This window comes from Marmota monax, unplaced genomic scaffold (assembly GCF_021218885.2).
Source record: "Marmota monax isolate L192 unplaced genomic scaffold, Marmota_monax_Labrador192_F-V1.1 WCK01_AAM20220418_F8-fsc00045, whole genome shotgun sequence".
Classification (NCBI taxonomy): domain Eukaryota; kingdom Metazoa; phylum Chordata; class Mammalia; order Rodentia; family Sciuridae; genus Marmota; species Marmota monax.
In genome coordinates, this window is record NW_026692132.1 from 10,923,480 (window position 1) to 11,067,658 (window position 144,179).

At 37.3% G+C, this 144,179-nt stretch overlaps 4 protein-coding genes and 1 pseudogene across 8 annotated transcripts in view; 2 read left to right on the forward strand and 3 right to left on the reverse strand.

Moving 5' to 3' along the window:
- The first annotated feature begins 31,329 nt into the window (after positions 1–31,329).
- Tmem123 (transmembrane protein 123) lies at positions 31,330–83,371 on the forward strand. Its single transcript, XM_058586166.1, has 8 exons — positions 31,330–31,420; positions 32,880–32,987; positions 45,178–45,239; positions 45,296–45,800; positions 49,342–49,389; positions 76,884–77,156; positions 77,376–77,523; positions 80,978–83,371. Exons 1-8 carry the CDS (start codon positions 31,330–31,332, stop codon positions 81,000–81,002), a joined length of 1,260 nt encoding a protein of 419 aa, XP_058442149.1. The 3' UTR covers positions 81,003–83,371.
- A 4,315-nt stretch (positions 83,372–87,686) lies between these two features.
- Positions 87,687–90,709, forward strand: LOC131423171 (large ribosomal subunit protein eL6-like; annotated as a pseudogene).
- Positions 90,710–100,420: 9,711 nt separating this feature from the next.
- LOC124108257 (adenylate kinase 4, mitochondrial) lies at positions 100,421–102,183 on the reverse strand. Its single transcript, XM_046466685.2, has one exon. It carries the CDS (start codon positions 101,760–101,762, stop codon positions 101,199–101,201), a length of 564 nt encoding a protein of 187 aa, XP_046322641.1. The 5' UTR covers positions 101,763–102,183; the 3' UTR covers positions 100,421–101,198.
- A 153-nt stretch (positions 102,184–102,336) lies between these two features.
- Positions 102,337–120,101, reverse strand: Birc2 (baculoviral IAP repeat containing 2). The gene is made up of 9 exons (XM_046466675.2): positions 119,931–120,101; positions 116,605–118,675; positions 116,395–116,494; positions 110,598–110,676; positions 109,950–109,995; positions 106,382–106,624; positions 103,456–103,710; positions 103,140–103,181; positions 102,337–103,034 (listed from the first exon to the last, which is right to left on the reverse strand). The coding sequence occupies exons 2-9, from the start codon at positions 117,434–117,436 to the stop codon at positions 102,841–102,843; spliced, it is 1,791 nt and encodes a 596-aa protein (XP_046322631.1). The 5' UTR covers positions 117,437–118,675; positions 119,931–120,101; the 3' UTR covers positions 102,337–102,840.
- Positions 120,102–130,633: 10,532 nt separating this feature from the next.
- Birc3 (baculoviral IAP repeat containing 3) overlaps positions 130,634–144,179 on the reverse strand; it is a 14,986-nt gene continuing 1,440 nt past the window's right edge. For 2 of the 5 annotated variants that reach the window (XM_046466697.2, XM_046466706.2), the window contains exons 2-9: positions 139,470–142,685; positions 139,265–139,364; positions 138,568–138,646; positions 137,761–137,809; positions 135,868–136,110; positions 131,593–131,847; positions 131,321–131,362; positions 130,634–131,205 (exon numbers count right to left, since the gene is read on the reverse strand). In XM_046466697.2, coding sequence (XP_046322653.1) covers positions 131,012–131,205; positions 131,321–131,362; positions 131,593–131,847; positions 135,868–136,110; positions 137,761–137,809; positions 138,568–138,646; positions 139,265–139,364; positions 139,470–140,478 — 1,971 coding nt within the window. In that variant the 5' untranslated portion in view covers positions 140,479–142,685 and the 3' untranslated portion in view covers positions 130,634–131,011. Of the gene's footprint in view, positions 131,206–131,320; positions 131,363–131,592; positions 131,848–135,867; positions 136,111–137,760; positions 137,810–138,567; positions 138,647–139,264; positions 139,365–139,469 lie in introns of all 5 variants that reach the window. The other 3 variants (XM_046466716.2, XM_058570716.1, XM_058570719.1) reach the window with 3 other exon arrangements.

Consider the following 144,179-nt stretch of genomic DNA (forward strand, 5'->3'; position numbering starts at 1 on the left):
CCTGTGTGGTTGCTACTCATAAGAGCTTCCTTGGTATCTACGACTAAATCTTCACAGTCATCACTTATTCCACTGAATTACAATCTTCTATTTAATAAGAAATTCCACTCCAGACTGTTAACTATTTAATGACATTGAATATGCATTTGTATAAAGAAAATTTATCTCAAAAATTAGAAAAGTTTCACTCACTGAAACCTCCCATTAAGGTTGCTTTCAAATTAATACAGTAGTTCATCTTTACCTGTTTTGCTGGACCATGGTTTCAGTTACCTGGGGTCAACCATGTTCCAAAAACATTCAATGGAAAACTCCAGATATAAACAATGCTGAGGTCTTAAATTGTATGCCATTCTGAGTAGCGCCGTGATGACATCTCACACTGTCCCATTCCATCCTAACCAGGCTACAAATCATTTTTTTGTTTAGCATCTCCATGGTGTAAAAGCTACCCACCTATTAGTCACTTAGCAGCTGTCTCAGTTATTAGATTAACTGCCAAAGTATTGCAGTGCTTGTGGTCAGGCAACTTATGTAGCAGTCTAATGCTACACAACAAAAACTTGTCATTCGCCTCACTTCATCTCATGCTAATTTCATGCTGTATCTAATTTATAAATTAAATTTTATCATAGGTATGTGCACGTTGGATAAAACAGTCTAAATATAGTTAGGGACTATTCATGGTTTCAGACAGTCACTGGGAATCTTGGAATGTATTCTCCACGGATGAGAGGGTATACATATAAAAATTCATAAGATCAAATTATCAATTAGTGTATAATCAATGTCCTATAAATTAAGAAAAAAGAAGAATTTTAAAAAGAAGATGATGATTCTGGAAAGATGGATGAGTTGGAAGCATCAGAAATATGTTTCCCTAACTAGACAACAATTGCTCCAGAAGAATTTTGATGCAGCTATTTTAGAATTCTTTAGTTTATTGAAAACTTGCAACTTCTAGGAGAAAATTCGGGTAATAAATTTCAGTTCATTTCAGCTTTTAGCACAGTAGCAATGATCCATCTCCATGGCAGGAGATGGCAGGCACCTATCCACCTGTTCCTGGAGCAGCTGGTTCACAGCTTACACACAATTTGAAGAAGCCACCCTGACACCTGATGGAGAAGGTAGCACATCACCCAGAGATCCTGGACTTTGAGGAAGGTGTAACACTCAGACACTCCCATTATTTGTAGGTAGTTTATTAGTGAGAAGAAAGGTGAGTGTGGCTTACACAGAAGCCAGGGGAGTGAACTGTGAAGGATAATATTTTCATCATCAACAATGAATTTCTTATAACTAAATCCAGAGAACTAAAATTTATTCTGAGAACTATACAGGAAAAACAATTTGACCATTATTCTCATTCATTCATTCAACAAGCAATCATTGAGCCAGAAACTTGGGGAGTAAAGATGAATTACAAAGACAACTGCCTTCAAGAATTTCAAAATCTGACCACTTATTCATTTATGAAAGAAATAACTATAATACGTTTTTAAGAGTTATAATAGAGGACTGTGCGATGTCAAAGGGGGAAGTCCTATTGAAATTCTCTGTTATTTTCATGAATTTCTGATCTACATTCTACCATTTCTAGTACGCCAAAAATATGCAAGTCTAAAATTCCAGTTGATCACAAAGTACTGTGGATAAACAGAATTTTTGCAATATGCTAGGGGACTGCCCACCAACCTGGCCAAACCTTTCTAAGAACTGTGATGTACCCTAAGACTCTTCATGTCTAATCCTCCTTCCTCCAAAACTCCAGGCCTGAATCATGGTCTAAAACCTCTCTCTCTCTCCCTACTCCACTCCTTCCCCTTTATCCTTCATAGGCTTTTCCCAAAAATATGTATTGCATGTCTAATCTCATCTTGGTATCTGCTTTTCGAAAACCTGAACTTATACAAGGAAATGCCCAACTTCCTATCATTGAAAAAAATATATGCTAAATAGTGACTCAAGACAACACCATTTTATTATATCTCATGATTTTGTGAGATATAACACAACATGTTATATCTCATAATATCATATCTCATGAATTTGAATTCAAGGAAGGCTCCTGGGTGATTCCTTTGTTCCATGGGGAAGATGGGCTGGCTTGGAATGCTAATGTATGTGGCTGGAAATCCGGGCTGACTCAATTTAGTCTGTCAACCATATTGCCCACACATGGCATCCTCAGAATGCAGATCTTAGTTGTGTCTTTTTGGATGTAGCCTTAGAAGCCAGATAACATCAATTCTGCCCCACTGGTAAAAATAATCACAAACACTCCCAAAACTGAAATGCCATGATGCCACCTTGAAGAAATGCCAAAGAATCTGAAGTTATGTTTCTAAATTGCCACAAGGGGTCACCCTTCCTCTTACGAAAACATCTGTCACTTTAATCACAAGACACAATAATAACAACCAAAGTATACAATGCTGTGTGGGACCCCCAAAGCGAATTCTGAACTAGTACTAATGTTCAGAAGACATGAATCTGTAGACTGTGACCCTGGAAAACAAAAATAAAAGTTGTGTTGGGTATAAATTTTATATTTTCTAAAAGTGTATATTTTCTACAAGTTCTGTAAAAACAGAACCCTGATCTCTGGTCCAAGCATGTGAAACACTCCTCTGATAACCAGCAATCACAAAAGGATGGTGAATTGTACTTTAGTCTGAACTCCAGCTAAGGTACAGCTGTGAGCTGCTATTGCCTTTTGTACTTTCATTGGTGAGGACAAGACATGGAATTATGATGGTCCAAGGACAAAGAGTCAAGTGATGAAGGAACAGCAGTCTTTCCTCCCTGATGTCCATTGATGAGGCATCATCATGAGGACTAGCATTTTAGGACCAAGAAACAGTGATGCCTTGGTTACAAAGGAAGGGTAGATTCACCATCCAGGCATCATGATGGGGAAAGTCAAGTGTGTGTGCCTGCACACAAACTAACATTCACTTGAAAGAAACTTTGAGGGCTGGGATTGTGGCTCAGCAGCAGAGCACTCGCCTAGCACATGCAAGGCCCTGGGTTCGATCCTCAGCACCACATAAAAACAAATAAATAAAATAAAGGTTAAAAAAAAGAAAGAAAAGAAAGAAACTTTGAGGCCAAGTGCAGGGGTGCATGCCTGTCAAGAGGCTGAGGCAGGAAGATCACAAGTTCAAGACCAGCCTGGGTAACTCAGCGAGATTCTGTTTCAAAATAAAAAATAAAATGTACTGGGGATGTAGCTTAGTGGTAGAGCATTCCTGGGTTCAATCTCCAATACTAAAAAGAAAAGAAAACACCTTGCCTTTGCTGCTTCTTGCCTCTCAAATTCCAAGTTTACTTAGCCCGGAAAAAAAAAAACATATAGAAAGGTTAGAAAAGATAAATAATGAATTAAAATTCTATTCCAACTTAATAATACCTAAATGTACTTTTTCAATTGTCAATTACTAGATCATGTCATTCAGGAAAGAGTCTAACTTCAAGTAAATAGATTATGTTAGTCTAAGAAGTCCTTCAGATATAGAAAAAATGATTAATCCAATAAATGTTTTCAAATTTCACCTCTTCCCCATAATATTGATATGAAAAGTGAAATTCTTGACAGAATAAACAGAATCTATATCTGAATTATTCAGTTAGAAACTTAATGTTTACTACAGTCATTAGCACATGAAACATTTGCACATTAGCACAACAAACATTTGTTGAAAGGATGGTTGAATGAATGAATATTTATCTGAGTTAACTCACTCAATTAAAATTTTCATTTTACACAGAGGAAGGTGGTATAAATGAAATACCGGTGGGGGGGGGGGGAAGCTATTTTAAAGTTGAAACAGCTAAATGGTTTCTATCCAGCTTGTTAAAAATGAATAGTTATATGTTAATTATAATTTAGGACAGATTTCCTTTGAACTGGTTTTGGAGGGAAGAGGGGTACAGGGGATTGAATTCAGGGCCTTGCACAAAAAAGACAAGTGCTCAAGTGCTTAACCCCTGAGCTACATCCCAGTCTTCCTCATTTTGTTTGGTCTTGAGACAGGGTCTCTCTAAATTGCTGGAGCTGGCCTTGAACTTTTCAATCCTTCTTTTTCAGCCTCCACAGTAGCTGGGAGTATAGATGTGTACCTCCCCTGCCTGGCTGGAAGTTAATTTCTTATATGTCTACATCAGACAATGAGTCCTTTTTAGCTAGACCCTAATGTTCTAGTTATCTTAATAACCATTACATCACCAACAATGATTAAAAGGTCTCATCTAAATTACTTTCAGGCAGGGAGTTTATTTTATTCAGCATCTGGAAGAACCTGGGACACAGAGTAGACACCCATTAAGTATTTGTTTTTTTTTTTTTTTTTTTTTTTTTTTTTTTTTTTTTTTTTAATTTTTTATTGTGGGTTGTTCAAAACATTACAAATTTCTTGACATATCATATTCCACACTTTGATTCTAGTGGGTTATGAACTCCCACCTTCACCCCATACACAGATTGCAGATTCACATCAGTTACACATCCATTGATTTACAAATTGCCATACTAGTGTCTGTTGTGCTCCGCTGCCTTTCCCATCATCCACCCTCCCCCCTCCCCACCTCTCCCCTCCCCTCCCCTCCTCTCTCTCTACCCCCTCCACTGTATAACCCTGAGGGTCTCCTTCCATTACCCTGCAATTTACCTTCTCTCTCCCTTTCCCTCCCACCTCTCATCCCTGTTAAATGTTAATCTTCTTCTCCTGTTCTTCGTCCCTACTCTGTTCTTAGTTACTTTCCTTATATCAAAGAAGACATTTGGCATTTGTTTTTTAGGGATTGGCTAGCTTCACTTAGCATAATCTGCTCTAATGCCATCCATTTCCCTGTAAATTCTATGATTTTGTCATTTTTTAATGCAGAGTAATACTCCATTGTGTATAAATGCCACATTTTTTTTATCCATTCATCTATTGAAGGGCATCTAGGTTGGTTCCACAGTCTTGCTATTGTGAACTGTGCTGCTATGAACATCGATGTAGCAGTGTCCCTGTAGCATGCTCTTTTTAGGTCTTTAGGGAATAGACCAAGAAGGGGAATAGCTGGGTCAAATGGTGGCTCCATTCCCAGCTTTCCAAGAAATCTCCATACTGCTTTCCAAATTGGCTGCACCAATCTGCAGTCCCACCAGCAATGTACAAGTGTACCCTTTTCCCCACATCCTCGCCAGCACTTGTTGTTGTTTGACTTCCTAATGGCTGCCAATCTTACTGGAGTGAGATGGTATCTTAGGGTGGTTTTGATTTGCATTTCTCTGACAGCTAGAGATGTTGAGCATTTTTTCATGTACTTGTTGATTGACTGTATGTCCTCCTCTGTGAAGTGTCTGTTCAGGTCCTTGGCCCATTTGTTGATTGGGTTGTTTGTTCTCTTATTGTCTAATTTTTTGAGTTCTTTGTATACTCTGGATATTAGGGCTCTATCTGAAGTGTGAGGAGTAAAGATTTGTTCCCAGGATGTAGGCTCCCTATTTACCTCTCTTATTGTTTCTTTTGCTGAGAAAAAACTTCTTAGTTTGAGTAAGTCCCATTTGTTGATTCTAGTTATTAACTTTTGTGCTATGGGTGTCCTATTGAGGAATTTGGAGCCCGACCCCACCGACTGTAGATCGTAGCCAACTTTTTCTTCTATCAGACGGCGCGTCTCTGATTTGATATCAAGTTCCTTGATCCATTTTGAATTCACTTTTGTGCATGGCGAGAGAAAGGGATTCAGTTTCATTTTGTTGCATATGGATTTCCAGTTTTCCCAGCACCATTTGTTGAAGATGCTATCCTTCCTCCATTGCATGCTTTTAGCCCCTTTATCAAATATAAGATAGTTGTAGTTTTGTGGATTGGTTTCTGTGTCCTCTATTCTGTACCATTGGTCCACACGCCTGTTTTGGTACCAGTACCATGCTGTTTTTGTTACTATTGCTCTGTAGTATAGTTTGAAGTCTGGTATCGCTATACCGCCTGATTCACACTTCTTGCTTAGCATTGTTTTTGCTATTCTGGGTCTTTTATTTTTCCATATGAATTTCATGATTGCTTTCTCTATTTCTACAAGAAATGCCATTGGGATTTTGATTGGCATTGCATTAAACCTATAGAGAACTTTTGGTAATATCGCCATTTTGATGATGTTAGTTCTGCCTATCCATGAACAGGGTATATTTTTCCATCTTCTAAGATCTTCTTCTATTTCTCTCTTTAGGGTTCTGTAGTTTTCATTGTATAAGTCTTTCACCTCTTTTGTTAGGTTGATTCCCAAGTATTTTATTTTTTTTGAAGATATTTTGAATGGAGTGGTTGTCCTCATTTCCATTTCAGAGGATTTGTCGCTGATATACAGGAATGCCTTTGATTTATGCGTGTTGATTTTAAATCCTGCCACTTTGCTGAATTCATTTATTAGCTCTAATAGTTTCTTTGTAGAGCCTTTTGGGTCTGCTAGATATAGAATCATATCATCTGCAAATAGTGATAATTTAATTTCTTCTTTTCCTATTTTTATGCCTTTAATTTCTTTCGTCTGTCTAATTGCTCTGGCCAGTGTTTCGAGAACTATGTTGAAGAGAAGTGGAGAGAGAGGGCATCCCTGTCTTGTTCCAGATTTTAGAGGGAATGCCTTCAGTTTTTCTCCATTCAGAATAATGCTAGCCTGAGGCTTAGCATAGATTGCTTTTACAATATTGAGGTATGTTCCTGTTATCCCTAGTTTTTCTAGAGTTTTGAACATAAAGGGATGCTGTACTTTGTCAAATGCTTTTTCCGCATCTATCGAGATGATCATATGGTTCTTATTTTTAAGTCTATTGATGTGGTGAATAACATTTATTGATTTCCGTATATTGAACCAGCCTTGCATCCCAGGGATGAATCCTACTTGATCATGGTGTACAATTTTTTTGATATGTTTTTGTATCCGATTCGCCAGAATTTTATTGAGGATTTTTGCATCTAGGTTCATTAGAGATATTGGTCTGTAGTTTTCTTTCTTTGAAGTGTCTTTGTCTGGTTTAGGTATCAGGGTGATGTTGGCCTCATAGAATGAATTTGGAAGTTCTCCCTCCTTTTCTATTTCCTGAAGTAGCTTGAAAAGTATTGGTATTAGTTCTTCTTTAAAGGTTTTGTAAAATTCTGCTGTATACCCATCGGGACCTGGGCTTTTCTTAGTTGGTAGTCTTTTGATGGTTTCTTCTATCTCCTCAATTGATATTGGTCTGTTTAGGTTTTCTATATCCTCCTGACTCAATCTGGGCAGATCATATGACTTAAGAAATTTATCTATGCCTTCACTATCTTCTAATTTATTGGAGTATAAGGATTCAAAATAGTTTTTGATTATCTTCTGTATTTCTGAAGTGTCTGTTGTGATATTGCCTTTTTCATCCCGTATGCTAGTAATTTGAGTTCTCTCTCTTCTTCTCTTCACTAGCATCGCTAAGGGTCTGTCGATTTTGTTTATTTTTTCAAAGAACCAACTTTTAGTTTTGTCAATTTTTTCAATTGTTTCTTTTGTTTCGATTTCATTAATTTCAGCTCTGATTTTAATTATTTCTTGCCTTCTACTTCTTTTGCTGTTGTTTTGCTCTTCTTTTTCAAGGATTTTGAGATGAAGTATGAGATCATTTATTTGTTGGTTTTTTCTTTTTTTAAGGAATGAACTCCAAGCAATGAATTTTCCTCTTAGAACTGCTTTCAATGTGTCCCATAGATTCCGATATGTTGTGTCTGTGTTTTCATTTATCTCTAAGAATTTTTTAATTTCCTCCTTGATGTCTTCTATAACCCATTGATCATTCAGTAACCTATTGTTCATTCTCCAATTGATGTATGCTTTTTCCTTCCTTCTTTTATCGTTGATTTTCAGTTTCATTCCATTATGATCAGATAAGATGCATGGTAATATCTCTACTCCTTTATATTGTCTAAGAGTTGCCCTGTGACATAATATATGATCTATTTTTGAGAAGGATCCATGTGCTGCTGAGAAAAAAGTGTAACTGCTTGATGTTGGGTGGTATACTCTATATATGTCAATTAGGTCTAGGTTATTAATAGTGTTATTGAGTTCTATAGTTTCCTTATTCAACTTTTGTTTGGAAGATCTGTCCAGTGGCGAGAGAGGTGTGTTGAAGTCTCCCATGATTATGGTGTGGTGGTCTATTAGACTCTTGAACTTGAGAAGAGTTTGTTTGACGAACATAGCTGCACCATTGTTTGGGGCATAAATATTTATGATTGTTATGTCTTGTTGGTGTATGGTTCCCTTAAGCAGTATGTAGTGTCCCTCTTTATCTCTTTTGATTAACTTTGGCTTGAAATCTATTTTATTTGATATGAGTATGGACACGCCTGCTTGTTTCCGAAGTCCATATGAGTGATATGATTTTTCCCAACCTTTCACCTTCAGCCTATGTATGTCTTTTCCTATCAAATGCGTCTCCTGTAGGCAGCATATTGTTGGGTCTTGTTTTGTGATCCATTCTACTAGCCTGTGTCTCTTAATTGGTGAGTTTAAGCCATTAACATTTAGGGTTATTATTGAGATATGGGTTGTTCTTCCAGCCATATTTGTTTATTTCTGTTACTAAACATTGTTTGTTTTCCTCTTTGATTGTTTCCCCCCCCCCTTTACTGTCCTACCTCCCACTGTTGGTTTTCATTGTTATTTTCCATTTCCTCTTCCTGTAATACTTTGGCTAGGATGTTTTGAAGAGATGGTTTTCTAGCTGCGAATTCTTTAAACTTTTGTTTATCGTGGAAGGTTTTAATTTCATTCTCCATCCTGAAGCTTAATTTCGCTGGATACACAATTCTTGGTTGGAACCCATTATCTTTCAGTGTTTGAAATATGTTATTCCAGGATCTTCTAGCTTTCAGAGTCTGTGTTGAAAGATCAGCTGTTATCCTGATTGGCTTGCCCCTAAATGTAATCTGCTTCCTTTCTCTTGTAGCTTTTAAAATTCTCTCCTTATTCTGTATGTTGGGCATCTTCATTATAATGTGTCTAGGTGTGGATCTCTTATGATTTTGCACATTCGGCGTCCTGTAGGCTTCTAGGATTTGGGATTCTGTCTCATTCTTCAAGTCTGGGAAGTTTTCTTGTATTATTTCATGGAATAGACTGCTCATTCCTTTGGTTTGGAGCTCTGTACCTTCCTGTATCCCAATGACTCTTAAGTTTGGTCTCTTAATGTTATCCCATATTTCTTGGATGTTCTGCTCATGGTTTCTTAACAGTCTTGCTGAGCTGTCTATGTTCTTTTCCAGTTGAAATACTTTGTCTTCATTGTCTGATGTTCTATCTTCTAAGTGTTCTACTCTGTTGGTAGTATTCTCCATTGAGTTTTTAAGTTGGTTTATTGCTTCCTGCATTTCTAGGATTTCTGATTGCTTGTTTTTTATAACCTCTATCTCCCTGTATAGTTGATCCTTTGCTTCCTGGATTTGTTTGCGTAATTCGTTGTCGAAGTGATCTTTCATTGTCTGATTTTGCTGTTTAATGTCTTCCTTGATACTCCAGATCATCTGAAGCATGTATATCCTGAATTCTTTATCTGACATTCCATCTGCTGCAGCTGTTACCTCTTCTAAAGTTGCGTTGACCTGCATTGCTTGTGGTCCTTTCTTTCCTTGTCTTTTCATACTGCTTGCGTATCTTTCCTGCAGGTGCGGGCGGCGGCTCTGCTCTCTCCTTATTCCAATTGGGGTGTCGTGGCTACCACGCCGGCAGGTCACTGGGCCTGTTCTGGGAGCTGGTGGCGGCTCTGTTCTGCCCCTACTCCAATTGGGGTGACGTGTCTGTCGTACCAGCAGGCCACTGGGCCTGTCCTGCTGGTCGGTCGCAGATCTGCCCACCTTTCGGGCACGAGTGGAGGCTCTGCTTTGCCCCTACTCCAATTGGGGTGTCGTGACTACCCCGCCTGCAGGATGCTGGGTCTGTTCCTGGCAAGGGAGGCGACTCTGCTCTGTCACTACTCCAATTAGGGTGGTATTTGTACCCCGCCGGCAGGCTCCTGGGCCTGATCCGCAGGTCTGTTGTAGGTCTGCCTACCTTGAAGGCGCGGGCGGCGGATCTGCCCTGCCCCTCCTACCACGCCTGCGGACCCCTGGGCCTGATCTGCAGGTTGATCACTGGTCTGCTCACCCTGCGGGCACGGGTGGCGGTTCCGCTCCACCCCCACTCCAATTGGGGTCACGTGACCACCACACCGGCAGGGCCTGATCCGGGCGTGGGATAAGGATCTGCTCTGCCCCTACTCGAGTTGGGGTGACGTGTGTACCACACTGGCAGGCCACTGGGCCTGACCCGCCAGGCTGTCACAGGTCTGTTTACCTTGCAAGCGCGAAGGGCGGCTCTGCCCTGCCCCTCCTACCACGCCCATGTACTACTGGGTCGTGGGTCTGCCCACCTGGCGGGTTTGGGTGGCGGCTCCGCTCCGCCCCCTCTCCAATTGGGGTCACGCGGTCACCACGCTGGCGAGCCGCTGGGCCTGCTCCGGGGGCTGGCGGCGGCCCGGCTCCTTCCCTCTGGCTCGAGGACAAATTGAGGAGACTCGGGTGACTGAGCCTCACCCCCCTTACCAGGAGACCAACTGCTTATGTCACCGCTGGTATTGATGAAGATCTCTCCTCCACCGCTTTCTGCTGACATCAGATCTCTGCCATGTTGGTATCCTATGCGAATGGCAGCATTTCGTTCCCCTTGCCAGGCAACCCAAGCAATGGGTGAGTCCTGACCTGCCCTCAGCAGGACCCGGACCGAGACACAGTTTCCGCGGGCTCCCAGCCCCGGTCCAGGGAAGTTCCGGGAGCCGGAACTCGGCCGCTCCGTGCTCGGTGTAAGCTCCTATAAGTGTAGGCTCCAAGAAGCAGCCCCCGCGGGCTCAGTTCCGGGAGCCGGAATTCGGCCGCCTAGTGTTTGGTGTATGCTCTGATAGTAGCAGGGTCCAAGAAGCAGCCTCCGCGGGCTCCGCAGCCCTGAGCCAGGGCGGTTCCGGGACGGTTCCGGGAGCCGGAACTCGGCCGCTCTGTGCTCGGTGTAAGCTCCTACAAGTGTAAGCTCCAAGAAGCAGTCCCCGCGGGCTCAGTTCCGGGAGCCGGAACTCGGCCTCTTGGTGTTTCGTGTTTGCTCTGATATTAGCAGGGTCCAAGAAGCAGCCTCCGCAGGCTCCGCAGCCCGGAGCCAGGGCGGTTCCGGGACGGCTCCGGGAGCCGGGACTCGGCCGCCCCGCGCTCCGTGTTCACTCCGATAAGATCAGATTTTAAGAAGCCCCCAGGCGCTGAACCCTAGCAATCTGTCTGCAAGCCGCAGGCGAATTGCAGCCTGAAATTACCTGTTCTATGGCTGAATGAGCTGCGGTCAGTCAAAAACAGGTGTGGTGACGTCAGTTTACCAACATGGTGGCTGCTGGCCTCCTCTGTGGTCTGACCGGTGTGGAGAACCGAGATGGACCGCTTCCTTCCCCGTCTCGAACCCAGAATTCAGCCCTGAGTGCGGTGCTTGCGCGTCTGGCAGAAACTGCAGCGCTGTAACCCTGCGTCTCTATCCCAGCGCGCCTTGCAGACTCCAGCCGCGGGGCGATTCGCTGAATAAGCAGTTTTACCCTCCGTGCGACAAACCTCTCGCGTTTGAGTCCCCGTAGCCGATCCTCATGCGATGGAAATCCTTCCTCCAGGTTCCGGCGCACCCCACTATTGCTGGAAATTCCCAACAAGATATCCTTCAGCCGTCCTGACTTGTCACACTCCCACACAGTGAAGCAGCACACGGGGGTAATGCACTCCCCTCGCCGCCATCTTCCCTCCTCCCTTAAGTATTTGTTGAAGAAAGAAATGAATGAATTAAAATAAACTCCATTTCTCAATGGGAGTGCCTGACAAAGAACTACAACCATCTACAATCCACCCCACGTGTGTACATTCTAACCACTACAGCAACTCAAAAGGGTAGGCCTTATCCCACTCATTTATAATTGAGGAAATTCACGCGTCCAGAATGTGATGGCTCTTGGATTCGAAGCCATGTTTATAAGTTCCCAAAGTCTTTTTCATTGACTCTTCCGTAAGATATTAAAGTTATACACAAAACAAAAACAAAACTTACTGGATATCTAACCTGGTGACTGGACTTGGCCATTTGCCTCATGTTTGTCCCAGAAAACCATCTTAGTCATAGAATCAATAACCAGGACGGTGTATTGTTTTTTTGTTCTAAATCCTGTTCCTTCGGGTCTCTAATCAGTTCTGGTCAACACAAAAGTCACCCACTATTCAGCCAAGGCTTCCTTCCTTTTCAGAAACCAGACAATTGTTCAGCCACCAGTGTGTCCCAGGCCTCGGCTCTCTGAATGAAGAACGTGCTGGCCTGAGTTAGCCACACAGACCTCAGCTCCAGGCAACTCGCCTTTGTCACCTAGTCACTGTCTCAGTGGATGTGTTCCCAGAGGACACAAAACAGTTTAATACTGGCTAGCAATCTCAACTCATCTCTGCTCCAAAAATCCTACAGATATTTTCATATTTTTGGGTAGAACTTTTAAATATTCACGTTTACGTCCTTTCATGTTTTCATATTTTTTGCCTGAGATAGTGATCTAATTTAGTTTTTCCATATAGACGATAAGAGAAAAAAATCTAAAATATCCTCAATTTAGTTACTAGGTCAAAGGATAAAGGAGAAGAAGAGAGATAAGAGGAGATGCTCAACTCCTTTTGGCTTTGGACCAAACCAACAATTAGGAAAAGCAAAACAAGACAAAACTGTTCCACATTCCTAAATGTGTGTTGAAACCCTTGACTCAGGACCCCAGTTCTTGTTCTTAAGAGTTTTGGTATAATATAGCAAACTAATTTTTCCTACAAAATATTTAAATAGAGCAAATTCTAGTGTGCATATTCCTGGGTTTTTTTCTGTTCCTTAGTCTACTCCTGTATCTATGTACTACACCTGTATTGTTTTAACTATGATGGCTGGATGATATACCTGAAGATCTAAGAGAGAAGTTCTGTACCCTCTTCTCTTTCGTGATTGACTTAGTCTGAGGCCAGGGAACTATGGTCCATGAAGCAAACCAACCCTATTCGCTGAGTGCTTTTTGTAAATAAAGTTTTATTCAAACACGAGCACTGCCATTTGCTTCCATACTGTCTGTGACTTCTAAACACTACAAAGGCAGAATTGAGTACTTGCATTTGGCCACCAAAGCCTAAATGTTTAATATATCACCACTTATAGAAGTATACCAATCCTTGGTCTGAATGACTCATGGGCACATATTCTACATGTTTCAGTATCATTTTGAAAATGTTCTAGCTCCAAATCCTGGTTTGTTTATTTGTCTTCTTTTCTCGGGTTGGGGAGGGGCCCTACTAGTGATGGTGTGCTGGGGATGGAAATCAGGTCCTCAAATATGTTAGGAAGCACTCTATCACTGAGCTAAAACCCCAGACTACTTTCCATTTCTACAATGCAGGGACCAGCAACTGATTCTGACTTAATGAAGAAATGTCATTTACTGGAAAATACATCTGAAGCTCACAGAACCAGAGAGAAGTCCAGAAAAACAGGCTCAGAAGACACGATCCAACCTAGCAGTGGCACTGCAGATGGCAACGTGTACATTGCAGAAAGGGCTGGTTTGGTACCACCACAGGTGCTGCCTCAGGGAAATTCTTCCAAAATGTCCCCACATCACTGCACCACCCACTCAAGATTTCTTTTTTGGTAGGGGGAGATTGAACTCAAGGGCACTCAACCACTGAGCCACATCCCTATCCCTATTTTGTATTTTATTTAGAGACAGGGTCTTGCTGAGTTGCTTAGTGCTTCACTTTTGCTGAGGCTGTCTTTGAACTGAAGATCCTCCTGACTCATCCTCCCAAGCTACTGGGATTACAGGTGTGTGCACCTCACCTGGCTTAACCAGCAAGCTTTCTGAGTCTTATTATTCCCAAGAGTGTTAATTCTCTTTGTTTTTTTTTAATCTAAGTAATCATAACACTTGCAAATGACAGTTTCATCTCCTGATCCCACTCATATTTCTTAACGTTCATCCTTTCTTATAACATTGGCCTCTAGTGTGATATAAAGTCTCACATAGCAAGTATTCTTGTATTTTTGTAATCTTGAAGCAAATGATTTTCAAGTTCTGTAGGTAAAAAGCAAATACCTTTATATCACATTTTAAAAGTTTACTTTCTGTTTCCAGTTCTCCACTAACTTAAATTTTGAAGAAATATAAAACCTTATTGAATGCTTTTTCTGCACCTGTTAAAATGTTTTAAAGTATTTTCTTTTTTAGTTTCTTCGTATGGGAAATCACTAATAGATTTTTCTAATGTAGAATTATCTCCTTGTACTCCTAAGAATTAATTACAATTGGTCTTGATATACTCTTTAAATTATTTTATATTCTTTTCATCATTAAAAGCTAATGCATATTAGGATTCATGCATCCATGTTCAAAAGTGAAACTGATCTGTAATCTACATTTTTACATTACTCTTATCAAGTTTTGAGATTAGGGTTGTATATTGGTTTCATAAAAGAAAATGATCATCTTATCATTTTAAAAGGAAAGAAATAATAAAAATTAATTTTACAGATAAGTAAAATAGAATTTTTAAAAGTACAAATTATTATCAAAAATTACAGTTTTCTTTATAAAATTAATAAAAAGAAAGGGGCTGGGGAGTGGGTAGCTCAATGGTAGCGTACCTGCTTAGCATATGTGAACCTCTGGGCTCCATTCCCAGCACCAAAAATAAATAAATGAAAATAAAAATTGTCATAGTTACCTAGCTGCAGGCATAAAAAATAAAAGGTTTTATAAATAGAGAAATAATAAGTTGGTCATAAAGGAGAATGCCAGTTTGCACGTATAGTCCTGGCACAATTTCTAATAACAACCCCTTTCATTTTTAAAATGTTACTGTTGGACAATAAATTATCCATTGAGGTGAACCTACATAACTGACATGGGTTTGATGCCACATACTAGCTGTATTACTGTGGTAAATTCACTTGTTCTCTCTGAGCTTCATTTTTCCCATCAGAACAATGGAAATTGTAACATCTCCCTGGGTGGTTGGAAGAGCAAGTGAAATAAAGCAACTAAACTGTTAAATTCTAAAAACTAAAACAAAGTTAGTTGAATGCAGCACCAGCCATCTCTAGCAATCCACACGTTAAAGAAAAGATCCAGCACTCAGATTCAGCACTAACAGAATTCCAAAGCCATCTGAACTAGAAGCAAGAAAGCATAGATGAGGCTACATCAGGAACACTCAACCCCTGATCCCATAACTACACGTACCACCTGCAGCCCTGTATACGAGGTAACTGGGGATAATTCAGGTCACGTCTTTGGACCCTGAATGTAGGCTCCTTATGAACATCAGAGAAGCTCAAATGCAAAGAAGACAACGTCTGCTACTCCTTTTCCCCATTGCTTGTCCCATTAATGTCTCATTCATTCAGTCCTTCAAAGGCCTGGGTTCTTCCTTGCCTTTGCCTCCTCTTATGCAGCAGGGTATAAATACTCATACCATTGTAAAGAATAATCTTAACTGCTTTTGTTTTTCTTCTCTTTCTTTGATGCACTAGAATATGAAATGCAAATATCTTTCTTCATCTTTAAAGAAGTAAGCCCTCCCTTCCCTGGAGCAAAGGGGAACTTGTTTTTCAAGTTACAGACTTTCTGGACTATGAAAACATGTAGTGAAAGAACATGAAGGGAGAAACACCCACCCAGACCAGACTTTACTTTGCAGGTGGTAGGGAAAAGAGGCCTGCAGGGCTAAAGGCAGGGAGGACCCAGGCTCTGCTATTAGTAGTGACCAGGAAACAGTAAGACTCCAGACTGGACATACTTGGTTCATCTAGGGAAATAGAGCCCTACGTACTGGGTTTCAGAGCTTTGTTAAATTTTCCTGTGACCTAAATGTGTCAGGGAAACTCTTGGAAGCTGCCAGACCTGAAGGGATTGTGCAGACACAGCAATGGGCAGATCAGCAGTAACTGGGGTAGAGAGATGACTAAGGAGTAGAGTAGGTCTCTGGAACCTTGGCATAGTGAGGCAATGTGACTGAGGTGGGGCTGTAGAACTGCTGCAATGATTTTTATTCGCACTCCTGCCAGCCCGAAAGGATGGCAACATGGAGTCAAAATTGAGTCCAATTCATAGGTCATAAAGAAACATGATATTTCCTGCATGCTTGAGTTTCCAGGCTTAGAATCTAACTTGTTGCAGTATGGTAGATTCCTTACTAAGGGATTACGCTGGGAAGAAAGATCTCTCTGATGGCCATTTCTTGATCACCCTTCCAGACTTATCACTGTCATACTCCAATCATGCCTCAACCTCTAACACCACACTGCTCACCAGCCCCAGCTTCTGTTGGCTCCAGGAGCTAGACCAGCTTGCCAGGACAGGGCTTCAGTGTCATCTCTCCTGCCCTGTCTTCATCTGGTTAGTTTCAGAAAAGAGACAATTGTAGGATACAAGGAGTTTGTCCTCTTCCATTTTACTTTCCCAATGGAGTAGCTATCTGTCCCCTGATGTCTCTCCAGCCCTACCTTCACTATATAGCAATGCACACATGTAACAGCCTTCTGATATCCCTCTGAGTGTTATCCCGTGTATAACTCAAATTCCAGAGGCTTAAAACAGAACCCATTAGTTTGTGCCACCTGCCCTTCAATGTCCCATCTCAGTGATTAGAATCAATACTCAGTTACCTTAATCAAAAGTCAAAAAAAATTACCAATTCCTTTAAAGTGTCCTTAATTCTCCACCTTTTCCAGTCCCATTGCTTCTGATTTAGTTTATGGTCTCATCAATTCCTTGTTTGAATTGTTACAATAGCCTCTTTACATGTCCAGTTCCAATATTATCTCCACAAAGTCAGACACACACAATGTGACGGTCACTCCCCTTTTAACACTCTAGTGATTTTTCCTACCCTCTTCACATATCACACAGAAGGTCTGCAAACTAGGGTTCCTGGCCAAATCCTGCCCTCAACCAAATTATGTATGTTCTCTGAGCTAAAAAAAAAAATAGACTTTATATTTTTAAAGTGTGTAAACCAAACAAATAAAACTATCCAATGGTGGCCATGTGACCTTCAAAGCCTAAACTATTTACTATCTTTACATAAAAAGTTTCCTACTGCCTCTAAAATTTAGATAGCTCTACTCTGACCCTCTTCCAGCTACTCCTCTCTCAGGGCCAGGAGTCCTCATAGGTCAAAGTGCTGTTGCACACAGAAGCTGTGACTACCCCATTTCTAGACAATACTCCTGGAATTTCTAACCCAAAGGAACTGCATCTGCTTCTGGAATCATGAGACACTTGGCTGCCAGGGCTCCCCTTTAAGTCTCAAAAGTGACCAAAAGGCAGATGTTTTCTGAAATATAGGACAGAGTTTAGACAAGCAGCTTGGGATGTTCACCTGTGTGTGAGGTCCTTTGAGGAGGGATAGGAAGACCAGCCAGGAACATGTACTTATGATCTTGCTCTGGACCTCACAGGTATTATGTATGGGGGCCCTGTTCAGGACACTTTAAAATTCCCTATTGTGATACATACCTAAAGCTCTTTGTGATATGGTACTTCTGGACCATGCACTCAATGAAAGTGCCCACCCACTGACCCTGCTGTTTACCAGCCCGTGGACTGGCCTTCCTTTTACTGCCCATCCTCAAGGTAAAATCCTTTCATCTTCAAAACTCAAGGGTCAGCTCCTCTGTGAAATTTTTCCTACCCACTCTTCTCTCATTTCCCATATTTTCTCCTCAGTTAGTCTTTATAGCCTCAATAACCTTATACCAATGTCTATCACAAACCTATCACATATTATTTTCCCCAATTGTGTCTGATTTCTCCATTATCCTGGACGTCACCCACCCAGCCCCAGGACAGTAATTTGGTCTAATTTCCCTCTGTAACACAGTCAGTGTAGTTAAGTGTCTAGCACATAATATATACTCAATGATTATTGAAAGAATAATGCATGAATAAATGAATATGTATGATCAGGCTACCTTATCAAATTCTGGGATTCACCCTGAAAAAGCATGACTATGGTTCCCATCTTGATAGGTAGTGGAGAGACATGTCTGGTGGGAACATAAAATTAGAAGATAATTTCATAGACTGGACCTATGTACTGACCCATCACATGCTTTCTCTTTAAAAGCCTAAGGTCATTCTGGTCCTGCTCTGGTTTAAGTCAATGGATATGAAAGATATGGAAAATAACAAGACAGCCCCCAGGAAGAAAGGAGGACAGTGTGGCCTCGGGGGAGTTGGGGGAATAAGGCAAACCTTCATCCCTTCCCAGTGACAACAGGCCCTGAAGGGAGGAGGCGGATATTGATGGCTGGGCCCTGGACTTTCACCCTTTCCCATTGCTATTGAGTCCTGGAAGGAGAAAAGCAAATAGTGAAGTTCTAGGTTACAATGGATCCTGGAGGAAGAAGATAAGCAATGAGCACAGAGCTCTGAGCTTTTATCCCTTCCCAATAATAATGAGTTTTAGACTTTTTACAACTTTTTCCCCTGACGGCCCAAACAGACATGTTCTGCTTCAGTCTTCGATGATTAAGCCACTCTCATTGTAAATTATATAACACCAGCCCTTCTGTAACCAGCAGCCATTTTCTACCCCCAAAATGAGCCTCTCTGACTGATTGGTTCTGTAGCTTAATAAAATGGCAGCACTGAATCTGTTGAAGTTTGCTCTGATCTCAGTTATTCGTGCTTACAGAATATATTACATTCCTTAGTAAACAATCTGTTATCTGTAGAGCCATGTCACTCAAAGCTCTTAATTATAAGATTCCTTCCTGCCAATAAGAAAGTTCCAATACTTCAAAGTTCCAATACTGACAGAACACAAGTTAGCCTGAAGAGAGGACTGTTATGACCTTTATCAAAGCCCACCAAACATAAAATCTATAAAAACTAGTTCCAATTGGAACCAGCCAGTGCAAACCAGGGTGACTTAGAGATGTCTTTAGATCTTTAACATATAATTTTTATCTCATCATAATAGTAAAATCCCAACCCCATGGATTTCACTTAGGTACCTGGGATAAGACCATGTACAATAGGGACATAGAAATCTGATGAAATCCTACTGTCAGTCAAAAGCTGAGAGGTGGCACCTGGACAGGACTCTATAGAAACTTCTTAAGACCCCGATAAAACTAGGAAACAGAGTGTATAATTGCTGTCTCCTCTTAGGGATAACCCACTCCCCCCACTCCTGAGAGTTCTTTCTTTCCTAACAAACTTTGCTATATTTTTATTGCATTTCATGTCTCGCCTAAAATCTTCTCCTGCAAGAATGCAAAGCCAAGAAACACAATATGACCCCTGGATAACTGCTGGTAACAATCCCCTTCTTATTTTTAGGGAATTAGATTATAACAAGAATCACAGAACTATATAGGGAGACAAAATTTTACTCTCTCCCTCCCCAGGGTTTTTTCAGTTCAGCCTGAAAAGTAAATTGACATATGTTATATGTGGTAGAAATAGGAGATGATCAAAGTATGATTTCATGTACCACATGGTTTATTGCCAAAGAGAATTTTTTATGGTTACAGTTCTTTAAAAAAGGGTGAGAGTAATATGAACAAACCTCACAGGGAATATACTTGATAATCAAAGTACACTAACTATACAGTGAGTTCTAAAATTATTAAAGTCTAATTGCACAATTGGAATGAAAGTAGGCCTTCATAGAAAATAAGGTCTATTTAAAGCCTGAGGTATACTTATATGAGTTTTTAGGAGAAGCTGGCTTGACCCCACAGGAGAAATCCTCCATAGCCTATAAGTTCCTTCTATGCCAAAGGGTGGTGCCAATTCTGCCAGGCGAGTCTTCAAAGTTCCAATACTGACAGGGTGTTTCTCTGCTGCACCCTGAGCTCTCAGTGTTCCAAGAAACAGGTGACAGACTATGGCCCTATCACAACCTAAAGTCTCAAACTGCCCCTCCTGAGATGAGGAGCCATTTGTCCCAAGATCTCACATGTGAGGTCTGACAAGATTGCATTTCACACTCAAAACGAGCAAGGAGATCACTCCAAGTTCTCAAATATAGGGTCTGATAAGATGTTACACTCTTTAAGGAAGAGGGAAATACACTCCAAAACAAAAGCTTCATGTAGCAAACTAAGTGTTTGAAACTATTTCAGAGCTACACAACAACATAAGACAGATCAACAAAAGAACGTAGTGTTTAATATATGTTAATACTATATGCTCAGAACATATAATGTTTAATCTGCACCATTTTAAAAGAACAAGATCAACTCTGCAGCAGATAAATAAGGCTCCCCAGTTTTACCAGATTGACCTATTCAATATAAATTCTACATAGCACAGGAGTCTTCATAAGGAAATGAGTACTCAAAGACACACAGGTGAACACTTATATTCTCAGTTGGACAAAGAGTAGTAACCTTATGCGACAAGGCAAAGGGACTCGAACTAGGATGGTTAATTGGGTAGATTGACTAGGAAGATAAACATTAGTTTAACAAGTTTTGTTCAGCTTGTTAGGGATTTCCCTCCTTGTATTTTACCTCCCATACTTCCCTTCTGGTACAGAGAAGACAACCTCCACATGGGACTTTCATCTCATGCTTTTAAGAAATAGAAAGTTGAAGTGATCTTCCTGCATGTGCTGTTTCTCAATGCCTCTATTTAGAGTCAGCATGCCAGAGGGGCAGATTTTGGAGTTGTCTATTCTTTGTGTGGGGGGGAAGGGTGGGGATGCTGGGGATTGAACCCAGGGCAAGTACTTGGCCACAGCCTGTAGTTACATGTTCTTAACTTATGAATTTCCCCCATCTGAAATTTCCCTGGAAGTTTTATGTATTAAAAGTCAACTTGGAGTGCTGGGGTTGTGGCTCAGAGATAGAGCACTAGCCCAGCATGTGTGAGGCACTGAGTTCCATCTTCTCAGCACCACATAAAAATAAAATAAAGGCATTGTATCTGCCTACAACTAAAAATTTTTTTAAAAAATGAAAAGCCCACTTGCTGGCTTAAGAGAAAAATCAGATTAGCACCTGAGTGGTTAGAGATTTGCAAAGGGAGAGAAGAACATAGATGAGAACACATACAAACAGCAGAGAAAGCAAATCTAAGCATATTTCTCCATATCTTGTTAAACCAGTCTCCTATTCCTGAAAATGGGTCAGTCTGGTAAAATGAGGAGCCTCATTTATCTGCTGCAGAGTTTATCTTCTTTTAAACAGTGCAGATTAAACACTATATGTTCTGGGCAATTTACATAGAGACAGCTTTTTTTTTTTCTTGCAAATGTTTGAGCAAATTCTTCCTTGTTGGGCTTTTAGTATGTCCAGGGCATGACAATTTTGAAGTACAACAGAGGCTAAACTATTAATAGTTTAATATTGAGGAGTTTCCAAAGCCTGCACTTTTTAACTTTTCTTCCATTACTATGAAAAGACTTAGAACTGCCTTTTCTACCTCATAAGTTGCATAGCCTTGGGAAAAGGGATTAGAATACTGAAAAGAACTTAGAAATGTAATACACAAGTGGGTTATCCATGTCACTTCTAATACATATGTGTGGCACTACTTTGTGCCAAATAAAGGAGCTCCCTATGGTTTGGATCTTAGATTTCTCTCAAGGCCATGTGTTACTCCCCACCCGATGGCCCTTATGGGGAGATGGTGGAACCTTTAAGAGATAGGCCTTATGAAAGAAAGTTAGGTCATTGAGAATGTGCCTTTGAAGGGGATATTGAGAATAGGCCCTTCCCCCTTTTCTCTTAGCCTCCTCTATACCATGCTCCCGCCATGATATACTGTGCCACCACAGGCCCAAAGCAACAGGGCCAAGTGAATACAGACTGAAACCTCTGAAACCATGAGCCAAAATAAACTTGCTTATTTCTTTTTTTACTTGTATATGAACACAATACCTTTATTTTATTTATTTTATTGTATGTGATGCTGAGGATTAAACCCAGGGCCTCACACATGCTAGTCAAGTGCTCTAACACTTAGCTACAATCTAAGTTGACTTAATTCAGGTGTTTGTTACAGTAATGCAAAGCTGACTAACACAGAGCTCAAGTTTTCAGTTTGGGTGGCATTTAAGGTAGAGTATCTGGTAAAAGGAAGCATCAGGTATTTAAGTCTATACCATTCTGACCATCCACATGGAATCCCCACCCCCACTTGTCACCATGTAAGATTAAAAAAATAAAATTAAAAACACCATTTCACAGAAGAGTTTAAAATGAAACCCAGGGTGGGGTTTGGTATGTCTTGTCAACTGTCATGTTGGCATTTGCACATCTCCATCTTGCATTTGTCCCCATCGGTCTGTAGGAGCTATGTCACAACATAGGAGGCCTACAGTTTGGCTTTGGCATCTACAAGGTTTGTGCCCAATTTTAGTCTATTCATATGTAATCTTTGGTGTTTGGAAGCTGAGCTACCAAGGTTATACAGGGCTGGGTTGGAGGCTAGCTCTCACATCAGGTGATTTGGTAAATTTTCATACCATAATAGTTAGAGATAAGACCATCTAAGACTGCCACAACAAGCTTGGGGATACTTCCTCGGGACTCAAACCCTATTGCAATTCAATTGCAATATCGTCTTTATGTGTCACTTAGGAAGAGTTCAGTACCATGCCTATTTTCAATAACAAGGGGAAAACTCCCTTCTAATGGCATTACCTAAGCAAAGGACAGTCCTTAAGCTTTTATAGAGAGAGATTTCTCCATGTCCAATTAATTAACCAAAATAAAAATGGAGTGATGTTGTGTTTTAGGTCATGTGTGCCGTACCCAATCATGCATTGTTTTTCAGAGATGACCCACCAGGTGCTTGTGTTAATAGAAACAAAATAGTACAGGTTCTTCTTCATGAGCTAGATTAAGCATCAATCAAATTGATTAGTTAATGCGGCTAGAGTTTGGGAAAACTGGTAGCAAGCATGTCAGATCTGTGCTTAACCTGTTAAGAAATCAGTAAAAGTTAATAATAGGGAGAGAAATTTTTAAACAAAGCTGAAAGTGCAGGATCAGAGAGGCACAGGAGAGCTTGCTACAAGCAATCTGTAGTCCACCTTTAAAGAAATGGCCAGTGAGTGGATGAGTGAAACCATCATAAAAAGTCTGTTTTGTTTTATTTTGTTGTATCTCCTCTTACCCCGACCTACCTCCAAGTAGGGAGGCTTATAAAGGGAAGAAAATCAGCAACAGGTATGTAGCTCAGTGGCAGAGCCCTTGCCTAGCACTGAAAAGGTCCTGGTTTCAAACCCTGAATTTTTTTTTTTTAAAAAAAGAAGAAGAAGAAAGAAAGAAAGCAGGGGAGTGGGAAAATAAGTGGAAGTGAAGCTGCTTTCTTGATCTATGATCTTAGGGAAAACTACCTGATGATGTCATTTGCTTGCAAGGCCTAGGAAATCTTTACTGTAAGGTCAGATGCAAGGATGGGCCTTTCTGTTGTCCTAGCAGTGCTGATTTGGGTCTCATTTGGCATGGGTCATGTGAATCCAGAACTTTTGTTTTGATGTTGGTGTAGGTGGCTAGCAGTAGTTTAGCAGTTTTCAAGGCCCTTTCCAGCGAAGTGGCAGTGATGTTTTCTTTTGAAAACCTTTATATACACTAATTATGTTCTTTTTTACCTATTGATGGTGTGCTCCAAACTTAAGTCAGCTCTTGTGTATAGTTCCTCATAGTATGAAATGGTTCATTCAAGTCTCCATGATGTTCATTCAATGTAGAAATAGAAAATTTTGAGATGCCCATAAGCATAGGGTAACCAAACACTAACTCAAAACAGATTAATCCACATTTCTATTTGGAATGTTTCAGATTGTTATAAGGGCCACAGTTAATGCTTTGGACCATGTAAGGCCATTTTCTGGACAGACACATCCCTTTTATATCTCAATTTTATAATTTACTTACCCTGAAGAGTAAAACGTAAAATTTTAATGAGTATCCCAGAGTTTTTTGCAAATAATTGCAGAGTTTTTTTTGAAAATTATTTACTTCTGTTGTAAAACAAGTTCCTAGGTCTCATTCCATCCACAAAGGAATGCCAAAATTAGGAATGATATTAGGAATGATTTCAGCTATTCATTTTTTCACAACTCTTTTGGCATTAATACATCCAACCAGAAAGTATTCCATATATTCACTAAACATACATATAATAACCAAACAGTGGGACTAGCCTAAACCTGCATGTAAATCTGTGAAATCCATCTAGGTACTAAGAGGGGCAGGTACAGGCATTAGAGGATTTCCTGAGGTATGTTGCTTTCCTCCGGAACTCTGTGAGACTTGCAAAAGGTGTGCTGAGAAATAATTTGTTCAGAAATTTTGTAGATACTAGGATAGAACTAATTATATTTTAGTTCCTTGGCTAACCCCCATCTGAATATATGTCCCATGTGATGGGAGATAAGTGCAAGTAATGGGTGGAAAGAAAGGAAACCACAGGAACTTTATTTGACTCAATGTATAACTCACAGGATAATTGTTTAGCACAGTTTTATATCTATTTATCTTTTACAGATGTGGGACATCTGCCTGATAGTCAATAATACCAATAAGAAGTAAAGGTAGATCCTCAGAACCTAGATCAGTGCCTAGTATACAGTAGGTGATAAATAAATATTTGGTAATGTTTGACTGAATAAGTGAAAAATATTTCTTGGCATTGAACCGAAATGTGTCTCCTTGCAATTTCTACCCATTCATCTTGGAATACATATTTGCTTTGTTCACGTGATAGGTTCCACACATTATTTAAAGAGATCCCATATTTGCTATGTTCCCAGCAAACTTTTTACCATCTCTATACATGCCCTTTATCAATAGTCATTTTAAAAAATATATTTTTAGTTGTTGTTAGAACTTTATTTTATTTATTTATATGCGGTGCTGAGAATGGAACCCAGTGCCTCACACATGCCAGACAAGTATTCTACCCCAGCCCCAGCCCCAGCCTCAGCCCTGTCAACAGCCTTTTGATTGAAAAATAAGAGCCATAAAACATATAAATACAACATAATAATTGAAACAGACAGCCCTGGTATAAGAGCTTAAACATTTAAGAGCTCAGAGATGGACTGGGGTTGTGGCTCAGTGGTAGAGCACTTGCCTATATGTGTAAGGCCCTGGGTTCAATTCTCAGCACCACATATGAGTAAATAAAATAAAGGTCTATTGACAACTAAAGAGAAAAAAAGAGCTCAGAGAATCCCTAGATGTTATGTAGTCTAAGCCCCTCATTTCACAAATGAAGAAACCAAAGTTGAATTACTCATCAGAGTAACACCTGCTCTTGATCCAATAGCTACACAACGGTGGGTCCATACCTAGAACCCATCTTATTGGAATTTTTATTATGATATAAAACTAAAAAAACTCTATTAGATTTGTAAGATCTAGTTCCCTGCCAAAGACTATTCTCTGTACAGATGATGAACTTGTTTTAGAAAGAGGACCCAGAATCTACTTCTATGGCAATAATTTCTAGTCATTTATCTTTTTCTCATTAATTACCAGGTTAGTGGTTCCTTTTTAAAGAAAGTGTTAATAAAGCAATTTATAGCTTGCTTTAAATGCTGTAGAAAACCATATTAATATGTTCTTTTTAAAAAATTTTTGGTAGCTATAGATGAAGAGCATGCCTTTATTTTATTTGTTTATTATTTTTTATGTGGTGCTGAGGATGAATCCCAGTGCCTCCCACATGCTAGGCAAGTGCTCTGCCACTAAGCTACAACCCCAGTCCATTAATATATTCTTATACAGACTGATAAGATACTTAGTTTTTTAAGAGAAAGAATGATACGTCTGAATATAAATTATAAGTCAGAGGCAATTCAGCTAACCCACTGGGTGTTAACATTTTTTTATCTGACACACAGGCAAAGCTGAGGAAAGTAAAATTTAAACCTATTTTTCAGAAGTAAGGACTACCTGTTCTCACCCCTACTTACCACGTTTTTTCCCAGAAAAGTAAACTAAAAAATTAATTTAAAATATCAAATTTTTAGTAAAGACACAATAGGCACTTCAAGAGAACGAGCCATTACATTGCTTTTAAAGAATTCTCTTAACATTGGGGAAGTAGAATAGTTAAGAGAAGCTGGGCATATCAGCACATGCCTATAATCCCAGCCACAGGGAGACTGAAGCAGGAAGATCACAAGTTCCACATTAGCCTTAGCAACATGGCCAGACCCTGTCTCAAAATAATTTTTTTAAATGGCAGGGAAAAATAAATAAACAAACAAATAAATAAATAAAATGGCAGGGAAAGTGGCCTAGTGGTAGAAAGCACCCCTGGGTTCAACCCCCAGTACTGCTATTAAAAAAAAAAAATTCAGAGGGAGGTTGTAAGGGCTCTTTTACCTTTATAGGTATAGCATCTATTTGCAGATAAGCCAATTTGCAAACAATCCATTGGAAGAACTTGTTTTCTAACTCATTTTCCTAAAATGATTTTGACTATTTGCAACTGAGAATTTCCTAGAAAATGAACAACAAGCACTTTACTTTAATGTGAATGATGAACTTCAGCATCAACAATTCACCCACAATATTTTGAGAAGACTCTTCCTAATTGGTCTTCCCCCTTAACAACTGGCAATATAAGATAGGAAAATGCACAGTAGCACGATGTTAGAATACATCAGGACATGTGATTATTACCAGGAGAAGGTTCTAGATTTTTATCTTGGGAATTGCCTCTAACTTCATTAGGCTGCCTCTTTTCCTGTGATCACCCCTGCCTTTAATACTTCCATGTACTTGAGTGGTTTTCTTTCTTTTCTCCTTCTCCTCCTTCTTCTATTTTGCAGTACCAAGGATGTAACCCAAAGCTTTACACATATAGGTGAGCACTCTACCTCTGGGCTACATCCCCAGTCCCTTTTCTTTCTTTCTTTTTAATTTTGGGTCAGTGTCTCACCAAGTGTTTGCTGAGACTAGCCTGGAACTTTCAATCCTCCTCTGAGTAGCTGGAATGGCATAAGCCACCAAGCCTGGGATCATTGGTTTTCCAAGCACAGATTGGCCACATGAACAATACCTGGGAACTGGTTAGAAATGCACATTTTCCAGCCCTACCCCCACCCACACACTGAGTCAGAAAACTCTGGGTCAGAGGGCCAGCACCCTGGGTTTTGGCAAGCCTGCCAGGTGATTCTGATGCATGTCACAGTTGAGGATCCCTGATGATTCGTTCTAGCAACTGGCCACTTCATGTTCCTTACCTTTCGAAAGATTTTATCCTTGCTCTGTCAAACTAAGCAAGGCAACCCCTGATATCTGGGAGCTGGCTTGCATTCAGAGTTAGGCTTTGATGTAAAACATGATTTCACAGAACATCAACATCAGACAGGACAATTCGTGATCATGACAAAAACAAGACCACTCCATAATCACACCTGAACACAGGCAAAGACATGAACACATTAAATCCACAAAAGGAACACAAACATCCCCCATCGTAGCTAACAGGAGTGGCTGCTGCCTTTTTGTCAATTAAAACTTAGATCTTGGTTATTCCTGCCCCTTTTCAATAAGATTATTTTAAAAGACCCAATCACAGAATTGCACCCGCTTCCTGACACCATCCCATCCTGGATAATGCCCCACTTCTTGATATTACCCAATACAAACTGAAATCTAAAGTGAGTCCTTTCTAAGTCACTCCTACTAAGATGTCTCAGGTGGAGTCACCGTTGCTCTACTCCCAACTTGTTCAACAACAGGTGGTGTCCTGGTGTCTCCGACTGGAGGGCACTGACAGAAGGGTTTTTGCACCACCTCCCAGCCAGGGCTACAGCAGACAGTAGCCTTGATGAACAGTTTGTTCCCAGTTCAAGGGAAGTACAGAAATCAGGAACTGTTTAGAAAAGTTTACAGCAATGTGACAGCAATTTTAGGTCTGTTGAATCTAGATAGAACCCTGGGCTTTTGTTTTGTATACCAGTTGTTTGAATTTCACTTTTCTAGTAATGTGTAATTATGTTTTACAAATGACCCACAATAGCAAAGAAAAGGAGGGAGGAAGGGAGAAGGGAACTGGTTTTTTATCACAGTTTGAGAAACTGTCTAAAAGAATTTCTCTAATACTTTTTTTTTCAATAATGCTGTCATATTAATAGTCTTAAAATTTTGCCTCAAGTATGCTACGCTCGTCCTCAAGTATCTTCAAAGTTACAATATCCTCTGTTTTCCAGTTGAAGAGAGGGGAAACTAACATATTTTGAGCACCAACTATATGCTATCAATTGTGCAAATCTAAACACTCTTTAATACCTATGAAGAAATTTTAAATAAACATTAGCATCCTACCTCAAAATCTACTTCACAAAAAAATACAAGATCTAATGTTTATAACTTGTGGATTTGGTTTATTTGTCGAAGTGTGTGTGTGTGTCTGTGTGTATATGTGTGTATTCCACACAATATATATGTATATAGTTATTTAGAAAAGAATAAAACAGGACAAATTCCCTAATTGATTTTTGAGAAGCCTCCATGGCAGAACAAACCTGATCAATATAACATTTGAAAATCTGAGTATAATTTCTTTAGTAAATACTGATGCAAAGGTGCTGTACTAGACAATTACTATGGTTGTTCTTCAGCTAACATTTATCAAGCACTTGGTATGTTGTTGGCATCGTTCATGCTTCCTTCAGTGGTCACAGTTGGGTGCCTTTTCTGTTACTTGCAACCCAAGAGTCTTCACTGATGCAAATCTTAAATAAGTAGTCTAATGGGTAAAAACGGCAAGGATTAGTGACTGAAACAAATATAGCTTTTCTGCTTAGTAATGGTGTGACCCTTAGTTACTCAGTCTCTCTGAGTCTCTTGTGTTTTATTTGGAAGTAGAGGATGAAATCACTCCTCTCCTAGAGATAAACTATAAGCTTTGGGAAGTGTGTCTTTTTTATTATGTCCCTAACATTTAAACATTTATCACAAATTAGGCATTTAATAAATATTTATTAATAAAATGACATATAAAAGAATAAGTTAGGAGAATTCAATCAAACTACCCTACAGCTCTTAGTTAATGGATAGTGGCTTTAATGCTCAGAATGTTAGTTTCCTTTCTCTTCCATTGGAAGAGAGAGAAGAATTAATCAGTTCTACCCAGAGTTTGTCAGTTACCACTATGAGAAACCTCATCTTACCATTTTTTCCACTAGCACAGTGCCTGGAATGGAGATGCTTAATAAGTAAGTATGAATAAATTAAGTCAGAGAAGATATTACAAAAAAAGGTAACATTTGAGCTAACTTGAAGGACAGAAGTAGTATGATCATCACAGGTAGGGGTCAGATGCACAGCAGGAGAGAAGCCAAGGACACAGGAAGAGCCTGGACAAGATGACAGAGTGCAGAGTACATGGATGGCAGGGGCAACAGAAGAGAAGGAAATACACCCAGAGGATAGATCTGGAGAAGAACAGAGGATCACTGACTAGAAGGAGAAGATCTTGGGCTGGTGAAAAACTCAAGTGACTCCTGTTTACTAAATGCAAAGTAAATAGTTGAAGATGAGGACCAGTGGTTGAAATATAGAATGGATTAGACTTGATAATAATTTAATTCTGGAAGAAAAGGGAGAGGGAAAAATTCTAAGAGGACACCAACATTTCCAGCCTTGGGTTCTTCCAGACTCGATAGGAATCTGCTATTTGACCCCTTATCTTTGGTGAGCCTTGTCATCCAATCACCTGGACCCCTCAAGGACTTGATTTGACAAATGTTCCTGATAGTGAAAATCAAATTACTGACCTTTCTGTGTTTCTCCTTTCACTTGCTTTTTGGCCTCTGAAAAAGGCTAACTTCCAAAAAAAAAAAAATGCTAACTTCCTCATCAACTTTGCTGAAGTCTTGCCCTACTAAATGTCCTTTTATACTTTACTCAGCATTTTGTATTTTCCCTGTGAGTCAGCTAAGATATCAGCTGCACTGCCAGGAACTCAAGTCTGTGGCTAGTCACTCTATTTATCATTATATGAAATTTCACCACTTCCAATTTTTAAAAAATTTTTTTATACTTTTATTTTACTTATTTATTTTTGTGTGGTGCTGAGGATCGAACCCAGGGCCTTGATGTGCTAGGCGAGAATGGATCTGGGAAAGAACAGAGGATTGATCATTAACTGAAAGAAGGAGATCTTGGGCTGATGAAAAACTCAAGTGACTCCTGTTTATTTAAAGGAAAAACTAATATTTAATGAATACTTACAATGCCTGACACAACAGATAGGATCGTCTATGAATTATCTCATTTCTGCTTTCTGATATTCCTAATGACATAGGAACTATAGTACCCTTGTTGGCCTGTTGAAGAAACAGGGATTCCAAGAAGCCTTGTGAATAGAGGAAGAGACAGGCTGAGTCACACTGGCAGGTGGCACAGTGAGTGTGTTTAAGTAGGAAGGTAGGTGTACAGCCATGCATCTCTGGGCTCAGCACACAGATGTGTCCCTCTAATTCTTGGGTTTGGTTCTGGGGTTGCCACTGGTGTTTTGGACAGTTGCTCTTGTTGTTTCAGACAGTTGCATGGGACATTAAAGATTCCCTTGTTAAATGAAGTCTCCCTGTGTTACCTAAGAGAAAATTGGAGCTCATAAATGGTGGGTTGTGCTCCACAATTAGAAGTGGTAGAAATGAGACCAGAAGCTTAGCAACAGTGTCCATTCACTGTACTACAGTGTTTTCTTAATCCTGAAGTCAGACTTTTTAATTAGTGTTTTACAAATTAACTGAGTTCATCCATGTGGGGGAAATACAAATTGTCTTATCTACATTGAAATTTAGCTAGTTAACAAGTATTCTCACCTAGGTCAATTTATTAATATTATATTTACAATTTATAGGAAACAATAAAACAAGACGCAAAGCAAAGCAAAACTTAAACAATAGGAACCTTCAAACAATTAACAGTTGTTCAGTTCAACTAGATTAAGTTATAATGGCATCATCATTAGAGCCTTTCCACCTTTCATTTAATATACCAGAAGGTCATGTGACCTAACTGGTTTAGCAAGAAAAAAACATTTTTTTTTCTGCCTCAGTAAAACTTCGTCCTCGTGCTGAAGCATGCTCAGCTTTGTGAACAAGTACCAAATATAATATAAATAAAAACCAAGGCTGCCCTGATAAAAATGTGAATACCACTGCCCATACTTGGCTCAGCTCAGTAGTCCCTGGGTCTCAGGAACTGGCAGGCTACCTGGCAGGCCCTCCCAGAGATACGATGCAGGAAGACAGGCCCCTGGATGACCTCAGTCAGTTCAGTTCTCTCATGAAATGTACTGAGAATGTGACATCCTGGGATGAAGAGGAAGGTCTAGAACAACCTTGCCATGTCCTCCTCCTCATAGAACATCATGTTCTTCTACACTGAAGCTCAGCAAGCCAAGGGCCCCTAGCTGTGTAGGTTGTTAGGCACAGATGAGGCTCCACCATCCTGGACAGCTTTCTTGAGTCTCTGGAGACTAGTTTGCCATAGATCCCAGGCATGTATTTGTTGGTTGGTTAGTTTGTTTATATACTGGGGATTGAACCCAGAGGTGTTTTTACCACTGAGCTAGATCCTCAAACAACCCCTCCTCTTTTTCTAAATCTTTTTATTTTGAGACAGGTTTCTCACTCAGTTTCTTAGTGTTGGGAAAAGTATAAACGGCAGCCATACCCCAGAGAAAAAACCCCAACATGGCGCCTAAGCACCTCTTCTTCCTACCTTCTTCTTTTCTGCAGTGGCGCGAAAAGTTCCCGCCCGTGTGAACTCTCCCACCGGCGCCAATTTCAAATCCCACTGGCGGGGAACCTTAGCCCCAATGAGAACTAATTCCTGGGCTCTGGAGCTGATATCTGAAAGAACTTGCCAATAAACGGGTTGCCTGCCATTTATCTAAGCCCTACCATCTCCCCCTTAGTTCTATATAAGCACACAGCTTTTTGCAATAAAATTGAAATTCTCCCGGCGAAGTGTCTTTGCGTGGGGAATTCTTTCACTTAGGGCCTCACTAAATTGCTGAGGCTGACCTTGAACTTGTGATCCCCTGTTTAAACCTCCCAAGTCACTGGGATTACAGGCATGCACTACTGTGCCCAGCTCTAAGCTTGTTTATCCTTATAGCCTATCTGTGAGTGATAAATGTTTGCCTGACGTGGTGTGTACAGTGTTCTGTCTCACAAGACTCAGGCCATTTGTAGAGCATCTTTGCATGACAATTTTCATTAACAAGAGTGGAAATTGAGAGGTGCTAACCAGATTCAAATACAGACATTTTACCCCTGAGCATAGGGTACTCATGTATTCTAGCTGAATATATGAGTAGCTTACTTTTCCTGGTCTTTGATAAATAAGTTCCAAAAGAAGGAAAATCGTCATGTTCATCTTTGTCTCCTCTCCACCCAGCACAGCCCTGATGCATATTGTGGGATTTTATAACAAATGGGAATAAAGAAATCAGTGAGTTAATGGATGTCCCTGTGACTGAAAATCAGGCAGAATGGTTCAGATATAGTGTATTCTGTGGGAGGCCATCCTCCCACGGGATTTGAGTTACCTCCCTGGCTGGGTGAGAAGCGCTTAGACACAGATGTGTCAGAGCTTTCTCCACCCTTCTCCAGGTCCAAGGGCTTGTCCATGCAGAGGCGTGTCTGGCCACTGCCCTGAAGACCCAATCGTCACCCCTGACCTTGGGATGCTGCCCCCCTTAATCTTCATTGGATGGGCTGTCCTGGGAGCTAGTTTTAAAGGTAATTAGAGTCTTGTCTCTTTAATTTAAAACTCCCTAGCGTTTTGCTTACGGTTCGAACCTTCTTTAATGAAGCCAGCACTGGTTGCTGGACAGAGTATTCCTTCTACGGGTCACAAAGTCTACAGGGAAATACCAGAAGATGGAAGTAAGTTCATCTCAAACTCAATATAAGCCAATAAATGATACGCTGATATAAGAAAAATGAGGACATAACCTTAAGATTGACTTAATAGGTTAGGAGTATAGTGTTCAGAAGAAGAGGTTAATAGGGGATTATTTCCTCCTGTGGTCACTTCTCAAGCATTCCGAATACTGTGCACAATCTGATAGGAACTGGGCTTTCTTTCCAAGATAGACTCTAGCCCTTTTGTTTAGTCTCTTCGCATTGTTTTCTTCCACCCACTAAAAAAAAAAAAAAAAAAAAAAAAACCAACCATTTTCTCTCTCCTCCCTTCATCTCTCTGTTGTCTTTCTTGGAGTTTTTCTCCAGTTCTACAATCAAGTCCCCACACACTCAATTTATTTCTACTTCCCCTCAAAACCCTGTTCCAATGTTATGGTAGCTACCTTTTTTACATAATAATATTAGTTATTTGTGTACCTTTCTTCTTTCTTAAAATAATTTAAATTATAAGACATTGCTCAAGGGCAAGTGCATTGCACTGTTGTTGTTATAACTGGTTCCCATGTGTAATTCCCATCTATTACTCCTCTCTGCCTCATTAGATTGTGATCTTATAAAAGGGAATAAGTGACCTCTGCATCTTTTTAAATTATACACTGCCCCAGCTAATTGTTCTTGGCAAAGAACAAATGTTGCTAGTCTGATGGTTGACACGGATATGTACAAGCCACAGCAAAGGAAACTTACATACTAGGAGGAAATACAAACATGCACTCTGACTGGGAAAGAAGGTTTTAAAACCTTCCTTGGTATATAGAAGGCCACACAGAAATTTACTGAGTCCATATTTTCATGTCCACAACTCAATATGAAAGTTAAGCAACTAAAGATATCTAACTCCCAGAAGAGTAAATACAAATGGCTAATAAATATCGGCAAAGATGTGCCATCTCAGTTAATAAAAAGAGAAATGCCAATTAAGCAAAATGAGACATTGTCATTTGCCTACGACTTTGGCAAAAACTAAAGAGACAGATAATGTTCAGTGTCAGCAAGAATGGGAACATAAATTTTAAAGGGCACTTTCCAATTCATGTCAAAATTTTACAACACACATTCTTTAAGTAAATAATCCCATTTCTAGGAATCTCCCCTTTGGAACTACTATTTACTCATTGCCAAGATACTGACCTATAGATGTCCACAGTGCCATTGAATTTATATTGGTAGAAATCAGAAACAATCTAAATATCTGTCAAAAGCAAGACATGTAAATAAAGTAGGCTATGTAGGCATCATAACAAAGCAAATCTATTTGTACTTACATGGAAAAATGGTTATGACATTGCCAAATTAAAAGTTTGCAAGGCATTAGGTGTAGTATGATCCTCTTATTGGGGAAAAACAAATATAATCTATACCTCTATATTCATATAAATATATAATCTTTTTTAGGGGGTGGGGAATTGAACTCAGGGCCTCAAGCATGCTAAGTACATGCTCTGCCACTGGGCTTCACTCCCAGCTCCCAAATTTTTATATAACAGTGCAAAAACAAAACTAAAACATACAAGCAAAAACAAAGGTCTGCAAAGAAAAATACCAAGTTCTAACTGTGATTACGCTTGGGAGACAAAATAGGAAAAACATTTGTCCTATTTACTTCCTGTATATTTATGTATCTATGTACCTGTGATGGGTTTGTTGATGGTGGTGGTGGTAATAGGGATTGAACCCAGAGGTGCTTTGCCACTGAAGTATATCCCCAGCCCTTTTTATTTTGATACAGTATCTCACAAAGCCACCAGTCTGACCTCGAATTTTTCAATCTCCCAGCACCACATCTGGTTTGTTTAAATTTTTTCAACACTGATGTAATACTTTGACTTTTTTAAAAATAAAAATTAAATAAATAAAATTAGTAGAGGTCTTAAAAGTTATAAAACATTTCAATATTCTAGGAAACTAATCCAACTTCAGAAAATTCATGCACAAAATCTCTTAAGGATTCCTTGGAACTCTATGCCACAAAAATATTCACTCATATGTGTGTTAGTTACAGAACTCTGAAACCTTATGTAGTAGCATGGAATAGTGACATATTGTAGATGAGGTAAGAAAGGAGCTAAAAGAAAAAAAAACCTTTAACACTTAAAACAAAAAAAAAAAAAATGACAACCCAGGAACAAGACTCTCAGAAGCAATTCACCAGATCCTTATTCTATGCTAGGGGCCACAAATTCAAGCGCAAGTATCAGAACTTAATGAGGCCAACTGGGAATAAAACCATAAGAGCCAGAGGGACTGTAGGGAGCATTCATGTACTACGTAAAGAAAGCAACGGTATTCCACAACTCCAGCTGACAAGATAGGTCAGGTATGACCAGATCTTTCAATGTTTCAAAAGAAATAGAAATCAGAATTTTTATATCAGTAGTCCCATCTTCAATATTAGCAACTAGTAAAAAATTTTTATTTTTAAATTCTAAATGCCATGTTGGTAAATACTGTGAACAAACAAAACATATCTCACATCTGTATTTGAATTGAATAGTGAATAAATTTGGATTTTTTTCTCCATCATGGAGGACATTTTATTTCTTTTTGGTTTTTTCCCCCGCTCAGGCCAGAACTTTAAAAGAAAATTAAATATTATATTCAACCTAATGTTTAATTGTAGAATAGTCATGAAAACTTTTATTATTGTTGGTGTTGTTGTTCTTGTCATTTGACATACAATTCCAAAATAAAGTTTTCTGAAAGAATTCATTGAAATGCAATTCATAGCTGAGTATAGAGGCATCTGCCTATAATCCCATCAACTCAGAAGGCTGATGTAGGAGGTTTGCAAGTTTGAGGCTAACCTCAGCAACTTAGCAAGGCCCTAAACAATTTAGCAAGACCCTATCTCAAAATAAGCGAATAAACAATGCTGGGGATGTAGTTCAGCTATACGCACCCCTGGGTTCAATCCCCACTACACAAAGTACATAAAATTTTTTTTAAAATACATAATCATTTTAGAGAAATTAGAAAATTCAGAATAATGGGAAAGGGGAAATAAAGAAAAAAAATCAACCAGATAAATGACTTTTTCTAGTCTTTTTTTTTTCCAGGTGGAGGAGGCGATGATGGTTTTGTGTAGTACAAATGAATAGAATTATAGAATATTAAAAATTAAGAAAATTATTTCAATTTTCAGGTTGAGTTCAAAAATAAACTAAAGACAAGTGTATATTAAAGTCTAGGAAAGTACCCAAATACATTTAATTAGTGCTCCTTCTTGCCAATTTACAGCCCTCATCATCTTGTGGCATCTATTTTGGTAGTATATTATTATACCTGTCTGCATGGAAATGTATCATTTATCTAAATATGAGAGTGTCAAGAACATGGCCATACATTAAACTATTTTATTTCTTCTTTCATGCTTTATACAATGCTACAAACACAGTAAGTGCTCAGTAAAGAACTTTTGAGTAATTTTTTTTACCAATTTCATATTATTTTAAAACACATCTCAGAGTCTCCATGGGGGGCCCCATCTTGGCAGGGTTTCACCTTCCAGGATACTTGGTTCACTCATCAAAGGTACTTAGGGATGGAGAGTGTAGCTCAGCAGTAGAGTACTTGCTTAATGTGTGCAAGACCCTGGGTTCAATGCCTAGTACCATGGTTTTAAAAAATAAAAAATTTAAAAGCCATTTGAGTCTTACTTCCATGTTTGAAGAATGTTAAGGGGAATCAACTTGTAACCTGTAGTGATATTTCTTAAAACCTCCTTGTCCGGATTCTTCTCCCCCACCCCATTTCTCTTGCTTCAGTATGTCTCAAGTCCACAGTGGATTTAAAGTCCCAATTTTGACATTTCCACCCACAAATCTCTCTCAAAATGATTCCTTGTGAGTCTTGGTTTTGCTTTTCTTCCTCTTTCCTTCACCTTCTACTACTCCTACCTTCCTGCTACTTAATCAGCGCCCTTTGCATCATTTTGGCATTTGTTTTTATTTTTTCAACTCAGCCCTTTTCTCTTCCATCTTTGATTCTGCACCATAAACACCCAGGAAGGGTGACAGCACACTCAGCCCTTCTCTTAGACGGAGACACAGGAGTTAAGGCCCCAAAGAGGAGTTGGTAGGAGACCACAGATGCTCCTGATGTAGCATCATTCCTTTTATTCTCATTACACTTAATGATAGAATTCTCATATATTATTTCTTTGGGATTGATTACATTAAAGATCTTTGGAAAAACATGTGTCACTGTAAGGGTAAAATGATGAATTTTCTTTCAAAAGGGAGACCACCGTCTACCTACCTACCTCTCTTTAAGGTGTCACTTTGAGAACATAATAGGCCTAATAAAACTGGCCTGACCTTTTGATTTTACAATGACCCTTTAAACTATAAACACTTTCCTCTGATTTGCTTAAAAATCTCTTATAAGTATGAAATAATCACAAAGTACAAGCTCTTGTAATTTAGTTAAAAGAAGTTTTTATTGTTGTTTCCAATTTTTCTTTATAAATTTGTATGAAAATTTCAGACTTTGTCATCACATTTCTGTTACCTAATAATGCTTACCTAACTTAAATTATGTTCTCTCTCTTCTATATTGGTGAAACCCAAGTTTGAGATGAAACTTGATTCTCTGCTTCTGCCGGCAGGTGGGGTCTGAATAAACTGCAGACCTCTGTAGCCAAGAAAACCTGTTTTGGCATTAGCAGCTAATCACAGCAAGGGAGGCTTGCTGGCATAAACTCTGAGGATCAAGGGTTGCAACCAGCAAAGCTGGTTCTTCTCTATTCTTCTCTGCTACTACCCAGCAGCATGTTGCAGCACTTAATGGCAGACCCTAGCAGCTCACTGCCAATTTCTTTCCAGGTTCTTGCAAATTCCAAAAAGGAAATCCACAGACAAAAAAACAGAAGTCAAGAGTGAAAGAAGTAATCTCCTTTCACTTCATCCCGAGTGGGCCAGGGATGTAACCATCTGAAGGATGGGCTGGCTACAAAATAAGATATGAAAGTAACATATCAAGAAATAAAGACAAAAGGCAAGAATTCTATATTTTTTAGGCAGGGGAGTGACAGGTTGAGTGACCAGAGAAATCTGACTTGTAACAAAGAAAAAGCCAGAGCTTGCTTTATTTATAGCGGTACAGACCAAAGGGGATCTATAGGGATCTTCTTCAGGGGTAACAGGATGAGAGTGGAGATAAACAGGTTGTTTGTGCTTGGCAGGTCACACACACCTCCAGCAGCTGTGTTTGAACGTGGAGCTGTGAACTAGGTCAGGGTGTCAGCATGATCTGGGCTTTCTGCAACAGGGAATTTCACCCAGGAGTTCCCAGAAGAGCAGCTTCTCTGCCTTAATGGCTTGAACATTGCAATAGTTCACATGTAGTTCACACACGGCTCCCAATAGAGTAAGATTTATTTAAGTGAGAAGAAAAGAGATAGAATTTCCACAGCTTGAGAGGAGATGCAGTAGGGGTTCCCCTCAGTGTAGTAGTCTATGGGTTTATATAGGTCCTGAGTAGGGGCTTTGATCAATATCCATGCTAATCAGGTCTTAGGAAAGTACCGAAGTTAGTACTTTGTCACCATCTGTGCTAAACAGTTACTTGAAAAGTATCAATGCTATTGGTTCAGACTGTGACCTTCTAATTAATTGAATCTTTATAGCCCTTGGGTTTGAACTTTCCTGTAACCTCCATTCAGGTCAGCCCCTACTTCTATTTTCCCAAAGCTCAAACAAAGGCTTGGCTAGAATGTTTGGAATGTTTCTGATTATTTTCATAGAGTGGCCTTTACATGTGAAGGAAAAAACCTTAATTGGGGCCCATTACCTATTCTTATCGTATTCATTGGTACACAAGGTCCTTTTGCTGGATTAATTTCCCCAACACTATATGACTCTCCAAAACCAGTTTTGTCTATTTAACTATTGTCTGGTTTCTTCCTTCAGTTCAGTGGTACTCAAAGTGCAGTATTGGATATCCGATAGTAGACTTAGGTAATGTCTTTTGTGTAGTTCCCTCTTGATCCCAGGTACATACCAACATGTGATCACTAAAACTATTTGAGGTTGCCTACCTCTGTATGCATTTCTGATGGAGGGTGATATAGGAAATTTAGAAATGACAGGAGGGATGTGAGGGCAATCTGGCTACAACACCTGTCACCCCACTGATCACCAGGGTTGGTTTGGCTGATCTGGTTGGGAAGGCAGGTGTCCCCTTCCTCCCTCACCACTCATGTGTGTCCCTCCTAAAGCAATGCACTCTGTAGAAGAGGACGACGTTTCCGGTGTAGAGGAGGACGGTGCTTTGTTCAAGGGTATACAAATAGCTGCTCTCCCCTGCTAGAACCCCCAAACAAGCTCTCAGAAAGGAAGACAGTAGGACAAAATTTAAAGTGTGAATATTTCAGGATGTGGGATGTCGAGCTAAGAACCAGCCACTCGAGCCACAAGGAGTCAGTCTTAATTCTCTTTCCCTCAACCACCATATCCAATTCACTTTACTCTCAATCCACATCACAAATACATTAATTTCTTCTGTTTTCACTACTTCTATTCTACTTCAAGCCTCCAAACAATAGCCTCCTCACTGCTCTCCCTATTTCTACCTTTGGTCCTTTCAATAGCAACTGGTACCATCTTTTTAAAAAAATATAAATCAGCTGCTCAAACTTTTTTGAGTGAATGGTAAATCCTATTGCTCCACTTTCCAGATGAGACAGGAAATACTGAGCTGGGACTAAGACTATATCAACTTTATTTCTTTTTCTTTTTTAATTTAAACTTCCCTACAATAGTTATTTTATCTTTTGCCAGCTTCTCTGTCATGAGTAGCAATGAAATCCTTGTTATGCAAAGTGTTTATGTTCAGAGGCAGCAAGGAAGAAAGGCTGAGGACTTGCAATGAACTCCATGTGTAGGCTGAAGAAATAAGAACACCAAAGGATGGGATAGGTGGCAGTGACTTTAAATAGGAAAGAAAAATAGGCTGAGTCCCTTTTGCCTCCAGTACAGAAGAAACAAAAGGAGTCAAAGGAAGAGCAGATAAATAACTGGGGTCTTAACAAGGGGAAGGACCATGAGGCTTCCCTATGCTCACCCAAGTTGAAACTTGTGAACTCTGATCTCTTCTCTTCCTATTGTCCTTATAGCAGGGCATAATCCTGCCTAGAACCACCACCACCTCCCAACCAGGCAAATCCTTTGGATTCTAACTCAGCTCCCCACTCCCTTTTTGAGAAATCAGCCCTTTAAAACTTCAGTCCTCCACCCAGAACTTTCTTTTCTGATCTCCTTATTTCAAAAGGAAAATCTAATTGTGTAGGACTTCATTGTTCTCTGCTTATTGTCTTATTTTTACCTTCACTTGCCTTTTGCTCATTTTATTTCTACCTTTACTCTTGTGTCAATCTAGAATCCTACACAGAATAGATACCCAGTAAATTCTTTTTGATTAATTAACAAGATTCATACTCTGGCTATAGTTTGAAGAAAGAGGCAAGAAGGGAAAACTAAAAGGAGAGGTAAGGAAAAAAACACAAGAAATATAGGGGTCTAGAATGCAGATGAAAGGAAGCAAGGTACTGGAAGGGGGAAGAAACCCACCAATCAGCTTTCATTGTGAGGACTTAATCATAGTTTATAATGTGTTGTCAATCTGCTAAAATGGAAGTTGACAGAAAATTGGCAGAAACAGAGAAATGGACACAGGCCAATTTACACTCTTTTGTTAAATCTTTCCACAGCAGTGCCTAATTTGCAGCTATCTCCACCACAAAGCCAGGCAGATTCTGATTCTTTCCTCATGAAAATACTGATTTATCAAAAAGTCTGATTTATTCGTAGAAGGTCTGTAGACAGCAAACCAGATGAACCTTCATCTATCACCTGTTTCTTTTTCAGTGAATAAAAATTTACTGTGGGTTTTAAACAAGTTTCACCAGGAAAACATGAAGTCATTTATCTTTTGGATAATCTTTTGTATTATCTTTTGTATAACAAAAGTTGGTTTCCATGTGGAAACCAACTCACCTTTCTCCTTTATCAATATTTCTAAACTTACTGGGGAGATTTTTTAAAATTATGGTAAATAGTTATAATAACATTTCCCATCTTAACTATTTTTGAATGTACAGTTGAGTATATTTACATTGTTGTATAATCATCACCATCAGCCATCTCCATAATTACTTTTATTTTGCAAAATTAAAACTCTACATATTAAATAATTTCCATTCTCCCCTACCTAACCCTTTGGCAACCACCATTTCACCTTCTGTGTCCATGAGCAGAGACTCACTCACTTTTAAACCACTCAGTGGGGTCTCTTGAATGAGCCAGGAGATCTGTGTTCTTTATTGTTGTTTTGCAGCATCTAGCATAGTGCTTGGTACATATCATGTGTTCAGTTAATTTTTAATTATTGACTGATTGAATAAATGATGGTTCCAATGGAGCCACCTTCAGGTGACTCTAAGTCAAAGACACAGACATACAGGAAATACAAGATGGACAAAAAAAAAGAAGAACACCATTGAAGTGGCAGGGTATCAGAGCTTTCCTGCTTTTTATCTCCACCCAAAACTTATTCCATAAATTGAATGCCTTCTATTTGATGGGAAATGTATTAGGTTTCCAGAGAGGACAATGTGAGCTTTCTTATTATTACACCATAGCACTTACCATACTCTTCTATATTTGTCTATGTATTTATTTTGCCACCAGACTATAAACTGTGTGAGATCAGCCCAACAAACATCCAGAAAGTATCTAGTAAATAATCTCAGAGATTGTAGCCTGCTAAGGGGAAAAAGACTCACAATCACATGTAGTAAGGATCCTTGATTGTGGGAATCAAAAGCTGCTGATTCTTTCTAATGCAGCAGGTTCTAATGCAGGATTGTTGGAACTGATTCAGAACTGAGGCTAAGCCTCCAGGAATAATAAACAAAACCATGGCAGAACTAGCTCAATGAGTCTCTGTTGTAGCTCTAGATTAATGCCACTTCTGCATCAAAAACAAAATTTTGCAGCCACTGAAAACCAGTAAAGCCAGTTACTTATGCTTGATTTATACCAATAAAACTGAAAGCCCCAGAGACTGTTTCTTCTGGTTATTTATACCCAAATTTTAAGTTTCACATGAATATGCCTGACTGGTAGAATCTAAGTAACATTCTTGTACCCAGTTGCAAGGAAGGATAGGAATTTGAGTTCTAAATAAAAGAAAGGTAGCCAAAAGATGATGGGCAATTCTAAATTTGACAAGTGCCCACAAACTGTATCAACACATGACAGGAGCTGGATTTGAATATATATATTCAAAGTCTTTTGTTCTCATGGAACTTATATACTTGTAGGAAAGAAAAAAACGGTGAACATATAATTGGGCCTAATGATGGATAGTGCTATCTAGCTACAAAGACAAGTAAAACTGTGAGCTAGGGTATCCATGAAAGGTTTTCTGAGATTAGAGATGAGCAGAGGCCTAAATGATAATGATATGAGGCAGCAATAGCAAAGGCTCTGGGATAGGAATTGCCTTGGTAATTTTGAGTATTGCAAAGAGACAGAACTGAGTAAGCGAAGGGAGAGAAAGTGAAAATGAGGTGGGAAAGGCAGCCAAGAACCATGTCAGGTCAGGCCTCACAGGCCATGATTTTGGATTCAGTTAGGCAGCTGGTGAACAGCATGATCTGACATATTTTAAAATAATCATATTGGCTAATCTATGAAGAACAGATTTTAAGGAACAAATGCAGAAGTGGGGAGACCAAGCTGATCAAAAGATGAGCAGAGGAATCAGATCACTAAGATCTTCTAGATAGTGTGTGTGTGGGAGGGGGCATAAAATGTGAAGGGAATCTTGAGAGAAGAATGAAAATCACAGGATAAAAGATCAGAAGGTTATCTTGTGCAAATGGAACATCTACCTAAAAAAAAAAAAAAAGCGCCATAGTGAACTATAGGCCTATTCAAGAGGTTGAAATGGGAAATTTTTAAGGACAAAAATAAAAAGAATTACATCACACATTTTGAAACAATAATTCTTGGCCACAAGATTAATAACAAGAGTGGCATTCATTTAAGGTTGAAGAGATAAGTTGCTAGACAGATGTCCTCGTAGAAGTATATTTGTATAAAGTTGTGGCCTCTGTGCAAGCATGTGGTTCTGGCCACCTTTTTGAAAGTTACTATCAGGAAATCTTTGGTAAGAATCCTTTCTTTTTAACTTCCCAGTTTATTTATTTATTTATTTATGTCCTTTGGAGGGGTTGACACAAGGGATTCCATTTTGATTCGCACAACTTTCACACTTCCTTCACAGGAAGAACAGGAGCATAGATACAAAGCTGTAGAAGACTCTAGCATGTTTGGAAATTTTGAGTAGTTTGGTGAGATTATAGACTGTCATCAAAGCAAAGCTGCTGGGCACGCACACTCACACCATGGTGTGAAAATCAGACAAGAGATCTGAGGTGACTTACATCAAGGTCAGTCCCAGGAAATATTGTCAAGTTGACATCTTGTCTTCATATTGTCTTTGTCTATTTCTGCTGCTATAAGAAAATAACTTACATTAGGTAATTTATGAACAACAGAAATATGTCACAGTTCTAGAGGCTGGAAAGTCGACAATCAAGACATTAACTGATTGGTGAAGGCTCTCTGCTTCTTTGATTGCTTCTTACTGTGTCCTCTTATGGTAAAAGGGGCAAATAATAATAATAATAAATTTATATCCCATAAGAACATTAATTCCACTCACGATGGTGGAGCCCTTACAGTCCAATCACCTCCTAAAGACCTCCATCTCTTAATACCACCACAGTGAGGGTTAGGTTTCTTTTCCTTTTTTCTCTTAAAGAGAGAGAGAGAGAAAGAGAGAGAGAGAATTTTTTAATATTTATTTTTCAGTTTTCAGTGGACACAACGTCTTTATTTTATTTTTATGTGGTGCTGAGGATCGAACCCAGCGCCCCGTGCATGCCAGGCAAGCGGGTTACCACTTGAGCCACATCCCCAGCCTCGTGAGGGTTAAGTTTCAACATTTGAATTTAGGGAGTGGGGAATATAAACATTGAGGCTGTATCACACTTTCCAGTTCATATCTGGAAGCACCAATTATTTACCCCAGATTGTATATCCACTGAACCCCCAGATTTTTCAGTGAAATAAAGCAACCAACACCTAAATGTGCAGTGCTTACTTTTTGCCATGGAAGATACTGGGAAGTATTTGCAGGTTAGCTGGTTTAATCTACAGAGGAAGTCTTTGTAAATTTAGAATAAATTGCCCTGGGTAATCTTTATGATCATTCACATCTATACTGATTTGCCGGAGAACAGAAAGTACTATCTCGCTGGGCACAGTGGCATACACCTGTAATCCCAGTGGCTCTGAGGCTGAGGCAGGAGGATCAGGAGTTCAAAGCCAACCTCACCAGAAATGAGGCGCTAAGAATGTCAAGTGAGACCTTGTCTCTAACTGAAATACAAAATAGGGCTGGGGATGTGGCTTAATGGTAGAGTGCCCCTGAGTTCAATCCTCGGTACCCTCCCCCCCAAAAAGAAAGTACTATCTCCCATAACCAAGTTGTGGGAACTTAAGTGCAATTTAGTCTTTATGTCATACAATCTGGGTCAGGTTCCAGATATCTGCAATACTTAGAACGCTGAGGGCTTTAAAATGCCCTGGATCCTTCTGTCTTCCACTTCACTTGAGGGTTCCCATCCAAACCAGGACTCAGTCTTTGTCCTTCTCCTACATCAACCACAGGATACTTCAGAGTTCTGAGCAGAATCAAAAATGCAGACTTCAGAAGCACTGAGTCAAGACAAATGATAGCTCCAAGGGCTTAAAGGACTTAGCAAAAAAAAAAAAAAGAAAAAGAAAAGAAACCAACAACAACAACAAAACCCGTCAACAAGCTATTTCATCATAACCACACAGCAGATGCCAAGAGGAAAGGGGCTAGGTTAGACTCACGTGCCCCAGGCCTAGGTGGCTGCGCTTCAGTGTAAACAGCTACCAACTCCTCCACGAGCCCCACGACCCACTCCACTAATGTCTTTCGGCACGAATTCTTCTTTGGTGCAGTAGATGGGCTACAACTGGGACATGTCGATCTTAGATATTTTACGTTTGAACTTAAGCGACGAATTTGTCGATCCGCTTTCCCCCTTTAGGCTGGGTCACCCCAGGGGGCTCTGGCACCCAGGACTCTTCTGAGGGAGTCCCATCCTCTCAGGTTTCTCTCATTAGCCCTACTTTTATCATCCCGCCTGCAACTTCCCCGTCAATTAGAGCCGCACGCACCCGAGTCCCCACCAGAAAACCACTCTTCAAAAGCCTTCCTCCCAGGCCGAGCGCAGCCGGGGCGCTCAGCGTCTAGAAAGGAAGCGGCGCCGGAGTTCACCCAGAACCACGCGGCCCCTGCAGAAGAGCAAAGCTACAGCTCGTGCTTTCGGCCTGGAGGCGGGAGGAGACTCGCCACGCCCAGGGCCCCGCCCCGCGCAGCGCGCGACGCCCCCTCAGGCCCGGCTCCGGCGCCCTATTTGGTCATTCGGGGTACAGGAGGCGGCAGTGGAGTTGTGCGCGGCGGAAGGGGACGCGGGGCGGGCTCGGGTGCGCAGAAGAAACGCTTTCTCCGCTACCTCGGCTCCCGGCACGTTTGGGACCCACGAGGCCGCCGCATCCTGCTTTGGAACAATGGGACTCGGCGCGCGAGGTGTTCGGGCCGCGCTGCTCCTGGGGGTGCTGCAGGTGCTGGCGCTGCCGGGGGCCGCCGCGGACAGCTCAGCTCCGGCGGGTAAGTCACCCGGTCCCGGGAGGAAACGCGTAGCTGGCTGTGGGTTTCCAAGTTGGGCTCGCTTGTGCAAAGTTCTACGTGTCGAAGGCTCGGGGCCGACCTGGAGGAGACCGGACGGGTTGGGGGAAACTGAGGTTTGGGCAGGTCTTCCGCTTGCCCTCGAGCCGCCTGCTCAGAACTTTGTCCGGCCTTTCTCCTGTTTGGGAAGCGGCAGTGGCAGGCCCGGGAGGGGTGCTTATAACCTGTTGAGTTATCCCCAGGACGGGCCTTAAACGGAGGGCTCCATTTCGTGTTTATAGCCTTTCCCCGAAGTTAATGTGGGTTAGAATTGGAGGCTTCTGTTTGTAAGCAAGATTAGGTGGGTTGAAAAATATGTCTACCGATTCCTGCAGAAACATGTCTACCAGCTACTTGGGGAACCTTTCCAGTGCCTTCCCGGGAGTTTCATCCTCCTCTTGTGTAGTATATCCAAATGGATTGCAGTCTCAAGGTCCAGACATTTAAAAGTTAGACTTCAGGGCTAATGTAGCTAGTTGGGAGTTTTTGAAAAGCATACCTATTTCCCCCCGGCGCAGGTGAGGCTTGTAGTGTATGCCATAAACTCGCGCGTCAGCTGCGCAGCGTTTAAGATCACAGCTGCAGGGTCGTAAGGAGCCCTCGAGGTCGTCAGTAAGGACATAACAAAATAACGTTGACATTTCTTTTTTGTGGAAGGGATTTTGTTTCCTTTAAGGACGTTGGCCCTTTGGAGTCTTTGAAAAGAACTTTTTGGATAAGGCCAGGAAGCTGGGATTTGCTGTGTAAATTCTGTTTTCCTTTGTCAACTGTTATAGAAGTTGAGTCACCGAGTATTGATCAAATAAACTAGGATAAATTGCCTTAAGTAACCAAATTTCATGGTTTTAAAGTCTGTTCAGCCGCTATATAGTTAACCTTAGATTAGTTTTATCAAGCAAGAGATAAGGAAGTCATTTTGCATAAACAACTGGTTATGGCACAACACCTGGTTTTGCTGGAATAGTCTGGGTGAATTAAATAACTTTTGTTTTGCTGAATTTGTTTGTTTGCTTAGTTGTACCTATGACAAATTGAGTTTGCAGACCTAATTTTGAAATCTTTTAAGAAAAGAAATCAGTAAGATCATGTTTGTGGTTTATCATGGTGCTAATTTTATACAAATATAGGAGATGGATTTCATTTTTTAGAATTTGTTGGTTTGTGTGTGTGAAAGTAAATGTTTTTACTGTTTCTCTAATGAATTGATTAATTAGGAGTGTCCTTGTTTTTCTTTCTTTTGCCCTCATAAAACAGGTTTTTTCCCCCCTATTTTAACACGGTTTAGTTTTGTTAATGTGTTACTAGGTGTTAGTGCTATTTGGAAATTTTGGAATGTTCTACTATAGTAGAACACTGATTTCATGAACTAGTTATTACCACCATGAGCTGGAATTCATTTCTGCAAACTAGAATGTTACTGTGAAACTAGACTGAAGGGTCAATAGAATTCTCAAAAAATCAATCAACCCTTCTAGTCTTCATATACCGTGTGTAATCAGTATAAAGTGTCATTACAAGGTATAACGATTTTTAACAATCATACTAAAATGTACATAGACAATATTTGCTGGACTTTTTCTATATACCATACACTATGCTAATTGAGGGCCATAAATCATCCTATTGGATTTTCACAGTATCATAGTGTTATCCCATCTTACAAGTGAGTAAACTGAGGTTTAGAAGTGAGTCAACAATTAATGCATTTTTTACTTCAGATCAAAATCCAAACTTTCAGCCATTTCACCATTAAGTCACATTGGATGACTTTGGCTGTTAAAGTAGGTAATGTTTGTATTCCACAATACTGCCATTTCTAGAATGTTCTGGGAAAAGATAAAAATGTTAAAATTCTACTTTTAAAATATTCAGTCTGCTGCATGGTTTTATAAATATCCTGAGTTGGATAGAGGGAAGAACAAGTTAGCATATCAGCAAACAGGATGGATAGATTGTGGTAACCCACTGAAGGGCATTAACAGAATAGGCCAGAAGTTCTTAGTTATTTTCTTGATGACAAGTAACAGAAACCCATTTTTAACAACATTAGGGGAAAGAAGGGACTTTACTAACTCTTAAAACTGAAAAGTCTAAGGATTGAGGTGGCTTGGAAATGGCCATGGGTTCAAATAAGTCATCAACAAATCATATTGCAAGAGTGATGACAGAAAGGAGGAGAAAACAGGAGGCATATGCAGCAGTCCAAGCAAAAGATGACAGTGGTAACGTAGATAAATATTCAGGGGTTGATCACTTGTTAGTGGGACAAAGAAGAGGAAGGAATGAAGGATGACCTTGATTTAGGGGTTGAGCAGCTGGTGATGCAACAACTGGGAAGACAGGAGGAGGAGTAAGTTTACAGTAGAAAATCAGCAGTTCTATTTGGCACTCATGTTCTGGCTTTGGAATCAAATCAGCCTGGTTCAGACTCTGCCCCTTATCTAAGTGGATGGCCTTCTCTGGGCCTCAGTATCTGTCACTGCAAAACAGTATTCCTGTTTAGAATTTTGGGGAGGGTTAATGCAGGTAGCATGATCCACCCAAAACCTGGTGTGAGGTAAGTACTTTGTGATGTTAACAATTATTTGATACTTTGCTGCTGAATACATTGGTATAGTCCATTGATCTTGACCTTTTTTGAGTCTAATATTACACTGTATCCTTTTGTGATAAATGGATTATAGTCTCATCACGAGGAAGACATTTGCATGAGAAAGATGTTTGCACAAGTTATAAAGATTTCCAAGTTCTTGTTGCTTACTTCTCTTTGTACATTGAGGGATTTTTGGTTTTGTTTTAGTGGGAGTGTTCATCTTTGTGAAGACTACACAATAATGCACTTGCTCTCTTCCCCTGTGGTACATGTATTTAATCTTCCATTATACAATACTCATGGTGGACAAGCCAGTCTGAAAAGTCATATAACTGGGGCATAGAATTCTTAAATTTTTTTTCAAATTTTAAGGTACTGGCTAAAAAATTGAAAGAATCGTACTGAGACTTTCAGTAAGAAGCAAAAATGCTACCCACTTCATCTCCATTATGTGAAGTTAGGATGTGGATAATGCAAGACCTTGAGGCACCCATGAATAGAAAGGGGCCATCCTGAGATGGTCCACTCCACTCAGAAGAGCAGAGTTGTCAGTAGCAGATATTGGTTCATTTGTCACCACCTTTCTGCCTTCATGTGGATGAATGAACTGTAGCAAAGCCAATTGGCTGTACATAGTAAATACTGTTTAAGTGTTACATAAGCTAGATGTTTTCTGTCTTGAAAGCTCCAATAATACAATCTCAGAATTACTGGTGGCTTCAAGGTATGTTTCATAGCAACAGCGGCAAAAGTAGAACTTCCTGTGGAATATTCTACCCTCCCCCATATCACCACCATCACATCCCAGGGGCAGAAAAAGAACACATTGCCAGTGTTCTTAGTTAAATATTAAATGTTCTTTCATAACAGGATCTCTCTCTATTTTTGTAGAGTCTCCCAGTGTGCTTCTGCAGAACTCCAGTGCTAACTCCCTAGCAGGTGAGTTTTAAAAGATTCAAGAAATGGATCTTATTCTAAGGTGCAAAAGTAATAACAGCCAGAGGTGTACATGTAAGCTGGTACACTGGCCTGTCTTAACCATGTTATTCATCCATGAATCCATATAGTCTACCTGAAGGGCTGCCCAATGTATGCATTAATAAATGATAGTTTTCTGGGTTAATAGTCTTTCTCAGCCTAGCGAAGGTGTGAATAAATTCTAAAACAAGCTTGTTGGAATTTCATACTATGAATTTTGAAGCACGTTTTTAGAAGTGAATATTTTATATTCTGCCTGCAGATATGAAACATGAATATGTAAATCTTCAGGTCTTGCTAATGAAACAAGTCATTCTAATTTGCAAGAGTGACAACAGAAAGGAGGCAAAAACAAGAGGCATATGCAGCAGTCCAAGCAAGAGATGACAGTAGTAATGTAGATAAGTATTCAGGGGCTGATCACTTGTTAGTGGGGCAAAGAAGAGGAAGGAATGAAGGATGACCTTGATTTAGGGGTTGAGCAGCTGGTGATGTAACAACTGGGAAAACGGGAGGAGGAGTAAGTTTACAGTAGAAAATCAGTAGTTCCAAAGCAGTTGATTTCCTAATCAAGCATGTTCTAGTCATGCATTATTGCCTTTGGCTCAGTTACCCATCCCTGTCCCTATCATTTAGGCTACCTTAGTAGGGTCAGTTTTATCCAGACATGGCAGGGAGGGACACAGCAGTTTTGAGCAGGTGGACCTGGCTTAGGCCTAGAGTTCTGCAGAAGAGGGTAATGGATATTTGGGCATAGCTTACTCAGATAATTCTATGTACCAATTAAACACTGGAAGTCTGAAGTGGAAAGAATACACACTTACATAGAATACATACACAAGTAAGTAGAGAATGACCGGAGAAGGTCAGCGTCGCATCAATTGGTCAGAAAAGACTTCTCTGTGGTGGGGTCATTAAGTAAGACCTGATAGGCAGAAGAGAGCCTGTCCTGCATGTACTGGAGGGAAGAACATTCTAGGTAAAAGGAGTAACTGTACAGATGCCCTGGTGCAGACACTCTGAAGAAGGAGTAAGCCTCTTGTATACGAGGAACACAATCAGGGTACTGTGGCTGGCACACGGAGGTGAATGGCAGTTGCAGTTATGTTATTGCTTACAGAAAATTAGAAACAAAATATAATATTTAAGAAAAAGAATTAAGTTTTAGATATTGAGAATGTAAAAGGCCAGAAATGTGAATTCTGGCAACTTTTTTCTGTCCCCTCCCCTCCTTCATGTAGGCATTAGCTTTTTATGCATCAAAGTTCTCTAATGATTCTTAACCACAATGCACTCTCATGTTCTGTACCCTCAAGACAGAAGGTAAAATAATAAGTTGTAACTATCCTGGTATTTTCTTTCCAGAAACATTCCTCTGTTCTTAAAATGTAATAATAAGCCTGAATCCCCTCTGAAATGCTTCCAGTTCAGATCACGAATTGCTGTTGTATTTTATTGTGGTATAAATTATAAAAGGAAACTTTACATTTTAAATATGTAGTTATTTCAAGGGTCACAGAGATGGTAGTGAGTGACTAGACTTTTGTATGAATTTTAATAAAACCCAGAAAATCATGATTGTATACTTGAAATAGTAGGAACAGGGAGAGGTCATGATAAATGGGAATTAGGAGAGAATAAGGAATGCACACACACACTGAGAAAGTATGCAGAAGTCCCAGAAAGTCAGTGAAAAACGGCAACAAAACTAAGAAAAATTGAAAGTTTGGAGCATTTTAATGTTTTCTCCTCTCCAAAAAAGCTGGACAAGCAGAAGGTGATGTACAAGATAAAACATAGGACCAAAAAAATAAACTTAGGGCAGAGAAGTCAACTACCTGATTAATATCTAGTCTTTTTTCCTGTTGTCTTTCAGTAATGCCTGCAGGGGGTCTAGAACACCCAAAGTGAAGAGGTGGTGGAGTCTGAATTCTAGTTTGAAAAGGAAAATGAACTCCACTGAAACTGAATACTGCTTTTCTTTTCTTTTTTTAAATAAAATTAATAACAACTTTAATTGATAACTTGAACTTTGTATTAGAAGTTTTAGTATAATAGCAAAACAAAAATAAAACTCATAAATATTGGAAGTCGTGAAGTAAAGCTGTCATTATTCACAAATGATGTGTGTATGTATAGTATATAGTATTCCATAAAATATCCAAAAAATATACTGGAAGAATTGAACTTAACAATTTTGCAGGATACAGTGTCATTATACAGAAATCTATTATTCTTCATATTAGCAAAATTATTAGAAAAACGAAAGCTTTTTAAATTACCATTTGCAGTAAAATTAATAAAAACAGTCACCTAAAATTAATCTAATTAGCAAGATGCAAAACTGCTTTACTAAAAATGAAACACTGCTGAAAGAAGTCTGAAAGACCTAAATAAATAGAAAGATATACCATATTCATGGATTAAGCAACTTGATATCATTAAGGTGTCAGTTCTTAAATTGATCCATCAATACCAAAATTAAAGATAAATCATAAACCTAAACATAGTGCTAGAACTAAAAAGTTTCGGAGGGGGGGGACAACATAAAATGACCTCTCTAAGATTTGAAATAGACAAAGATTTCTTAGAACACAGAAGTGAGTAATCATAAAATTTAGCAAATAAAATTGGTATTTTATGCTTTGCACATTGCTTATAAATATTATTTTGTTTTTGTTCAACAAATAACTAAAAAATTTAAAGTTAATAAAAACAACCTGGGGCTGGGGTTGTAGCTCAGTGATAGAAGGCTTGCCTAGTATGTGTGAGGCACTGGGTTTGATCTTCAGCACCACATATAAATAAAGAAGTAAAATAAAGGTACGGTATCTATAACAAACAAAACACAACAACCTAAAATAAACTGTCAGAGATATTAGGTGTGGACTGATAAAGATGTACATTATAGTAACAAACTGCCTAGTGGAAAGTTGGTGGAGTAAGACTCAACTCCATCTCAGAAATACAATAGTAACACGAAAGAGCAAGTTAGAAGACAGTTCCCAGAAGAAAACCAGATGGGGACCACATGGTCTACAGGCAGAATTTATGATAATGCAGGAATATAATAGGTCGGCTGGAGACCTCTTCACTTTGGGTGGACAAGGAAGCAGTAGGTCACAGCACTGATTCCTCCTAGCCCCAGCCTCGTGCTATTTATATATGACACCATAACATTTCTATAAAGATCTGTACAAACCTTCCTCAGAGTTCACTGTCTGGCCTTGATGTCTTCCTCTTGACTCGTGACTATTTCTTTCAGACTGAAATTGATGACTTAGGTTGAGCAGTACATAAAGACTTCTTGGGAATAATTTTTCTAAGATACATAAAGGAAGAGACTTTGCCTGAGGTACTGATTAAGCAGTAATACTAGACATTAGCAGCTTGATTCTTCATCTTTTTGCTCATCTGTAATTTTTTCCTTAACATGTAATTTTGTTTAAAATTTAGTATAAAATGCAAGTAATGCATGTACATAATAAAAAGTTCAAACAGTACTTGGAAAATTTAAAGTACATGATACCTATTCTGTTAGTCTGCTTTTTTGTCACTATAGTGAAATAACCTGTAACAATCAATTTATAAAGAAAAAAACAGTTATTTCAACTCAATTGTGGAGGTTCCAGTGCATGATTGGTTGGTCTCATTGCTTTGTGCCTGTGGCAAGGCAGCATGTCATGATGGAAGTAAATGGTAAAGCAAAACTGCTCACCTCATGGGCGCGGGGGGGGGGGGGGGGGGTAGTAGAGGAAAGAACTAAGATCCATGGTCCCCCTTCAGTGGCATACCCCCAATGACTATAAGCTACTTACATTAGGTTCTGCCACCTCCCATTAGCACCACCCTGGGGACCAGACTCTAAATGTCCCCTTTGGAGACATTTAAAATCCAGACTATAGCATCAGTATTCTGTGTGTGTGTGTGTGTGTGTGTGTGTGTGTGTGTGTGAGAGAGAGAGAGAGAGAGAGACAGAGACAGACAGACTGGGCTTGAACCCAAGGGTGCATTATCGCTAAGCAGCATCCCAGCCCTTTTTATTCTTTATTTTGAGACAGGGTGTCACTAAGTTGCTTAGGGCCTTGCTGATTTGTGGAGACTGGCTTTGAACTTGGGATCCTTCTGCCTCAGCCTCCTGAGTCACTGACACTACAGGCATATGCCACCATATAGCCAGTTGTCTTGTTTTCGAGTTAATTACTTCAATTCTGAGTCAGTTTGAGAATATTTTCATATTGGTTTGGGGGAGTTGTTTGTTGTTGTTAAGGGGACTTTCTTATTTTTTTCTTTTTGAGGATTGAACCCAGTGTTTTACCATTGAGCTATAAGTTTAATCCTTTTTACTTTGAGTGGAGTCTTACCAAGTTGCTGAGGCTGGTCTCATGATCATGCTTCCTCAGCCTCTGGAGTCACTGGGATTACAGGAATGTGCCACAGCACCTGGTCGTTTCTCTTTTTTTTAAAGCAGTTTTATTGAGATGCAGTTTACATACCATATTCTGTGCTTTGCTATGGTTTAAGTATTTCCCCCAAAGACTCATGTGTTGGAAGCTTGATGTCCAGCTCAGTAGTGTTGAGAAATGAAAGCAGCAAAAGGTCAGGCCTGGGAAGGTGATAATCTACCACCTCTTGAAGGGATTACGCCTATTTTGTGGGAGTTGTTTGTTATAAAGTGATGCCTCCCTGTGAGCATAGCCCCTTCTGTATGCTGTAGGTCCTCTTCGTTCCTCCACCGCGTGGTGGCTTAGCCAGAGGGACCTATCTCCTCAGAGCTGAGCAGATGCTGGCACCATATTCTTGGACCTCCAAAACTGTGAGCCAAATAAAATTCTTTTCCTTATAAAGTACCCAGAGTCTCATATTCTGAGATGGCAATGGAAATTTAACTAATAAACCATATAATTCATTTCAGATAATTCAGTGTCTTTTACTATATTCATAGATATATGTAACCATCACCATACTCAATTCTGGGACAAAAGAAACCCTGTACCCTTTAGTTGTCACCCCTACCTTCCAATCCTAAACCCTAAGCAACAACTAGTCTACTTTGTTTTTCCATAATCCCTCTTATGAACTTTGAGTAGGCGTCACATAGTAGCTTTGTGACTGGCTCTTTCACATAATGTTTACAGTGTTCATGCAAGTCATAGCACTTATCATTAATTCCCTTTTAAGGCCAAATAATATTTCATTGAATGAATAAACTACATTTTGTTTATCCATCTGTCAGTGGACATCTAGGTTTTCACCTTTTGGTGAAATAGGCACAATGCTGCTATAAACATTTATGTATAGATTCCTGTGTGGACATGTATTTAATTTTTCTTCAGTATGTACCTAGGAGTGGAATTACTGCATCATATGGTATGTCTATTTAGCGAACTACCAGACTGTCTTCCAAAGCATCTATACCATCTTACATTGCCATCAGCAGTTCTGATTTTTTCACTTCAAAACTTACTGGTCATTGTAATGGGTATATTTGGTTGTTTTGATTTGCATTTCTTTAATAATTAATGATACTGAGCATTTTTTCATATGCTTATTGATCATTTGTGCATCTTCCTTGTAGAATGTCTTCTTTGTAGAATTCAAGTCCTCTGCCTTGTTTTTTTTGTTGTTATTGTTCTTGTTTTGTTTTTTCTTTTTGGTCTTTTCAATGTAATGGAATTTGTATATCTGTGTGGAGGGACTGAACCCAGGAGACAGGGCCTCACTGAGTTGCCCAGGCTGGCTTTGAACTTGAGACCCTTCTGCCTCAGCTTCCTGAGTAATTGAGATTGCAGGTGTGTGCAGCTGAACCCAGCCTTTGCCCATTTTTTAATTGGGTTGCCTTTTTCTTAGCTTCTCTGGATCCTTTTTATTAATTTTTTTCTGATTGTAAAAATAATGTATGATTCTTGTGAAAGTTGTGTAAACTGTAGCAGAGGGCTCCCACCAGAGATTATTGTCATATGTAGTTGGTAACAAATTGCTAAGAGTACATTTTGATTGCTCACCACAAAAAAAGAAAAAAAAAAAACTATGTGAGAAAGTGCACATGTTAGTTTGATTTAGCCATTTTACAGCATACACACATCAAAACATGTTGTACCCTGTAAGTATGAACAGGGTGTGTTTTTTAAGAAAGGAGAAAGTACTCCACTAAGTATTTTTAGTTTTAGTTTAGCTTTTTTTTTTTTTTCCAAATGAAACTTAACCACACAGTTTCTTAAAACGGGAACCTTCTTCTACAAAATAGTTCATTGTGGTTGCATCTTTATAACATGAAAACAACTAGTTGAAAAGTGATACTTTAGTCTGTTACCTGTCAGTTCAGTCAGAATTGGTTTGTCTACATTTTTCACCCCACAATGAATTTGATTCATTAAATTTAGTGCTCCCACCCTTGGTGTGTATATTGTATTGTATTTCAGGGAAAATACAAAGAGAAAAATAATTGTCTTGCTGTTAATTCAGTGTTGGTAGGTTATTTAATCTGAGTCTCACTTTCCTCTGTAAAATAAAGCTGATGATAATACAGCTATCTCATGGGGGCTGAAACAGTGTGGCTAGTTCAAGGGATAAATAAATTAGTATGTAAAGTCCTGGCTTTAAAACAGCACCTGTACAATCTAATAACTGAATGTGTTCCTCCTTGCTCTCCAGCTGCAGTAATCTCCCCCCTCCCCTCCTTTGGCTCAGTCCTCTCTGCCTCAGGGCTTTTGCATATACTGTTCCTGATACCTTTCCCCACCCCCCTCTTTGTCTTTCCCTGGCTAACACTTATTCAACCTTTTAACCTTTGCATAAGTTCCATTTCCTTGGGGGACTGTTTTGGGAGTTAGAGGCTGCAGAGGAGGAACCTGTTGTTTAGTGGTTACATCTGTTTGCATGATGCTCTCAAAATGCCTTCCTGACTGGAAAACTGGCCCCACAAGGCCTTGCTGATTTCACTCTCCACTACATCCCCAGCATCCCACACAGGACCTGGCACACATTTCTGTTCGAACAGTGAGGATGGGTGACTGCTTTGGGAGGAGGAAAACAGCGGTTGTGCTTGCTGTCCCAGCTTTAGCTGTGAGATTGGTCAGGAGAGTCCTGGTTGGAATGAATCATCGGCACTTGGACCTTTCACTTTACCGTAGGGAGAATAGGGCTGCTTATGTGTTAATGGCAGACTTGCCATCACTGGATTTTGGGTGTCTAAGCAACTTGGTTTTCTTTCTTTTCCTTCCAGTAAATCCTTGATGGTGGGAGTGGTGTGGCAAAAGAGGGTGGACAGAGCATTCAGAACGTCAGAGAGAACCTTGCCTCTGCATAGGGCCACACTATGGTTAGCCTTCCTCCCAAGGAGCACTCTAGGATTGTCAGGTTGTGTGGCCTTTTGGCAAGGCAGGAGCAATGCTCCATGCCCACCTGCAGGTGGCAGTAAAGGTGATAGGGAAAGGGTGGGTGTGAGGCTTTACTGACTGGACACAGGGAGTTGCTGAAATCGCTGAGGGAGTTTGGAGTTGATTATAATGCAGGGAGAAACCACTGCAAGACTGTAATCACATGATTTGATGGATGTTACAAAAAGCAAAGATTGGAATTAGGAACCTGTTAAGTGAGTCCAGGTGGCTGATGGGCCAGGATGGTTGGGGAGATGAAGAGAGATTTTGATGGATTGGGTATAGCAACTGAGCAGGGGCTGGCTGGCTGTATTTTGAGTTCAAGCTCAAATGTACCTAACTGCCCTATATCTGGGAGATCATTTCAGAGAGGAAATTTTTAAAAAGAGAAGACAAGGGGCTGGGGATGTGGCTCAAGCGGTAACATGCTCGCCTGGCATGCGCGCCTGGGGCGCTGGGTTCGATCCTCAGCACCACATACAAATGAAATAAAGATGTTGTGTCCACCAAAAACTGGAAATAAATATTAAAAAATTCTCTCTCTCTCTCCTTCTCCCTCTTTCTCCTCTCTTCTCTCTCTCAAAAAAAAAAAAAAAAAAAAAAAGAAAAAGAAAAAAAAAGACAAACCAGAGGGACCCTGTAGGGAGAGCTGCATTTGAAATGGGAAAGTTGCTGGGCCTGGTGGCACATGCCAGTGATCCCAGCAGCCTGGGGAAGCTGAGGCAAGAAGATCACAAGTTGGAAGCTCACCTGGGTAGCTTAGCTAGACTCTGTCTCAAATAAAAAGGGTTGAGGATATAGCTCAGTAGTAAAGTACTCCTGGGTTCAATCCCCAGTACTAAAAAGGAAAAAAAAAAAATGAAGTGGGTAAGTTTTGGGACTAGAGATAGGGAGTAAGGAGAAAGAATTGAAGGTTAGAGAGTGGAGAGAATCCAACTTCCTTATCTTTGAGAAAGATGAATATAGGGTGGGGTGATGACAGCACTAAAATTAGGAAGGTTTAACTTCCTTGCCTGACCCAGTTATTAAAGAGGTTTCATGCAGGATAAATGGCTCCTTGAATCTTGAAAGATTCTATTATTTATCACATTTTGATTGTTAACATTATAAAATTCACAACTGGACATTGCAGTTTAATCACAGCAATGTTCCTCAAATTTTGCAGCACAGTGGAATTACCTGGAATTTTAAAAATATTGGTCTGGACCCCAGTTAAATCTTGCGGAGGATGAGATCGTATATAAACATGCTCAGGGTAACATTTTAAAATTCCAGTGTGTAGCTGAAGTTGAGTCAGTGGCTCTGGAGTGTAACTACAGGGCTGCCTCTTCCTAATGGCCTTTGTGTGGGTGTGTGGAATACATGACTGCTAAGTGGGGGCTGGGGAGTGTCTTTTTGTGGGGAGCTTAGAACTTTTAAGATAAGGGTATGCAAAAAATATAGTTGCCTATATCTGGATGTCATTCTAGTAAACTTGGGTGGATCTGGTAAAGTTACTGGCTTGTTCTTATTTCTCAAAGGCTTTTGAAAACACATCACATGATATTGGCTACTTCATGAAAGCTCCCCCTCCCCCAAAACATCACAGTAATCCAGAGAAGTGTCCCCTCTCCCACTACAGAGGGATGGCAACAGAATAACAGTAGTTATATTAGTAGTATATTTATATTTCTAAAAAGCCCATTAGTTCTCAAGGGAGAATAAGGACTAATTCTCCAAAAATGTAGTTTCCTTGAGAAGCTTCAGAACCAAAAAACTTCCTTACATGAAAAACCACACAGAACAGTTGAGAGGTTCATTCATAAGAACTTTATTATATTTGTCAACTTAATATATGTATTCTTAACATTTGTTCTTGGATTATTTGTGAAAATTTTGAGACATTAAAGCTGAACTTCATTCTAAAAAGTATTTTATCTCTGTTAACTCTTTTTATATCACAAGGTAAAAAATGTAAATAGCAGCAACTTTACATATAATGGAATAGGAATCATTTATGTCTTTTTCCAGAGTAAATTTGGTTCATCCTTTGTCTTAAGGTACATCTGTGGCTTTTATCATAAATGAACATGTTTATTTTTTTATATTTCACGTATACACGTGTGAGGACTTTAAAAACATAATGCCACCCAAGGGATGGGAGGTGAGGGGAACATAATGCTGTTATTACACTTAAAAATCAAGTCATTTCTTAAATAGATGCCTCTCGCTGCTATTTAAATTATTTCTCATCAACTTATTCTGCTTCAGACATTTTTAAAGAAGAAACATTACACAACTTCTCAGTATAGGGAAGGGTCAGGGTTGTTTTTTTTTTTTAATGTCAACTTGAAAAGTTTTAAAATGTGGATGTCATTGACCCACTTTTTATAGGTGAAAAGCTGTTTCTTTACATTTAATAAACAATACAAGTTTATTATACAAAGTCCCTGGAACATTGCTAAATTAAATACAACTGTGAGAAAGATAGAATCCCTGCTCACCCTCCTGGAAGGTAGAATCCCTGTCCTTCTGTAGATAACACTGTTGTTTGTGGTCCTGAGAAACACATAAACAAGAGCAGGCAATACCATGTGGTACATATTTCCAAAATCCAGTGAGAAAACAAAAATAAGTTACTAATTTAGCCAGACCCATGGGAACTTACTAGAACAGAACCTCCAAATGGAGAACATTCACCGTGGTAAAAATGAAAATCACCGTGGAATCTTTGCCCCTTCTCCCTTCCAGAAACCAACTCTCCTACCCCTACTACCTCTGAATAGATTGCATATCATTAAATTAGAACGTTTATGACTTCAAATGTTAAAAAGATAAAATCCAAAGACAGTCTCAGGATTTTATTATGTAGAGACCACAAGATTAAGAAAAAAAATGTCAGCAGGAAACCTCATCTTTCTCCTAATTCAATGATTTTTTTTAATGTAACCTCCTTGAGCTTTCTTCTCTCAGACGGGGACATAGTAATACTGAATTATGCAAAAATTACTGTGTAAGCTTAGAAGTACTATTCAGTTCATCATGGAACCCTCGAATGTCAGAGAAAGTATTCACCTTCTAAATTTCTTTGCAATCAAGTTTAATTATTGTAGGTATTAAACTTTCTTGTAAGAGTTATTGTCTAATCCGTGTTTTCTCATAACTTTATGCTCTCTATTCACAGAATTTCCATTTCAGGAAGTAACCTTGAGATTTTGCAATCTGTAGTTACTTATACATCAAGGATAGTTGCATGTACTACAGGGTAATTGTATTAATGAAACTAGTTTCATAGTCTTTAGTATTGCTATTGCTGTAAAGAAGTTAACTTCCCTACATATGGGGTCTGGGTTTGTTGTAGGATGATTCTCCTAATTCTAGGATCCACATTACTCTGACTTAAAATGAACTTTTTTGGCTAACTGCTATAGATGCTAAGTCCCTGTAAATTCAATGACTCCAGCTGCATCTGAAATCTACCACTATCATAGTTTACAGGAAGTGAAACATTTGTTTGATAGAATGCTATGATTTTCAACAATTTACTTTTTTTGGTTCCAGCAATTGGACCTGGGGGTGTTTAACTGCTGAAGTACATCCCCTGCCCTTTTTTAGAGACAGGGTCCCACTGAGATGCTTAGGGCCTTGCTAAGTTGCTGAGGCTGGCTTTGAACTCAAGATCCTTCTGTCTGTGGCTCTGAGATTATAGGTATAACAGTTTACTTTTGAACTGAGGACAGTCTGATTGGCTTTGCATCAGTGTAGAAACATTGCAGTACATAGACACAGGCAATCATGTTTTCATGTTACTTTTAAGAAAATGTTTAGGCAAGAATCAAAAGTTCATAGAGGAGGGCTGGAGATTTAGCTCAGTAGAGTGCTTGCTCATATGTACAAGGCCATAGGTTCAAACCCCAGCACCACACACACACATAAAAATTCATAGAGGAGTAACAAAGAAGATTTTTCTTTAGTAGTTTTACACTAAAACTTTCCTTTCAATAAATGTTTCATGTAAACTTCTTGATGACCTGAGTTGAAAAGAACATTCTGTTTGAAAGAAAAACAAACCAAAAAAAAAGGAAAGTAGATATCACTCAATGTAGATTTCATATTATTGATTATTTAGTAATAAGCAGCAGAATCCAATACTAGCTAACCTGGGTAAACAAGAATTGTGGGACCCATATTGAATCACTTAAAAAAATCTATAAGAATGGACAGCCAGACCTAGTGAACTTCAGGGTCAGGGGTGAACAAAATCTCTCTAGGGGATTGCCATCAAAATGACTGTGTCAGCTGTTTTCCCTGCTGGTATACTTTGCTCAAGTTTCAAATTCCTGAGAGTCTGATGACCTAGTTTGAATACATGCCTACCCATCGACAGTCCTCCCCAAACCTGGGATGCAGGAACTTTGGTTCCCTGAAGGGCATTTGGAAGCTGTTACCAAAAACAAGGGACAGGAGCTAGCAAGGAATAAAAAGCTGTTATCCAGCATACCTGCCTCATAGCCATCTGTAGAAACACCCATGTCTCCTGGTTCACAGTGACTACTGGTTTGTTTTTGCCAGGTTTGTGTCCTATACATTTGTGAGCTGTGTTGAAATATGTTATAGTTGAATTGGAGATGGATACTTTTCTAATGATCTTTGAATGTCTTTTTTTATATATGACAGTAGAATGCATTTTGACACATCAAACGTAAATGGAGTATAGCTTCTCATGTACATGATGTTGAATCACACCGGTCATGTAATCATTTATGTAATAGGATAATGTCTGATTCGTCCTACTGTCATTTCTACCTTTGTTCCCGCTCTTCCCTTCACTCTCCTTTAATCCAAAGTGTCCCTATTTTTCCTAGTCTTTACTCCTCATTTTGAAATTAGCATTCACATATCAGAGAATACATTCAGCCTTTGGTTTGGGGGGATTGGCTTAGTTCACTTAGCATGATATTTTTCAGTTCCATCCAGTTACCTCCAAATGCTATAATTTCATTCTTCTTTAAGGCTGAGTAATATTCCATTATGTATATATACATTTTCTTTATCCATTCATCTGTTAAAGGACGTCTAGGTTGGTTCCATAGTTTATTTATTGTGAATTGAGCTGCTATAAACATTGATGTGGCTGTGTCACTGTAGTATGCTGATTTTAAGTCTTTTTGTTATAAAAAAAAGCTGGGTCAAGTAGTGGTTTCTGAATGTCTTTTAAAGTTAGCTCTGTAAAGTAGTTGTTCAGAATTATTTGATTTCTGATATAGGGTAAAATTAATCTAGGGGGAAACACTTCTGAAGAATGACATTTTTTTTTATTGTGAAATATGTCAGCAGGGAGGGTACCTTAATGGTAGAGCCTGCCTGATGTACACGAAGCCCTGGCTTAAAATCCCAGCATGGGGCGTACAGGAGGGGTGTGCATTAAAATTACATCATGCAATAGTGTAGTTAGTGAAAAAAATATTTTAAGTTCTGAAATCTCTCAAAACATCCTGGATCAAGGAAAACCTTAGAAATTAAACCTCCCTGTTTTTTTTTTTCCTTAGTTAATACTATCTTAACAGTAGAATCACATTCCTAAATATGGTGAGGAAGGGATTGTTCAGTTGGTCTGTTCAGTATGGCCTGGTTGAGTTACTTATTTGCATCTTATTTTTTCCCCAATAAGTTCATATCCTAGAACATGTATGTCCTGCTAGAGAGTTATCATAATTTTATATAAAGTATATATATTCTTTGCCGCATCTCAACATAAGATGTGTTTTGGGTTTTTTTTGTTTTGTTTTGGATTTTTTCCCTGGGTACGGGGATAAAACCCAGGGGTGCTTTGCTGAACAACATTTCCACCCCTTTTTATTTTTTGAGACAGAGTCTTGCTAAGTTGCTGTGGCTCGCCTTGAACTTGTGATCTTCCTGTCTCAGCCTTCTCAGACACTGGGATTATAGGCATGTACCATAACACCCAGAAAGAAAATCGTCTTTGTCTTTCTAAATGAACTTGCAAAATATCTAAATAGTTTTTTTGAAATTTATATCCTTCCTGTTCCTTCTCTCCCACTTCTGTCTTCTCCCCCTTATCATAGTAGTTCTTGGGTATGTACTACTGAGCAGGGACCTGGGGCATCTTTCATAGAACTCAGCATAATCAACAAAAAGCTCCAGGTACAAATCAAGGCGGTTATCAAGTTAACTTAAATGTGGGATTGCATGGTGCCATTTGCCATTAAAAGGTACATATCACTTAAGAAATTAAAAGCCAACTATGAATAACAGTGTTTGGCAGCAAGTTAACTAGATATGGGGAAAGAAGATACTTGTAGTGTAGTGTGTTCCAGTTTCAGACTAGCTTGTGAAAATGAACCAGCAAGAAAACCCCAAAGAGCCTTACAACTTAATTCCAAAGCTTGCTTCCACAAGTAAGCATCAATACATTCATACTTAGAAACCTTTGAATTGGTTTGGTGACATCTGAATTATTATAGAAGGTCAGATAACTATGCCCAGACACAAACTTTTTGAACTACTGAATAGTCAGTCATGGATCTTTATCTTGCAGGGAGTGTGTTAGCATAAAAAATTTTATATTTTCCCTTTTGAAAAATTTTCTGTTTTTATTTTTTTAACTGCTACAACAATTCTATGTGGTAATGGGTACCGTGTAATATTTTGATATGTGTATATATTACACAGTTTAAATCAGGTTAAACTTAGCTCATATTTACCATTTCTTTATAGTGAAATTCAAAATCCTCCTAGGATTTGAAATTGTTAAATTATTGTTATTTATGGTCTCCAGACTGTGCAATAGCACACCTGTTTAATGTGATACCCATTGATTGATTTTTCCCCATATTCCCACTCCAACTACCATTCACTGTCAACTTCTATGAGATCAACTTTTTTCTTTTTCTTTTTCTTTTTTTAAACATAGGGATCTCTTTTGTGCTTGCACTCATGGACTTTAGTGATTTTCCTGCCTCATCCTGAGAAATAGCTGGGAGTACAAGCATGTGCCATTGTGCCTGGCATTTGAGATTAATTTTAGATTCTACATATGAGTAAGATCATGTGGTGCTTCTATTTCTGTGCCTGGCTTATTTCACTTAATGCTCTATGTTGTCACAAATGACAGGATTTTTTTTTTTTTCCTTTTTTTTCGTGCTGAGCATTGAACCCAAGGCCTTGTGTATGCAAGGCAAGCACTCTACCAACTGAGCTATCCCCAGCATGAATAATCTTTTTAATGTGCTGTTGGATTAAGTTTGCTAGTAATTTTGTTGAGGATTTCTATGTATATGTTCACCAAGGGATATTGGCCTATAGTTTTTTGTTGTTATTGTGTCCTTATCTGATTTTGGTATCAGGGTAATGCTGACCTCATAGGGGATGAATTCTTTTCTGGGTTTTTTTGTTTTTTTTTTTTTGGAATAACTTAAGGAGAACTGGTACTAGTTCATCTTTAAATGTTTGGTATAATTCATTAATGAAACCATCCACACCTCAAGTTTTCCTTGATGGGAAGCTTTTTATTACAGATTCAGTCCGATTATTTGTTATGAGTCTGTTCAGGTGTTCTATCTCTTCATGATTCAGTCTCCTACCCGTAGTATTGGGGATTTAAACCAGGGGTGCTTTATTTTCCACTAAGCTATATTCCCAGCCCTTTTTATTTTTTGAGACATGGTCTTGCTAAATTGCTCAGACTGGCTAGGAATTGCAATCCTCCTGTCTCAGCCTCCAGGATAGCTAGAATTACAGCATTATCTAGATTTGGTAAGGTATATGTATTTAGGAATTTGTTAATTTCCTCTAAGTTATTTGTCAAAATATAGTTAAGTCTTTTGTATCGTGGTATCAATTGTAATGTTTCCCTTTTCATCTGATTTTGAGTTTTCTCTCTAGCCACAGGTTTGTCTATTTTATCTTTTGGAAGAATCAACTGTTTCATTGATCTTTTGATTAATCTTTTGATTAATGAATGATCTTTTAAATGTGCTGTTGGATTAAGTTCGCTAATAATTTTGTTGAGGATTTCTATGTATATGTTCACCAAGGGATATTGACCTATAGTTTTTTGTTGTTATCGTGTCCTTATCTGTTTTGGTATCAAAAGTCTTTTATTTCTGCTCTAATCTTTATTATTTCTTCCCTCCTACTAATTTGGGGTTTGGTTTGTTCATGTTTTTCTAATATGTTAAAATGCAGCTTGTCATTTGAGAGCTTCCTAGTTTTTTATGTGGGCATTGACAAACGTCCATCTTAGTACTGCTTTTGTTATCTCCATAGGTTTCAGTATGTTATGTCACCATTTTAATTTGTTTCCAGAAGTTTTAAAATTTTCTTCTTGATTCCTTTCTTAGTACATTGATTGTTCAAAAGTAATTTGTTCAATTTCCATATATTTGTAGTTTCCAAGGGTTTTTTCTAAATTGATTTTTAGTTTTAATTGTATTGTGGTCAGAAAAGCTACTTGATATGATTTCAATTATTAAAATTTATTGAAACTTATTTTGTGGTTTCTCATAGTCTATCCTGGAGGATGTTTCACATTGTAATGAAGAAAATGTGCCTTCGGCAGCTGTTAAGTCAAATGTTCTTGTAGTTGTCTGTGGGTCTACTTGATCTAGAGTGCAGTTTAACTCTCCTGTTGAGTTTCTGTGTAGATCTGAAAAGGGTATTAAAGTCCACAACTATTAATGTATTGGACTTCATCTTTCTGTTTAGGTCTGTTAATATTTGCATTATAGGGGCTAAGGCTTAGTGGTAGAGCGCTCACCTAGCATGTGCAAGGCACTGGGTTCGATCCTCCTCACCACATATAAATAAATAAAATAAAGGTCTAAAAAAATCACATCAATCTTTAAAAAAAAAATTTGCATTATATATTCAGTAATAGCTATATAAATACTTAGAATTGTTATTTCCACTGCTGAATTTAGCCCTTTATCATTATATAGTGACTTTTCTTGTTGCTTTTTACTGCTTCTAATTTAAAGTCTGTTTCATCTGATGTAAGTATGGTTACTCTTGTTTTTTTGTAGATTCCATTTTCATGGACTCTTCACTTGTAGTGTGTGTATGTCCTTACAGATGAAGTGAGTTTCTTCTAAGTACATTCTACTTTCATTCTGTCACTCTGTCCCTTTAACTGGAGAAGGGAATCCATTTACATTCAGAGTAATTATTGATAAGTAAAGTCTTACCACAACTATTTTATAGCTTGTTTTTCAGTTTTGTCATAGTTCCTTTTCTTTCATCCTCTTTGACAATTTTCCTTTGTGGTTAAGTAAATTACTGTAGTAGTGTGTTTTGATTCCTTTGACCATTTAAAGTAGTATGAGACTTGTAACAAAAACAAAAAAAAAATCTTTTAAATAACAAGCTGTCTTGAAATGATAGCAACTTATTTCCTTAGTTCTTGTGAAAGTAGTTGGGTGTATGAATAGCTGTTCAACTTGGTGCTCCTGTGGGGAAATGATCACTGAAGGAGCTTACTCAGCCTCCATTTTTCCAGGAAAAATTTTTTAAACATTGTGCTACATGCTCATTCAATCTTTATCTTCATTTTCTAGTAAGTAATTTTGCTTTCATTGTTAAACATCCGCAATAAAAAGCACACCAAAAGTCATTGCATATCTTATTTGATTGCAGACTTTCTAGGTTTTGCCATTTTGAAGTCAGAGGTAATTTTGTATCTTTCTTGAAAGATCTAAAATTTAGGATTGGGGGTTTAACCCAGTGGTAGGGGGCTTGATTAGCTTGCAGGAGGCCCTCAGTTCAGTCCCCAGCATGGCAAAAAATAAACAGTCATCTCCTTAAGTGGAAATTAATTATTATAAATAAATTGATCTTAATTTTCTACTCAAGAGTTTGAGTTAAAATTTTTTGTTTTTAAAATATCATATTACATGTGCTTTGGAAATGTAGTTAACTTCAAAGCAGTTGTCCTCGGGCAAGGGAAGTTCCTGTAGAAGTCCGGTGCCCATAGATGTGAAACTCATTTTTCTTTAGTTTCACACTAGTTAGAGGTAAGTAACTAAAATTGTTTCAGTAGATTAGTTAAAATTGCTTATAAAAGATAGATAGTAGAAACCTCTTTTACCTTTGGGCAGTAAACACAATATCTGTTAAAATGTGAATAGGGAGAAATGGAAAATAAAGGATACAATGGATTCTAACCCATGGGAATTTATAAAAATTTATGGAAGTGTCAGAATATGCTTTGTAAACAACACAGAGTGTTTTGGTAGTTAATAAATTCTCTTTGGTCATTATAGCTTTTAAAAACTGTTTCCTGTTGTGAATGATTTGAGTTTTTATTAGCTTTCCTTCCCCTACCCCTCCTTTTTTTTTTTTTTTTTTTTTCCTGAGGTGGGGATTGAACCCACAGCCTCACATCCTCTAAACAAATGCTCTACCATTGAACTGCATCTCCCAGTCCTTCTTTTTCTTTTATACTTAGGGGAAAAAAAATGAACTGTGGTATAATCTTAAATTCTATGCCTCACTTCCTTCAAGTACTGCTTTATAGGGTTGTGAGGACTAAATTTGTAAACATAAGTAAAGCACTTATAACAGTGCCTGGCACATAATAAGTACTATATATGTTACCCATCACTGTCAGAGATGACCCAGATACAGTGGTCAGAAGTGAAGAAGTCAGAGTTCTGATTAGGGTACTATAGTTAATTGGTCTCTTAAGCAAAGCTACAGAAATCCAGATGACCTTATCAATGTTTGATAATTGTGCTATATAAGCATCAATATTCATTTGTAATAGCCACTCAGCAAATGTTTATTTTATACCTTCTATGTTCAAAATGACCTAGGACAGGACTGGGATTGTGGCTCAGTGGTAGCGCACTCACCTAGCATGTGTGAGGCACTAGATTTGATCCTCAGTATCACATAAAAATAAAAAATAAAGCTATTTTTAAAAAAGGAGTTTAGTTTAAAAAAAAAAAATGATGTAGGACAATGTCCCAGGGACTGTGGGAGCTACAGAGACTTAACTGGACATAGGATCCTTAAAATTTGATTTAAAAAAGTTGTAATCAAAGACCAGTATAAGCACAGTAATAAAGGAGCAAATAACATGAGTGAACACTCAGAAAAGGAAGAGATTAATTTCAGTTTGGAAAATATTAGAAGAATAGCATTAGAACGAGGTCTGAGTGGATGTGACATTCAGAGGTGGAATGAGAAAAATTAAGATGTATCATTGGAGGGCATAACAGTGAACCCAGGTGAAGGAAATGGGTCTGTACTCCATAATCCAGGCCATCTTTATTTGCTTGTACCCTGTTATAAAATGATGCTGGTGGGGTAACAACAGTGGTAACTATTCCTTGAAAATGCCATTGCCAAGAATTGTGCAAGATATTTCACCCTTGTTTTCTACATTCCACACAATAACCTATGAGTTATTTTCCTAATTTTAGAGATGAGGAAAAAGTTACACGGAAAATGACTGTACCACAATTGAAGCACAGAACTGGTTGTAACAAAAATCTGTTTCTAATGTGCTTGACTGCTGCTTGAGAATCTTAAGTGATTGACAGATAATGAGACACATAATGATATATCCTGCCTCTTGAGAATTAATGGTTACAAATTAAGATATTCCTCATTCCCTCTTCTAAATTTTAAGAGATTTTTCTGCCTCCAGTGTTTTCCAGATATTCATGATGAAAACAGATTTTTACTTTTCACCAAGACTGTGTCCAAAGAGGTTGCTTAGTAAGCATTGTATCAGTGCAGAGTGGGATGGTTTGGAGGAAATCTCCTGGCCATGGTGTCTTATGGACCACATCTACAAGCTTTGAGCTCTTAAAATAGAACTCGGGGTCTTTTGTGCTCTTGCTCCATTTGCTTCCTGAGTTTATTTACAGTCTGTTAAATGATGGTAAAAATACTTCTCTAGTAGATCTCAGGTTTATTGTAGGAGAAAGTTCTGCTTGTGGAATACTTTATAAATATTATTTTTATAATCATAGCCTTGGGAGGCAGTTACATCCTCCAAGGCTTCTAGATTCGAAGGGGTCTTTGTTCCTACACTTGAATGGCTTCAGATGGCTTATTTTAGCTTTTGTCTCCTTTTTTTCTGACAGACTCAACTATCTTGTCTTTGTATTGGCATTATGCCTCCCTCTAATAGCCCACTCCTCCCTCAATTTGTTGCTTTTAATCAGCAGTCAACTAGGAAGCCACATAATAGAACTTACTAGCAATGTGTCTAAAATTAATTTTGTTCTTCCTTTCATGAAAGATGAGTTTTTAAATCTGTTTTTTAAGTTTTTTTCATTTTTTTTTTACATTTTTATAGGCCTTTACACAAAATTGTGCAAACTGAAAATATATGAACTTAATCTTTCAAGTAATGCAAAAACATCTAAAACAAAGCAAGTATCCTGTTCCTTCCTCCTTTTTTCTTCCCAGCATCATCCTGGAAACAATCCTGTTGAGTAGTAGGAATATACAAATATTGGGGTAGTGGATGCTTCATCTGAGATTCCCTTGCTTCCCTCATGCCTAATGTTCTACAACTTGCATTTTTAACTGAACTGTGAATTACTGGGTTTTGTTTTGTTTTTAATTTTTGTATTAGAACATTATTAGTTTTCTGTTGCTAAATAGCAGAACTCTAGAACTTAGTAGTTTAAAATATGATCCCCGAGCATCAGAAGTTTGATAGTGGCTTAACTGGGCTCAGAGTTGTGGTGCAGTCACGAAGGCATGAGCATGAATGGGGTAGCAGATTCATTTCTCAGGTGACTCCTATGGCTGGCTATTGGCAGGAAGCCTCAGTTCTTCTCCAGGAGAGGTTTTCATAGGACTGCTCCAGTCTCTTCACAGCTCAGTGCAGGCTTCCCCAAGAGTGTGTGGTTCAGGAGAGAGCTGTCAGAAGCTGTCCTTTTTACAACATTTAGTTGCAAGATTTAGTTCAGAAATCATATGGTATGACATCTGCCATATTCTCTTTATTAGAAAACAATCTCTAAATTAGGCCTACCTACAAGGGATGTAGAATTAGGCTTCACCTTTTGAAGGGAAGCATATCAAAGAATTTGTGGAGCTATTTAAAAATTATTACAGAGTGTATAGCTCTATCTCATTGATTTTTCACATTTGTATTACGTTATATTGGATTTTTTGTGTGTGATTTCCTTGTTTAACAGTGTCCCCATTAGTGGATATTTTTACCCTTTTAAACAATGATACAGTGAACATACATATACACCTTTAACAATTTAAACTAGATTTTAACAAGATTCCTAAAGTAGGATTATTAGGTCAGTATTTTGGGGTTCTGAGGAACTAGAGGATAAGTTCTCTCTTAAAACTGAAGAACCTGAATACATACAAATCTACTTTCTGCTTTTCATCTGTGTTCTGGGTAGATTGTTCATAAGGGTATCAGAGTTCGTTTCTGCTGAAACTATCTCAAAACGTAGCTCTTAGAATTTAAAAAAAAAAGTAATACTTTGAGAAATGAATGAATTATGTTGAATCTAAAAAGTTAATAGCAATGTATTTTGCATGATAGTTATATAGGATTTTCACCAGTAAACAATGACAGAACTAGCAGCAAGAGCACCAGCCTTGGAGGAGTCCAAAGATATCTGCTAATGCTGGGATTGTGGCTCAGCGGTAGAGCGCTCACTTAGCATGGGCAGGACCCGGGTTCGATTCTCAGCACCACATAAAAATAAAAGCATTGTGTTGTGTTCATCTACAAAAAAAAAAAAAAACGATTTTCTCTCTAAAAAAGTCATATCCAAAGATCTCTGCTAAGCTGTCTTTACCATCATATTCAACAGCAATTAGGAATGTTTACTTAACTTTGTAGGTCAGTTTTCTCCTCTGTAACTTGTGGGGACCAAACCCATTTCCCAATGCTATTATACAGATCATGTGAACTTTTTTACAAAATTATGAAAAACCTAACATAGTGACAGTAGATGTTCAGTATTTTCCTGCTTTCACAGATTACTGCAATCTTGAAGCTGGTACCATTTCTAACATTAAGCGTGTTTATATTTTAGTGTTTACATTTTTTCCTTTGTCTTGCAGGAAAAAAGTTGATATTAAATATTGAATTTTCTAGAGCCTTTACACAATGAATTAAAATCAGTTAGTAGTGGATACTAAACTGTACAGTTGTCATCTCTAGGGATTTCTTTTGTGCTGACATTTGAGCAGACGTTTTTTTTGCTGACTGAATATCTCTTTGTTGTGGTGTGTTGAGCTTGTTAATGACCAAATTCTTATGTGGCAGCTGCACATTACACATGCTTATTCTCCATGTTTAGGCCATAAATCTCCAGTAACTGAGTGACAGCACCACCTGCATAGCCTTTCAGATTGCAAATAATGCTCTAATAATGTTATTTCAAAGATACTTCATACATGTTTTCTTACACATTTTAGCTCTGCTGTGACAATGGAATGGTATATAAGGGTAGGAGAAATTGTTGTTTTTTTATGTGAATTTTATGATACAGACTATTAGTATTTCTTATATACAGATTTATAGAACATGGAACATCAAGGGTATTTGGTATATACCCAGGTGAAGTTTATTAATTACTTGGAGTGATTCTGATCATGTTATTTTTTTTCTACATAAAATCTATTCAATATTTGTATCATTGGAGTAATGACATAGTCATTCACCCATCCCATCCAGAGCATTTTTTTAAATTTATTTATTTATTCTAATTAGTTATACATGACAGCATAATGCATTTCAATTCATAACACACAAATGGAGCGTGATTTTTCATTTCTCTGGTTGTACACGAAGTAGTCATACCATCCATGTTGTCATACATGTACCTAGGGTAGTGAGTCCATCTCATTCCACCATCTTTCCTACCCCTGTGCCCTGTCCCTTCCCTTTGCCCTATCCAAAGTTCCTCCATTCCTCCCATGCCTCACCCCTTCTTTATGGATCAGCATCCACTTATCAGAGAAAACATTTGACCTTTGGGTTTTTGGGTTTGGCTTACTTCACTTAGCATGATATTCTCCAACTCCATCCATTTACCTGCAAATGCACCACATAAATAAAATAAAAAGGTATTGTGTCCACCTACAACTAAAAAAATTAATAAATTAAAAAAAATAATTTCCTGGAACCCTGAAAAGTAACTTAATTCATTGAAGCTGCGAATCATGTTTAGAATTATAGACTCCTCAAAATAACACTGTGACACCAGAAAGTTTGTCTGAAATAGCTCTATATTTTTAACAACTATAATAGGAAATGAAAAGCTACTACTGTCCCATTTAAAAATAAATGAGATTTTTTAAGAAATTGAATATGTATTTTCAGGTCGGTTTAAATGTGTATTTCATGCCCAGAGGAAAAAAACTGTCACCTTTAACTTTGAAATATTTAGGTTAAAGGGGAAAAAAAAGTGTTATTGAGATATTTTTGGACTCAGTTATAGAAATAAGTTATTTCAGATAATACAGCAGAGTTATACCAAGATAGGAGAAATAAATCATCCAGACTTTGAAGACTTTTATTTGGTTCTAGGAAAAAGCAGACTGCTTCACAGTGTCCTGATCTTGCTGTGATAAAAAGGTCACTGGGCTGTGTTAATAGTAAAGGTCTGGGGCAGGCTGGGGCAGTGCCTCATTGATAGTCCTTGGGCTTGTTTGGAGCTGGAGACCTGAGGCCCTGGGTTTTATCCCTAGCACAACAAAAAGAAAAGGAAAGGAAAAAGCCTGGGGCGTATTCAGATGGTGATGATGATTATGGTAACCTTGGGAAATCTGAGATCTGACAGAGCCTACTCTCCAGCTTTCCATAGGGAACTTTATAGTGCAGCTTTGTAGGGGTTAGGGTTAATGAAACTAATGGTAAAAAAAAAAAAAATCACTCAGCACTTACTTCCAGGGTAGGCATGTTACCAAGTGCTCGACAAACATTATCTCCATTAATTCTTCCAGCCCCTTGTGATACCTATGTAATATAGATTCAGAAGAATACTGAATCTCAGAGAGATTGAGTAACTTATCAGACACTCCAACAAGTAAATAGCTGAACTGATCCAGAACTGAAACTCATACCCACTGTGCCTGGAAAACATCACCAGGCCTGGTATGGTAAAGAGTAGAGTAAATGGAGGCTCTGTCATAAGAAAAACTGAGCTTATGGAGTAGTTTCATCACAAAATAGGTAGAGGGAACTGATTGGACTGCCTGATCTCTTTCTTTTTTTTCCAACAGTTCCAAAAGATCATTATATCCATGTTCTTCATCTTTTTCTTTTATTGCCAGCTGCAGCTGCTGAGAGGGAAGGTGCACGGGTGCTGTTATTACAGCCCTTTGCTTCATTTTTTCCTGTAATGTTAATTGAAACCAGGAATTAAGATCAAGAAATGCTTATATCTCTGATTGAAATCTATAGATCTCAAAGTTTATTTAACAAGCTTTCAGACTGGTTTGATAAGTATTTACTATTTCATCTCAGTGATTAGTTTTAGAGATCTGTAAAAGTATTAGCACAACCACTAATTCCCTTTGTGTAGTTGCAGACAAATTTTGTTGTGAGAAAAGTTGAGTATATCAGTTTGCTGGGACTGGGTAGCACCACAAACTGAGTGACTTAACTACCAAAATAACAGAAATTTATTGTCCTGCCGTTCTGGAGGCTAGAATGGGAGATCAGGGTATCAATAGGGTTGCTTTTTTCTGAGGGCTGAGAGAGAGAGAGAGAGAGAGAGAGAGAGAGAATCTGTTCCATGATTCGTACCCAGTTTCCAGTAGTTTGCTGGCAGTCTTTGGAGTTTCTTAGGTTATAAAAGAAGCATCACCGTGATCCTTTGCCTTCATGTTCAAATGGTGTTCTCTATGTGTGAGCATTTGTGCAAATTTTCCCTTTTTTTTTAATAAGCCTACCCTGATAATTTAACTTGATCTCTGAAAAAACACCTGTCCCCAAAGTCATATTCTTAGGTACTGGGGGTTAGGACTTACAGTATATGAATTGGGGGACACAGTTCAATCATAGCACTGAGTGTGGACAACTTTGTTTATATACACCCTTTTCCTGGTAGCTTCATCCTCCATCTGTATTAGCTAAAGTATTATAGATCATATACCCATTTTATTGACTAAGTTCTATATAGTAGGGTACAGTTCCCATCCAGAATAATATTCAAATAATGAAACTGTATAGTGATTTGAGATTGAAACTCTCCTTTGCCAATCCAGGCCTGCTTCATTGTTAGAAGCCTCCAGTGGGAAAATTGACATTGTAGGGCTCCTTCCTTGTTATTGCCCAACTCCTTTTGTTCATGACCTTTACAAGATCAGGCCTAGAGAGGCATAAGGGAAAAAAAAAAAAAAAAGCCATTGATGGTTGATGGCTGGGATGTTCTGACATAGGTGCCCTCTGGGTGGCAGGTATGTACTTCTTGGCAAATTCATGGGAAATTGTCTTGCTGAGTCCTAGCTCCCTCAGTGCAGCAGGGCCTCTCCTACTGGCCCTTGCTAAACCCCTTCAGACCCTTGCTTTTGGTGCTTCAGTCCTCTAGACTATGCTCTTGGGGAGCTATCTTTTAAGGCATCTGTATGCCAGCTATCTTTGTAGGGTCTGGTTTGTTCATGAGAATTGAGAAACTTTGCTGTCAATTGGTAGATACAGCTCATCCAAAGTATCTCTCCTGTAGGCTTCAATCAGATCCTAGTCTGTGGCAGGAGGTACTTGCCCAGCTCTTCAGGTAGTTCCTTTGAAGCCTTTCCAGCTTGATGCAAGCAGAAAAGTAGCATCCTTCTCTTTTTCATCCATATGCAGAAGTGGCAGTGGATACCCTTCAACATCATACCCTCCTTGGACCTTTCCAGCCTCAGCCTTATTAGAGGCTCGAGGAATGGCTAAGACATAGTCAGCTAGGGCTTCCCCTTAGCAAGTCCTGTGTAGGTGCCTATTCTGCTGACACTTCTGTGTATTAATTTTGCTACTCCCTGGAGGTAGTAGCCTTTGAATGGTTAAGGGAGGGAAGAAACCAGTCTTGAGATGGTTATCATTTGCAGAGGAAAACAAATTTTTGATATTTCAAAACAAGGGAGTTGGGTCCCCAGGTATGAATTCCCCCCCACCCCCACATTGAACCCAGGGGCACTTTACCACTGAACAACATCCCCAGTCCTTTTTATTTTGAGATGGGATCTTGCTAAGTTGCTTAGGGCCTAAGTTGCTGAGGCTAGCTTTGAACTTGTGATCCTCCTGCCTGAGCCAGCATGTACTACCACACCTGGTTCTCTGAGTTCTAATCTTGAAGAGAATAGCCATCCATTTCAGTTCACGCCTATAAACATCTTGAAATACAGTTTAATAAAATAAATACAGTTGGCGTATTCTTCAATTTGTAGAAAATTTCAGCTACTATTATTTCTTTAGCCCATGTGACTTTGTACAAGCCTCTTTTAGAAATGTCTTTTTATGCAGAGGGGGAGGGTAGTCTGTATGTGTTGAATCCAAAAGTGGCAGTGTGTTCCTTGTTTTACTTTGCAAAAGATCATTCTGTTTAATGATAGGCTATAAATTCTGGCTCTTTGCTGTTTTTAATTTCAATGCAGTACAACACATGCAACCGTTTAAAATGTGATTATTTTAATGCTAAAGTATATCGTGTCTTTGTAGAGCATTCAGAATTGAATAATAAAAACATTAGTTCAAATATGGTTAGATACTTAATAACTATAGTTTACATAGGTAGTAAAAAGGTGTTAATACCCTTAGTCTTTAAAAAAAATAGATGTTATTCAATGGAAGAGAAAGTTAAGAAAATGTGGCAGGAATGTGAGTAATACAACCTGAAGTGCAGATAAGCCACATTATTGAAACCAGCCTTACCATTAGGTTGAAAATTAATACTGAAATCTTTCAAGAACAATTCTAAAATAGTTGTGGAAGACAGGATGATAATAACTGAATGTATGAATGACTTGGTCCATGACAGCAGCAGTGGTGCAGGAAACCTGAGGGCATTGGTGCTGACTAAAGGAAAGAAGGCAGGCCAGGTGGTTAATTTTTTCCCCACCCTCTCTCTTTGGACCTAGAGAGTAAAGTGGATGTATTTAGGCAACATAGGAAACCTGAAAACAAACTTTTGAGATACGGGAAACATACAGAAGTAAATTACAGCATATGAAAGGGACAAAAATGTATTAAGTTTTAAAAAAAAATTATTTGTTGAAGGACCTTAATTTATTTATTGATGGTGCAGAGAATCAAACCCATTGTTTCACACATACTAGGCAAGTGTTCTACCACTGAGGTACAACCCAAGCCCTGAATTAAGTTTTCACTCTTTAGGTAGTGTCTACAACTATGGGTACTTTGGTTATAATAATTTAGTAAATAGTTAAAATTGTGGACTTTAAAAGAAGATACTTTATAAACTGTTAACATAGAAAGGATTGCTTTTGGTCATATGGAATATGACCAAAAAAAGAAACCTTTACTGAATGAGAAATAAAAGAAATACATTTTTATTATTAGGAGTTTTATTTAAGTAGAGTTGACATAATTAGTACCTATTCCTTTTTGTAGCCATAATAATATTTTATACCAAAAAATACTCAAATTTTAGGTATGATCCAGTAAGGTGTTGTTTATAATGCTTAGAAAAAGTAACTCGTGTCCAGTCCTGGGGGTGAGAAACATGCAGCAACTGATTGTCCTCAGAAGTTCGTGGAAGGATGTGCTGGAGAAACTTGGGATATTAAAAACCCTTTTTAAAATACTGATTAGTTTAATCAGCCAGTCAACAAACATTTGTTGAAACCGTATAATGTGATATGAATAATGGTAAGATGTTCATATACAGAGGTCAAGACACTCCTTGCACAGAAGGAACTCAGTTTTTGGAGTTTTACCTTTTTAATATCTGCACAAAAATTAACTTTTTATATAAATCTGGGTCTGGTTTCTGTTGGATATCTTAGTCTGAAATATTTTATTGCAGTATAGTATATTTGATCTCTTGCTGTGTGTACCCATGAAAGTGACAGTATGGTGGGATTTTTTTTCCCTAAATCATAGCACCAGTTTTATGTTTCTTGACTTTCTTGCAGATAGTATGCATAACAACTATACATCTGAATCTAACAGCAGCACCACTGTGAAACCATCACCAACTTCAGTTTCCTTGGCCTCAAAAAATGTGACATATGTCACCATCAAACCAGTAATGACTTCTAAAATGGCAACACCAGGGTTCTCAACAAATACGACTTCCACTACTTTAAAGTCAACATCCAAAGCAACAAGTGTTTCACAGAACGTATCCCAGATGTCAACATCTACGACAACCACAACTCAAAATAGTTTAGCGACATCATTAACAAGTACGTATTAAATTTGACCTGTTTCTGTGCTGCAAATAAGTTGTTAAATACCACATCATTCCATTCTGCAAAAATATAGAAACTTTCTGTGCCAAATTTTCCCTTGGTCCCACATAAGTATTCATACACAGAAATTCAAAAAGTTTTAGTTAATTACGATGTTTAGTTAATTATGATGTTTAAAAAATGCACTAATGCTTGTTCTCTATTTTCTTCTAGTCACAGCAACCATTCATTTTAATGAAAAATCAAAATTTGACACTGGCAGCTTTGTTGGTGGTATTGTGTTAACACTGGGCGTTTTATCTGTTCTTTACATTGGTTGCAAAATCTATTATTCAAGAAGAGGCATCCGATATAGAACAATGTAAGTTTTGATTGGCTATTTCTTCACATCTCTATTATGACAGATTGCCAGTCAGGCCAATGTTCATCTCAAGGATAGATTTATATTTTGTTACCTCCCTCTGCCCAAAGTAAATTGTTAACATAAAGCCTGCAATTACACTTGTAATGAAAGCAGATGCATGTACCTATTAACTTAATTGTATCTTATTTTAACCAAAGTTTAGCCAATGATTTTTACTTTCTTCCTCCCCATGTCTCCTTCCTCTACTAGTCTCCCTTTTATTTTCATGTGATTCTTCATTTTTTGACACTAGGTATGATTTCATATAAAAGCAAATCAGACTTCTTGGTACATTAAAGAGGAATTACTTTGCTGGGTGCAGTGGCTCAACCCTATAATCCCAGCTACTTGGGAGACTGAGGTAGGAGGATTGCAAGTTCGAGGCCACCTGGGCGACTTGGAGAGGCTCCTTCTCAAAATAAAAAGAGCTGGAATAGAGCTCAGTGGTAGAGCACCCCTGGGTTTAGTTCCCGATACCAGAAAAAAGTATTTATACAAATGTATCTATTGATACTAAATGAATAGATGGAAAGTTTCTGAAACTTTCAGTTCATTGACAAAAGTGAATGTCATTTTGTAAATGAAAGTGGGATCTAGCAAATTCTGTTACTTAAAAATATTAAATTATTTTTAAATATTTAAATAAAAAATGACATGGTCAACATATCAAACTCATTTTAAAAGAATGAGTGGTATTTTATGAGGTTAAAGTATTCAGAAACATTAATTCCTGTCAACACATACAAGGCAGGGGATGTCACCTATCACATGCAATGCATTGGGTTCAATCCTCAGCACCATGTAAAAATAAATAAAAGTATTGTGTCCAAAAATAAAGTGTGTAGCAATTTGAGATGAGTTTTTAAAATCACTATTTCTAGAGATTTATCTGTTTTCTTGGTTACTTTCACCAAAGGCACTTTTTTATTATAGTAAATTAGCCATTTTTACATTTATTTAACTTAGTGAAACAAACTTGCTTTTTTAAAATTTTAAATTAAGTACCAAGTACATAATTTTAGCCTTTTGGGAATGATTTTTTTCCACATACATATGACCAGATAATGCTGTATGCTCAGTGTAAAGAAGCCAGTGTCCAAAATCCTGTATTATATGGGAAATGTGCAGGCAAAAGCAAACACCTGAGAAATTTCACTTAATTCCTATTTTCATGCATAAATCAGTAGATGATGAAAATAACATAAGCAAGTGTAACTTCAACATTTTGAGGTTTTTCTCTCCATATATTGATATCTCTGAAATTAGGGTACATCTTACAGTCCATTAACTGAGAAAGTACTATGTTGTAATTTAAATTGGTTGTATTTTTTTAATATTTATTTTTTAGCTTTAGGTGGACACAATATCTTTACATCTATGTGGTGCTAAGGATTGAACCCAGTGCCTCGTGCATGCTAGGCAAGCACTCTACCACTGAGCCACAGCCCCAAATTGGTTGTATTTTTTTAGGGTTACATTAAAAACAAAGTCCATTTTAAAGCTAGAAATTACTTTGAAGTTGTTTTAAAAAATGGCATTCCATAAGTAAGGACAGTATTTGTCCCATTAAAGAAACTGAAACTTCATATATCTATCATTAATAGACATTTCTAACTTTCCTTTTATTGGATAATAACACTTTATAAAAAATTTAGTTCCTTTTGTTTCTTAAGAGCTGCATGGAGAATCCAGGTGTTGTGATGCACACCTGTAATCCAAGCAGCTCAGGAGGCCAAGGCAGGACGATCGAGGGTTTGAGGTCAACCTGAGCAATTTAGCAAGAGCCTATCTCAAAAAGGGCTGGGGGTGTAGCTCATTGGTAAAGTGCCCCAAGGTTCAATCCCCAGTACTGGGGGAAGGGGGAGTTGCATAGACTGTAGAATATAATGGTTAAAAGGAATGTTTGAGGAAGACATATTTAGTTACATGTGCGGTTTTTGTGTTTTAAGTAGTGGTAAGAATATTTAACATGAGATCCACCCTCAACAAATTCTTAAGTATAATATTGGATTACTTACAATGTTATACAGTGGATCTTTACAATTTAGTCATCTTGCATAATAAACTTTATACCCATTTAATAGCAACTCTTAATTTCCACATTCTCCCTAGCCTCAGACTTAGTTTTGAGTCTAGTTCTGTTGTTGACTAGATAGCCACTTTACTGTGTATTATATAAACAAGGCATCATAGTGTGTGTGGTCAAGAGCCCAGCCTCTGGAGAGCATTTACATGAATGCTTAGCATCTAATTCTCTGCAAAATGAGATGATGAATAAGATGCCTTTTGCAGGCCAGGCACAGTGACACATACCTGTAATCCCAGCCGCACTGGAGGTTGATGCAGGAGAATTGCAAGTTCAAGGGTAGCTTCAGCAATTTAGTGAGACCCTGTGTCAAAGTAGAAAAATGGAGCTGGGCGCAGTGGCACATGCCTGTAATCCCAGCAGCTGGAGAGACTGAGGCAGTAAAATGATGAATTCAAAGCTAGCCTCAGCAAAAGCAAGGCTGCTGTGCAGCTTGGCAAGACTGTCTCTAAATGATTACAAAATAGGCTGGGGATATGGCTCAGTGGTCAAGTGCCCCTGAGTTAATCCCCAGTACCAAATAAATAAATGGATAAATGGGATGGGGATGTGGCTTAGAGGCTAAGCACCCTTGGATTCAATCCCTGGTACCCCCCCCCCAAAAAAAAAAAAAAAAAAAAAAAACTTTTGCATGGGGTTCTTGTGATGATTAAATGATATGGGTGTAAAGCCTTAACAAAACACTTTACAAGTAGTTGTTCTTTTCAAAGAGGGATCTGATAGCTTAAAGATGGTTATGATAGCCAACTGGTAGAAAGTCATAAAGTCATATAGCCTTTAAGGAGCTGGGATTTGAGAACAGGTTGGTTTGAAATCTTAACCACCATGGTATACTGAATACTTTGAACTTTATACTGAGCAGGGACAATTTTGATTGTGAAGCTTTAAATTGTTCTAATGCTACTTTCTTTATAAATATGCATATATTTGTAGGGTTTAATTCGTGTCTTCATACATGTACTTTGGATAATGATGTCCATCACATTCCACCATTTTCTCTAATCCCATGCCCCTTCCCTTCCCCACTTCTGCCCTATCTAGAGGTAGTCTGTTCCTTCCATGCTCCCCTTCTGTACCCACTATGAATCAGCCTTCTTATATAGGAGAAAACATTCAGCATTTCATCCCCAGCCCTTTTAAAAAAAAAAAAACTTTCACTAAGCTATTTTGGACCTTGCTAAATTGCTGAGACTGGCCTCAAATTTACGATCCTTCTGCCTCAGACTCCCAAGCTACTGGGATAACAGATGGGCACCATGCAGGCTTCCTATTAGTAGTTTTGATACAAATATAAACAAAATAATTTTAACTTTTACTATATTTCAGTGATGAACATGATGCCATCATTTAAGGAAATACAAGGACCAAGGAAAGAAGAAACATTGATACAGCCCTGTTCACGTTGGTTTTACTACTTTAAAACAATGCTCTCTTGAAAATAAGAAAAAAGCATAATTGGACCACCATGCATATAATACAAAACCTGTTACATAAATGTGCATAGATTTTTTTTCATCATTGCTATAGGTAAAAAGGGCTTGGTTAGGTATTTAAATATTTGGAGCTTATAGATAATTTATACAGTGATCATACTCAATTTTAGCAAATACATAGTAAGACAAGACCTATCTCATTTTTTGTGGCATTGGTTCCATGGGACCAGTAATTGAAAGACAATATCACCAAAGGGCAGGCTGCCATCTGGGTGCACAAATAAGGAGATTGTCACAACACAAAGAACTTCAGTGCTTTTCTGGAGCTGGATATATCCTAATTACTGATGCCACACAGCAGAAATTACACAATTGAGTAAACCAGGTCTGAAACATAATTTAAGAAAGCATCAACATTTGTTTTATAGTAGTTAGTCTAGAAACAATACATACTCCCCCAAAATAAAATCTTCAACTAAAACCCCAAACACCCTATTGATGATTCATTAGAGAGCATGTATTTTTATTAATTTCTTTTTGAACTTTCAGTGTTAGTTTGATAAAATCTTTTTTTCTCTGTAATTTAGGAAAATGCAGTGTTTTAACACAATGTTTTTAAAACTCAGTTGTAAGACTAGCATTATAGGAAAAACCTAGATTATTTGCTACTGTGATAATTTTGTCACCACTGGAAATTGCTTTTATTTCATATTCACTTGATTTTATATTTAGTGACTATTTTGAAGAAATGTAGAGCTGCTTTCAAAACCTAGAAATTTTTAATAGAATGTAAAAACATCTAACTTTTAAAAAGCTCCATTTTTTCCCAAAATAATATTTAGAACCTTGTATTATCAAAACTGTAGATTAATGCTGTTTTAAACCAGGGTTTATGGGCTCTCCCCAGGCTACTAAACCTGCAGGATGAAAGTACTGCGTTTTCGTACACTGTTAACTTGACTCAGATTTGGGGAAATGACATTTTTATACTTAAGTACATTGTTGGAGTAAATTCTTATTTTAATCAGGAAATTTCCTGCTTCCTTTTGGGTATTCACCTAGACTACTCCACTGTTTAAGAGGAGTTACTCTCAGATGCACTATGTTAATGAAGAGGAAAAAAGCACAGTATTTTTTTTTAATTACACATTATATTTTGGAGTGTTTTTAGTTTTACAGTTTATATTCCAGCACTCAAACTCAGGGTGAACTTTTAACAAGAGTTATTTAGTCACTAAATACTAAGATAATATTTCTATCTTAGAGGGCCAAAGTAAATCACACCAATTTCTGACAGGTTAAAAATATGCTAAGATTTCTTAATGAACATGATAGGAACAAAAGATAAGGTAACTTTTGTGATCAGCTTGTGGTTTGCAGAGAATGACAATGTCAAGAATTTGGTATAAAAGGATCATGTCTACTTGCTGTGCATTTTGGCCTAATGTGGTGATATGGATAAAAACTATTCAAAATATGGATATCATTGGATCTGTGACACATGCAATATGGAGGAAATTTTATGAAACTTGTATGGTTAGATTAGTTTGAAATGTGGGCTGATGGGTAAGTTTATGTTATTACTAGGCCTTAACTGGTTGTGCAAACACTGCATTCATTTCTTTGCAACATATAGTTATGATATGCTTTATAGTGGTGAGGGCCTTTTCAGTTGAACTTGTTTTATCTCTTGCATTCTTGATATTTCAGTTACCAGCCTGAAGTTTTTCTTGAATACTTACTTCTTTAGCACTTTGAAAACAGAAAACCACTTTTTAAGTACTAAGTGTTTAAACTTTGCCTTGCAAGTTTGCTTTTTAGGTTGGGAATATTGTAGTTATGTTCTTTCTGTCTGTAAGCAGTATAATTTGTTACCTTCAAATATCAGTACTTTCAGTAAAGTTTTTTTTTATATCTGCAGAAATTGGAAAAAATCAGTAATATAAAACAATATATTACTTTGGAACACATTTCAGTAAGCATAAATTTATCTTCTGTTTACTTACACAAATGCTTAATTTTCTTTGCATTCCTTTAAAATGTACTTATTAAATGTTTAAATATCAGGCAGAAGCCATGCTTTGATTTTAAAACTTCTCTGGATAATCCATAATAGGAATAATTCAAATAGAAAGTTGGCAGTATACAGTGATAAAATTTGTATTCTCAGAAAATTTTTTTAAAATTCCTGTTAACTTTTTTTTTTCTTTTATAATGACCAGCTTTTGGTATATCATTGTTACTGAGATCTATTTTTAGAATAAAATTTGTTCTCCATTTAAAGTTTTTAGTGCTTGGTCATTTTGTGAAATTCAAGAGAAATTAATAGAAAACAAAAGCCCAAAGGGAGATTGCAGGTGCTAAGCTAACAGTCCCAAGAAGTGGTATTTGAAATGTAGTTGCCTGGACAAGCAGCAGCCTTATCCGAAACTTTTTTAAAAATGCAAATTCTTAGACCACAACCCTGTCCTGTTGAACCAGAAACTATAAGTAGAACCTAGCAATCTAATAAGCCCAGTAGATTATTGTGACATACACCAAAGTTTTGAGAACCACTGCTTGGAGGATTTTTCATGTGAATGTGCTCTTTTTTTCTGCTAGGCAGAATATTTTAAGAGCATACTGTTCCCAAGACATACTGGCTACAAATATATTAACGTATGGCATTTTACAGAGTGACTTAAATATTATGGATTAATCAAAAAAGGTGTCATTATTTATATAATAAAATGCCTTCCTTTAGATAAGCTCTGAACTCAAGATTGTTTAGGTTTAAATCTTGCTCACTACTTACTAGCTGTATGACCTTGGATGTAAGTTACTCCTGTCCTTATTTCATAGGATTATCCTCAAAGTACTTAGGAATTCATTGGGTTAAGGTTCTGAAAGATAGGAAGTCTCAAGATCAAGGGGCCAGCCTCTGGTAAGGGCCTTGTGCATCATCACATGGTGAAGAGTATAGAGCAAGAGGGACTGGAACCTACTTCCAAATAACAGTGTTAGTCCCTGTTATGGCGTAGATATAAGGTATCCCCCAAAAGCTCATATGAAAGTCACTGCAGGAATTTTCAGGAGTAAAGTGGTTGTATTGTGAGAATTGTAACCTAATTAAGTGGATTGATCCACTGATGTGAACTGCAGGTGGAATGTGGCTGGAGGAAATAGATTACTGGTGAGTGGAGCTCTTTGTGCTTCTTGGTTTCCATGCCCTTCCACCATGATGTTCTGCCTCACCTTGGGTCCACAGCTATGAAGTCAGCCAGCCATGGACTGAACCTCTAAAATCGAGCCAAAATTTTACTCCTTTAATTGTTCTTGTCAGGTCTTTTGGTCACAGTGATGAAAAAGCTGACTAAAACATCCCTTAATGCCACCAGAGCCCTCATAACCTAAAACACCTCTGCAAGGTCTTACCTTTCAGTGCTGTCACACTGGCAATTAAATTTCAATTTAAGTTTGGGAGGGAACAAGCATTCAAGCCACAGCAGATACTCTCTATTAATAAGTTCAGTTTTCTGATTCTAAGACTTAAAAAAGCCTAACTTTTAGTATTTTTTTTTCTTTATAAATCTTCCCTCCCCAGCTTTCTGTGGCTTTACTCTGGGCTTGTGTAACTTGCTTTTGGCTGATTGGTCTTGAGTTAAAGATTATGTCTGGAGGTGGGGAGGAGGTCCTCTTGGTTTTTCAGCTAATCCCTTTTTAAGAAATTGTTATGTGTGCCTAAAAAACTACATACGAAATACACAGAAATGTCAGCTAATGACATCAGTCAGTTGACAGAAGAGACAGTACCAAGTATAGCTACCCACAAACCAAACTAGCCCTGGGAGGATTCAAGGACCCATTTAAAAATCTGGAGCAAAACAAAGAATATCCACATATAAAAGGTTGCTGGTGGGACTGGATACTTGACAGGCAGAAAGCTAAGAAGAAAAGTAGAGGCTGTGGGTATAAACCACCTGTTCTGCTTCACTAAGGACACCAGCATCTTTTTGCACAAAGTTAATAGACATTTCCACTAGAGCAGAGAGAGTCCCCAAACCCCTTTACTTCATGAAGCAACCAGTATATGCCAATCTAAGATGAGAGCTGCCATCTTTCCCAACCCTGAATGTACCTAGTGCTTAAACCTGTGACCTCTGTGCAAATACATTCTATATATGGGCTCTGTACGATACCCACACACACTTCAGACATGGGAGCCATTGCCATAGCAAGCTAGTTTGTACCATGTCCTCATGTTAGCCATGCTAACAAAAAGGAGAGAGAAAACTCAAATTACTAACATACATGATGAAAAAAAATATCACAACAGACACTACAGAAATACAGAAGAAAATTAGAAATTGTTTTGAAAACTTGTACTCCAATAAAATAGAAAATACCAAAGGCACTGACAAATTTCTAGAGTTATACGATTTGCCCAAATTGAATCAGGATGATATTCACAATTTAAACAGATCAATTTCAAGTGATGGAATAGAAGGTGCCATCAGCAGCCTACCAACCAAGAAAAGCCCAGGACCAGATGGATACACAGCTGAGTTCTACAAAGCCTTTGAAGAACTAATACCAATACTCTTCCATTTATTTCAGGAAATAGAAAAAGAAGGAGCACTTCCAAAGTCGTTTTATGAGGCCAATGTAACCCTGATTCCAAAACCAAAGACACATCAAAGAAAGAAAACTTAAGGCCGATATCTCTAATGAACATAGATGCAAAAATTCTCAATAAAATTATTGCAAATCAAATACAAAAACATATCAAAAATATAGTGCACCACAATCAAGTGGGGTTCATCCCAGGGATGCAAGGTTGGTTCAACATGGAAATTAATAAGTGTAATTCATCACATCAATAGACTTAAACATAAGAATCATATGATCATCTCAGTAGATGCAGAAAAAGCATTCGGCAAAATATAGCACCCCTTCATGTTCAAACACTAGAAAAACTAAGGGGTAACAGGAACATATCTATATATTGTAAAAGCTATAAATGCTAAGCCCCAGGCCAACAACATTTTAAATAGAGAAAAAAATGAAAGAATTTTCTCTAAAAACTGGAACAAGACAGGGATGCCCTCTTTCACCACTTCTACTTAACATGGTTCTTGAAACACTGGCCAGAGCAATTAGACAAAAGAAATTAAAGGGATACAGATAAGAAAAGAAGAACTCAAATTAGCACTATTTGCCGACAATATGATTGTATACCTAGAAGACCCAAAAAACTCCACCAGAAAACTTCTAGAACTAGGAATGAATTCTATAAAGTATCAGTATATAAAATCAACACCCATAAATCAAAGGCATTTCTGTATATCAGTGACAAATCCTCTGTAAGGAAAATGAGGAAAACTACCCCATTCTCAATAGCCTTAAAAAAAAACTTAGGAAGCAACAAAAGAGGTGAAAGACCTCTGCAATGAAAACTACAGAACCCTAAAGAAAGAAATCAAAGAAGACCCTTAGAAGATGGAAAGATCTCCCTTCCTCTTGGATAGGCAGAATTAATATTACCAAAATGACCATACTACCAAAAGCACTATACAGATTTAATGCAGTTCCAATCAAAATCCCAATCACATTCCTCATAGAAATAGAAAAAGCAATCATGAAATTCATCTGGAAAAATAAGAGACTCAGAATAGCTAAATCAATCCTTAGCAGGAAGAGTGAAGCAGGTGACATACCAGACCTTAAACTATACTACAGAGCAATAATAACAAAAACAGCATGGTACTGGCACCAAAATAGACTGGTAGACCAATGGTACAGAATAGAGGACACAGAGACTAACCCACATAAGTACAGTTATCTTATATTAGACAAAGGCAACAAAAACATACATTGGAGAAAAGATAGCCTCTTCAACAAATGGCACTGGGAAAACTGGAAATTCACATACAACAAAATGAAAATTAAACCCCTATCTCTCACCATGCACAAAACTTAACTCAAAGTGGATCAAGGACCAAGGAATTAAACCAGAGATCCTGTGTCTAATAGAAGAAAAAGTAGGCCCCAGTCTCCATCATATCAGATTAGACCCCTATTTCCTTATAATGACTCCTATAGTGCAAGAATTAAAATCAAGAATTAATAAATGGGATGAATTCAAACTAAAAAGCTTCTTAGCAAAAGAAACGATCAGTGAGGTGAATAGAGAGACTACATTTTGGGAACAAATTTTTACCACTTGCACATCAGAGCACTAATCTCCAGGGTATATAAAGAACACAAAAAGCTAAACACCAAAAAAACCTAATAATTAGTAGCCTAAGAAACTGAACAGACACCTCACAGAAGGTGATATATAATCAATCAACAAATATATGAAAAAAAATGTTCAACATAAGAAATGTAAATCAAAACTAAGGGGGCAGGGGCTGTGGCTCAGTGGTGGAGTGCTTGCCTTATACATGTAAGGCAATGGGTCTGATTCTCAGCACCATATAAAAATAAATAAACAAAATAAAGGTATTATGTCCATCTACACCTAAAAATGTATATACATTTTTTTAAAAATTAGGATTTCATCTCACTCCAGTCAGAATGGAGCTATTAAGAATACAAACAACAATAAGTGCTGGCGAGGATGTGGGGAAAAGGACACATTCATACATTGCTGGTGTGACTGCAAATTGGTGCAACCAACATGGAAAGCAGTATGGACCAACATGGAAAGCAGTATGGAGATTCCTTGGAAAACTTGGAATTGAACCACCATTTGACCCAGCTAGCCCACTCCTTGGTCTATATTCGAAGGACTTAAAAAGAAAAATGGCACACTACTGGGACACAGCCACATCAATGTTTATAGCAGCACAATTCACAATAGTGGAACTGTGGAACCAAATTAGATGCCTGTCAGTAGATGAACGGATAAGGAAAATGTGGCATATATACACAATGGAATATTACACAGCAATAGAAGAGAATAAAATCATCACATTTGCAAGTAAATGGATGGAGTTGGAGAATGTAATACCAAGTGAAGTTAGCCAATCCCAAAAACCAAATGCTGAATGCTTTCTCTGATATAAGGAGGCTGATTCATAGTGGAGTTGGGAGGGAAAGCATGGGAAGATTAGACGAACTCTAGATAAAACAAAGGGGGGGGAAGGGGTTAAGGAGTGTAAAAAAGATGGTGGAATGAGATGAACATCATTACCCTAAGTACATGTATGAAGACATGAATAGTGTGAATACACTTTGTATACAGCCAGAGATATGAAAAAATGTGCTCTATATGTGTAATATGAATTGTAATGCATTCTGCTGTCATATATAACAAACCAAAATAAAAAGATAGTTTATGGGGCTGGAGATGTGGCTCAAGTGGTAGCGCGCTCGCCTGGCATGCGTGCGGCCTGGGTTCAATCCTCAGCACCACCTACAAATAAAGATGTTGTGTCCGCCGAAAACTAAAGAATAAATAATAAAATTCTCTCTCTCTCTCTCTCTCTCTCTCTCTCTCTCTCTCTTTAAAAAAATAAAAATAAAAAGATAAAGTTTAAAACAAAAAAGGCTGATGTGTTTGTTATGGTTAAAAAGGGTAACCCTAAGGCAGAAAGAGAAAGCCCCACTGCAGTTGAAACCCTGTCCTGGTTAGAGAAATTGGCAGATGCTCCTTACCTATATATTCCAAGGTTGAAAAGAAGTTTGTTGCTACTGTTCACAAAAACAGTGGTGACAAAAACACTGGTACCAGGGTGGTTAAACTTCACAAAATACCTACATCCTACTTAAGATGTGCCACAAAAGCTATTGAGCCACAGCAAAAACCCCTTCAGTCAGCATATGCGAAAACTGAGCATCATTCTTGGGACTATCTTGATCATCCTCACTGAGCGCCACAGAGGTAAGAATGATATTCCTGAAGCAGCTGAACAGTGGCTTGTTACTTTTTACTGGATCTCTGTGTGATAGGTTCCTTTGTGTGGAACACACCAGAAATTTGTTATTGCCACCTCCACAAAGGTTGAAATCAGCAACGTAAAAACTCCAAAACACCTTACTGATGCTTCAAGGAAGCCAGACGCCAAGAAGATGAGATCCTTGATGCAGAGAAATAGAAATACAAGATTACAGAGCAGCACTAAGTTAATCAGAAAGCTGTGGACTCACAAATTTAACCCCAAACCATAACTATTCCTCAACGCCAGGGCAACATGTGCTCCATTTTGCTCTAACAAGAGTTTATCCTCACAAATTGGTGTCCTAAATTTCTTACCAAGAATCTAAATAATTGATACATGTTGTATGTCTGCTTTTTTATTTTGCCACCATCAATTTGGTCTTTTAAACATATTCTTTCCTTTCTGGATGTGGGGAGGGACTCCGCTAGCATAATGAGGATTTTGCCTGTGCTATAGAGTGGGATTCGAAGAGAGCTCATTGGGCAATGGAGCCTGGTCCTCCCTAGCTTTTTTTTTTTTTTTTAAGTTGTATTTAGATGCAATACCTTTATTTTACTTATTTATTTTTATGTGGTGCTGGGGATCAAACCCAGGGTCTCACACCTGCAAGGCAAGTGCTCTACCACTTAGCTACAGCCCCAGCCCTAGTACTGCCTTTTAAAAAACTTTATATAGCAGAATCATGTTTCCTTTGCATCTAGGTTTCTTCACTCCGTGCTTATAAGATTCTTCCAGAGTGATTTACTTAGACTGCTGATTTACTTTCATTGTGATCACATTAATTTATTCATCTACTACATACTTGCAGGTTTCCAATATTTGGTCATTGCAAATAATGCCCGTGTGAATTCTTGTATATGACCTTTGGTGCAAACTTGCATATATTTATTTGTGTTTATAACTAGGACTAGAATTGCTGGGTGTGGGTGCATGGGCATGCACTGCTTTCACAGATAAAGTTAAGTAATTTTCAAAGTGATTCACACTTTGCATGCACATGGAAGCGAGAGAGTTCCTGTTGTTCCATATTCTCACCAACACCTGATTTGTCAGTCCCAAATTTTAGTAGTTTTGGTAAGTGTGCAGTGGTTTTGCACTGTGGTTTATTTTTCCATTTCCCTTATAACTAATGAAGTTAAACACCTTTTCACATATTTGTTGGCACCTTGACTATACTTCTGTGAAGTGTGAAGTATACTCTTATGAAGTAAGTACCAATTTAAACTTCATCCCCATTTAACTGAAGTAGTATATGGCATATACAAACTATTTTCATTAAATATTTATAGCAAAAAAGTATTTCATTATATCCTTTGAAAATGCTTCAAAAATTTTGTTATTCTTAATACTTTCAGTTATTGTATATGGGAGTATATATACATTGACAACTTCCAAATACATAATACCTATTAAAAGTGAAATATTTGATAAATACAAGCATTTTATATCTACTTCACTTGTGTGTGTTCATACAGATTCATTACTAGGCTTATAGTAAAGGGGAGAACACAATTTAAAGGATATCTTTGTATATAAACAGCTGACAACCTTGTGAAAAATCTTAAAGAGGAAAATGAGTTGGAGGCCCGAGATGGAGTCCTAGAAGATTTCTGTTGTGGGAAGAATTCAGCTTTCTGTCCTTTTCCTGTAGCAGCACCACCACCCCGACCTTCCACCAGTACACACCCCTGCATACTAACATCTCTCTCCCATCTAGGGAAAAGATGGTCTTTTGTCCACAAGTGTCTGGATTTATCACTTTCTAACTACTTGAAGACTATGTCCATTTCTATTAAAAGAATATTTATCATCAATTAATAAAACATTTAATTTCTATTAAAAACATTTATCATAATTGGTTAAAGGACCATTTAAAGTGCTTACATTTATGTGGAACTTTTACCATGTTGATGCTACTGCTGATACTTAAAAAAGTTGAGAGGAGTATAGCTCAGTGATAGAACTTGTTTAGCACGCACAAAGCTGATTTCAATTTGCAGCGCACACACAAACCTGTGCACACACACACAAAGTTTGAGACCATGTAGCAAAAGTCCTCCTGGAAGTCCTATACTACTGCTTTGCTATGGGATCAGGAAGGGAATTTCTGGGAACTCAGGCACAGGGGTATTAAAGAAGAAAAGAAAACAAACAACAAACTCAACAACTGAAAGGGAAAACTAACAAAATCCAACAATATATTAAACAGATTTTAAAGAATACAAGAATAGTTCAACATGGGAAAACTAATACAATATACCACACTGATAGAACAAAATGGGGGGTGGGTGACTATTTCAACTGATTCAGAAAACGCATTTGGCAAAATTCAACATCCTTTCAAGGTAAAAATATTCAGAAAACTAGGAATAAAGAGAACTTCCTCAAAACTTGATCAATGGCATTTATTTAAAGAAAAAAAAAAAAGCTAATGAGTTCAATGATAAAATACTAGTCACTTTCCTCCTAACATCACCTACAATACAAATAAGCCCACTTTTTCATCACTTGTATTTAGCACTGCAATGGAAGTTCCACTTTTTTATTAGATAAGAAAAAGTATTGAAAACGGGAAAGATGTAAAACTACTATTTACAGACAGCATGACCCTACAATATAGAAAGTCCCCCCAAATCTACAAGAATAAATTCAGCAAAGTTGCAGAGTACAAGGTGAATATACAAAAAGTGTTGAATCCTAAAAGAATATTATTTTTTTACTTAGTTGTAGAATTTTATTAATTTTTACCTTTACTCCAAATTTTATGTAACGTGAGACAAAAATAAGTATGTGTTCTTTCATAATTACAAAAATTTTGAAGATAGATACTTAGGACGACTACAGCTTTCACTGAAGATAACTGAATCTATAAAAGGTTCAGAATTTCTGGATGAGGTTTCTAATTAGCCCTGTTTTCCGTACTTCCACTTTCCTGGGAGTCAAGGTAACCACAGTTGGGGTAACATTGTACTAATAAAACAAGAGTTCACTGGATGCTGAAGGAGTAATGGACACTCCTGGGGCTGGGATGCTTGTAGACAATCCCATAAGCTTCCACTGTAGATTCTCTGGCAATCTTTGGATAATACGAATTTAGAGATCATTCCTATTGAACCAAAAGAATATTACTTTTTAAGAAAATAAGTCCACTTACAATAATATCCAAGAGAATAAAATACTTAGGAAGATATATAACCAAACAGGAAAGACTTGTACATGGAAAGCTACAAACCATTGCTGAAAATTTAAAAAAAACTAAATGGAAAACATTGCCAGATTCATGAATTGAAAGACTTAATGATGTTAAGATGGCAATGCTACCCAAAGCATGCTATAGATTCAATGCATATTACCAAAATTCCAACAGATTTATCCTCAACTTTATATCCAATTGCAAGGAGCCCCAAATAGTCAAAACCATCCAAGTTGGAAAACTCACACTTCCCAATTTAAAAACTTAACTATAAGACTACAGTAATCAAAACAGTGTGGTACTGACATAGAATAGATATATAGACCAACGAAACTGAACAGAGAACCCAGAAGTTAGCCCATAATCTATGGCTGATTGATATTTGACAGGGAGCATTCAATGGGGAAAGAACAGTCTCTTCAACACATGGTGCTGGAACAACTAGATATTCACATGCAAAAGAACGAAGTTGGACCCTACTTTATACCATATACAAAAAAAAAATAATTAAAATGGACTAATGCCTAAACAAATGAAACTCTAAAACTTTATGATCTTGGATTTTACAATGAATTCTTAAGATATGAGAACAAAAGCAACCAAAGAAAAACTTGATAAACTCTACATCATCAAAAAGTCAAGAGACCTACAGAGTGCAAGAAAATATCTTCAAATCATATAATTGATAACGATATAGTATCTAAACTCTTAGGACTCAACAACCAAAAAACAAGTCATCCAATTTAAAAATGAACAAAGGACATTTCTTTGAAGATGATATAAGCACATGAAAAGCTGCTTGCTGTCAGTCATTAGGGAAATGCAAATGAAAAACACAATGAAATGTCATTTCACACCCACTAGGATGTCTGTTTAAAAAAAAAATCTGTGAATGTAGTTTAAAGGTGCATTCATAGCATGTCACATGTGAGATCCCGGGTTCAATTATTAGTACCAGGAAAAAAGAAAAGTATGGTTGAGATGTAGAGAAATGAAAATCCTTGTGAATTTCTTGTGGAAATGTAAACTCAAAGGTGCACCAGCTGTGGAAAACAGTTTGGCAGTTCCTTGGTAAGTTAAACAGAATTACTATATGATCCATCAATTTCTCTTGTAGATACTTACCCCAATGAACTGAAAAGGTACTCAAGATACAAATATATGAACATCCATTGCAACACTATTCACATTAGCCAAAAGGTGAAAAGAGCCCAAATTCATCAACAAATGACTTAATATCCAAAATAGGTAAATCCAGAGAGACAAAAACAAATGTTTGTGAGGGACAGTGGGAAAGAAGGTATGAAGACTGATTGCTTAAAGAGTTTCTTTTGGGGTGATGATAATGTTTTGGAACTTGATAAAGTAATGGATACATATTGAGAATACTAAATTCTACTGAAAATGGTTTTACACTTCAAAATGGTTGATTTGATGTAAGGTGAATTTAACCAAAATTGGGGAAAAAAAATGTTTTGTGGGTGGTAAACCAAAAACCTTTCTTGGGTTACTACCAACCTTTGTAGGAAATTAAAGCCAGAATAGAAGAGATGGGAAATGTAACATTAAGTGAATTACAGAAAATCTAAGCAGAGATTTCCATTTAAGTCCTTCTGCATTCCCAACATTTTACACATTGCTACCTTCAATGGCTATTTAAGGGAGGCTTAACTATCTTATAATCTGCATCCCCTCCATTTTCTGACACAGATCATATTTTCTCAATATTCCTTATAATGCTTTATGAAGTTAGCTTTGAACCCAATTGGCTTGCCTTCCCAATTCCCTTTAATATAGAAATTCAGTTCTGCCACATTATTCTTTGTAAATAACTATTTTGACCATAACTCCTCCTCCTTGCTCCTCTCTACCTACACAGAATGAAGTCTAGACAACAAAAAGCTCATTAATTCATAAAATTCTTAAAACGGTTCTCCAGCCTATGTTCCCAACCTTCTTTTCCATTGTTCATTTTCACTGATTATTCACTTTTTCCAAATATGCTTCATGCAGTTTTGTTTTCATGTTCCTCCCTGACCTTTCTCCATTTTCCAACTTTATATATTCTTATCTTATTTCTCAGTACACAACTGATATGCAACTTTAGCTTTTTTTTTTTTTTGGTGCTAGAGATTGAACACAGGGTCTCACACATACTAACCACACACACCCATCCAACTTAAGCTAAAATTCTTTGAAAATCATACCAACAGCACTTTATCTGAACTTTTCTTATGTCACTTATTTTCTACTTTGGATTAAAATATCTTTTTCTGAGCCTCAGTGAAACAGGAGCAATGTGCTTTAATTCATAGTGCATCTTCCTGTTCATTCTTTTGCACCTTTGTACCTTGACATGTGCCAAACCTAACACTAATCTCTACATCTATATCCATGATTTTTCACCTGTGTGTGTAATACATTCCCCAGTCATCCCAAAATTATGCTATATTATTAATTATGCCAGCAATCAAAATATTCTCAGAAGGGATAAGCTTCCTCAAGAGGAAGACAAAGGTGTTAGAAACAGATTGTACAAATACTTGTCAGAAATATTACAAAAGATTTTTTAAAAAATTTTTTAAAAGATTTTACATATCAAATAAATATAGACAAAAAATACTTTGATTTTCTTATAGCTTTGAGGCTGAAATTAATAATTGAGTTTTTGTTTGCTTTTTTGTGGGATGGAGATCAAACTTGGGGCCTTGTACATGCTAGGCAAGAAGTATTCTAACACTGAGCTATATCCCCAGCCATGAAATTATGATGTCTAGTGAAAAAAGTAATATAAAGAACATTCATAAAACCACACATATATATGCATGTGTACATATACACACCACACACCAAATGCATATCAAATTTAATGGTGATCACCATTGGGTAGGAATTGATAGTAGTAGTAGGGAAAAATTAAGTGGGACATGAACACTTGATTTTTATATACTTGTTTAAATTTGTTTCAACAAGATATTTGTGTTAAAATAAAACAACAACAAAAAAAAACACTAGGTAGAGCACAATGTTATGCCTCAGTTTGTCCAGGTCAAACACAGAACAGGATGCTTGCTACTTGCAGATCAGACCCATGACACTGTCATTAGCATCGTCCACTAATAAAGAACACAAAGCTTTTTATGTGCAATCCCCACATTATATCTTATAATAGCCCTGTAAGGAATAAACAGAGCAGATACAGATGCTCATAGAAAACCTAAGGATCAGAGAATTATAAAGGCTTTGTCAAAGGCCTTTTTAAATGGGAGAACTGAGAGACAAAGTCTTCAGATGTGAAATGCAGGGCTTTTTTCCCTATACCATACTGAGCAATGCAGCTGTGTATGTAATATCATACTCACCTATTAACCCTTTATTGCCAGAGCCACTAAGGCTTAAAGCTCCAAGGATTCTAGTTAAAACCTGTCTATACACACCATCATACTCACCTATTAACCCTTTATTGCCAGAGCCGCTAAGGCTTAAAGCTCCAAGGATTCTAGTTAAAACTTATCTATAGACACCATTATACCAGAAAGATAACAGGATCTAGCACTATTACAATGGTCTTTCCATTTCTAGTAAGCTATCCCTCTTCCCCTGAATAACCATGCATACACCAAAAGATCAATAGGTCTGCTACAGATTTGTAGGGCACGTTACACCCCTTCTGCTGGGTCTGTGGCACACACCTGTAATGCCAGTAACTCGGGAGACTGAGGTAGGAGGATCACAATTTTAAGGCCATCCTCAGCAACTTAGCAAGACCCGGTCTCAAAATAAAAAATAAAAAGGAGGATGTAACTTAGTGATAAAACGCCTGTAGGTTAAATCCCCACTACCAAAAAAAAAAAATTAAAAAATAATTTTTTAAAATTACATCCCTCCCACCCAAGAACCAATAAAGGGTAAAAAGAATCATCACATAGAGATGAAAACTCACCTTTATTACCAAAAAGGCTTTGGAGGAAAACACTTAGGTGTAGATTTCCTAATACAAATCCCAAAATATTTAAACTATTTGCCAGTCATTGGCAATACTGAAAAATCAAGGCAGGCCTCTGTGATGCCAGAGTCACAGAGGAATACGGTACATGCTCAGTGGGCAGGCTGACCAGCTACTACAGAGAAAGACAAGGCAAGACAGCATTGTGCTACCAAGTTTCTCTTTCAAAAGTACCAAAAATATAAGTGCAGGTGCAAAGAGAGCTCCCACTATACCAAGGAAGCCTGAGTGAACTAAAGTTTTTCCTTAATTCTTCTTGATTTTTATTAAAAAAAAAATTGGGGACCGGGGTTATGGCTCAGTGGTAGAGTGCTTGCCTCGCATGCGAGAGGCACTGGGTTTGATCCCCAGCACCACATAAAAATAAAACAAATAAAATAAAGGTATTGTGTCCATATACAACTAAAAACAATATTTTTTAAAAAAGTAAGATTAATGTTTACCATGCTAATAGTTCTTACACGGTAGTTCATAGGCTCTGCAGGTCCTGGAAATCCTTTTGGGATTTCTAAAAAACAAAAACAAAAAAAATCTAAAAAGTTATTTGCCATTTTCACTGGGCTGACATTTGCACTGATGGTGAAAAAACAATGGTGGTCAAACTGTTGACACCTTTACATGAATTGAGATAGTGGCATCAAAACATATCTTCAGTTAAAAAAAAAAAATGCCTCTTTAGTTGAGCGTGCTGGTGCACACCTGTAATCCCAGCAATTTAGGAGGCTGAGGCAAGAGGATTGCAAGTTCAAGAGGATTAACAACAGCCAGGCTTGCTAAGCAACTCATGAGACCCTGTCTCTAAATAAAATACAAACAAGGACTGGGGATGTGGCTCAGTTGTTGAGTGACCCTGAGTTAATCCCCGGTACAAAAAAAAAAAAAAAAAAGACCTTTCATTGTAAGAGTATCTCTAGTGAAGTCATAAAAATGTGAATGAAATCTGACCCTTGAGTAAACATCAACATCGCTTTAATAATATGAATAATATGTGACAAAATGGGAAGTGCACAAAAAGAGCTTCTACTTGACCAAAGTACAAAGATTTTCTCAAAGAAAGGCACTTCTGTGATTGAACTGTTAAGCTGAATTTGCTCTCTGTTCATGGAACAGCATTTTTAAAAGAATAATTGACAAAATACTGATAATGTGTCAATGTAGGTTCATTAACAAATGAACCACCGCTGTGTGGGATGTTACCAGTGGAAGAGGATGTGCATGTGTAGAGACACAGATGTATATGAGAACTATCTGTAATTTCCACTCATTTTGCAATAAATCTAACATGGCTCTTAAAAACTTTACCTTTTAAAAAGATAACTGACATTTTTTAATCTATACTCCAAAATATCTTTTTTTTTTTTTTTTCTGGTAGCAGGGATCAAACTCAAGGGCACTTCATCACTGAGCCACATCCCCAACCCTTTTTTGTATTTTATTTAGAGATAGGTTCTCACTGAATTGCTTAGTGCCTCATTAATTTGCTGAAGCTGGCTTTGAACTCATGATCTTCCTGCCTCAGCCTCCCCAGCTGCTGGGATTACAGGCATGTGCCATAGCTCCCAGCTCTCCAATGTCTTTAAGAAACTACCACTTGTCAAGTTTTGGCATTACATCAAGAAATAATACCTACAATTATCTAAAAATTCTTCCTTTGCCAAATGAGACTGAATTTTCATCATACACACAAAAACGTATCATTAGACATATAAGCACATGAGAATCCAGCTGTCTTCTATTGAGCTAAAACAATGTCACTCTTGGTATTAGGGTTTTCTAGAGAAACAGAATCCACAGGAAGTATAATTATAAAAAGGGGACTTATTAGGTTGGCTTATGTGACAAGAAGCTGGATAGTTCATAATGGCCATCTGCAGGCTGGAGAGCTAGAACCAGGAGCTGCATAATCCAAGAGGCTGAGGCCCCAGAACAAGAGAGCTCAACTGTGCTACCCTAGTCAAAGGCTTCCGAAGAATCACTGTCGGAGTCCACTTTAGAAGAGTGAAGAAGCAAGAGTCCAATATTCTCAGACCATTGCAGCAGCAATCAGAATCCATTCTACAAGAACCCAGCTTGCATCTGCTGTTACTTCCTTGTTCTTCCAATTTTTATTCCATCCAAGCCATCATCTTATTGGTTGGTGCTGCCCACGCTTAGGGAGGGTCTCCATTCCAGTTGGCTATCCCACATGCCAATCATTCCTAGACACACCCATAAATCAATCCTAGACATCTCTTAATACAAATTCACAATTCAAATTAACCATTACACTCTTCTAACCAAATTTTAATTATTTTTCAAGAGGTGTTACACTAGCATATAGTATGTGTGTGTGTATGTATATATATATATATATATATATAGTATATAGTGTATATATTTAGTATGTATATATAGTTATTATTTTAAATGAATTAATGTTTTACAATTTTTGTTTTAATTTTTAACATGGTAACAAAATGTTAAACGTGCATAAACACAAGTTCTTTGGGTTCCTTAATTTTTAGAATTGTAAAAGGGATTTTGAGATCAACAAATTGTGTTATTATGCACTCATTGATTTTATATATTGTAGGGGAAATTCACTAAAATGTTAACATTTCTAGAAAAATTTTTGAGATCTGTCTTTAAAGTTGATGGTGTCCTTTGACTTATGGAATAGTGATACCACCGGTTATCAGTGACCAGTTCTGCTTTCTCACATGTTGAAGTCTGAATATTAGAGAAGCTCTCCAAGGCAAGCATATAAAACAGGGATTATTTAAAAAGGAGTAACAGACTTTTCCGGGAAGGGGGCAGGGCCGTAGCTGGTATCCTGGTATCCCAAGAAGCAAGGTGTTCTGCCCTTTTTATATGTCCTTCCTTTGTTCTCCTGCCCTTTCTCTTCTCCTTGCCTCATTCCTAGACACACCCTCTAGGCCTAGGAAATGCTCATAGGAAATGCTTGGTGGGCTAGCCAAAATGTGGGGAAAAGGTAGGCTGAAGAGGGAAGAGCAGCCCAGGACACATTCATTAACGTTATAAACTTGCCGGAATGACTCAAAATTGTCCTTCTTGATCCAACCTGACTCGATTTACCTATCTATACTGACTGCCTAATTCTGGCTTCAGTATCAGTCAACAGGTAGTTTCTTAGAATTCCAGACCCAGAAATTGAGCTCTTTTCAGAAAGAATGTGAAAAACAAAAACAAAAGTCTAACAAATGATTACATAGTTCCCCTTATTTAGGTTAAAAGGGTGAAGAAACATTCTTTCTAAACACAAGAAAGTAGACAACTGAAGTATAATATCAAGAAAAAGATACATGTTCTGGAGGCTCCCCTACATGGACCATACACATTTCAGTCTACCACTTATCATCTCCAGCAGTCTACATCATTTTCACTGAGTCTTGATTTCCATGTTTATAATTTATAAAAAGGGTACCTTTGATTATACTCCTGCAAATAGGACATTTTCCTACAGAAGGAGCACATTCCTGGCATACTAACAGATAACCATAGAAAAATCCTTACTTAGCTACTCAGGAAGCTAAGGCAGGAGGACTGCAAAATCTGACAGGAAACCCAGTGAGATACTGTTTCAAAATAAAAAGTATAAAGGGATGGGAATGTAGCTCAGAGGTAGAGGACCCAAATTCAATCCCCAGTACCTCAAAAATAAATAAATAAATAAAACTTAAGGCGTAAAAAATTCACTTTACATTCTTTCTATATAATGAGACTTTCTCTTACTGGATATGAGGTCTTGAACCTAGATGTATGCATCTGCATTTACAGACATGTATCAGAACATTAAGAGGGAAACAAATGCAAGAGAAGAAACTGGAGGATGGAGAAATTTTCACCCACCCTTCTCAGCAAATTCTCCATTTGAAGAAATCTTTTTTTTTTTTAGCAGCATATTCAAAATTCATTTTGTTGTCTTGAATAAAAAGCTTAACTATTCTATTAGTCCAGTAATTCCATATGGTCTTATTTCCTCTATACACAAAATATGATCTTCCAACATTTCTATAGATTAATTTTTGAGGATTCCAAAAGATTCAGCGGGGGAGGTTCTAATTTTTTTTCACAATAAAATGAGCAGAACAAGCCCATGAGAATCAGACCAGCATTTAAATAAGACCCTCTGCATGGCTCAGTTCATGATGCATGAAGAGATTCAATGTAACCCCTAGCTCTCAGTTCATAAAAAAACAAATTTGAGAGGGATAAATGCAGCAACTATCTGTATTATTTAATAGCCTCTATTTAATATCCTAAGATGAGAGAAAACAGATGTAAGAAAACAAATCCTTTCATCCCAGGATATCTGCAAAGGAGGGACACCATGGAGCATGGCTGAAAGGCGTTACTCTTAGCAGGAAAAAAAAAAATGAATTGTGAACACAGTCACTCAAGAGAAGCAACCACTGAGAGCAATAAGATTCAATTCCACTGTTACGAGGGGGCACAAAGCAGAGAACTGTGGCAAAGCCAAGACTAGAGTCCTCTGCATTCTCGTGTTTACTGGTTCTGTGTTTCAATACCTTGGAAGGGTGGGGAGAACCAGAGACCACTGTCATCACATGCAAAAAGAGGCTATTAAAGCAACAACTTGGCTGTCCAAACCCAACTAGAGTGTAGGTTAGACACCTGAAATCTAGCCTGCACTGGCTTGCTTGTGAAGGGCTTGACAGGTCCAGAGTTGCCTTCTTTTGAAAGACAGAGGAGGGCCTCTTCATGAGCCCTTTCTATTTACTAGTTTTCCTATCAGTTCACCATTTACACAGAAAAGATGCTGTAAGCTATCTCAGCTGACTTCTAATTTGGACATGGCATCAATGTTACACACACGATTGAATGAACGACCACATCTTCTTGGTTCTTCCATGGGACAGGCTCAGTAGGCTTCTTTGGACTGAATAGGTGTGATCTTGTTGGAGAACAGTGTGTAAACATAAGGCCAGATTTTGTTCGTCTCTGTCCCAGAAAATTGGTGGAGCACTCCTCAACTCTTGTATAGTTCAATGACTGGTTTGGCTGCATCTTTATACCGTCTTAGCTTGGCAGCAACCGCTTCAGGCTTATCATCCTCCTGCTGGAGGAGTGGCTCACCTGTGATGTCATCAATTCCATGCACATGAGGTGGGTTGAAGTCCAAATTATAGACTCTTCCACTAGGAGGGTGAATCCAACGTCGACTGAGACGATCTTTAAGTGTTTCAAATGGAATGTTCAAACTGATCACTAGATCCAGGTCACAGATTTTGTCGAGGGCTTCAGCCTGTACTATTGTCCTTGGAAAACCATCCAGTAGCCAGTGTTGGCCGCTCCTGAGCTCCAGCTCTGACACCATTAGGCATGTGATCACGTGATCTGGAACCAAAAGACCTTTCTCCAGGTACTGCCTTGCCATTTCGCCAACTTCCGTGTTGGCTTTGAGGTTCTCCCGCAAGAAGTGGCCACTGGAGAGATGCTGGAGGCCAAAGTTCTGGGCGATCCTCTGGCACACGGTGCCCTTGCCCGAGCCAGGCGGCCCTAGGATGACCGCGCGCAGGAGTTTGGAAGCCATGGCCTTCGCGAGGCGGCGAGCGGCCCAACAGGCAGCCCAGACAGCGGCCCCGGAGGCAGCCCCAGGAACTTTGTTTCTTGGCCCCTGCCTCAGGCACCCTCTGCTCACGCGGGGACTCTCCGGCCCTTGAAGAAATCTTAAAAGACTAGTGGAGAAAGGAAAATGGAGTTTTTAAACACTAAACCTCCTATCTACCTTGCCTCCAAAGTCTGCCAGAGAGTTAGATGTAAGAAAGGTCAAATAGGCTTGTGCCAAAAAGGAGGTACCTACAGTTGTCCATTTCTTATCTGCTCACCCTATCAACACCTATGCAACAAAGCTATTTTTTATTTTAAAAAAATAAGTGTAGATTTATCTAATTTTACTATGAGTTTTTGATAATGATTCAGTTTTAATCCAACATTTTATCTATATTATACAAAGCAACTATATTGTCTTTTAAAGGAATTCCCATGAATCATATTTAAAAAACAATAATTTGTTTCATGAATTCAATTTTTTACTTCATAGCAAATGAGTAAACACAGATGAAAATTACTTTTTATAATAGGGTAAAAAAAATAAATTTTGATGATACAATAATCATAAAGCATTTTATTGTTTCTCACAGGTTAGGGGAAATATTGTTTATCAGTAACAGAAATAATCCTTACTTAACAAAACAAGTGAAAAGCACCAAAGAATCTGTTAACAACTCTGATGAATTCCAGTGTTACTAATTTACAGTTTTTCAACTATACTGTAATGTAGTACTCAAAGCTTTCATAAATACCAAATCCAGTAACTCCTGAAATGACCCATAACAACACTGACACTACTCCTTTAATTCTTCCTGTGTTCACACTTACATACTGATTTAGTTCATGAAAAACAAGTCTTCTCTTACAACTAAACGGATTAAGATTAAATATACAATACTATCTCTTTTTGAAATAAGATTATTCATACCTAAATAGAATAGAACATAAATGTTACTAAATAAAGAACCAAACATTCCTTGTTTTAATTTTAGATGGCTTGCAATGTTCAACAACAGCTTAAAGGCTTTTTGGTAAAGACTAAAATATAGCCTATTCTTTTATGAGAGAAATGTTCGAACAGTACCCTTGATTATACCCCTGCAAATAGGACATTTTCTTAGAGATGGGGCACACTCCTGGCATACTACCAGATGACCACAAGGAATGAACACAATAGAAACTTCTTTGTCCATACACACTTTGCAGGTTCTTTCTTCTTGTAATCTCCTCAACTGTTCTTCTAGTGACAGACCTAATAACAAAAAGAACTTTAGTGAAATTCAGTTTTCACTTTACATCTGATACAAAAAAAAAGGTTAATATTTCACATTGGTTTTAAGTCTTAAATCTATTTTACCTGAAACATCTTCTGTTGGAATATACTTCATATTCTTTCCCACTGAGGAAAGAAAAGCATACAAAAATCATCATTCTATGAAGGTAAATACAAAACTGTTTAATTTTTTTTCACATACTATCCAATGAACGATACAAATATCATTACAGAAAGCTATATATTATCAAGAACTATTACATTTAGGTATATTACTTGGATAATAAAAGACACCACCTTTGGTGCAGAAGTTAAATATTTTAATTGGATTTATTCTGCTTGTCAGAAACATTAACATAATGCTAAGGATTTCTTAAAATGATTTTCCCAACAAACTCACCAAATAAGTTCTCATATAATGTAGAGTCAATTTCCTTTAGACAGTTTTTGAAGATGTTGGCTGCAGCATTTCCTTTAACTAAAATGGTATCAATCAGTTCTCTTGCTTGTAAAGGTATCTGTGTTTTTTGTTTAATAATATCATGTTCCTGTTTATTAATTACATTGGCCTTTAAAAGATTATCCAAGATAGGAAGGACACATGTCAACTGTTGAAAAAGAGCCATTCTATTCTTCCGTATTAATGACAAATCATCTTTATTTAAAAAAAGAAAGAAAAAAAAATCCATTAAACTCCTCCACTACAATCATATAGTCATTAACAACTAACTCTACTGAACAGGGCTTGAAAAAGAACAAAATGACTTATTTGCATTCTAAAGTCTGTCATTTGGAAAACTTCCAGAAGATTATAAAACAATAGAGAAAATAACGGTCTCTATTTCTATAATTTTAAAGTTGAGATACTAACACATATTAGAACCCCGTTTTCTTTATTCTGTTGACAGTAAGCAGCAAATATAAAGGTAGTAAATGTTTCTCACCTCTGAATTTGTCTCACCATGGAATCAATAATACTTCTATTTACATTATATCACTTTACTTTTTTTAAGCATTTGCATATCAATTGTTTCATCTGACACATATACCCTAACAATCAAACAAGGCAAGTATTACTGCCTTCCATTTTCAGATAGAGAAAAAGACTCAGAAAGAATGAGTGGCTTGTCCAGAATAAGCTGCAAAACCAGGTGTCTTAGACCAGTGGTTCTTTTAAACATCTTATACTCAGAAAGCAGAACTATAATTTTGCAGAGCTTCAGCTACAAAGTCAAGATAAGACTTAGGTTCCCATGCAAGCTTGGCAACTTACTGGCCAAGTTCTCTAACATCTCCATCCATATACCTCAATCAATTTCCTCATCTGTAAAATACAAATAACAGTCTATTGGAGTTTTGAGGATTAATGTACAAAAAGAATTTAGTACAATATCTGGCACATAGTTGGCTGTTCTTTTTTTTTAAAATAAACTGTCTACATTTATAGCAATTTTTAAATAAATTACATATGAATCAAGCTTGATTTTATTAAAAAGCAAATGTTTCTCCTTTAATCTCAAATCACATAAAATTTCATAAGTAATTTACTATTATGGAATATAAGTTGCTATGGTATTATTCATAATTCTTCCTTTTGGAGCCCCAATCACTATAAAGCTGCTTATTTTCAGACTTAAAACATTTTTTTAAAGTACACTGCTATAAGGTATAAATCTCATTAGAAATAAATTATAAAAAGAGAAGTCCAGTTTCCTTCCCCATTTACAACTTTCTAGAAATGAACAGCTCTATTCATTTTAAAACTATGAAATTTCCTTCTCTGACCACAACCTGTGCCTCACTGCTAACAAATTTGTTCTTTATTTTTTCAAAATCCCCACATCATTCCCAATTCTACTAGCACAAGAGCTAGCTCTTGGTTTTGTTTATTTCCCATTCCAATCTACAGATCAGTTAGGTTATTCCAATGATGTTCTCTGATTAGCACACTTAGCTCTTTACCCTGTTCCTTATTTGACCTTTCACATATAAACCTTCCCATATCCATAATTCAAGACTATTCTGAAACATACACAAAGTTGGAGACACAAAATTAAGGTAAGTACACTGACAACAGTAATTCTACATGAGCTTAACTGCTTTATAATCCTTAAATCTTTTCACTTTCCTCAGATCCTTTCTTTTACCAGCCACTCGTACTTTCCAAATCAATATACTTAAAAGGTGGGCTGGATGTGTACTTCAGTGGTAGTGTTGTATGTTTGGCATGCATGAAGCTGTGGATTCAATTGCTAGCATCAAAACAACAATAAAAAATTAACAGAAAAGAAATTTTATGTGCCAGGCACTGTGCTCAAGTATTTTACTAGAAATATCTCATTTAATTCCTACAGTACCTCTGCGGGATAGGTACTATTACTGTCCATATTTTACAGATCAAAAAGCTGACTTACAGCTGAACGAACTGCTAACTTAGTAACTGAAAAAAAAAGCCAGAATTTAAACACAAATCTATTTCAATCCACGGGTCTTAAACATTTTGCTCCATGGCCACACAATAAGGGTGTCTTAAATTATTCCTAACTACTTTACAAGCTTAAAAAGAACAGTCTCTTACAACCCAATACTGCAATTTAAACTACATTATGCAACATTTATCTTTGTTAGCTCTTTAATCCTGTCGTTTGCATATGATTCTTCCCAGCTAATCTACATGCTCCTTGAGAACAATCACCAAGATTAGCACAGTATTAGCACTGATGTTTATATGCAACAAATACTGGTTTAAGGAATATATGATTACTTGTTCTGAGAGGCTGAGACTTAAAACAATCTAAATGAATACCAAAATCAGTTCCATACCATCCTCGGGTTGGGCAGAAGGTTTTCATCAAACCCTAGGATTTCATTCTAAGTTCCCTTGTTTAGGAGATCCTTTTATGTGTATAAAAGGATCTCTTAAACAAGGGTTGGTGAGAAAAATATATTAAGAATATTATTTGAAGGAACATTTTTTAAAAGTAGAAGTAATATCTGCAGCCAATTTTAAAATCTTGCCTTTAAAAATGATTAAAATTTGTTATGTATGAAGAAGAAATGTAATATTGCTCAAGAAAAGAGCTTTTGTTAAAAATTCTGATTAGTATAACTTAGAGAATCTTAACAGGAAATAATCATACAGAAAAATGCCATAGTCAGTGGTTCTCAAGTAGAAGCAACTGAGAGAGGTAGTACAGAAGATATAGTTTAGAAACGCCTAAGAATTGTTACCAGCAGTAAGTGGGTACGAGAAAAGGATGCTGTCCTGCAACATGAGACAGTAACTTCACTGAAAAATAATGTAGATAATTAACATTCCAAAATACCTGATGCCATTTCTTCAGCTTGTCTTTCCTTCTCCTCTTCTCTTCTTTCATCTTCAGCATCAAGAAGTGCTGATACAATATCATTAACTGTTTTATAATTCTCTCCAGTGGTTAGGATTTTACTTTGAACTGTCTGTTTTACCAGACTTCTACTAAAGCCCATTTCCAAAGCAGATTTAACCACAGGTGTATTCATCATGACTGCATCTTCTGAAGAACTTTCTCCAGGTCCCAAATGAACAACTATTAGAAAAGACATTTGCTAATATTAAATTCCACATAAGGTATTAAATTCCATAAACTATGGGGAAAAAAATGACTATGACATAACCTTTATTCTCACATCCTGGTCAGGAAGATGAATTATATGCATCAATTTACCTATAACTCTATTAAAAATCTGAACTCGATAATGGCTAATTAATATGGTATACCTTTTAAAAATACCACTTACCAGACTACAACCTAGACCTATTTAATGAAGGACTCTCTAGGAAAAAAGGCTGAAGAATTTGAATTTTTCTTTTTTGTTTTCTTCCAGTATGGAGGATTGAATCCAGGGGTGCTCTACCACTTTATCACACCCCCAGCCCTTTTTATTTGAGAGAGGGTCTGGTTAAGTTGCTCAGGTTGGCCTCAAATTTGCAATCCTCCTGCTTCAGCCTTCTGAGTCACTGGGATTACAGGCCTCTGCCACCATACCTGAGAAAGGAATTTTACGGTTTAAAAATTCACCCAAATGATTCTCATATATATTCATTTTTGGAAAACAATATGCTATAAAAACAAAAGTGAAAAATTATCTCCAGGCACTTGCCAAGTATGCATGAGGCCCTGCATTCAACCCTAAGCATTCCCCCCACCAAAAAAAAAAGAGTATTCATAGGAAGAATGAAAAGAAACTATCCAGCTTGTGGATAGCTGGAACCAAATAATATAAAATGAAAAAGTGTAATAAAATAGAAGACTGGTTCACCCAAAAATGTATGTAAAGTAGTAATAAAAAATGTGGTTAAAATAGTAAGCAAGTAATATGGTTTTATATAGAAAGATTCTCTGAAGGAAAAAAAATAAGTGATTAAAAAAGAAAGTAGGAGGCAGGAGGCCATTTAGAGAGGGTAGTTGGGGAAGCATTTTCTGGTAACAGGGTAAATGCTAGTTCATATGGCATTTTGTGAAATTACAGCCATACTTCTTAAAGAAACTTTACTGCCATCTGCTGGAAAATTGTTCCAATAAACATAAAACATACATTGTCAAAAAAGCATTCTGAACAACTTTGTTCAAATCCATGTGGAATCCCTATCTGAAGAAAAAACTTCAAAACAAAGACTTGATCCCCAGCACCATAAAAACAAAACCAAAGACCTGAATGATAGGAAAGAGTGAGCTACTGGAATACCTGAAAAGAAGTCTCTCAACAGAATCAAGTGCAAAAGCCTTAAAACAAGGGAAAAGCTTGACATGGTCAAGAAAGGGAAGGTGGTAGAAGATCACAGAGGACAATGCCCAGATGATATAGAGGCCCATAAGAAATTTAGCTTTTGGTTTTTTTTCTAAGTTTGTTAGAATATTCTAGGAGGGCTTTAAGCTGAGGATTGATAAAATTGTTTTGTTTTCAAAAAGTGACTCTGGTTGCTTTGTGGAAAATAAGGTAAAATGAATAACAGGAAAAACTATTAAAATATTATGACAGATGATGATATTATGGATTAGGTTGATAGTGGCAGAGATGGTTACAAAGCAGTCATATTTGGAATATGTTGTGAAGACAGAAATAAGGACTCCTAATAGATTAAATACACAAACTAAGAACTTTTAACCTTAGCAAATACCATTAATTAAGTACAATTAACTGAGATGGGGAAGACCAGAAAAGAAGCAAATCTGAGGAATAAAGGATGAGGAGAAATGTTTGCTTTGCAATATTAACTCTGATACACCTTATAAGATGGGAAGTATTTTTGCAATTTAAACAGATGGTTGAACATTATAGGCTGGAGCTAGGAAAAAGAAAGAAATTCTGTGCTAAACAGGAAGGGTACTCCGTCATTTAGAAATGAGAAAAAGCAAGCAGCAAAGAAAACTGTTCATGATCAATGAAGAAAATAGGAGAAAACCAAGAGTCTAATATCAAGAAAGCTAAGAAAGAGGATATGTTAAGGAGGGCAAAGCACAGGCACAGGGCGGGTACAGGCTTAGGTCCTGCTATGTGGGCAGAGTATGTGGAATGTTACAAGGGGCAGCGGGATGCAAAAACAAAAACAGGAAGGAAAAAAATAGGATAAAGCATTCAACTACATCAAAAGCTAACTAACAGATCATAACTTGCTAACAGCAGTTCTCTGTGATTATGACAAAGGCAAATCACTACCAAAGCAACATCATAACAGAATCCAGAGAATGAGGCCAGCACAGTGGTGCATGTCTGTAACCCCAGTGACACGAGAAGCCGAGGCAAGAGGATTGCAAGTTTAAGGCCAGCCTTAGCAATTTAGTGAGGCCCTGTCTCAAAATAAAAAGGGCTGGGGATGCAGCTTAGTGGTAAAAGTACCCTGGGTTCAATCCCCCAGTACTGGTAGGAAGGGGGAAGAATCCAGAGAATAAGGAAAAGGGTCAGTCTTAGATTAAGGACAAGAACAATTCATGTTTTATAGAAGAACAGAAAGAAAAATATAGATATATAATGTAGATTGGTGGCTCTGTTTGTGAGATAGCCATTTTGAAGACTGGCAAAGTGATTTTTATTAGGGAACTGCAGCAAGATTGCAGGGCAGTCCACTTGACAGCTGTGTTTACAAATTTTAAATAACAATGAGTACCATGACTTATCTGATCTCTCCCAGCTCCATTACAGGAGACAGTTACCATGTACCAAGATACTCCTTCTGTTCAAATGTTACCTAATCCTTTATCTAGTCCTTCTAAGTCAGTTTCTAGTACTCACATATCTTGGTCACTTTTCTCTGTTTCAGTTACAAATCTGCAAATTCCCCTTGAAATGTTGTGCGAAGAACAGAGTGCACCCCTTTGCAGATGTGAGTAGTACATAAAACGGTATACTATTTTAATAATTTTGGACACATAATGTATGTACATATATACCTTTAAATACTAACAGATATGGCTAAAATTAAGTTCTAATTCAAAGATATCCTTGCACTGAAATATTATATATCTGACTTTAATACCTAACATCTAACTTGATTCTTACTTCAAATGTAAACTGGGCCATTTCTAAATCATGGTAGTCACAACAATCTTTTCCTCTTCCGAGGACATATCTGTACCTCTCACTTGACCTTGCTTTGAGCTGTTTTTTATTGTTGTTGTTTGCATGTGTCTTGTCTCCCAGTTGGAATTATCAGTACTTTAAATACTGGAAAACTTTCTATAATCCTTTAATATGTCATGAATCTTAGTATGTACATAATATTTGTTAATTTCCCAGCATTTTTTCCTGCGGCTTCAGAAACATCCCCTTGTTCTTTTCTTTTTAAAACATATTTTCATTCCTAACATTCTTATAAACATTCTCATTCTATATATGAAACGCTTTCACACATACTTGGTTCAGCATTTTCTTCTCCAGTAGTATCTGAAGTTGACAACAGCTATGAAACAGGAGAAAAGTTAAAAGGTAAAATCAGTAATCTCAAAACAATCTGAACAGTAGCACTACAATAAGTTTACTTTAAATAAATGTATATGCTCTTTTGAAAACCAGGTAATTCATATACTTCACTTTGCTTTGTTTTACCATAATTATGTATCCTTCCTTAAACTTCACTCAATTCCAAATTAGAATTCAAGTATTTCTCCCACCTCAGGAGAAAGAAGATATAGTAATGTTTTCTCATTCTATTTGGACCGTAAGGTTTGAACTGGATTACTATCAAAAGATCTCAACCTCTAACAAGTTATTTTTCTGTTTGTTTCCTGGAAAAAAATAAAGCCACTAAAATCCTTCTTCAACCCCATTGCAAATTTATTCAGTGGTAGGATGAAAATTTTTAAAAAAACTAAAAACAATATTTTTTAAAGAGCCCTGAACAAACACATTGGTAACAAAATTAAATACCAGGTGTTATTAGTACAGACATAAACTATGTAACTAGAATTAATAAGCAAATAGAAGTAAATATCACTTCTAATAATATTTCTGTAATTATCACATAGCAGAATTCAATGTTATTAATTTTAGAAATATATCTACCTGTTCAAGAAGATGAGGATATCTAGCTTGAATCTCATCAACAAACTCTTGCCCTTTCATTCGTATCAAGAACTCACACCTAAAACATAAGAAAAATATGTTTAAATATTGTTTCATACCAAAAGCATAATCTGATTATTCTAGAAAAGTAGCTTTCAAACCTATTTGATAACAACTCATAGCAAAAACATTTAAAGAAACAATATTATCATAAAACATACACATTCTTAATATGTGATATATTCTGATATTTTCTATCATTCAATTAACACACCAGAGATATCAACCTAGAAAGGAGTATAAGCTGAAAAACTGTTAAACACAACTTACTTATCAAGCTTAACAGTATTACAGAAATTATAAATCAGTATTCCTAAAATTTTATCTTTCATATTATATTAACTGCTAAACTTTCGATAACGTTTACTCTTCAATTATATTTGAGGCACAATCTACCATATTCCCTCTGGAAAACATAAAAGCAAATATTTTCATCTACATACACTGTGTTTCTCAAACACTTGTCTTTAAATTACTACAGCTTCTCAAAGTTGTTCCAGGAAGCAGTTCATTTAACATCTACTACCATTCTATTTCTTTTTTAAACAAACGGTGTTAAATAACTGGATATCCATATGCCAAAAAACCCTACTTTGACTGATGCTCATATCATATGCAAAAATAAACTAAAAATAGATCAAGTTTCTAAATGAAAGACCTAAAACAATAAAACTTCTAGTAGAAAACAGAAAAACCCCAGTATGAAAAAAAAGAAAAAAAATTAATAAAAGATCAAAAACATAATCCATAAGAAACAAATTGAAAAAATGACACCAACAAAATTAAAAGCATCTGCTCTTCAAAAGCCACTGTTAAATAAATGAAAAGGTTTTATTATTTTAATCTGCCCAAGAGAGTAGAATTGGTGCCAAGAGAGATGCTACTGGCCATGATACTTCCCAAGAGAAAAAGAAATCCAGTCTCCAGCAACTTTGCCACCAAAGACCCAAACAACACTTGCTGCTTCCTTGGATACAGGATCCTTGCACTCCTCACTCATAATGACTTCAGCTAACAGAGTCATATAGAGACTATGCCACTAGGCATCCTACAGAGTCAAAGCTATCACACTCACCCTAGATAAAGATATTTCCTCAACAAAATCAGTACAGAAAGTCTACAAGAGTTAATTGTGCCAATAAACACACAGGACATGGGGCTGGGGTTGTGGTTCAGCGGTAGAGCACTTGCCTAGCATGTGTGAGGTACTGGGTTCAATCCTCAGCACCACATAAAAATAAATAAATAAAATAAAGGTATCGTGGCCAATCCAACTAAGAAAAAAAATTAAAACAAAAACAAACAAAAAAACACACAGGACACATGCAAGGCTACTCCCCACCAAAAAAAGTTATAATTTAAAAAAAAAAAAAAATGAGGATGGGTGCAGTGGCGCACGCCTGTTATACCAGTGGCTCAGGAGGCTGAGGAAGGGGGATCACAAGTTCAAAGCAAAATGGGCAAAAAGATTAGAGAAGAGCTGAAAACTTCCCAAATCTAGGGAGACAGATGGATGTCCAGGCACAGGGAGTTCAGAAGTCCCCATACACATTCTACCCAAAGAGGACTGGGGCATGTTAAAATAAACTGTCAAAAATCAAAAATGAAGTGAGAACTGTTTTTTTGGTAGAGGTGAGATCTTACTATGTTGCCCAGGCTGGCCTTGAACTCCTGGACTCAAGCAATTCTCCTGCCTCAGCCTCCAACACCTGGAACTATAGGGGAATGCCACCATGTCAAGCTAAAAGAGAGGATTTTAAAAGCAGCAAGGGAACAGATAGGCATTTCATACAAGGGAACCCCAAAAGGCTACCAGCAGATTTCTCAGCAGAAACTCTGAAGGTCAAGAAAGAGTTCAAGGATATATTTAAAGTGTTTGGAAATAAAAACTTACAAATCAAGACTTTACCTGGCAAATGTCTGTTTCAAAAACATGAAAGAGACATACAATTTACCAGACAAAAAAGCTGAGGGAATTCATACCACTAAATCTGCCTTACAAGGAATACTAGAGGGTTAAGGATATAGTTCAATTATAGGTAATGTACTTAGCATGCATGAGGCTGTGGGTTTGATGGCCAGCACCACAAAAAATAGAGAGGGAGGAAAAAAAGGCAAAACAAAACAAAACCAATGGTTTAAGAAATGTCCAAGAGTTCAAGCAGAAATAAAAGGATACTAATTAGTAACGTGTAAGCACATGAAAGTTTAAAATTTACTGGTAAAGATAAATATGCAGGGCTGGGTTGTAGCTCAGTGGAAGAGTGCTTGTCCCACATGGGTGAGGCACTGAGTTCAAGCCTCAGCACCACATAAAAATAAATCAATAAAATAAAGATATTGTGTCCACCTACAACTAAAAATATATATATTAAAAAAAGATAAATAATGCAATAAAATTCTGAATACTCAAAATGTGTAATGACTATAGTCACTTTAATATATAATGGTCAAAAAGAAAAAAGGGGCTGGGAGTATGGCTGTGATAGAGTGCTTGCCCAGCAAGCACAAAGCCCAAAGTTATTTATATAAATAAACATATATGTATATATAAATAACTATAGCTACAATAGCTTGTTAATGGATATGTAATAAAGAAAGATGTAATACTATCAAAACCATAAAACGTAAGGGGGAGGAGGTAGAGCAAAAGGGGAGAATTTTTGTATGCAACTGAAATTAAACTGTTGGTTTATAATAGACTGTTATGTTTATAACATGTTCTACATAAGTCTCACAGCAACCACAAGGCAAAAACCTACAGGTGGTAACAAAAGATGCAGAGTTAGAAAACAAAGCACACGTGGAATATCATCAAATCACAAAGAAAGACAGCAACAGAGAAATAAAAGAACTACCAGTCAGAGAACAATTAGCAAAATGGCAATAGTAAGTCCTTACATACTGACAATTAGTTTAAATGTAAATGGATTAAAATCTTCAATCGAAACACACACAGTAGCTGAGTGGATAAAAATCTACAACAGACTCAGTTTACCTGTAAGAACACACAATTTGGAAGTAAAGGTAGAAAAAAAATTCTATGCAAATAAAAATCAAAAGAAAGCAGGGATAGTTATATTTAAACTGTAACATGAGACAAAGGTCTTAACAGAAATAGATACCAATATAACAACAGTAGGAGATTTTAATACCATACTCGCAAAAATGGATAGATCCTCCAGAGAGAAAAATCAGTAAGCAAATGTTGGACTTGAACTACACATCAGACCAAACAGAACCAAACAGACATACAGAGGGCTTCACCCAACAGCAAAAGAATCTACATTCTTCTCAACCACACAAAGAAAATTCTCCAGGACAGATCATAAGTTAGATTACAAAACAAGTCACAACAAATTCAAGATGACTAAAATCATTTCAAGTATCTTTACAGATCATACTAGTATGAAATAATCAATAAGAGGACAAAAGCCAGTACACTTTGTACCTCAACAACCAATGGATCAAAGAAGAAATGGAAAAAAAATTTTAAATCTTGACAAAAACAAAAATTCAAATATAACATACCAAAATTCATAGGATTCACTAAAAAAGCAGTTCTAAAATAAATACCCATATTAAAAAAAAAAACAACACTTAACCCTATATCTCAAAGAACTAGAAAAAGAATCAGATCAAAATTAACAGATGAAAGGAGATAAAAAAGATCAGAATAAAAATAAACAGACTATTTTAAAAATAATAGAAAACAAAAGATGGGTGTTTTGAGAAGACAAACAAAATCAACAAAGCTTTAGCTAAACTAAGAAAAAAAGAGAGACGACCCAAACAAAATCAGAAAGAGGAGACATCACAACTGCTATCACAGAAACATAAAAACTCATAAGAAACTGCTATGAACTGCTATACAACAAAAAACTGGACAATCAAGAAATGGGCAAATTTCTAGAAACTATAACCTACCATGATTAAAATCATGAAGTAGAAATGTGAATGCATCTATAACTAGTAAAGAGATTAAGTCAATAATCAAAAATCTGTTCATGAGAACACTGAAGTTCTACTCAGCAAATTTATGGGTTGATGGAAATGTTCTGTATGTTCTAACTGCAGTACTAATTATATGGCTCAGTGCATTAAAACTCATAAAGTGAACTATATGTAAATTATAACTCAACAAACCTTTTTTAAAAATAAACAAAAATTTCCTTCCCCTTTAAAACGGAATACTCTGAAAAGTATTAGCCACACACTAGAAGTTAGTAGAGAACATATAAACACACTAAAGATTCAAGTTCATCACGTAGACGACACAGCTAGTTGTCTTATATGCCTGACCTTCATATAACTTTAATTTATTTTTACTGTTGAACTGATTACTGTATATTTCTAATGGTTAAAGACATGAAGTATAATAAACCCTGCTGCCCCATATTTCTCCCTTCTCCAATAAACTCCATGAAGGTAGAAATTTGTCTGATACATCTCTGGCATCTAAAATAGTTCTAAACAGTACCTAAATATTTGACAAATGAGTAAGTGAACTGTGCTAAACTACAGTGATAATAATTATCCATTGTGGTTTTTCATTTACTGAGAGTAAAGATTATTCACAACTAAAACCTGTTGTTTTCAGGAAAGTATTTACCAAAAAGCACTCCCAAGTCTTCTCCTTTGCTAGCCATTTAAAACTAAACACAATATACAAATTTAAGAATTTCATTTTGCTTTACAAAGCACAAAATGTAGCAATTCAAACACTGAAATTTGAAAGCAATTTTTGATATTGTAATATCAGTAAATTTCAAATTAAAGTGTTTTGTCTTACATTATAATTTTAACTATCATTTTTCAGAGTAAAAAATCAAAATTTACATCATATATAATGAATAGTGATGATACAAAGTACTATTTTTAACAATGTACTGATGCATAATCAAATTTATTTCTTTCTTTTTTTGGTACCATGGCAGACTATCCAGGGCCTTGAGCATGCTAGGCAAGAGTTCCACCACTGAGCTATATGTACAGCCCTCAACTTCTTTTTCATCAGGTATCAGACAAAAATGACAAAAAGGATAATTTGCTGAAATGTTGCAAGATATTCTTCATTAGTGTGAAATGCATTCACAGGTGAAAACATTATCTATATCACATGATTCCACTTACAGGTGGTACCTAGAATAGTCAAATTTATAAAGACAGAAAGAAGTTGCCAGCAGGTAACTGGCAGGAGTAGGAGATAATGAGGTGTCAGTATATAAGGAGTACTGTTGTGATTTGGATGAAAGGTCCCCCAAAATTCATGTTAGGCATGTTCAAAGGCAAAAAACTGGGATTATGAGAGTTCTGACCTCGTAAGTGGATTAATCCATTTGTTTAATAATCTGAATAGACTCCTGGGTAGTAACTATGGACAGTAAGCATAGCTAAAGGAAGTATGTCACTGTAGCTCACTCGTGCTCTATCAAATGAGTCACAAAAATAAGTTAAATTATATCCAGAGTGCATGGCTTCTTACAAAAGAAGAAAAGTACACAAAAAGATTAAACATTTTAATTTGGTCTTTTGAAAGACTAATCACCCATGATGAGGCTTTGTTATATATAAAAGTAAACTTAATCAAGCCCCGAGTTTTATGTAGGAATGCATATTCAAAACACATTGACAGAAACTTGGGCTAACGCTCAGTGGTAAGAGTGTAAACCTAGCATGTTCAAGGACCCTGTATCCCAGCAATGAAAAGGGAGGAAAAAATATATATATATATTACCTTGGAAACCATTTGGCATGTTCTACCCATGGATCATCTCCAGATTCCCAACATCTCAAGCCACCATCACAACAAAAGCATTTGACATCATCATTGCGATCTAAATGGAAAAAAAGGACCAAAAATCGACTATACACATGTTCTAACACATAAGTAAAAACAAATTAGGGGAAAAAAAATTAGAAAAGCATATAGCTATTTTTTTCTTACCCACGTAATAAAATCCAGCACTTGCAAGCTGCTCAGGCTGAACTGGAACACTAGCTGGCCAGTACATAAATGTTCTCATTCGAGCTGTGTGTGTCTGCATGCTCAGATTTGAAATACTAAACCTCAGCGTTTCTAGAGAATTTTCCAAAAACGGACAGTTGGGAAAATGTCTCCTGTGTTCTGACATAGCATCATCCTTTGGTTCCCAGTTACTTAGCTTCCCGCCACAGGCAAAGCAGGCTACCCTATCTCCAGGTCCTACATAGTAAAAGCCAGCTCTCGCCAATTCCAATGGTGACAAAAAGGTTAAGGGCCACATATTATAAGTAAGAAATCTGGCTTCTTCAGTACTCATTGCATATCTATAGGGGTTAGTCCTCAAAGGAGAGAAGTCTTCCACAGCTCTAGAATTAAGAGGATTCGGTGAAAGGCAGGAAACAGAATCGCTGAATGAGCCACTCCGTTCCAAACTAGGAGATAATGAATGTGCAAAATGGTTTCTCAATGGAGAGGTATTCTTAGAGGTGGCTTGCAGACTAGCTGAAACCAGATTCTGAATAAAGCTGCAGCTAGGATATAGCTGTTTATGCTTTTCAATAGGACTGTCTCCTTGTTTCCAATTATCCAGCATCAGGCCACAAGAGAAACATCTGACTTTGTCATTCACGCCAGTGTAATAAAAACCAGCACGAGCAAGACTCCTTTCTGAAACAGGAACACCGATGGGGAAAGTTGAATATGTAGACATTCTGTAGAGCTCACATGAAAAATCATACTTCATTGTTTGTTTGTTGTTATTTGTCCAATTTGACAAGATTGTGCTGTCTTCCATTATACTCCTTATTTTTTGATGCAAGGGATCTTGGATAACTCTTTGGAGGTAGTTTTGTGCATGAGTAGAAAGAAGTACTTTTTGATGACTAAAACTTTCACATACAATTTCTTGTCACTTTTTACCACAAAAAGAAATCAAAGACTTCTATTTAGTTGAACCACCATACCTTCTTTTACTAGATTTATATTTCTCCTAAATTACCAAGATACTTATGAGTACTTTGGGATTCTATTAACACTTTTAAGTAACCTACAAGCTTTTTGCTCACAATTTGGTATAATAACTGACTTAAAGGCCTGAAAAAAGTTTACACACTTCTAAAGGTATTAAAACTATTTTTCAAAGAAGTTTATATTCTCAAAATTCTAAGTAACTATAGAATACATAAATTATGTTTTTTAATTTGCTTTTGGTTACAAGCTATAAAGTCTAGATATAAGGACAATTACTGTTTATGCCACAAAAGTAAAGTTAAATTTAGGCTTTTTTCCCCTTTACAAGCACTTTACTGTGAAATCCAAAATAATCCCATCTTATTCTAGCAAATAAGTAATTAAAATTTTCAAAGGGTCACATTATTTAAAAGCTAACTGCACACAACTTATCACAGAATTGACTTAAGTGGGTTATGTTAGCTTCAGCCAACAACTTTTGGGGAAGTCAACACCCAAAGCCTTATTGTGTCCCACACCTGTTATAAGAGATGTCAAATGAATATTGTTTAAAGCTCACTGTTAACTCCTCTACCTTTGCTAAACATTATCTATTTTGTTTCTATTTCCTGCAGTATCACGTTGTCTTTCTTCTTAACTCTGCATATCTCTTTATTATACCTGGTCAACTGACGGTATTTTCTCCATAAAATCAGCCATAAAATTTCCACAACACACACTTTCTATATTGCATTAAAAATTTTAAATAAACTGATTTTCATTTAAGGACCATTCAGATATGGTATCAGTCATGATAAATGAGGAATCAATTTATCAAGACAGCTCTTTTGTTATCACAAATGCCTAACACTATATTACTAATAGAATTAATGTTTACACAGAATGTACCAGAATTTACTAGCTTTCTTTAGGAAAACTATATATTAAAAATGTGATTCATACACAAAATTACACTCCATAAAATTCAAACTTTATCCCTTTATAAAGCTTTGCACTTTCCATAATGAGATTCATTTCTGCAGGGGAAAAAATGAATAGGGGGGAACTCTTCAGGGCTGTACATCTGAAAAGAACAAAAAAAAAAGGTATTTTAGAAAACTATAATTGCATGGCACATAGAACTTAGACACTCTTCAATTTATTCAGTAAAGTCTAAGAATGATCTATGCTTTATATAATACATCTGAATTCCAGCAATTTGTCACCAAAACTTTCCAATTAGAAAAGCTCTTGTATAGATACATGCAATATACCCCACACCATGAACTAGACATCTTTTTAAATGTACAATTTTAAAGACAGAAGCACATTTTCCTAACAGAAAAACATTTTGTCCTTGGTCTTCCTCCCTTTTCATAAAGATAATATCTCTGGCACTTTGTTGGAGACAAAACGGAACAGTGTTGAAAAATAAGAGATACCACTACACCTGTTTAGTGACAGCACAGAAAAAAGACATTATTTTTCAATGCCCAGTCACTGCCTAGCCCACTCAGGGTAAAAGGCATCAGGAGGAGCTCATTAACCTAATAAATCCTGAAACACTAACATTGCCTCGCAATTCCAAAGGAACAACCACAGAAAGCAACTCAAAAACAAAAAATACAATCATCTGTAACACACTGGCCTTGGCCATATGACCACTTATAAAACTGTCTTAATTCCACCAGGTCGTGTGTGTGTGTGTGTGTGTGTATGAAAATTTCCCTTTTTGAGGTACTGGGGATGGAACCCAGACCTCCTTCATGCTAGGCAAGCGCTCCACCCCTGAGCTACATTCTTGATCCTTTCTTATATTCTAAGTTATAGATTTTTATTTACACAGAGCCGTATTGATTTTGCTCTCTTTATGCAAAATGTAGCTGGGCGGGGCATAGACTGGAAGGGAAAACAAAAGAAACTATGGGATTTACCCATTAATTTCCCCCGAGTTATTTCTCAGAACCCAGAATATGATTACTTAGGTGACAGAGCACAGTTACAACTATCTGAAATATGATATCTCGCCGCCATACAACTGTCTTCAAAATATTAAATACTGAGGGCCAAGTTTAAAATCTTGCAAAAATTCTTACAGAAAACACTTTGGTCAAAGTCCAAGGGCTCAGTCAGCTTGAAAACAAGTCATTTAAAAATATATCCCTTTCGACTGCAAGTCTTGCAACTGAGGTTTCCGGGGGAAAAAAGCTACAGCGAGATTAGAAAGAGTGCCCTAAGCGACCCTCGACGTTTGGGGGAGGGGCCCCAGGCCCAGCTTTCCACCCGGCCGCACCTTCGGGGCAGTGAGTCCCCGCCGGCCCCGAAAGGGGTGCACTCACCACAGTACCAGCGCTGAAAGCACAAAAGCAGGGCAGCTGCTAGAAGACCTCCTCACACCAGGAAAGCAACTGCGTCTAAGCGAAACAGAGACGGGTAACGACTACCTCCGCGGCGTTCTGCCGTTCCCAAAACCCAAACCCCAGCTGGGCCAACGCTGACGCACGGTGACGTCAGTACGTCCTGCCGTGGGACGTGAATCACGTGCCGCGCAAGTACGTGAAGTCTACGGCACGGGAGCTGGGTGAAGCCCACGTTCTGTTTCCGGAAGAGGAACAACCCGGAAGGATGTTTGCGGGCGGGGTGCTGTGTGTTTACCCTGCTGGACTTAACGGCCGGTTGGCGCGGGAAGGCGGCAGTCCGCAACGACTTAGTGTTTCGGTTTTGAACCTGGCGATACATCTTTAACGTTCCCCCTTCTGTGTCCTAACAGTATTGTGAGGGAAACGTGCGCGCCGGGAGCGTTGCGTTTGAATCTTGAGAAACTCTGAGGGAATACTATTGCCCCGGAAGTTTCACGACCTTCCCGCGGGCTGCCTGGGTACGTGGATCTTTCCAGCCCCGGGCAAAACTGCCACGGTGTGAAGCCTCCTTTGGTCTAAGGTGACCAAGTGCACGGATGAGTCCGTCTTAGTGAATTTTTTCCCTTTTTTTTTCAATAAAGTAAATTATTCGAACCGTTTTTCTGAGCTCAGTGCATCTACATAGCATCAGCTTGCCGCAGCCGCCTGTGTAAGTTGAAAATGACAGCAGCAGATTAATTTAGACTTGGTGCATTTTATCATCGATCACATTTTGTTTACTTTTAAAGTTTTGGTTTTCTGTATTATGTGAAAAGTGTCTTTATTTTCAAAACTAATCTCTAGCAACATGAAATAGTTCTCACACTCAACATTTTTCGAATATTTGGATAAAATGGTGTATATACACTCGTGGAACCACAGAAGAAGCCATTATCAAAACCCCTTTTAAATAGTTAAGTGACAGAAAATAGTAAGTGAAAAAAAAAAAACCTAACCTTGGCTTAACCTTTTCTAGCAGTGTGCCAACCCAATGGCATGCAGTGTTTGTTGTATTGTAGGGGACGTCTTTTTCAATATTTTAATTTCTGCGAGGCAGTCTATGTCAATAAAATGAGATGCTTTCTTTTCTCTTGCGAAGCCCAGGGGGCAAACATTTCAAAAGCCACTTGATTAGGCAGCCAGGGGAATTCCAGGACCCTGAACCATTTCCCATTTCTGGTCTGTGTCATTTCTACCCCAGTCAGTCGTAGAATAGGACATCTTCTGTTCCGATGTTAATAGTAAAAGGAAAGTATTTCTGACAGTCTGTGATTCAGAGAAAAGAAATGCCATGATCCCCAATGACCAAAAACTTCAAAAAATGTACATGAGTCTTGATAGTGATTCAATATTTAGTTCAGGTCACTATTTGTCTTGGAAAGTTACAGTGCATTTGTAACATGTGGGAAAATATAGATAGCAAGAATTGTTCATTCTGAATTTGAGACTAATTCTCTTTTTCAGTTCTTGTCAGACCAAAAAAGTAAAATAATGAATATACTATAATAGAGGAGATGTTGCATTTCAAAAACTCAAAAGCCTTAGATATCCCCTCAAAAAAATATGTAATATCATTCAGGTAAAATAAATATCACTGTTATTTGTGCTATTGCTTTTATATGTATTACATATATGCTGTTACATATATATTACTTTTATATGTCCATGGAGTCTAGTTTTTCATTTATTTAGTTACATATTCAATAAATTTGTTTCCCATATTGCCAATATAGCATAGCTGGTAATTTTTTAAAAATAGGCTATATATGTCTTCTGAGGTTGCTATCCTAACATATTTCATATTTATATAGAAAAATTATTTAGAGAATTCAAGACAATTTTGAAGAAAAATAGGATTGAAATGACATTCTACAAGGTAAGTTATAGGGCTGGGGTTGTGGCTCAGTGGTAGAGTGTTTGCCTAGCATATGTGAGGTACTGGGTTAAATTTCCAGCACCACATAGAAATAAATGAATAAAATAAAGGTATTGCATCCATCTACAACTAAAAAAAATTAAAAATAAAAAGATGTTATATAATAAAGCCATAGTAATTAAGGCACTTATATTTTTAAATGTACAAGGAAGCAGGTAAAGAACCAAGAAAAAAAAAAAAAAGAGAGAGAGACTCATATATATGTACATAGTAGTCTGATTTTTTAGAGTAAAGAATGACAATGTATTACATATTAGTGAAAAAAGATGACTAGTAGGCTATTCTAGTGGAAAATAAAATTAGATCATTATCTTATACTACTTTAAAAACATTCCTGCTAGGCAAAAACTCTTACAAATGAATAGCTATCATTATGAATCCAATGTAATCCATTACACTTATTTTTACTATTGGTACCCAAATTGTTTCATGTTAGGCCAGTAGGGGCTGATTCAGGTTGGCTCCTGAGTCTTTGACACAACTCTAGTAGTCTTTTTATTGCTTTCCAGGCTCATTTTATACATTTCTTACCTCATTCCCCTCATAAGCCATTTACTTTGTTTCCTTTGGCAGCAAACCTTAAAGACCATAACCTGTGTCATACTGTTAAGGAGTTCTGTGGTTTCTATACATGTCTTTGGACAGAGATAGGTTATATTGGTTTGGTTTTTTTTTTTTAACAAAATGCATCATTAATTCATACTGATACTTCCAATTCAAATTTAGGAATTCAAGGTTTTATTTAGCCCCCCCCCTTTTTTTAAGTTCTGGGGACTGATCCCAGGACCTTAGACATGATAAGCACACCCTCAAACACTGATTGACACCCCCAGTCCCTAAACCTTTTCATACATCCCTAACTCCCTTTCTTTACTCTAAAAAATCCTTGTTTTCCCTTCTCTTCCCTTCCTGCCTGGAAGTAATAACTTAAAACACTTTTTATGATTCATGTATTTATTTTATAAATACAACATGTATATTTGCATATCCTTTTTTCTTAAATAAATAGCATACTTCTCTCTACCTTTCTCAAATTCTGGAAATCATTCAATACTAGTAGATGTAAATATTTCTACTTTGTGCTTAGTATTTCATCGGTTTGAAGCACCATAATATGTTTAACTTGAACAATTTGATTCAAAATGCAGTCGAAGGCCTCTTTCTGTCTTGGTCGCAGCAGCTGGAAAAGAAGACATAGCCATATTGTGCATCTGCCATGGACTGTCCTGTAGAACACAGCTGCAGTCAGTAATCAAGAGGAATAACCAGACGCACAGCACTAAGCCCAATAACTTGAAGGGTCACCACTCCTTCCACCCCTGATTCATCACAAGTCTGAGGGTGGAGTGGCGGCCGGCAGCAAAGGTGTTGTAGTGGTCATGAAGCAAACCTCTGGCCAGGCAGCTTCCTCCCTCCTGTGTTTTAGAAATACTTAGGTGCCCATGGAGATCAAACATGTGCGAGCTACCAAACCTGGCTGGCAAGCGCATCTGGGCAGGCAATCACCTGTTTTTATGCCTTATACAGAGCTTTCCCTGCCCTGATAGGAGGAAATGGAGGTATAATCTTCATGATTACCTAATTTTAGAATTGAGGCAGGCTAAGGGAAGGACTATAGTTAAAACAGCTACAATTGGATCTCATATCCCAATTAAAGCTAAATATAGTATTCTGAAAATGGACCACCAAACTTTCTACTCCTCACAAGTGGACCACCATAAATGAGAATTCACACTGGCTGCCCTCAGTGTCAGGCTCCTGGTCTGAAAGAACAAGTTTGCACCAATCTGTACATAAGCCAGCACAATCTTTGTAGCTAGAAACCCCAGAGGAGGGCATTCACCCCACTGAGAGTCCCTTGAGCTCTCAACCTCTCCTTCCCACCAAAAAGCAATCTTAAGACTACTTGGGTAATGTCAAAGACTCAGGAGCCAACTTGAAGAAGTTTTCCCTGGTCTGAGACAAAACTAGTACCATAGTATATTCAACGGCTTTCTTACTGATGGACTTCTGGATGGTTTCCATTCTTGCTATTACAAATAGTGTTGTAATGAAGGATCATGGACATGTATCTTATTTTAGGATATATTTCCAAAAGTTGGATTACTAATTCAAATGTCAGTTCATATGTAATTTTGCTGGATATAGCTAAATGCTTATCTGTGGGAATGTTGACATTTTGCAATCGGACCGGCAATGTAATGGGAATGCATGTTTTCCCCATAACTTCATTAGGGAAGGATGTTATCAACTTTTGAATTGTTGCCAACTGTTAGATAAGAAATAGTGTCCACTGTAGTTTTGTTTTGTTCTTAAAATATTTTTTAGTTGTAGATGGGCACAGTAGCTTTATTTTTTTTTAATATGGTGCTGAGGATGGCACATGTGAGGCAAACGCTGTACCACTGAACCATAACCCCAGTCCCTCACTGTAGTTTTAATTTTATTGCTCTATCATGAATGAGATCAAAACTCTTCCTATGCATCTATTGTATATTTATTTATTTTATTCATACCTGGAATTGAACCCAGGGGCACTTAACCACTGAGCCACATCCCTAACCCTTTACCACTGATCTATATCTCCTTATCCCCAGTCCTTTTTATTGTTTTTCTAATTATGAGAGAGGGTCTGTAAGTTGCTGAGGCTTGCCTCAAACTTGCAGTCCTCCTGCCTCACCTTTCCAGTCCCTGAGATTACAGGCCTCGCCATTGCACCCAGCTATGTGTCTGTCTTTTCTTGTGCTCTTTCCTGAGTTGAAATGCCATGTTTCATCATTGAGAAAAATGTTCTAAATTCTACTTCTTACACAAATCCTTTTAACTACACTGATCTTTCCCTTCTGAAGATTCCTTTTGATATGTAAAGAAGTACAGAATTTGGGGGCTTGGGATGTGGCTCAAGTGATAGCATCCTCGCCTGGCATGTGTGAGGCACTGAGTTTGATCCTCAGCACCACATTTAAAAAAATAAATAAAATGAAGATACTGTGTCCATCTAAAACTAAAAAATAAAAATATTTTTTAAAAAAAGAAGTACAGAATTTGACTTATGATTTTCTATCAATGAGTAGACCTTAGTACTTACCAACAGTTGCATTTAAGGAAGAAGAAATCCACCCCCCTACCCAGGTGTAGTGGCCCACATCTGTAATCAGCATCTCTGGAGACTGAGGCAGAAGCATCACAAGTTCAAAACCAGCCCAGCAACTTCGGAAGATCCTCAGCAACTTAGGGAGACCCAGTCTCAAAAAAATAAAAAGGCTGAGATGTGGCTTAGTGGAAAGCACCCCTGGGTTCAATTCCCAGTACAAAAAAAAGAAAAAAGAAATCCCCCTCACATCTCAGCTGCATTCAGGAAGTTGTTCCTTCATTCATTTATTCAATAAGGGATTGTTTTGTCAGATTCTGTGCTAAGTACTGGATATACAGTGGCAAACAAAATACATGGGTCTTGTCCTTATAGAAATGTAGACAATAGAACATGACTCTAACAATAAATGTATAAATACAAGTTGAGATACGTGTTATAAAAAAAGAAGAGTCCATTAGAGACATAACCAAAAGGATATAATTTAGAAAAAGGGGAAGTGAGAGAAAGCCTCTAAGAAAGTTGCTTCTAGGCTGAGGCTGGAAAATGAGTAGGAATTTGCCAAGGAAAGAGTAAATGAAATGAAGAGTACTTGTTGTTGCTCAGAAAATTATGTGCAAAATTAAGGATTTAGAAGCAAAGTTTTCCTCTGACCTCCTGATCTTGTTTCCCTCATTCTCCCTTAAAGTGAATCATAGAAACCAGAATTCCTCTTCCCCAAGGTGGGTCATAGAAACACGTACCCCTTTCCCTCAAATCCAGCCATAAAAACTAGAACGATTACTCCAAACTTCCCTTGCCTTTCTGTGTTAAATGTAGTCATAAAGAAATTAGGACCCTCATTCCACAGCGGCCCTGCCCATACCCAGGAGGAAGAAGTACCACAACTAAGGGGCCAATAGGATTCTGAATAGACTGGCCTTGCTGGGTTTCCCATTCGCTCAGACCCTTTTGTCCAATCATATTCCTACACAGCTGTCCCTGCTTCACAGAACCTAAGCATAAAAACAGACTGTTCACCCTAGGTCTTTGGCGTCTTCAACCTGAGGACCTCTATGTTGTGTAACATTATGATAAAATAAATTTGTCTTGGTTTTCTTATTGACCTATTGTTTTAGGGAATGTTGGTAATGACCCTTTTGTTTTTTTTTTTTAATTTTTTTTATTGGTTGTTCAAAACATTATAAAGCTCTTGACATATCATGTTTCATACATTAGATTCAAGTTGGTTATGAACTCCCAATTTTACCCCAAATACAGATTGCAGAATCACATCGGTTACACATCCACATTTTTACATAATGCCCTATTAGTAACTGTTGTATTCTGCTACCTTTCCTATCCTCTACCATCCCCCCTCCCTCCCATCCCATCTTCTCTCTCTACCCCATCCACTGTAATTCATATCTCTCCTTGTTTATTTTCCCATTCCCCTCACAACCTCTTATATGTAATTTTGTATAACAATGAGGGTCTCCCTCCATTACCATGCAATTTCCCTTTTCTCTCCCTTTCCATCCCACCTCATGTATCTGTTTAATGTTAATCTTTTCTTCCTGCTCTTCCTCCCTGCTCTGTTCTTAGTTGCTCTCATTATATCAAAGAAGACATTTGGTATTTGTTTTTTAGGGATTGGCTAGCTTCACTAAGCATAATCTGCTCTAGTGCCATCCATTTCCCTGCAAATTCTATGATTTTGTCATTTTTTAGTGCTGCGTAATACTCCATGGTGTATAAATGCCACATTTTTTTTTATCCATTCATCTATTGAAGGGCATCTGGGTTGGTTCCACAGTCTAGCAATTGTGAATTGTGCTGCTATGAACATCGTTGTAGCAGTATCCCTGTAGTACGCTCTTTTAAGGTCTTCAGGGAAAAGTCCAAGAAGGGCAATAGCTGGGTCAAATGGTGGTTCCATTCCCAGCTTTCCCAGGAATCTCCATACTGCTTTCCAGATTGGCCACACCAGTTTGCAGTCCCACCAGCAATGTACAAGAGTACCCTTTTCCCCACATCCTCTCCAGCACTTGTTGTTGTTTGACTTCACAATGGCTGGCAATCTTACTGGAGTGAGATGGTATCTTAGGGTGGTTTTGATTTGCATTTCTCTGACTGCTAGAGATGGTGAGCATTTTTTCATGTACTTGTTGATTGATTGTATGTCCTCCTCTGAGAAGTGTCTGTTCAGGTCTTTGGCCCATTTGTTGATTGGGTTATTTGTTTTCTTATTGTTTAATTTTTTGAGTTCTTTGTATACTCTGGATATTAGGGCTCTATCTGAAGTGTGAGGAGTAAAAATTTGTTCCCAAGATGTAGGCTCCCTATTTACCTCTTTTATTGTTTCTCTTGCTGAGAGAAAACTTTTCAGTTTAAGTAAGTCCCATTTGTTGATTTTTGTTATCAACTTTTGTGCTATGGGTGTCCTATTAAGGAATTTGGAGCCCGACCCTACAATATGTAGATCGGAGCCAACTTTTTCTTCTATCAGACGCAGAGTCTCTGATTTGATATCTAGCTCCTTGATCCACTTTGAGTTAACTTTTGTGCATGGCGAGAGGAGGGGATTCAGTTTCATTTTGTTGCATATGGATTTCCAGTTTTCCCAGCACCATTTGTTGAAGATGCTATCCTCCCTCCATTGCATGCTTTTAGCTCCTTTATCAAATATAAGATAGTTGTAGCTTTGTGGATTAGTCTCTGTGTCCTCTATTCTGTACCATTGGTCCACCCTCCTGTTTTGGTACCAGTACCATGCTGTTTTTGTTACTATTGCTCTGTAATATAGTTTTAAGTCTGGTATCGCTATACCGCCTGATTCGCACTTCCTGCTTAGAATTGCTTTTGCTATTCTGGGTCTTTTATTTTTCCATATGAATTTCATGATTGCTTTATCCATTTCTACAAGAAATGCCACTGGGATTTTGATTGGCATTGCATTAAACCTATAGAGAACTTTTGGTAATATCGCCATTTTGATGATGTTAGTTCTGCCTATCCATGAACAGGGTATATTTTTCCATCTTCTAAGATCTTCTACTTCTCTTTTTAGGGTTTTGTAGTTTTCATTATATAAATCTTTCACCTCTTTTGTTAGGTTGATTCCCAAGTATTTTATTTTTTTTGAGGATATTGTGAATGGAGTGTTTTTCCTCATTTCCATTTCAGAAGTTTTGTCGCTGATATACAGAAATGCCTTTGATTTATGCGTGTTGATTTTATATCCTGCCACTTTGCTGAATTCATTTATTAGTTCTAGTAGTTTTTTTGTAGACCCTTTTGGGTCTTCTAGGTATAGAATCATGTCATCTGCAAATAGTGATAATTTAAGTTCTTCCTTTCCTATTTTTATGCCTTTAATTTCTTTCGTCTGTCTAATTGCTCTGGCCAGTGTTTTGAGAACTATATTGAATAGAAGTGGTGATAGAGGGCATCCCTGTCTTGTTCCAGATTTTAGGGGGAATGTCTTCAATTTTTCTCCATTGAGAATGATGCTAGCCTGGGGCTTAGCATAGATAGCTTTTACAATGTCGAGGTAAGTTCCTGTTATCCCTAGTTTTTCTAATATTTTGAACATAAAGGGATGCTGTACTTTGGGTAATGACCCTTTTGGATGAGCAGGAAAATGATGACTCCCTTTTCCATCCCTAAACAAAGACCCTGAAACAAAAAGCACTTTGCCATGTTGAAGAAAGGTGACTGGAAAATAGTAAGCAGTGGGGAACGTGGAGGAAATGAGGCTGAAGATTCTGCAGGGTCATGATAATTTGGTGGGGAGCAGTTTTGTTGAAAAAAATACCAATTATTTGTATGGTATAAACTCTGGAAATTAGACTTCACCAAAATCTCCTTGATTAGAGGTGTAGGGGGTAGAAAGAAATGCAAATCCACTGATATTCTGTTTCAAGAGTATTAGTGTTGCTGCTGAAATAATAAATTTCTTAAACATCACACCTGTCTGCTTTGCCTGCAATGTACTTAGTACATATTTACACTGTCCACTCTGATGTGCATAAAACCAAAGGATACCACCTTCATGGAAAGGAGATGGTTACATGGCCTGTAACCACAAAAGATCTTAATAGGCAATTGCATCAAGCAATATAAGGGAATTAATAAAAAGGGTAAATAGAAGCTACCTGATATTTCCTAATTATGAAACTAAACCCACTGCAAAGTTCTGAATTATAATACTTATTATACAGTTATATAATACTTATTATAATACTTATTATACAGTGTATGTTGTTTAAGTAATCCACCCAATTATGGCCACTGAAGACTGGTTGAGTGGGGAGTGGAGCTGGAAGCAGTCAAAGGGATTAACACTTAAGCACCCCAAAATATGGCCTGACATATGGTCAGCAAATGGAGTTACCATTTTTATTATCTAAAATAATTTTTTTCAGAACATATTTTTAACTAATAGAGAAATAACATTTGAATAAATAAGTTAGTTATTTCTGCTATTTATTATAAAAAATGAGAAATGAACAAAAGTTTTACATGGATGTAGCAAGATAAGTTCAAATATTAACTGTAGTATGCAAAATAAAAACCATACCAAAATAGAGGTTACCAAAAAAAAAGGTCTAGTGTCTAAATATTTATCCTATAGCTAAGTAACAACTCATCCAAGCAATATTACAATTAATGAATCCTAGTACACCAGGAGGTCACTGATTTTAAAGTAGTTAGCCAGCTGAGCCTGGGTTAGGGTTAGGATTAGGGTTAGGTTTAGGGTTAGGTTTTTCTCAAGGAAATGGTCATCCAGCATCAGAATGAAGAGATGGATTCTTCCCTCCTTCCCCTTGCATAGTTCTTAATCTTTCTAACAGATCTCTATAACTAGTTTAAATGACTGGCCTTTGCCTGGCTTTTATTCCCTATTACAGTTTTATTTCTGGCTTTAAATCCCTGTAGGAAACAAAGGATAGAGAATTATGAGTTGAACATGTTGAGTACCAAAAAAAGTAAGACAGAGAAGGAAATTTTGCTGCACTGACAATACAGAACAGTTTACTTCCAGGAACAAGCTGTTGGTCATAAGGGTTGCTAGTCAGTCCACTTTCTAAGTCCTGGAATTCATACTTGAGTGGTATGAATAAAAACATAGGGCCAGGTGCGGTGGTGCATGCCTGTAATCCCAGCAGCTTGGGAGGCTGAAGCAGGAGGATCATGAGTTTAAAGCCAGCCTCAGCAACTTATCGAGGAACTTCGTAACTCAGTGAGATCCTGTCTCTAAATAAAATATATAAAAAGGGCTGTGGATATGGCTCAGTGGTTAAGCAGCCCTGGGTTCGATCCTCAGTGCCAAAAAAAAAAAAAGGTTTCCCCCAGTGGGTAGGACTGGCACACATGACTTCCTAGGTGAATCAATAAGCAAGTGAAAAAACAAACTTACTGAGGGGACTGCTTGACTTTTGTCTAAAGCATCCCATAATATCCTACAGAAAAAAAAAAGGCACATTTATACTGTGCTCTACAAGTATAAATGAAGAAGCATCTTTCCAGAAGGGATCTAGACCTCAGTCCAACATTCAAAAGGCCTTAAAGAGGTACAGAAAGAATCTGGAGTGACTGAACTATCTAATATCATAGAAATCAAGATACCAAGAATAAGAGTAATTTTCATTGCTTTATTAAATTGTTCCTCACAAAATTCTTTGCAAAAATGCCATGTCCCTAAAAAAAGTCATTTGACAAATATATATCTTAAATCTTACTTCATTTATAATTTCAATAATGCTGAAACTTTATTATTATGTTTGTAGTGCTATTCCTATTTTTTGTTTCCATGAACAAAAGCCCATCATTCTCTTATTATTGTTTGTGTATTTTAGATATATATTTACATAAACATACTTATATAAAACAAAATTTTCCAAGTTGCAAATAAATAAATAAATTTAAGGAAAGCAAATGAATGTAAAAGTTAAAATCATAATATACTTAATCCCTTAATTCCAGAGTTTAGACAAAAGTTTTGGACCTTCTTCATGAAAGAAATGTACGAACTGTACCCTTGATGGTACCCCTACAAATCGGACATTTTCTTAGAGAAGGGGCACAATCTTTGCATACTACTAGATGACCACAAGGAATGAACACTATGGACACTTCTTTGTCCATGCACACTTTACATGTTCTTTCTTCTTGTAGTCTCCGCAATTGTTCTTCCATTGGTAGATCTGAGAAAAAGGGGAAAAAAATAATAATAAAAGGCAATTTGCTTCTCCTCCTTTTAAAAAAACCAAGAAAATAAAGACAATGTTTTCTAGCAGCTTAAAGTGTTAATATTATTACCTGAAGTATCTTCTGTGCGAATACACCTTATGTCCTGTTGCACTAAAGGAATAAAAGAAAGAAAAAATATTATTATGACAAATAAGAATATATTTTTCAAACTAGTAGTTTACACTTTGGCCAAACACTCATAATGTCAAGGCAACAAAAGTCTTTAATCTTTTTGTACAGTTTAATAAATTAGGTTGAATTCTTTTCAATAATCACCAATTGTTTGAGTATATTTTGGAACTGACCTAGGAACTTCCCAAAAATAATTTTCTTGCACTCACCAAATAAATGCTTGTATAACATAGGGTCAGTTTCTTGTAGAGAGTTTTTGAATACAGTGGCTGCGGTATTTCCTTTTACTAAAATGGTGTCAATCAGTTCTCTTGCTTGTAAAGAAGTCTGTGTTTTCTGCTTAATTACATCATGCTCTTGTTCATTAATCACTCTGGCAATTAGTAGACTATCCAGAATTGGAATTACACAAGTCAGATGTTGGAAAAGTGCCATTCTATTCTTCCGAATTAATAATAGGTCTTCTTTATAAAAAAGAAAACAAACACAAAGATGTTCAAACTCTGCTCACAAACTTTCTTCCACACTTACATATATAAGTCAATGAAAACCATCTTCAATTTACCATTAGTAAGGCTCTGATATTGATTGCTAGGGTTGGGGTATCTGCTGCTTGTGCCTCATGATAACGCTGATTATGAGAAATGACACTGAGCACTGCATTAGGTACCCCACATGTTACCCCATTTCATCCTCATAATAGCCTGTGGAGAACAGTTATATGAATCATGCTCCAACTTTCTTGTGGCTGTGTTGCACTGGGAACTGCCTGTGCAAAAGTGCAAGTCAAGATGGCTCTGTTGCTATGGTGATACCAGCCTGAAGAAACTCTGTAAAGGCTCAGAGTTATCAGCAGAGGCCTAGAATTCAGACACCAACTCCCAGGAATAGAGAATTCTGAGCAAAACAAGATGACCCTAATGCCTCCCCAGTCCTGCATCCTTCAGATTGCATGTTTTGCTAAAACTTTCCCACAAATAACCTTTTGATGAAACCTATACAATAAACATGCTGAGTTAGCTCAGGGTTAGTCAAACTCTGCATCAGAGTTTGGCTGTCCACCTAGCCCCGCTGTTTTCTCTCTATGTGTGTCTATTTGTCTATTCCTCATTCTCCATCACTCTTGTCCCATATTTCCTTAATTAACAGCTGCAGCTGGGAGCAGATATGAGAGGGCAAAAGCAATAGCCATTTGAAGTAAGTACTAATTCCTTCATTTAACAGATGAGAAAACAAAGCCACGAAGAGGCAAATAAATTGCCAAAGGACACATAACTAGCAAAGTCAAACTGAGACAGGGTGGCATCATGATTTGTGCTTTCAGTCATTCTGTGATCCAGCTAAGCTGTTAACTCAATAAGATTAAAATCTTAATTCAATTTAGCCAAATTGGGGAAACATAAAATCAAATGAATTAAAGCAATTTTTAAAAATGTTTACTATTTCATAAAATTTCTTTAAATTTTCATTTTTAAGTGGAAATTTTAATTATTTTCTCAAATCAGACATATGGCCATTACCTAAATATTGTATAATGAGGAAAAAACTCACAGCATTTTGAAGAGTAAATCCTCTTTGTCAATGACTACCTTCTATTGACCTTATATAATCATCTTATTTTCCTTCAAGATCTAAATTTGAATTTATTGGTTAAAAAAAAAAACAAAACTATGTAGATTGAAACTGCAATTTGCCAGGTACCGTGAGGCACACCTGTAATCCCAGCTACCCTGGAGGCTAAGGCAGGAGGATCAAAAGTTCGAGGTTAGCCTGGGCAACTACTTGTAAGACTTTGTATCAAAATAAGAAAAATAAAGAGGGCTGGGGATGTAGTTCAGTGGTAGAGCACCCCTAGATCAATCCCCAGTACTGAAAAAAAAAAAACTGTGATTTTATCATCTCTTTGAACTAAGAACCTAAGCTTATCATATACTTTACCATAATCAATAAAGCTATTTCTTTTTAAAATTTATTTATTTTTCTACTATAAAGCTGTTTATAAAATAACTAATGGTAGAAGCTGGGTGTCTGAAGAATAATTATTTTAGGACAGATGATTGTGAGGTTTAAGACATATTGACTTTGTCCTATTATGATAGGACACATAAATACAACCATCTCAAAAAGAATAAAAAGTGATACTTAGTAAAAAAGTCAAGGCTGAAGATATACATTCTGAATATAACTGAAGCTTTGAGAATAAATGAGAAAAGGACGAGAACCTAGAATAGTATATTTACAAAGATACTTTATAAATAACTATTGAAGAAATTTTAAAAATAGCCTTAGTAATTTAAAGAGTAGGAATTAAAAAAAGTAATAGAGGTATAGAAGATTCAGAACAAAATATACCATTAAGTTATCTATATTAGACAAGTAGTAATATATTAGAAAATAAAATATAATTTATACTTGGTGTTGAAGTACATTAACTTTTCAAAATAACATTTATTTTTCTAATAACATTTTGCTTAGCCCTAATAAACTCTCTGAACTACTTTTTTTCTTTCTTGGTGCTGATAATTGAATCCATGGCCTTGTGTATGCTAGGCAAGCAGTCTACCTGAACATTCTACCATTGAGAAATACCCCAAGCCTCTTTGAAATTCCTAAGATTTCTAAAATTTTATTGCTAGTATTTGGGAAAAGTTCTTATTTCAAAGTCATATACATTTGGAACAAGTGAAGACTTGAATATATCTTTGAAACATATTATTTTTTCTGAGAAAAAATTTCCTAAATTGCCTCTTTATTTATGTATCTGTTAAGAAATTAATTGCCACTGTTCTTGGAATACTATAATATAATCAATAACCTAAATGCAAGTATTTTCCTTAACTCATTCAAAAAAATTTTTTCTTGAGCACAGGCTATGTGCAGACAGCCTGCTAAGTAGTAGACATAGAAGGGTGACATTAAGAGCTCCTTTTGACAGTGTAAATCATGGTACATTGTCAATCTGGAGTCATCTCTGGAGACCTTGTTAATTTTATTTGGAAGAAATATAAGCATTTCTACAGGTGGATGAATTTAGACATCATTGGGTTTCTCAACAAATGTGAAGATTTTGGGGCAATTGTTGAGTGATGACCAGTGATTAAGACTCAGATGACAGCTGGACATGGTGATACTAGCCCATAATCCTAGTGATTTAGAAGTCTGAACCCCAGGGGTTCAATCCCCAGTATCAAAAACAAACAAAAAAACTGAGATGACTACAGAAAGGACACACTTGCCTAATGTCCACTTCACAATGAAAAGCGAAGAACTTGACTAGGCAGGACAGATACTGACTTGGATTGTGTTCCTGCTGTACTGGTGGTGTGTAGACTAAGTAATTCACACCTTGGTAAATGTGTGATGCTGTATTACTATGTTCAGATACATTTGTCTGAATTGGGCAAAAGACATATTTATCTTCATAGGTGGAATAGGTTCATCCTTAAATGGGGTGGACACTCTGTCAATCACCCTGGAAAGAAATAGATCTCAAATGGCTGTGAACAAAGACAAGTGCAAGCTTTCTGCTCTCTCTGAGTATTGAATATTTGGAGCCCTTATCTTTGATAAAGGAAACCATGTTCGCAACTTTCCTAGTTTTTTGTGTAAACTGGCTAGAGCTACACATTGATGGACCAGACACTAGGTAGAGAGATTTATGAGAATGAGGCCACATCTATTTCCAGTTATAAATTGCCATCTGAGATATAATTTCTTCCTCTTGTTCCTAAATCTCCAGTAAGAGATTGTTAAGAGTGGCAGTCTATTATCTTCAACTGTGTTGAAGAGGCAGGGTGGGGTCCAAGCTTGGGAAAGAGCAGCAAGAGAGATCAGAATTTCTCTTTGTTTATGTCAGAATGATAACAGAAGTTGCAACCAGATGGAGTGTGTCCTCCAGAGGGAGACAGCTTCTGGGCAGAGCAATAGAGAACAGAGTAGCTAACAGGCTAGCTAGCATGGGAGGACATGGTAGCTTGCCTGAATGAATGTGAAACAGTACCCTAGGACTTGCCTAAATAACAGTCATTGGAAGGGAACTCAGTTCTTGTATGGGCATGTAGGACACTTAATCACAATTTGTGTATTCATTTTTAGTCACAGGATGAGACATACTGTTATGCTAATATTAAAATTAATAATTGCCCCTTATCCCACCCTGATTTACAGAAAAGGGGAGTGAGCAACTAGCCAGTGATTAAAAATGTGCCATGAATAATTGCATTCAAAGTTAACTATTCAGAGTAAAATATGAAATAAGGGAAAGAAGGAAAAAAATATTTCCTCTTAACGTACACATTTTCAAGTTAAGCAGCAATTCCTATATATGTTAGTGTGAAAAAATTTTTTTCAGAATTTGAATTCAGAATACTAAACATACAAAAAATATGACTGGGTTGACTGATCAATTAGTATATTTTCAGTAAGATACATAGAGTGATATCACATTCTTATGGAAAGAGAGACTATACTAAAAAAATACATACCTGATTCTTTTTCCTCAGTTGCTCTTTCTTTTGCCTCTTCCCTTATTTCATCTTCTGCATTAAGCAAATCTAATACAAGATCACTGATGGTTTTATAATTCTCTCCAGCGGTTAGGATTTTACTCTGAACTGTCTGTTTTACCAGGTTTCTACTGAAGCCCATTTCCAAAGCAGCTTTAACCACAGGTGTATTCATCATGACAGCATCTTCTGAATGGTTTTCTCCAGGTCCAAAATGAACAACTATGTGGAACAAAGAATTTAACACACATTAGGATAGTCTGTATGCTTTAAAATTGAAAGTTATTAAAATATCACAAACTTAAAACACTAGAAAATGTAGAGGCACTATTTTATACAAACTTCGTTAAATTTAAAATGATATATATGTTCAGTTACCAAAATAAGAATATAGAAGATTGTATTTAGATACAAAACATTTGCTATCTGTCATACCATATACATATAAAAGAAGGAGAAGGAAACAGAATGTCAGAGATCAAAGAATTGAGATTCCCTTTTCCCTGTGTTGGATTAACAAATGAGCTTTCTAAATCAAATACATATTTTCACAAGGGGTCTTTGTCATCACTCACTTTTGTTACTGCAATGGCTTCCTACAATATTGTTCCCTTCCAGCCCATTCTCAATGCCACAACCAAAGTGATTTAAAACAAACAAAAAAACCACAAATCTGATTGTGTTATACGCCTTAAATTCCATCAACAATTCCATTGTAGCTTATAAGCCCACATACAATCTGTATCCTGTTTACCTCTTCAGCTTCATCCCTTGTCAATTATTTGCATTCTGCTCTCTAGGATAGAAGTCACAAACTGATAGGTCTTGGGTCAAATTCTGTCTGCAGTGCTGACCCCTTACGCCAGCCTGCTTCATGCATTCATCTGTTTGCAACTCCTACTTCTGACCATACAGAATTTTGTTCAGTTCTTCAAATGAGCTTGTTCTATCTCACACAGGCCTTTTATATGCTGTTCCCTATGTCTAGAATGTCCTTTTCTTCCCTTTGTCACCTGGTTGACTCCTTTTTCCTTGAGTTCTCTGACAAGATGAGTATTTCTTCCAGAAAGCCTTTTCTGATCCTCTAGTTCTCTCAGGCACTCTCATATCACACTTTATTTTCCCCACCAAATCCCTTTCTCCTATCTGTGTATTGTTTTTATCCATAAGATCATTAGCTCATGAGAGCAGGAGTCATGCTTATCCTGCTTCCTATGCTTCCCTAAGAATAGTAAATACATGTATATTTATTTTATTTTATTTAATGCTAGAAAATGAAATAGAAGCACTTGTTCAAACATTTGCTCTACCCCCCTTTTAGTTCTAAGGTAAGGGTCAAGTCATTCAACTTCTCTGAGCTTTGGGATCTTTACTAAAGGATGGGAATACTGTTTTTCTACTCTCCTTTATTTCACAGAAAGCATATGTGAACAATCTAATATCACAGTACACCTCTTCCCATACTGGTCCAAGAATAAGGGTTAGACTAGAAGTATGTATTTTGCTAAAATTAGATGCCCAGGGCTGTGGATATTGCTCAGTGGAAGAGCATATGCTTAGCATCCTCAAGGCCCTGGATTCAAACCTCAGTACCAACAAAACAAATCCACTAACTACTGATACCCAAGTCCTACCCTTAGATACTCTGATTCAATTCAGTAGGTTTGAAGCATAAACTAGAAATCTGCACTAGTTTTTAAAGTTCTCCAGGTAATTCCGATATGCACTGAAGTTTGAGAAATACCAACATGATATATTTGAAAATGCATTGTAAATGATAAATCAATACAAACGTATATTATTATTATCACCTTTTAATCTTAATAATGCTAAATGTGTCTATCTCAATGAAGTAATTATGTTTATACATACTTGGTGACTCTGCATTTTCATCTTCTGGGGTATCTGATGTGGATAACAGCTATAGAAAAAAATGTATATCAATTAAATATAAACTTCATACTGCCCATCACAATAAAAACGAGCCAATAGACCTACTTTTTAAAATTTATTACAAGCTGACTGGTTTACTGACAAAATAAATTGTTTAATCAAAAGATGTATTTTATTTACATCCACCAGCTATTCTCTCAGCCATAAACCAACAGAATTTCTCTGTGTTTGTACTACCATATAAAATCTATTTTCCTGAAGGCAGGAAAAGGGCTAAAGCTCTTCAGTGATCTATGAGATAATCAGTTTGCCTCTCATTAACAGATCTTATGCTCCTGGGTTATCTTTTGGGATAGAGTAAACCCTATATCAGTCTGTTGACCACAGCTAGGCAGTTTTTGACCCCCAAACTATTATATAAGTTGTCATTTGCTCTCCCAGAAAGATTAGAAAGAACAATAACATTCTTTCTCAAATTTTCTAAAGAAAAAGTTTTATAGCAAACCTATTAAATGCTACAATTCCAGCCAATTTTTTCCCCTCAACTTGATTGGAGGAATGCTTGAAAACAAAGATAACAAATCTTATTTTTCAGGGGGTTATGAATTATGGATCTACTTTTCTCCAAAAAATAGTACTTTCTAGGACCATATCAAGTTTATGAAAAAGAAAAGTGTGTTTTAAAAACTTTTGTCTTTTGACTAAAATATACTTTATAATTATTAAAAACAAACTGTCTGTTGGTAACCAGTGATTTAAAAGGAAAAAAGAAACTTCCCTACCTACCTGTTCAAGCAGATGGGGATAACTGGCTTGAACTTGACTGATGAATTCTTGTCCTTTAATTCTTATCAAGTACTCACACCTCAAATATAAACAAAGTTTGAAGGATAATTTTATAAAAGTGAAAGGAAATTTAATAACATAAATTTATCATCCCTATGTGTTTATTCTATTAAAAAGCTGTCTAAGCATCCCAAATCCAGAGTCATTTTAGATCACTGATTATAAGCTTAGAAGAATAAATAAATCTTAGCCCAGTGAGAACTAATTCTACTGTATTTCTTTGTCTTGAATTTTTTTTTTTTTTGGTAAAACTAACCTATAAATATTCTGTAATAGGATTCATATTTTTTGCATGTGAATCTTTTATTTATTATTTGTTTATTAAGGTGCTACCATAATTAACACAAATTTGATTTACTCCTAGTACTTTTTCATATGATTTAAATGCTTTATGATTTTTTTGTGTTAATAGAATATATAAATTTTTACATAAAAAACATCCTAAACCTACTTTTCCTTTGTCTTAAACCCATTAAAGCATTTTAAGTAATTATTTTTCTAAATAACCCATTCTAAACTTAGTCACAAATATATTTTTTGAACAAAGAATAATATGACAGCTGACTGGAGGGCAAACACATCAAACCCACTTCATGATAATCACAAGCATTTGCAAAGAGAATTTCAAAACAATTACCTTGGAAACCACTTGGCATGTTCCACCCATGGATCATCTCCCAACTCCCAACACCTCAGTCCACCATCACAGCAAAAGCATTTGACATCATCACTGTGACCTAAAATTATTTTAGACCAAAACTTATGAATACATATAATTTCCCACTAAAATGTATAAAATAAAACATGCTGAACTTTTTAAATTATCAGATTAAGTTCCTTACCCACATAATAAAAACCTGCACTTGCAAGTTGCTCAGGATGAACCAGAACACTGGAAGGCCAGTTAAAGAACGTTTTAAAGCGGGCTGCATGTGTCTGCATGCTCAGATTAGAAACGGTGTATCTTGAAGTATCTTGAAACTGATTTTCTACAAACGGGCAGTTGGGAAAATGTCTTAGGTGTTCTGACATAGCATCGTCCTTTGGTTCCCAATTGCTCAATTTTCCACCGCAGGCAAAGCAAGCCACTCTGTCTCCAGGCCCTATGTAGTAAAAGCCTGCTTTGGCTAGTTCTGTAGGTGACAGAAAGGTCAATGGCCACATTTGATAAGTGAGTAATCTGGCCTTTTCAGTATTCATTGAACAATGATAGGGATTTATCCTCAAGGCAGAAAAATCTTGATTTGCTCTGGAGTTGACAGGATTTGATGGAAAGCTTGAATAAGAGCCACTAAAATATCCACTGTTTTCCAAACTTGGAAGTAATGAATGTGTGGAATTTGTTACTGAAGAAGAAAAAGAAGGCTGAGAAGTGGCTTTCGAATTGTTAACTGAATTTAGATTCTGAACAAAGCTGCAACTAGGATACAATTTTTTATGCTTTTCGATAGGATTGTCTCCGTGTTTCCAGTTATCCAGCATGAGGCCACAACAGAAGCATTTGACCTTGTCTTTCACACCAGTGTAATAGAAACCAGCACGAGCAAGACTCCTTTCCGAGACGGGAACTCCTGAGGGGAAAGTGGAATATGTGGACATCCGGTACAGTTCACATGAAAAGTCGTACTTCATTTTAAATGAGTTGGCATTCTTCATCAAATTTGATAAGAAGATGCTATTTTCTACTATATTCATAACGAAATGAATGAGGAGTAAAAGGGACCAGCCTTTCTCTGGGGAGGTAGTTTTGTGCATGTTTTTTTGTTTTGTTTTGTTTTGTTTTTTTTTATCAGTTTTACTTCTAGGTGGAACATCTAAAATGAGAATTCTTTCATTCTTTCTTCTATGCATTTAGGGTTTCAGCATGGAGAGAGTCTAAATTCTACACTGATGCATGTTAAGGGACAGTTACAACAACATCTTTGTATAACCTTTATACATACAATGTAAATAAGATGTTACATAGTAACCTGTGACAAAATTAAAATCCTTCCTAGAGGCATAAAGTGTTTTAGATTATCAGGAAGCACCTCTACACCTAGATCACCTTTTTGCAGACCACCAGGGTACAGCAGTGGCCTTCACCAACCTGCAGAGTGTTTGCCTCATAATGCTAGCTTCTTTTCATGGTAGAAAGCTATGCTCCATAAGCATCACACACAAAAATATTCAGTGTATGTTTGTTTTGTTTTGTTTGGAAATTGTAAAATTTGGTAGCAAAAAAAAAATAGCACAAGATCGATCTCATATCTCACAGGAAGATTACATTACCATAGGTCATTGATTTAATTAAAGATACTTGCTTTGATATCTGTTATCAAGAGGTAGCTTACAATCAATAGCATATTTTAGTTAGCAACATTTTTATTTCTTAGAGATACATAAAATAATAGTATGACTCATACGTGAGGGCATCTTAGACTCAGTGAAATATGGTTTATCCCAAATCTTTCTCAAATTAAGTAATTCTTCCGTTTATGATCATTTTTAATAAGGAGAACAAAAATCTGAAGTTTCCCTCTGAAGATTAAGTAGTAACAGAATTGACTGCCATCTAAAACTTGTTTTCAATATTTATTATATAATAATTACTTCCTCATTGATCATCAGGAACATTTTTGCTTAGTGATGTTATGAAATTTAAAAAAAAATCAAACATTCTATTTTAAATAAATCATTAGAGACTAATGTATCTGCTTATTTGGTCTTTTGGACCCAGTTTCATGCCATTGAGATAACTCAATGTTACCATTTCTTTGTTCTAATGATGTAATTGGCTAGAACCAATTACCCTTGGTAATTATGGTAGATAGAAGGTGCTGAAAATGGAGACTGCCACAAATCACCAATAATGATATTGAAGTTCATTGCTATATTCAGGTTACATCAAATTTTCTCGGATAGTGGATTTAATTTTGAAAACAATCAAAAGTTACAAAATGCCAAATCTATATGCTAAGATGAATCATCAAATCATATAAATTTGTCTTGGGTCAGAAATTATTTCACAGTGTACCTTGAACCAGAATTTATCATGACAAAAACCAAACTAAAAATTATCACAGAAACCTCAAAAATTAGAAGTTTTCAATTATGACTTACAAGCTGTTAATAAATAGGTTCTCTGTCAATAATACTAGCAATCTCTATGATTGTTTTTTTTACCAGTGGTTGGCAGGTATGGTTTCTTTGAGCCCACAGATGTTGGTGTTTTCTAATGTAGACTTCAAGGCTTATTTTTGAACGGGATTTCCAGGTAGCAGAAGAAACTTCAGAGACTGTTACCAATGATTATTTCCTCAAAAGTTACTGTGACCAACTTCACTATGCCTTCCTATGGTCAAAATTGTTACACATTGTTATTAAAAAAAAAAAAAGTTGTCTTTACATAAATTTCCTTTCTGAAAAAAATATGTAACCATTTAGCCATCATTCTTCATCATTCTCAGAGACAAGAGCCTATTTGAAAAAACTTATATTTAGACTTTTAAAATATCAGTGGCCTTCTACGTGATAATTTCTTCATCAGTTATCATGTTTATCTTTCCTATTTCCTCTAAATTTGTTGAACTTATTAAAATGTTTTGGTTTTCACATTCTTTGTCATTGTCTATGTCAAATACTTCATTTGCATATTTCTCTAATCTTGCAGATAGTGAAATATCAGCTCTTGGTTCCTGGTAACTATCACTCATTTTTAAATTTGACCAAACACAGGTACTTTTTTCTACTCTAACATCAATTAGTAGGAGATTGCCTAGCCAACTTTGAAAAGAGTGCTTCAACCATTTCTTCCAACTTCTTTACTTCTACAAATCAAATTCAAAAATCATTATAGTTACAGTTCATATAATTAGATTTCTTAAAATTAACATTTTTTGGATACTACACCAAAAGTTCAGTTAACTATTAATTGTTATTTCATGCACAAAACTACCTCCCGAGATTAGACTAGGTCCCTTTTAAGGGTTTTAGGCCTCCATTTTGAGATGTTTTGATTTATAGAAGAAACTAGAAAAAAGCTAGAAGTAGTAAAACAATTTGTGTCCTTTGTAAACCTGTTTAAGAGAGAGAGAGAAAGAGAGAGAGAGAGATCTTTAAAAGTCAAATAATTCATAGATGTAACATAATCATTTTTTCTTAAAGTATTTTCTCTAAAATAGAACAGTAGTATTTACTAATTGCCTATCATGTACAAGATGCTATACAAGTTGGGACTGGCGACATAGTTCAGTGTTCGAGTACTTGCCTAGCATGTGCAAGCTCCACAAAAACAAAATAAAACAAATAAAAAATAAAAGTGCTTCCCTAGCCATCACCAAGGCCAAGAAGTCCCATACAATGATCAGAGCTCTCAAGCTGGTGTCAAGTAGACATGTTACATTTGGCTGGCATAGAATTTGGTTATAATATTTTGCTAATTTTTAAATTGTCTTATTTTGAAGTTAATTTACAGTTATAAACTGACAAAAATAATAATACAGAGTTCCCACATTCTCTGTGGTCAACTTTTCCAAAAATAACATCTTACATAACCATAGTACAATTATAGAAATAAAAAAAATGAACATTGATACAATGCTCTTAATCCACATGCCTTTTATGAATTTCACCATTTCAAAATAAGTTTTTTCTTGGACCACAATATTTCAAAATCTAGGACCAGCATCACTCAGACTCATTCTTGTCCCTTAGAACCCATTTTAGCCATGGTCCTATGCAACTCTTCCAAGCCTTCAAGACCTTCCTCAAATTTCTCCCCTCCTCATTTTCACTTATTGCCTTCTGTTTCTTAAAGAAAAGGGCATTGTTGGGCAGTGAGTCTTTCACATTCTCACATCCATACCTTCTTGCTCACAACCTCCTTACTGCCTCAATGCAAGACCTGTCCCTCTGTGGAATTCCATGCTCTCCTACTGCCTCACTAGCTCTGAATCCCATCTCCCCTCAAGTCTCCAACTCTCACTCTCTACTGGCTCTCTTCCTTCCTTGTAACAGTCATACTGAAGTCTATCTCAACTTTCAAATGGAAACAAATGACAACAACAAATCTTCTTTCAACCCCAGTTTTTTACTCTAGCAATTCCCCTTCATCTCTCCCTCTCTTCATGGACAAAGGAATTGAACATGTCTCTACCATCAATGTCTCCACTTCACTCCCTCCCACTTACTCCTTATACCAGCATCACTGAAAAATAATATTAACACCACCAGTGACTTCCTTGCCAAAACTAATGGAAAGTTTTGCCTCTGACTCTGGGGTACATTTCCTCTTAAAAATGCTCTATTCCCTTGACTTCCCTGATACCACTCTTGAAATTCCTCTTTCCTTTCTAGTGGTTCCTTCTCAGATATGCTCAGGTTCCCCAACTCTCTTCTTCTTACTCTATCATTTCTGATGAGCAACCTCCCTAATCCCAGGGCTGTTGGGTATCCCTATCCTCTCAGACATTGAACATTTCCATCTCTCTGACACCAGTTATATCCCATCTCTCTGACACTAGTTAATATCCCTTTTCCTTCTGCCTCCCCCTAGACTATGACATCCTTCA

What these genes read in the sequence shown, in the direction of transcription:
- Tmem123 (XM_058586166.1), top strand. Translation starts at nt 31,330, where the DNA reads ATGCAGGAAGACAGGCCCCTGGATGACCTCAGTCAGTTCAGTTCTCTC. An exon ending in ATCCTGGGATGAAGAGGAAG is followed by an intron (nt 31,421 to 32,879) that starts GTCTAGAACAAC and finishes AAAACTCCCTAG; the next exon opens with CGTTTTGCTTACGGTTCGAA. An exon ending in GGCATCCGATATAGAACAAT is followed by an intron (nt 77,524 to 80,977) that starts GTAAGTTTTGAT and finishes ACTATATTTCAG; the next exon opens with TGATGAACATGATGCCATCA.
- LOC124108257 (XM_046466685.2), bottom strand. Translation starts at nt 101,762, where the DNA reads ATGGCTTCCAAACTCCTGCGCGCGGTCATCCTAGGGCCGCCTGGCTCG.
- Birc2 (XM_046466675.2), bottom strand. Translation starts at nt 117,436, where the DNA reads ATGGAAGACAGCACAATCTTGTCAAATTGGACAAATAACAACAAACAA. An exon ending in AGAAGAAAATGCTGAACCAA is followed by an intron (nt 106,625 to 109,949) that starts GTATGTGTGAAA and finishes CTTTTCTAATAG; the next exon opens with TTGTTCATTTGGGACCTGGA. An exon ending in ATTATATGAGAACTTATTTG is followed by an intron (nt 103,182 to 103,455) that starts GTGAGTTTGTTG and finishes TTCTTTCCTCAG; the next exon opens with TGGGAAAGAATATGAAGTAT.